General features: G+C 38.6%; 3 protein-coding genes across 6 annotated transcripts; 2 read left to right on the forward strand and 1 right to left on the reverse strand.

The window, feature by feature from the left end:
- Window positions 1-22,561: 22,561 nt before the first annotated feature.
- LOC137575041 (uncharacterized) lies at window positions 22,562-22,984 on the reverse strand. Its single transcript, XM_068287435.1, has one exon. It carries the CDS (start codon window positions 22,982-22,984, stop codon window positions 22,562-22,564), a length of 423 nt encoding a protein of 140 aa, XP_068143536.1.
- Window positions 22,985-26,744: 3,760 nt separating this feature from the next.
- rl (Mitogen-activated protein kinase rl) lies at window positions 26,745-112,211 on the forward strand. 4 transcript variants are annotated; one of them, XM_068287386.1, is made up of 8 exons: window positions 26,745-27,049; window positions 27,111-27,283; window positions 44,554-44,680; window positions 44,740-44,850; window positions 75,677-75,811; window positions 75,867-76,151; window positions 111,334-111,522; window positions 111,583-112,211. In XM_068287386.1, exons 2-8 carry the CDS (start codon window positions 27,123-27,125, stop codon window positions 111,706-111,708), a joined length of 1,134 nt encoding a protein of 377 aa, XP_068143487.1. In that variant the 5' UTR covers window positions 26,745-27,049; window positions 27,111-27,122; the 3' UTR covers window positions 111,709-112,211. The 4 variants fall into 4 exon arrangements, with proteins under 4 accessions (XP_068143487.1, XP_068143486.1, XP_068143485.1 ...); XM_068287385.1 differs by having other exon boundaries at window positions 26,745-27,019; XM_068287384.1 differs by having other exon boundaries at window positions 26,745-26,978.
- Window positions 82,152-84,952, forward strand: LOC137574962 (uncharacterized). The gene is made up of 2 exons (XM_068287382.1): window positions 82,152-84,846; window positions 84,936-84,952. The coding sequence occupies exon 1, from the start codon at window positions 82,178-82,180 to the stop codon at window positions 83,312-83,314; it is 1,137 nt and encodes a 378-aa protein (XP_068143483.1). The 5' UTR covers window positions 82,152-82,177; the 3' UTR covers window positions 83,315-84,846; window positions 84,936-84,952.
- Window positions 112,212-144,179: the final 31,968 nt, after the last annotated feature.

A 144,179-nucleotide genomic window follows, 5' to 3' on the forward strand; every position in this document is an offset into this window, starting at 1 on the left:
ATCAAAAACCGTATAAAACACTCGTTCCTCAACAGATTTGAAACACAGCACCTACAAGCAACTGCTATAACCGACCAGCTGCGGCAACACAACATTGGTTGCCCTGTACTGCCCACCACGCTTCTCAATCTCGGAGATCGCTTCATTGCAGCAGGGGACTATAACGCCAAACAAACGCACTGGGAGTCTCGCCTGGTGAATCCTAAAGGCAAGCAGTTGTACAACACAATAGTCAACCCACTCAATTAGATGGATTGCGTCTCACCGGGTAGGCCTACTTATTGGCCCACAGATCCACAGAAAGTGCCTGACTTGATTGATTTCGCAATAATCAAATGGATTCCGCGTAATCGGATCACTGCGGATACACTGCTAGATTTAACCTCTGATCACTCTCCAGTGCTATTCACACTATTAACAAGACCTCAAGTACTTGATCGCCCATATAGGCTTACAAACAACAAAACAAATGGGCTTAAATTTAAAATGTACATGAGTGCCCACATTGACTGTCCGCCGAAACTGGATGCTGCAGAAGACATTGACATGTGCGTCTCTGCACTTGAGTCGATGATGGGAGCCGCAGCAAGACTATCTACCCTACGCAACCTCTCCAAGGAGTTAAGACAAGAGGAAAGCTGGGCTCAAAGGAAATACATAGAAAAGCTCAGTCCAACCTAAACATCCTCTGTGGTAAGCCCACACAAACTCATTTGTACTTCCCCCTTCGAGCACATTAACGGATAGTGAGTACTCGGAACTCCAACCGGATGAGATCACTGCAGTTATTAAAAACCACATAACGCCGAACAAAGCCCCTGGCCATGACCTAATCACACCGAAAATGATCCTAGAACTCCCAATCCTGGTAGAGGAATGGCTAGCAACCTGGCGTATACGGGTCAAATAGCAGAAATGCAAACATGTTACATTTACGCTTAACAGAAGAAACTGTCCAGCTCTAATGCTAAACAACGTACCAGTTCCTCAAGCCGTGGATGTCACTTACCTTGGCATCCACCTAGACAGAAGACTAACTTGGCGCAAGCACATCGAAGCAAAAAAGTCACAGCTTAAACTGAAAGCGAGTAGCCTACATTGGATCATCAATGCTCGGTCCCCTCTACGTCTGGAGTATAAAGTCCTCCTATACAACTCCGTACTGAAACCCTTCTGGACTCACGGAACCGTATTATGGGGAAATGCAAGCACCAGCAATGTCGATATTATACAAAGAGCGCAGTTGAAGATTTTAAGATCAATCACGGGGGCTCCGTGGTACATACGGAACAACAACATTCAAAAGGATCTAAATATACCTAGCGTAAAATCTGAAATAGGTAGTCAACAACGAAAGTATTCTGCGAAACTGGATGCACACCATAATGTTCTTGCCAATTCCCTTACGCGAACTAACAATAGAACTCGTCTTAAAAGAAATGACAGAGCAACCCAATAATAAGTGATTATGGCCGCCTGCAATATCCCCAGGATTTATCTTAAGTACTAGACTAAGAAAAATATCTCAAACTTGTTGATAGGCTCTAATTTAAGAGTAGATTCAACAAATATATATTAAACGTAAAAAAAAATGAAGCAAGTAAGTCGACTCGTCAACTTGGGTATACCATACACCAGGTGAAAGAAATATTTAAAATTGCGAAAACCAAATGTATGTCTATTAAATTGTTTTTACATGTTTCATAGTATGTGCTATCTCGCTCACTCTACGAACACACGGGCACTCTAGCGCCGCCACTAGCCAACGGCCAATTCTGGCCTTGTGGACCGCGTAGTAAAATACGTTCATACGCATATTTTGCATGTTTCTAGTCCGATTTCAATAAAATTTGGTAGTTTTGTAGAAATAGATAAGAATAATTAGTCTGCCGAATTTGAATGCGATAGTCAAAAAAATACAGAAGGAAATCGGTTTTTTCTAAATTATGGAGGCGGAAGTGGGCGTGGCAAAATGTGAAAATATATAAATTCTCCGCGCATACTATGCCAGTATACATACTAAATTTGGTGACTTTAGCTTTGTTAGTTTTTGATAAAATCAGTTCTGTTTAATTTGCGGGGGCAGAAGTGGGCGTGGAGAAATGTTTAAATAGCCAATATCTGCGCGTCTATTAAGCTGATCTACATACCAAATTTAATGTAGGTAGCTATCATAGTTTTTAAGGAAATCAGTTTTATGTAAATTCCGGGGGCGGAAGGGGGCGTGGCAAAAAGTTTAAACAATTAGTTTCTGCGCGCTAACTAAACGAGCATATAAACTAAATTTGATGTCTCTAGCTATTATACTTTTTAAGAAAAACAGTTTTGTGTGATTCCTGGGGGCGTAAGGGGGCGTGGCAAAAAGTTTGAACAGTTAATTTCTGCGCACTAACTAATCGGGTATACAAACTAAATTTGATGTCTCTAGCTGTCATACTTTTTAAGAAAAACAGTTTTATGTGATTCCTGGGGGCGTAGGGGGCGTGGCCGAAATTCCAATTAACTCTGTAAGTGTACATAATACACGAGTATACATACCAAATTTGGTGGCTCTAGCTCTTATAGTCTCCGAGATCTGCGTGTTCATACGGACGGACGGACGGACAGACGGACATGGCTAGATCGACTCGGCTGTTCATCCTGATCAAGAATATATATACTTTATAGGGTCGGAGAAGCTTCCTTCTGCCTGTTACATACATTTTGGCGACTTTAATATACCATTTCACCCTATGGGTGTATGGTATAAAAATTGTCCATCCTTCGTGTTCCCTCGCAGTTCTTGGTCATGACTTGCGATTTTCTTAAACAGACCAGGATTTATTTTTTTCCTTCCAAGTCAATATATTCAAATTATTGAGGTAGTTAAAGTCATTTTTACCTGAATACGGGCTTGTAAGTTGCCGGTGTAGTGTATTTTGGTGGCTAACTTTTTTCACCTACACAGTTTTCGAATTTGTTACTTTAGTGCTGGGGTAGGCACCCGTAGCCCGTGCGGGAACTTTTCTTTGGAATTTGATCGTTACCATCTGTGCGCATGTCGAAGCGAACACGATTTGCACTTGAGAGCGTAAAAACAGAAAAAGCAACGGACTGTTGCAGCATTTCGACGCCAGCGTATCCGTGTCGCTTTATTGGATAAATGCACGTGAAAGAATTAATTTAGGGGTTGTGTTTTTATTTATTTTCTTGCAGCAGATTATCGATTGTGCTGGTTCGAAAGATTAAGGGTAAGGTAAAACAAACACATTTTTTTATCTCATTAGTTTGGGTAAACATTAAACAACCTACAAAAGGCAAAAATAATCGAACAGGTTTTATGTATTGTTTATTTTAGCAAAGGAAGTTGTAGAAACGGTAGCTGCGGTGTAAAGGATGGATGTTGTTAATATATGTATATAAAAGTCGCCGAAATGTATGTAACAGGCAGAAGGAAGCTTCTCCGACCCCATAAAGTATATATATTCTTGATCAGGATCAACAGCCGAGTCGATCTACATTAAATAATTTCATTAATTCTATTTAAGTATGTTTTTTATCTCGGTACAGAAGAACACATAGAGCTAGAAGATACACGAGCTGAACTCAATAAAGTCAGAAGATTAGAACAACGACAATCACGCCGTTTCACAGTCAATAGACGAAGAACAAATGACCAACAACGACAATAGGTACATCGAGCATTTATATTCATTCCTGTGTCTAGCATTCCAGTATGAGCCCGATATTGAATATTATGCTCATTCAAAAGTGGTAATTGGTGCTATGGACAAGGAATTTCCGCATTGTCATGCTCTGAAATTCAAAAATGAGAAAGTGCAACTACCTGAAATCGAAACACCACCAGAACCATTGAACGGCTTACTTATCGGTAAGGATCCAGATTCCAACGTGTTCCTGAAGTCAATTCGAAGATTCAATTCATGCTTTCAAATGACATCGTTAGGAGCAACAGAAATAGTTCGAAATACTAATGCAAATGGTCAACAATTCTACGTTCAAAATCAGAGGCCATGTTTATCATAAAATGGACTCACTGCTGCCAATGCCAAACGAACCACATAAATTCTTACAAATCTACTTTATGGGCTGCGAGGATTCCGGAAGCGCACTTGCCAATCGCGTGAATGCACGTTGTGATTATAATAACCTTGATACACTTTTTGACAGGCGCATCGTCAGCGAGCTAGATGCTCTTTTAAACGAGCACAACGAGTTGTTGAAAATATTCAAACCACATATGAACCAATTACAAAGCGATAATTACGCTTTCGTCATTAATCCTAATAAAACACCAGGAGAGCATATTCGTAGATTAAATGCACCCGTTGTTGATGTCTTGCAAAACAACGTTTGCCGGGATTTCTAGTGTATTCGATCAACGCAGTGATCTCCAGTCTATTTGGCGTGTGGCTTTATGGGCCACGCTCTAGACCGAGCAACGCAATTATCGCTCAGTTTAACATAATAACATATTTTAATTTAGGATTTGTTTAGTCGTTGGTCCTACTGCGTCCAGGGTCTAGCTTGTCGTGCTAGACGGTGTCAGTGCTGGTCTTCGCATTGGCTGTTGGGGCGCCGGTGTTGGTTTCTCAGATTTGGCTCCGGGGTTTAGCTTGTCGCGCTAGACGGTACCGGTGCTGGTCCTCGCACAGGCTGATGGGGCGCCGGTGTCGGTCCTCTTGATGCAGGTGTACTCGCAATATGGCGAGTCCAATGGTCCAGGACAGTCCGCCGGGCATGTCTTCTCAGGTGTGGTCTGGATTGTCTTCTTGGGTTCTGGTTTTTAGGAATCGTATGAATTAATTACTTTTATATTATTAGGTTTAATTTCTGTAGAGGTTGAGTCTTTTTGCTTGAACTTTTGCTGAATCGATGTTGTCGAGTTCAGCTTGTAATTTATTGCCCAAATAATTGTTGTGTTGGTGGCAAACAGTAGCTTTAGGAGTTCGGCTTGCCGATTCTTAACTCCGCTACGTCTTGGCATTGCTCATCACCTCTACTCACTCAGATTACTTATTGTTCCAATCCAGGCCATGTGTGTAAACTCGTCTTTTTTTTTTTTCTTCTGTAGAAAGATCCTTTACTCATCCAATGCAGACTTTGGATCTTCTGGTCACTTTTGTCTTGTGACCACTATCACGGTCGCCATGTGATAACTCCACTTACACTTTCCCTTTAGGTGTCTTGTATTTGAGTTTTCTTTATTTAATAATTCTTCATTCTCTAACAATGGTCAAGTACAGCTAAGACCGCGTAGGTGCGCTGCCAGTGACGCCGGCAGAAGAGCGGTCTTCTTATGTATAAATGTTTGAAATTATGTGTGTAAAAATCTCCCAAGTGAGCCACCTAAAAAAACGGAGAGAACCGACTCGCTGCTTTTATATATACATATATGTATATACATATATGACCAGTTTACTACTATTCAAAATTAAGCATCTTTGTTTAAAAATAAACATCGTGTGCATCTCAAGCGGCTTCACCAAATCAGATGCACTAAAGAAAATATAATACAATTGTACTTTTGTCATAAACAACATATGACTAGAATTACAATCAGCCTCACACATTGTAGAAAAACACTTTTAATTCTAAACTAACCCAAAAGATCTCAACGTCAGGATGTCAAGTGGCCGAAGCCGTGCCCAAAATAATAATAATTTTCAACCCCCGAAAACGTGGTATTTGAGTCTCATTAGAATAAGATATTTTAAGAACAATTGTTACCTCCTAGAGCCTAAGATTCCCTATCCAAACTCCATACTTTTGTTAATAAAATGAGTTGATATTTTGAATTCAAGAGATAGATCGTGTTTTAGTTTGCGGTGCTGAAATCGTCTTCAATCTTAATAATCAATTGTACCGCAAACAAACAAGTTACTTCAAATTGCAGACAAAACGTCATTAAAAGCATTTATAATTTTGTATTTGCGCATGATTGGGACTCGAACACAAATCTCATTATAATGTTAGTCAACCCGTCTATCCCCTAAGCCATCAACTCTGATTATCGCCTACTAAAATGGAACTAGTTCTTCGATAAGTCTTCTCTTACGTTAGGCGAATAGATCTCGATTAGTGCTTGTAGTACTGCCGGTAGGCCTGTTATACTTACACCTATAACCTCCAGTGTGGTGGGTGGGGCAGTTATATTTTTATCAGTCCTTACAAAGCTGACGGAAAAGCGGGCGGATTTTCATCAGTGCTAAAAATGTTGTTTGCAATGGTTTAGGGTTAAGAGCGAACCAACTGCTATGGCGCTCGACGCCTATTTTCTTAATAAGTTATTTATTGCATTCCTGTTATAAATTTTATGACTATATTGTTTGAATTTTTTGTTACTACTTTAAAGAAGCTTGTTGGTTGATGGTGTTTTAATATACTAAATTCCTTCGTTCCAACATGTTTTTCTTAATAGCCAACTTGAATGCCCGTTATACCAGTTGCTTAAGAATAAACATCGTGTGCCTCTGAAATGGCTTCACCAAATCAGATGTACCAAAGAAATATACAAAGCGAAACAAAAATAAGTCATAAAGATTTATATATCAAGTATTGCTAAAAAACCAAACCAAACATGCATCCACACTCTGTGGAAAAGCAATTAAGGTTATAACAACGGCGCAATATCAAGTCGCCAACGCTGAGCATGAAATATAAACATTAGAATAAGCATTTTTAAGAACAATTGTCGCCTCCTAGAGTCTAAGAGTTCATTTATATACACAACACTTTTGTAAATAAAATCAGTTCATATTTTGAATTCAACGAATGAAGATCGTGTTTTTAGTTGTGGAACTAGATTCCACTTCACTAGTTGAATTCTTTACTTAATTCTTCTAAAAAAATCTTTGATCTTGTTTTTGTCATGGATCCCACTGTTATTTCTGTATATAACACACATTCTCTTGTGATGTCTGAAAATTATTTTCACCCTATTATTGAAGTACTTATTTCTTACAATTCCGTTACTAGTTCATTTAATAACATCTCAGTCTCTCGTCGTAGACGTTTTTGAAAACAAATTTTAATCTGATATTTAAATACTCAATGCTGCAATAATTGTATTGTGCGCTGTAGAGTTGAATTCTATCAAAACCCCAACAAATTGTACAACTGTGTTTCTTCTTAACCAAGCTTTAACTTACTGACCTCCACCTTCAGACTTAATGACCAGTCAGCTAATCCTGATTCAGAAATTGCAGATATTTTTGCTAAATTCTTTCAGTCGACTTATCCCATTACTGCTTCACCTCCTACATTCTATCCCTTCTCAATCCCACATTTAAATTGTGTGTTTTTCCTAGTATTATTGAAAACTGTTGTATCCCTAGCTAATAGTGCAGCCGTATAACGCACGGCACGAATCGCGTGGACAAATACAGAATAGAAAAAGCAGACAAACAAATAATATTATAGCTATCTATTAACAAAATATGAAAGGATTGATGTTTAAAGTATATTAATAGACGACTCTCAGCAAATTACAGGGAATAAAAGGTTGTAACCAGTGCAGAGGACCTTAAAAGGTTCATGCCTGGCATAGTTAAAAGAACAACGACTAATGGTTAAAGGTATAATAGGATGTCTAAGTCAACATGGACAAAGAAATATAGCTAATACTGCATTGGGCAGTGGCCACGATCGCTGGGTCAGCGATCCCACGGTCTGGGTAATATGAGCCGGCCCGCAAGACGTTGACCGCTGCTAGCGGCACGAGGCGCAGTGTCAGCATTCCGATGGCCAATGCTTAGGGTTCTTGGGTGGTTTATTTAACAATGTTCAGTTAGTTTTACGCTAGGTATATTTAGATCATTTTGAATGTTGTCGTTCCGTATATACCACGGGGCCCCCGTGATTGATCTTAAAATTTTCGACTGCGCTCCTTGTATAATATCGACATTGCTGGTACTTGCCTTCCCCCATAGTACGGCTCCGTAAGTCCAGATGGGTTTCAGTACGGAGTTGTATAGGAGGACTTTATATTCCAGACGTAGAGGGGACCGAGCATTGATGATCCAATGTAGGCTACTTGCTTTCAGTTTAAGCTGTGACTTTTTTTGCTTCGATGTGCTTGCGCCAAGTTAGTCTTCTGTCTAGGTGGATGCCAAGGTAAGTGACATCCACGGCTTGAGGAACTGGTACGTTGTTTAGCATTAGAGCTGGACAGTTTCTTCTGTTAAGCGTAAATGTAACATGTTTGCATTTCTGCTCGTTGACCCGGATACGCCAGGTTGCTAGCCATTCCTCTACCACATTGAGGTGTTCCTCTAATTTTGCAGAGGCTTGTATTGGGCATTTGGATCTGCTGAGGATTGCCGTGTCATCGGCAAAAGTGGACGTTGTAAGTCCTAAACTCGTTGGTAAGTCTGCAGTGTACAGTAGGTAGAGCAATGGGCCGAGTACACTGCCTTGCGGTACACCAGCTTTGATTTCAAAATCAGCCGAGACGGAGCCATTACATCTTACAGCGAATTGCCTATTGTAAAGGTAAGATTCCATGAGTTTGTGGGTGTACTGTGGCAGTTTTTGCCGGATTTTGAACATCAGACCCTCCAGCCAAACTCTATCGAAAGCCTGGGCAACGTCGAGAAAGACAGCCGCACAGTATTCTTTTAGTTCGAATGCTGTTCGTATTTCGGATGTTATGCGATTGACTTGTTCAATTGTACCATGTTTTTCGCGGAAGCCAAACTGCTGTGAAGGGATTGTGTTCTCCGATGCCAGAAATGAGTTTAGTCGGATCTGCAGGACCTTTTCAAAAAGCTTCGAAAGACATGGCAGTAAACTAATTGGCCTATAGGATGATGGCTGGGTTTTGTCCTTTCCCACTTTAGGAATCATGATGATAGTGGACCTTTTCCATGTTTTTGGGAAGTAGCCAATTCTTATTATAGCGTTGAACAGTTTGCAGATGTATTGTATGACAATGATAGGGAGTTCCAGGATCATTTTCGGTGTGATTAGGTCATGGCCAAGGGCTTTTTTGGCTTTATGTGGTTTTTAATAACTGCAGTGATCTCGTCCGATTGGAGTTCCGAGTACTCACTATGCGTTAGTGTGCTCGAAGGGGGAAGTACAGATGAGTTTGATGTTGGATTTGGCTGGAAAACCAATTTAAGATGTGTGGCAAATACGGATGCCCTCTCTTCGTCACTGCGGGCCCATCCACCGGTTGGACTCCTTATCGGTGAAATTGTCTCTGCAGGAGCGCTTAAAGTTGGGTGGGCTTTCCACAGAGGATGTTTAGTGCTGGTTGGCCTGAGCTTTTCTATGTATTTTCTTTGAGCCCAGCTTTCCTCTTGTCTTAACGCCTTGGAGAGGTTGCGATTAGCATGCCTTAGGCGAAGTTTTGCTGCTGGTGAGCGAGTAATCTGCCATTATCTTCTAAGACGTCGTTTTTCCGTTACTAATTGTTCTATCCGCCGGTTCGTGGGCCTGTCAACAGGTTTAGTGTAAGAAGAGGCAGGTGGAGTAGATACTCTTGCTGCAGCTGCCATCATAGACTCAAGTGCAGAGACGCACATATCAATGTCCTCTGCAGCATCCAGTTTCGGCGAACAGTCAATGTGGGCACTCATGTACATTTTAAATTTAAGCCAATTTGTTTTGTTGTTTGTAAGCCTATATGGGCGATCAAGTACTTGAGGTCTTGTTAATAGTGTGAATAGCACTGGAGAGTGATCAGAGGTTAAATCTAGCAGTGTATCCGCAGTGATCCGATTACGCGGAATCCATTTGGTTATTGCGAAATCAATCAAGTCAGGCACTTTCTGTGGATCTGTGGGCCAATAAGTAGGCCTACCCGGTGAGACGCAATCCATCTAATTGAGTGGGTTGACTATTGTGTTGTACAACTGCTTGCCTTTAGGATTCATCAGGCGAGACTCCCAGTGCGTTTGTTTGGCGTTATAGTCCCCTGCTGCAATGAAGCGATCTCCGAGTGTGTTAAAGATATCGGTAAATTCATTTTCAGAGATTGAGAAGCGTGGTGGGCAGAGTACAGGGCAGCTAATGTAGTGTTGCCGCAGCTGGTCAGTTATAGCAGTTGCATGTAGGTGCTGTGTTTCAAATCTGTTGAGGAACGAGTGTTTTATACGGTTTTTGATTAGGATACCAGTCCCGCCATGAGGTTTTCCGTCTGGATGGTTTGTTGCATAGAAGGTATATTTTGGTATTTGAAAACTATTTTTTGATGTTAAATGTGTTTCCGAAATCAGCAAAAAGTCGATTTCACTTGAGTCTAGGAATAGTTCCAGTTCATTTTTGTGCTTGGAGGTGCCGTTAGCATTCCAAAGACATAGACATAGGGAAGTTATTATTTATTCTCGATAAGCTTCTGGATAAGCAGGTTTTGATTCCGCATCAGTTCGTGCATACAGTTTTGCATGAACGTCATAAAAGTGGTCATGTTTTGATTGAGTGAGATCAATAGGGCTTCTAAGCCACTTGGAGTTTGCTGGCCAAGCTCTGGTGCGCTAGGTTGCGGATTCTGTAGATGGTGAAGTGACGGGGTCTCTTTTGCGGGCTCCGTCTGTCCAGTTCGGAGCACACTAGCGAAGGATACACTAGGACTGTATGTAGCAGGCATGTTAGATGATCTAACAGCCTTGGCGAAGAATACCTCCGGTGTAGTTTTAGAGGCGTTGACAGTGATTTTTGGTCCAGCTGGGGGATTGCGCCCGTTTAGGTGAGATTTAAGATCCTTGAAGACAGGACATCCTCTGTAGTTGGCCGTGTGGTTCCCTCCACAGTTACTGCATAATCTTAGTGCGACATTGTTTCTGTCCTTGGTGCAAATGCCATCTTTATGATGTTCGCCACAGCCAACACACACTGACCTGAGATTGCAGTTGTTAAAGGTGTGGTTGTATTCCCGGCAGTTTTTATACTGCGGTGGTTGGTGTCTCTTATGGGGCTCCTCTACGGTGATTCTTCTGTGCAATAGGAGCTGTAGGTTGTAGATTAGGTGCACTTCATTTGGCTTCGACCGCTTTGCATCTGGTTGGAGCTCGATTTTAAAGAGCGGCTGTGCGACTTTGTTCCTGTTGATGATGTTGACAACGGATTTGACCGCAAACCCTTTTTCGACCAACGCGTCTGCTATTTCTTGAGTAGGGACCGATGGCTCAATCCCCTTCAACACAACCTGGAGCCCTTTACTGCTTTTTAGTTGGTAGGTATAGAAGTTGATGTTAGCATTACGGAGGTACTTTTCGATGATGCGGAAATGGTCCTCAGTTTGGGTTTGACATTTAATTTCTTTAATGTTACCCCTATTGAGAGAGGTTACAACAAAGTTATTTGCCCCTACTGTTTCTACTAGCTTCGAAATCAGGGCGCTGCAGTTGGCTCCTCGGATGTATAAAGGGGGTGGTCTAGCCGATTTGACTTTGTCTACAGCGCCGGCTTGATCATCTTGCTGATCGGCAAGAATTTTAAAACGATTCCCGCTAAGGGGTGCTACTTGTTCATTTGGTTTGGTTATTTTCGGCGTATTGCCACTTTTTTTTTTTTTTGCGGGCTTAGCTTCCGCTTAGTTATTTTAATATATCTATGCATTCCAGTTTGGACAGAAGACGTTGGGTTTACTATTGTGGCTGACTCAGGGCGACTTGTCGTTGACGGCTTTATTCAGGTCAATGCTACGGCAGACGTTGCAGTAGTTGCTGTCAACGAGCTGACGGTGCTGGTCGGTGCAATCGGTGACCCAGTTATCGTTATTGATGGAGAAGCACACTGCTCTCTCCACGGTAAGTTGCTTTTGATTGCTGAGTGGCTGGCACTTTAGGTGTTATTACTTACGTTAGCATTCAGTGGGGCCGGCGACACCACCGAAAAGTACGCGTTGTTGCGTTGGACCGAGAGTCGACGCTCACGTTGTTGTTGTACAATTAGTTCTTGTAGCTGTTGCTGATCGAGAGAGCTTGGGCCCGAATTGGTGGACATGGCTTTTGTAAAAGTTACGCACTTTGTTGTTGCAACGTAGTTTTTATTGCTATTAGAGCAATCTAATAGCAATATGATTGCAAATAGGAGTCTCTGAGGCGACTGAGAGCCCTACACAAATTTTTGCAAACGCGGTCTTTTTTACACTCAATTTTTGCGGAGTGAATTGAATAACACGTCTGTACACGGCGGCAGTTTAAAAAGAGATGATGAAGTATAAATTAACATATATATAACTCATTAAACAAATTGATCAAATATAAATAAACATTTATATTACTGGCGCCCAACGGCAACTAAAAGTGCCCAAAAGCTTAAAAACAATTCTAAGTAAAAAATAGAATTGAAATAAAAATCAAAAAAGTTTAAAGATAATTCTAAATGAAAAACTAAAAAATAGAATTGAAATAAAAAACAAAAAACCCAAAAGTTTAAAAATAATTCTAAATAAAAAACTAAACGGAAACTAGAAGTGTCCAAAAGTTAAAAAACAATTCTAAGTAAAAAATAGAATTGAAATAAAAAACCCAAAAGCTTAAAAGCAATTCTAAGTAAGAAATAGAGTTGAAATAAAAAACAAAAACCTAAAAGTTTTAAACATTGTAGTGAAAAAATTATCACTACAAAAATAAAGGGAAAAATATAAACCAAAAAACAACAACATAGTCACGTCACTTGACTGGTGACGGCAGCGGCGAAGAATAATTGAAGACGAGAAGCACACAACAATAAACGAAAAAAAACTCCTCCAGAAGAACCAAAATTTTCGAAACAATGCTAATCAGAATAAGAGCTCGGAAAATAGCCAAGGGGCATACAAGAAGACTTCCCATTATACTAGGGTTCAGGAAAAACCAAATAACAAAGGCAAGCCACTACAAAATCCTGGGGCTCAGGCGTTGTCAACACCAGAACCCATGGAGGTTGACTCCTCTTCAAAGTATAGGCAACTAACCAGATATTCGGGAAACAAGTCCACAAAATCTGGATTCCGGTCGAAAAAGAATCAACAGGTTCATTTGACGTCTCAGGATACCCCTGGGGAAGAAGCCTATGAGACAAAAGCAGAGGCGAGCGTTCTGGCAGCTAGTGATAACCTGTCAGATAGTGAAGAATCTTGTAATTTTTTAGGGAACACTCCCTTCTACCGTTCATCACAAGAACAGTAGGAGCAAAAACAATTAAATTACTTATCGATACGGGGGCCTCAAAAAATTATATTCGTCCGATGGCGGTACTAAAATTCATCACCCCCGCGAAAAACCATTTAATGTCAGATCCATACATGGGACCTCAAAGGTAACGGAAAAATGTCCAATACATATTTTCGGCCTTAAAGCACATTTTTTTTTAATAAATATTTCAGAAGATTTCGACGGCATAATTGGTTTCGAGCTTTTAAAAAAGGTCGGAGCAACTATCAATCTGTTAAACAACCAAATAGTTACAAAAAATGGATCTGAAGCCATTAATTTTACCACAGATGATAAGTACCCTATTCCAATGATTTCAACAATCCTGTTTAACATATGAAAGTCCCAATATTTTACAACATTGGACCTTAAATCGGGATTTTATCAAATAACACTAGCAGAAAAAGACAGGAAGAAAACTGCTTTTTCTGTCAATGGGAAGTATGAATTCTGCAGACTATCCTCCGGGCTCAAAAATGCTCCCAATATCTTTCAGAAGGCCATCGTAACGACCTTAGGGAAAAGATAAGTAGAACATGCAACGTCTACATAGACGATGTTGTTATTTTTTCCGAAACAAAAGAAGACAATGTTAGGAACATTGAATGGGTCCTTAAAAGCCTTCAGGACGCGGGGATGCAAATTTTTTAAAAAAAGTGTGGAGTATCTGGGATTCACTTCATCCGAAAAATCGAGTTTACTTCAGAACTGCAGACATTCTCCAAGTTAAAAGATATTTTAGCATCAGAAGAAGTTTTTTTTAGCCTACCCAGATTATCGACAACCATTCGATCTTACCACAGACGCATCTGGTGATGGGCTAGGTGCTGTCCTTTTTACAAAAAGGCAGACCAATTATCATGATATCCCGTAAATTACGTAATAACGAAAGAAATTTTACAACCAACAAAAGAGAGCTTTTTATCATAGCTCTCGAAGCACCAGATTTAGAATCCGATAGGGCAACCTGCCATAGTGAAGAGTCTCTGTCCTACACTATTGATGTATCCGATAAGACCTTAAATTGTTTTCGAAATCAGACCATGATTGAGGAAGCAAAATTCCCTTCGGTAAGGACATTCGTTCGCACGCACATCAAACCCTGATTCACTCTTACAGACACTGTAAGATGTAATAAATGCTGAAGTGGTAAACGCAATATATTGCGAACTGCCAACCCTTGCTCTCATTCAGCACAAATTGGTTGAACTGTATCCGGCAACAAAATTCTGGTACTGCAAACACATCGTTACAGATGTACCAGACAAGTCGGAACAAAAGAAATTGTGGTGACTGAACATAACAGGGCGCATCGTGTAGCCCACGACAACATGAAACAAAATTTGCAAGACTTTTTTTCCCGAACATAGGAAAATTGACCACAAAAATTGCAGCCAATTGCAAGATCTGCTCTGTCGCAAAATATGACGGGCATCCAAAAAAACATAAGTTGGGTACCACACCAGCTTACGCAGGAGAATTCTTACACATAGACTTTTTTTCCCACAGATAAAAGATTCCTTCTGACTACAGTTAGTCAATTACTTTGCTAATGTTAAGACAATATATTGCGATAATGAAAGGTCGATAAACTCTGAAACAATAAGGTCCCTCCTATTAAATGAGTTTCAAATACAAATCGTCAACGCCCCACCCCTACACAGTACATCTAATGGCCAAGTGGAAAGATTCCACAGCACGTTACTTGAGATCGCACAGTGCGACAAAATAACAGCTCAGGCTAGCGACACAATCGATGTTATACTACTAGCAACAGTAAAATATAACAAGTCAATCCATTCAGTCTTGAACAAAAAACAAATCGAAGCAGTTCATGAAACTACGGTAGAAGAATGATTGCAAATTGCCAAAAAGATAAAAGACCCTCAGAACAAACAAATGGAACAGGAAAACAGAACTAGAATAGACAAAAAGTACCAACGGGGTGACAAAGTCTTGGTAAAGTCAAACAAACGCCTTGGTAACAAACTTACTCCTTTGTACAAGGAAGGAATTGTAGAGGCTGACCTAGGAACTAAAGTTTTTATAAAGGGGAGGGAGGTCCATACGGGCAATTTAAAATAGAACCTCTAAAAATTGTTTTTCCAAAATTAGGTTTGCACACTTCTACTACTAATAGAGTAATAAGACTATTTTATAATATCAGAAATTACAGAACGGACTTTATACTGATACTGATAATACTGAGGACACACGCGACAATGACCATGAAAATTACGGACTATACCAAAGCAGTCTTCAGACAGATACTGGACGGAGACGTGACAGTTTGGAAAGAGTACAGCTACCTCGGACATACGACAAACATTACCTCGTACAGGACATGCGCGGACGAGACCAGGAAAACTATTGATTTCTTTAAGGAAGATCATATTAAAATAATTATTTTGACAGATATTAGAAAAATCGACAAGCTAATAGAAACGATGACGGTTCATCATAGAGGCGCTAGAAGCTTAAATATTTTAAGCACTGCCTTGAAAGTAGTGGCCGGAACTCCTGATTTTGACGACTGGGAACAGATCAAGTTTAAACAAGAGCAATTAATAGAGTCAGAAAATAAGCAAGTCAAGATCAACAACAAATTACAGAAAAAACTGAATGCAATAACAAACTCCATAAACCAGTGATTGTGGTACGGAACTATTACCAGTCGAGGGTTGCCAATTGGTGGTAACCACAACATTCTGCAAAAGATTGCCCACGAATGGCTGCACGCAACAATTAGTAGCCGGAACTCCAGCCCATTGTAGCTCCAGACCAGGTCACCTGGAAACCTTAATAGTTGTGGACAAGGGAATGGTTATCATCAACGACGCCACCATGGACATCATAGACGAAGTCAGCAACGAAAAAAATGGTGAACGGCACCTACCTGGTGACATTCACCGACAAGATTAACATCAACCAAACAACGTTTGTCAACAAGTATGATCTACTCAGAAAGAAACCAATGGTATCAGCCGAGTCACAAATCAACATTATGAGGTACCTTGAACACTTAAGCCTGCCTTTCCTCCACGAACTGAGCATAAACCATCTTCGGCAAATAACCGGACCACGCACAAAAATAATATCGGGCCCAGTCACTATTGGGATAGTCGCAATTTGGTTCGCAATTTATCTGGCCATACGCAGACTTCATAGACGCAACTTAGTAACAACTCTTCAAAAGTCTCTTGACCTACAGAAGTCCGGGGACGGCCTCCACTTAAGCGAGGGAGGAGTTAACATGGACAAAGGAATATAGCTAATACTGCATTTGGCAGTGGCCACGATCACTGGGTCAGCGATCCCACGGTCTGGGTAATATGAGCCGGCCCGCAAGACATTGACCGCTGCTAGCGGCACGAGGCGCAGTGTCAGCATTCCGATGGCCAATGCTTAAGATTCTTGGGTAGTTTATTTAATAATGTTTAGTTGGTTATAATTCCGACTCCAAGCGCACAAAACTGTGGCTTGTAATAAATCAAAAATAAACAAACATTTATATTTCGACAACAACAACGCTCAGTCAGTACGCGACGCATATCCCTTGCCTCATATACATCATATTCTAGAGAAATTGAGGGACGCGAAACACATCTCTACTTTAGATTTAAAGTGTGGGTATTGGCAAATACCCTTAGAGGTCAAAAGTAAGTAAGTAAGTTAATTTCGTAAAATATGACAATGCTCCTACAAAAAAATGGGTTTTTTTTTTTGGACCATTTGCATAAGGAAGGATTTCAGCGAAACTAGAGATAATTTAAACGTAAAAAAAGTTTGCGATCATTCTTGAATGCTATTTTAAAAATACTTATGTTTAGGCATATAAGCAGTCTCGAGACTATATCTCACTAAGAGAATTTTGTCAGGCATAAAAAGAGTATATGGTTCTCTAGGCTTGAGAAGAGGCTTCCCCACTCATGCTTTGTTTGATACATAAAAGCTTTTCTTAAAGTAATTATCAGCCAGCTAAGCTTTTATATGTGTAGCTGCTTGGCTTGCGTTCCGTTTTGGTTGACCTTTTGCTGGTGATCGCTATATAGCCTTCAGCCATGAAATTAAATATCTTAGCCATGACATGACGTTGAATGTGTTAAGTTAATTTTGGGCGGAAACAATTTTTTTTCTTTACCTTTTTTTTTGCCTATTAATTTTTTCTTAATGCTAATCTTTGAAAATAAATTCTAAACTCATATGTTTGAATATCTTCCTAGACGAAAACCAGCTCCTACGTACCCGAGGGCGAGCAGAAAGCCTAAACGGCCAAAGCCAAATACTGCTCCCATATGGGCACCACATTACTCAGCTCATAGTAAACTGGTATCATCAGGAAATGCACCTCACATCCCACGAGACGTGTATTAACAGGATTCGAGGCATGTCTTACATACCACGCCTACGAGTCTTATACAAAGGCATGCGGAAGTCTTGCCAACGCTGTTAAAATGAGAGCGTCATGCCTGTTCCACCGCAAATGGCTCCCTTGCCCATTGCCAGGCTGGCTGCCTACCAACGTCGTTGTAATATTGGACGAGACACTGCCCGAAATAGATGGCCAAACGGTATAGTCGAGCAAACAATTTTGTAAGAAACATATGTAGCTGGCGATGCCTTCTTTTGTTTCGCCTTCAGTTTCTCAATATAGAGAACCAAGTGCGCTTAAGCTTGATATAGCCTGCGCCAGTCGCCAAAATATTCCGCGTTAAGTTTTAGCTCCATCGGCGAATTGTCAATAAACACAATATGGCTGACTTCAGCATTGTTTGGTGGCCCCAAATCATCGCATTTTGGTCACTCGAGTTGATCCTGCAGCAAATAGTCTGGGCCGTGTAGCCAAGTTTTATATATATCATGATACATATTGTCACTCATCGAAGTCGGTTGTTTTTTTTTTTGCGCTCTAGCTTAATTTTTGTTTTTCATTCTTTCGTGAAGCTAATTTATAATATTCAATTTAAATTCATTGCCTTACTAATTCTTAATAAATCGCTATACTCATCGCGAAGTTTGCGTTAAATTTACAAACATTTATACAAATTTATAATCAAAACTTTAACAAACGCAAATATAATTTTGTTGTTGCGCAGCTTAGTTTTTGATTTCGTTTTATCTTTTGCTCCCACCCGCGCTCTCAATTTACAGTTCATAGTTTGCTTTTGTTTGTGTGGTGTTGGTGCTCTCTATTCTTTTGTTTTCTCTTTTGATCGCGCTCGCGGCCGTTAACTTCGCGCTTGTGACAAGTTTTTGTTGTTGTGTGTTTTAATACAGATAAGTACAAATATTCTCTCTTTTTGTTTTCTCTTTCTAATTTGCATATTGCAGTTAGCTTTTGCCTTGGTTTGTATACGTCTCTCTGTACATACATACATATACAGTTTTCTTTTTATTTACATATTGATTTATAATTTGTTTTTGTATAAATCAATTATTTAATAATGTCTGTCTGTTGCAAATATAATTGCAATAATCCCAGCAAGACCAGTGAAGACTTTCTTTACTGTTGGCTGTGTGACAATGTAATGCACTTTAAATGTGCTAGTTACACAGTCAAGGTGCGGGACAATATTGCACAGGGTGGCGGCCTTAAATGGGCCTGTGATTCGTGTCGTGGTTTGGAGCTCGAGATGCGAAGTTTTATGAAACGGACTGGGGAAGCGTTTAAAACCCTGTCAGCTGGCGTTCATAAGCTCCAAGAGGAGCTTTTGGCGATGGAGGTTCAATTCAGAAGTTCTAAACTTTTGATTGAATCTGCGACGCGCAAGAGGGCCAGGTTTCAGGGCGCGTCCCTCAGTCCGTCGGCACTTTCGTCTCTACCAGTTCCGGCTTTCGACATTGACCCTATGTCACCAAATGTACAGCAGCTGATGTCGTTTAGGAGTCCGGCTTTGGCAGGTGTGGAGTCTCTTCCCATTTCCCCTGGAGACAGTATCCCACCTACTAACACGATATCGGTTGTAGTTTCCGAACCGTCCGGGCAAACATCCGTTTCCAGGAATATTGCTAATAAAGTAGTTACAAGAGGAGCTAGTAAAGTGCTGGCTGCTTCAGCTGCTGCCGCGTCTGCTGTAGCCGCTACAGCTGTGCCTAGTATTCCTAGTTCCCTTGTTGTAGTTCCACCCAAAAATCAATTTTTATTTCGTGGCTTGATCCCAATACTACTTCTGAAGAAGTCATAGCCTACATCCAGGGCAAAGTTCAAGCACCAAACATTGCGGTGGAAAAGTTCCGTTTCTCATATACTCGGGACATTTCGTCCTTTAAAATAGGTGTCTCCCCAGATCTTTTTGGCCAAATATGTCATAAAGATTTTTGGCCGGAACACCTTGTTGTAAAAGAGTATACAATAAAAAAGAAGAATCGGCCTCCGATTAGTTTGCTACCTGCCTCTGTGAATAACGTTCCTTCCGGCTCGTCTGCACCTGTTGGCGAGTCAAAAAACTAATTTCGTCCCTAACTCTGGCCTATCAGAACGTACGGGGACTAAAGTCTAAACTGTCTAGACTCTATGTAGATAGTATAGCCTTTGACTTTCATATTCTTGCCTTTACTGAGACTTGGCTGAAGCCTGATATTGCTGATGCTTCAATTTTCCCCTCAAAATATTTAATATATAGACATGATCGGACTATCCGTAATGATGGTGGCGTTTTGATCGCTGTTGACTCGGCGTTCTCGTCTCAAATTGTCCAGTCCTCCAATCAGGAGATTGAATTTGTTTGTGTTAAAATTTCGTTTAATTCTTTTTCTGCCTATATTAATTGTTCGTATATTCCACCACAGTCCGACTTGGCAGTATACACTCACCATTTGGAAGCTATTCAACTTATATCCTCATATCTCTCTGACAAAGACTTGCTCGTTGTTCTGGGAGATTTTAATTTACCTGAGATTGCCTGGACCCTCTCATTTGATTCTTTATTACTGTTGCCCTCCTTGTCACATTGTTTCATAGATGGTCTGCTTGAGTTGTCCCTAACTCAAATAAATCCTGTCTGGAATAGTCGTAACAGATCACTAGATCTGGTATTTGTGTTGGATTCTTCCAACTGCGATATTTCCAGGACTGATCCCTTAGTTATCCCCGAAGACAACTTTCATCCAACTCTGGATATAACCATTGACCTTCCTTTTGGTGTTATGTCTCGACATAATAACTCGATGCCTCCAACCCGATGTTTTCGAAAGACAAACTTTACTAAACTTAAAAAACTTTTGTTAACTAATGATTGGACATATCTGTATACTTGCACGGATATGGACTCGGCCATTTCTGTCTTCTATAAAACTCTTGAGTCGTTCTTTGATGTTTGTGTCCCGCGTGTGACTCTAGGATGGTCTGATAGACCTGCTTGGTTCTCACGTGAGTTATGTAACTTGTTTGCTGATTTTTTCAAAACAACTTATTGCTCTTCGATTTATCAAGCAAATCCTCCTTATCCTCATCACTTGCAATCGTCTAATTGCATTTTAGACCCTGTGTTTGATGAAAGTTCGGTTCTTAGCGTGCTCAGTTCCGTCAAACCAATATATGCACCGGGCCCTGATGGAATACCAGGCTGCGTATTAAGGTTTTGCGCGGAGGCCCTATGTAAGCCAATACTTAAGTTGTTTACACTGTCCGTCACATCTTCCGCCTTCCCGCCTATCTGGAAGGAATCATATATAATTCCTCTTCACAAAAAGGGGAAGAAGTCCGAAGCCTCCAATTATAGGGGTATTTCTAAATTGTCTGCCATACCCAAAGCATTTGAGAAAATAATAACATCTCAATTGCAGCATTTTTGTAGTTCAATCATTTCGTCATCCCAACATGGGTTTAAAAAACGTAGATCGACAACTACTAACCTATTAGAATTTACATCTCACTCAATCAAAGGGTTCAAGACTGCCGTGCAAACTGACGTCATTTATACTGACTTCAGCAAGGTCTTTGACTCCGTTAATCATACTCTGCTTCTATATAAATTAAACGCACTTGGCATCCCCAGCCTTTTGCTAGATTGGATTCTCCAATATCTTTCTAAGCGTACACAAAAGGTCCTCTTTAAGTCTTCATTTTCTAAGACCATCCAAGTGACCTCTGGAGTACCTCAGGGTAGTCATTTGGGTCCATTGCTATTCACTCTTTTTATAAATGATCTTCCATTGGTAGTGTCACATTCTCGGGTGCTTATGTACGCGGATGATGTCAAGCTTTACCTCAGTTTTAAAGACATATCATCTTCTTGCCTGCTTCAATCGGATCTTAATGATCTTCAGAGTTGGTGTGAAACAAACCTATTAAACCTTAACGGCTCTAAATGTATAGTTATGTCTTTTTATAGATGCACTCCATACTTAGCAACTTATTATCTTAACGACACTGCCTTAGAGCGTTTAGATATTATCAATGACTTAGGTGTTCTTATGGACCATAAATTAACTTTTAATCCTCATATTTCTGCTACAGTTAGTAAAGCTATGAATGTTCTTGGGTTTGTGAAACGATGGTCAAAAGAGTTTGACGATCCGTACACAACCAAAATTCTGTATACTTCTTTAATCCGTCCTATCTTAGAGTACGGATCTTGCATATGGTCACCTCAATATGAGATGCACCAAGGTAAAATTGAATCTGTTCAAAAGCAATTTCTGCTTTTTGCTCTTCGCGTTCTTAATTGGGATCGCAATGTCAATTTGCCATCATACTCCAGTAGGCTTCTTTTAATCAATCTTCCTTCTTTAATTAATCGTAGAGTAATGCTTGGTGCTATCTTTATTCATAAACTTTTAATAGGTGAAATAGACTCTCCTGAGCTATTGAACCAGTTAAACCTATCTGTACCCCGTAGACCTACTAGAAATTTTATTCCTCTATCCTTAAAACACTGTAGTTCTAACTATTCTTTGCATGAACCTTTTCGAGTCCTTTGTTCTGATTACAATCTTCTGTATCCCGTAATTAGATCAGAAGCCTCTCTTTCCCTTGTGAAAACTTCTATTTTAGCACATTTAGCTCGTAATTAGCTGTAGTTAATCATATTTTTAATTGTTTGTCCGTTTTATTTGTATTTGTCCACGCGATCGTGCCGTCCGATATACTGCTGCGCCCCACGGTCGGTCGGGCGGGAGGTGGACAGCGCTCTGCTTGGGCTCGCGCGAAACAGGCTATGTCCTGGTGTCGTATGGGCCACTTGAACGTACTTCGCATTGTACGCGTCAACGTCCAGATAATATATATTGGCGTTGTTTGTTTTAGTAGCTAGATCTGCAGGGTTAAGGTTCGTTGGAACCCAGTTCCATTGGCTAACGTTTGTGAATTTTGCCCACGCAGTGCATGACGAATTGCTGAAACTTTGAGAACAGTCTTTGAGTCGGACCAATAACAACTCGAATTAATTGACAAATCTGGATTGCATTGGATTCGGTTACTCATCTTTGCTCAGTTCCATCTTTGGTATAGGTAGTGGACTTAACGGTGCCACTTTCGCCTTGGAGGCCACGAAGCTGAGGTAGGTTCTTTCCCCCTGGCGTATCCTAAGGTAGCAGACTGCTGCGTATGTTAATTCGCTGGTGTCAACGAACGTGTATAACTGGACATCATGGATCTGATCGCTGCTGTTGGAATAGCATCTCGGGATGGTCATCCCTTCGATTGTTGTAAGGATCCGTTTCCATCGTATCCATTTGGGTAACAATGCGTCGGGTAGACCAGCATACCAGCCAATGCCGCTTCTACAAAATTCTTGACGTAGGATTTTCAATTCTATTGTAAGGCATGAGATGAAGCCGAGCGGTATTGGTAGGACCTCCTTTGAGTTCGAAGACCAATTAGGTATGTGGTGGAACATCTCGGCGATATCGCCCCAGATAGCCACTCGTCTCACTCGGAATGAGAGTAAGAGGTTTTAGGAGTTTAAGAGATCTGGACCACTCCAGATGTAGTCGTTCAGGGCCTTGCCGCTGGATTGGGCTGCTGCATCTCATAGAAGCCGTACTTTCTCTGGTTTATTTGGATTTTTAGTTATGAAGGTCGGTAGATACCATGTCCGTCCGAGCATAACGCTTTTCGACGAGGTTTTCGATTTGCTTGGTGATTTGCTCCTTCAACTGTTGTTGGCGAGAACCCTTATGTCGATAGACTGTACAGGTAGATCCAGGGTATCTACACTGTGAACGTCTTCAAAGTAGAATTGATTGCCATTATGTGGATTGGCAATCGTAAGCGTGATACGTTCCGATGCATTTTCTTCGCGTGTTGTATCGTTTGTCCATTTTAGGCACAGTGGATCTGGAACGCCTTTTAGGCCGAGCTGCTTAAAGATCTTGTTGTCGATGAGCGTTAGTGCCGATCCTTCATCTAGAAATGCAAAAGTTTTAGTAACTTTCGTTTTATTGATGATTTGTATTGGATATATGATACGGAAATAGGTTGATCCAGACTCTCTGGATCGTTGGATGTGCTTGCCCTCCGGCGTATGCACGTTGGTGACCATAGCTGGCCCTATTAGGCTGCTGAATTTCACAGCCTCTGGTGTTGGCTGCATCTCGTGGATCAATGGGTGATGTTTGCTTCGGCAGCCTCGTATGCCGCAAACCTTTTCACGTTGGCACTTTTGGTGATGACGGTTTAGGCATTGTTGACAGAGCTTGTGGTTTTTTAGAAAAGACATCTTTTGTTGGTGTGGCGTGGCTTTGAACGATGGGCAGCCGGGTATTTTGTGCCCCGGTTCGTTACATACGACGCACTTTATTTCCTTGACCTGCTTTTTATGGCATTTGCTAAAAGATTCCATTAATGGTGTCTTAGCGTCTTTGGGAAACATTGCCCACTGCAGCTTCAGTTGTGTGGGGAGTTCCTCTAGTAGCTCCTGTACGAGCATCGGGTTCTGCATGTAACCTGTGAGTTCACATGCTTCCATCGTTGAGTAGATGTTTCGTACACACAGTGCGTATTCGATAAGTGGTTCAAGCTTATCTTTTATTGCGGGTAATTGCCGCGTTTTTTCCACCAAGTTGTGCAAAATATGCTCCGGCCGACCGAAACACATACGTAATGTTTGTATGATTTTAGGGACCATTGTTGGTAAAAGGAGTTTGGATTGAACTAACTCAGGTGCTTTTCCTTTTAGGCAAGCTTGCAGCCGCGAAAGATTTTCTGCATTCGTATACCCAGCGATTTCCGTACTTGTCTAAAAACTACTTTGGCATCGAGGCCAGTTTTGAGTATTGCCATCAAATGTTGGGAGCTCTTTCGGTATCGCTTGCCAGGCTGCAAGTTGTGCCGCGCTTGGTATTGCTGTGTTTACTTTACTTTCTGGATAGTACGATGCAGCTCTGTTTCGAGTATTTGTGAAATTCCAGGGCGCCATCGGCGTAGCACATAGGTGTGGTTGTTCGCGTGTCGTAGCACGCGTGTTGTTTGAGGTTAGGAACGGTAGCTGCGGTGCCTCGTGATCGTAATGCCACGTGTCACACAGCTGCGTGTGTGACCATCGCTCTTTGTTTGGCAGAAGTAAAAAAAAAAAAAAAACTGTCCTAGCTGTGTCCGGGAATATTTTTGGCGGGCATGGTCCAAAGTCCCGATCCGGTTCTGGTAGCGGCCCTGCGGGTTTTGCTGGTGACGAAGTAGTCTGAGGTTCGCCTGCTCGTGTGGTATTTTCGAGGTTCTGCAGAGCGTTGCTCAATATGATTGTGATGACTTCCGTTGACACTTTGACGCAGTCGCAGTTCCAGCTGTTCTCTGTTTTCGTCTATTACTCCCACGCAGTCGAAATGATACCAGGAACAGCATCGATTGCATTGCACCATGCGGTCATTGTCTTCCTGCATGCATTTTTTGCAATGATATATTCCGCTTGATAAGTCTTGTGTTGCCATGGTTTACCAGTGAGTTTATACTCTTTAAGCGATGTTGATTAGTTACGTGACCAACATAGGTCGTAAACAGTTGACCGTTGAGCTTATGTATCACAATTTGGTGATTTGTTATGCAATCATCGAGGTAAACCTCTGTATGATTGGCGTGTAGAACCGTGGGTTGACCCTGCGAGTTAAGTTAAATAATTAACATTTTCGGTTTATTTAGTGGTTAACCACTGTTAGATTAATTTATAGAATTAATCTGTAGAATTTATTTATAGAATTAATTCCTGGCCTATAATTATGGCTCTAAGGTTCGAAGTTTTAGCGGGCCCACAAGAAAACACTTCACTTTTCACGTGATACTTCATTTATTTCTTCCACGTGTATTTCTTAAGCTAATGGTTGGCTAAGTGGGTGTGTATATGGTGTGTGTGCCGTATGCGAGCCGTCTTATGCGAGCCGCTATAAAATTAATCGCCCTTACTCGCAGTTGTAACCAAACTGTTTTGTCCGCCGCTTAGAAACAAGCATAGAACATAACATGTAAGCTTAAATGCAACGGGCACGTAGGCTGGCGCTTAAGTATAAGTATGAAAAAGAAAGAGTTTGAGTGATATGGGTTAACACATTGGTGGCTGCGTCGGGTCTGCTGGGCAGCTAGCGGATTTCGGCGGCAACATTATATTTTGACTTTATTGCAGCGATCGTGGTAGGGTTGGCTAGTTTTAAGGGCGTTACTGAAGTCGGATCCTTTTCTTTTTCAGCAGCGGCGCTAAAAGCGGCGCCATTTTTTTTTTTTTTCTCTATTCTTTTTTTTTTTTTGTAATAGGAAACGTTAAACCGAGTATAAATTTTCTTAGTACGCGAATTTATTAATAAAATTGTTACTAGTAGAGCGAGTAGGCTATCATCACCCCATCCCCCATTTCTCACCTACTAATTTGAGCCGAGACCAGCGCGTACTGTCGATAGGTCATACCAATTTCCAACAGCTCACAACAAAACTGTACCAGGTTATATGTTACATATTGTACAGCTTACATTTTGTTGAGTGTTAAATAAAGTTCATCATAAGAGACATGTAATAAAGTAAAAAATTATTTAGAAAAGCGTCGTGTTCTAACTTTTTTTTCTCTTTGAATGCGAAGGTACGTTTGTAGCTACACCGCGGAAATGTCCATATATATTTTTTGTTTATTGACATACACATGTATTAACACCACACAAAAAAATATATAAAAAAGAATAACGTTTCGCTTAATTATTAGAGTTGCACTGATTTAAATTACACCGTCACTAGTTTTGTCCCTGCTCGGGCGTTAATAAAAAATCTACAATGAACATTTTGGCCAGATTGACCAGAACTCTTTGGCCCGTTGTGAAATTTAAATAAATTCTTACTGTTGGTTTTATTGCCAATCATTGTCTACATTTTCGTTGTGAATAGCACATTTCTTCAACGAATGACAATTATTCTGTAATCGGAAAACATCGATAAATAGGTCAATAGGACCTACCTGGGATAGTAACGTCTCCTAAGGATGGTAAAACGGATGGTAAAATTGCGGCAATTCAAACTTTGTTCAGTATATCCCAATGGGATGGCGGATGATTGATAGTGAGAATCGGATATAAGTCTTGTACCTCTTTCTTGTGGAAATTGGTTTTAATCCTTGGACGTGCCGATAATCGATAGATAAGACTGGAAGCGAAAACCCTTGGTATAATCGATAGATTTACAGCTTTTCCAAAAACAGGCACATACATATGTGTATACATATGTAGTAATTTAGAGATTTATCTGAATAACGCAAAGTCCATAAGACCATACCTTTGGTTTTAAAGTATAATTTTAAAACGTTCCCGTTGACATTTTTTTTTTTGCAATACTTCTTCCAATTGCAAAAGTAGACAAAAAAAGAAGCGGAAAACGGGTGTTGTCCTCAATAAAATTACATGTACATACACATACATACATATGTACATACTTCATCCGTATTTGAGCTATAGTGAAAGAACAAGTAGTGTACTAAACTTCAGTAGTTTTGTTTGTATGTGTTTAAAGTGAAATAATTTAATCGAAATTTTGAATATTTTCGGGACATATTTTAGATCATAATTAAAATGGCGGAAGGAAACATTGCTCCTGCTACATGTACTGAGGGCGGTATTCCTCTTAGCGCCCCACACTCCAACGCTGAAGTAATAAGAGGGCAAATTTTTGAAGTGGGACCGAGATATAGTAAACTTACATACATTGGTGAAGGAGCTTATGGAATGGTTGTGTATGTAAAAAATTTATTTGAGCATGATAAACAAATATTGCAAAGAAACATCTACTTTTCTATCACATCAATAATGCAACTGGTACAATTTGGTCCATTTGTTACTAGGAAACATTTGAACGATCGGTGTAATGGTACTAGCCGCATAACACGACTTTTAGAAGTAAAAAAAAAATTTTAAATGTTAAATTAGTGAAATTTTTTAGAACTTACAAATACAATGCCATAAAACTAAATGTAATATGTAATTTACATAAGAAAAGTGTGTCCATCGACACGAGTGACGAACAAAGTTCCTTAAGCATGTGTACTGTTTATGAATTATAGCAAGATCAAGAGATGAATGTAATTAAAGGAGAATTAGAAAAACGCTTTCTCTCCGCTTGTCACATATGTATGTATGTACATATATTATAACCTGAAGCATATGTACATGTCCGCTAAAAAACTGTCTTAGCGTACATTTTGACACCTTCCAAAGACCTACATATGTATGTACATATGTAAGTACATATGTATATGTTTATTTGGGCCCAGAAAACCTTAAAAAACCCTGCCAAGCTTTGCTTGCTTGCGGACTAAAAACACGTCTCTTCGTGCTGACACATGCTGACAATCAAACACAAGAGAGCGTTTGGTGAGCGTTCGTTTCGAATGTTTCAATGTTTGAGCGCATCGCAAAATTTATGATTCAATGTAGTTTTGTGTTGTGTTAATTCCAATGCGAATACGAATTACCCGTTGCAAGCAATTGTAGCTAATCGACTCGCTTCAACTGCTCAGAGCAATTTTTTGAAGGAAAATTGAAATACAGTTTGTCAAGAAAGTGTTTACACACAGGGAAAACGATTAAATTTTTTGCTATGAAGCGAAAAAAAAGAGTAGAAATATGATTATCCAAACAATTTTGTCCCAACTAATAATGAAACCACACAAAAATTAAAGCTGTCGATCGGAAAACAACGGTAAATTCAGAATATGCGACAAAAAGAAACAAAAAAGCGAGATGTGTAAACACTTTCTTGGCAGTTACTTTTTGTTCCTTTTATGATTTTTGTTATTTTCTTTTGTTAATGGAAACATTAATTTTTTTACTTACTAATAAGTTTATAGTTTAGTTTACCTATTTTCATAAAAAAAAGTTTGGATAATCATATTTCTAACGCTTTTAAAATAAAAAAAAATTAAATCGTTTTCCCTGTGTGTAAACACTTTCTTGTCAGACTATGTACATAAATGTACATATATTAATTTAATATTATTAAATTTTTCTTAATTAATTTAATTAATTGTAATAGCTGAATAGGAAACACGGCAAGCCTCATTATTTAAACTCAGATTTGTTTGCTCACCTAAACCAGAATTCATTTGAATTCGACTCATTAATATAAATGATAGTTTGTGAGATACCACTTCTACCACGTGTATATAGCACTCATGATGAAAATAATAGGTACACCCGTTAAAATTTAACTTTATTGACTTTTTATACCCTTGCAGAGGGTATTATAAATTTGGTCAAGTATATATATTCTTGATCAGCATGAGAAGCTGAGTCGATATAGCCATGTCCGTCCGTGCGTATGCGTTTTATTCAGTTATCTTAAGAGCTATCGGGCTGAGTGCTTTTTATTATCTGGAGCAGATCAAGTATGAAAATTGTCAGGATCGGACCACTATACCATATAGCTCTAGAAGAAACATTTTCATAAAAATTGGATGAAATTTGCTAATGTGGTAGTATTGGACATAACACATGAGTTTCCAAAATCCGATCGGATAAACAGATCAGAACTTACAGAAGTTATGTTTATGCTTGCTTTGCTCAGGGAATGAGGGAAGAGAAGAACAAATTGTAGTATGAAGAGTAAAATTTTGTTGTTTGAATATTGATGAATTGAGCTGCAGAAAACAAATTTTGAACATTTATTTATTTATTTATTATTGTCAAGGACTGCAAGGGTATATAATCTTCGGCATAGCCGAATTTAACTTCTTTGATATTTTTCTATTACCTTAAACACCAAAATATACATACATAAATGCATTAAATTATTGAACATTTGTTTAAAAAAATACCTTAATTTCGAGAACAAAAGTACTTTTATTCAAAAGTTACAACAAAAACCAGTTTAAGTTTTTTGTTTCTCTTTCCTTACTTATAGCCTTCCACGAGAAAAAAAGTTTTATATAAAAAGTCGATAGCTTGCGAAAAAACAGCCTACATTAGCATAGCAAATAACGAGGTTATGGACCAATGTCACTGTTTTCCACCAATCGTTCCTACGGGAGCTGTACGGTGTAGTCACCCAATTTGATTGTTTTCGATCGATCGTTCCTATGGGAGCTATATGATATAGACACCCGATTGCTTAAATTTGACCCAGTTGTTTATAACTGTAATTAACTCACCAATAATAAATTTCACGGCAATAGCTCAGAAAACAAAAAAGTTATTGAGTAAAGTTAATCCGACTCCTGCAATGTTTTCTAGGCGCCTTTGGTATTCATAGCGCCGACACCTGGAGAGAATATGTTGGGCGTCTTCTACGCTATTATCGCTGCAAACTGTGCACATAGGCGATTCTTCATGCCCAAAACGTTGGAGATATTGCCTAAAGCATCCATGGCCGCTTAGTATCTGGGTTAAATAGAAATTTACTGACACATGCTCTCTGCCTATCCTCTTCTCTATATTTGGGATCAGCAAGTGGGTCCATCTACCCTTCTGTGACGCATCCCATCTTCTCTGCTATGTTATAAGGCTTCTGCCTCTAGCCTGTGCGCGGGCCAGTTTTTTCGAAGGCTTGTCTCTAGCTGCTGCAGCGACGGCTGTGTCTTCATCCGCCTGAATGCCGATTTCCAGATCTGAGCCACAAAGAACAATGGAGCTTTGTACTGTCATTAGCAGCTTTCTCGTCACCTGTTTTGGGCCCCTAGTGTTTAAAAGAATCCTTGACAACGAACGCACGCATACAGATGCCTTCTCCTGGATGTTCGCTTGATGTTATCGAAAGCTTAGTCGAGTGTCTATCCACACGCCAAGATAGCGGATAGCCCTTTTGGACTGAACCGTAGTCCCCTCAACAGTAATTTTTGGTGTCTCAACAAGTTTTCTGCTGGAAACTAGAACGGCCTTTGTTTTTTTGTGCCGCTAGTCTAAGTCCCACGGAGCCGAGCCAGTCTACTATCTTTGTGATGGCCATGTTTGCTGCAGCCTCTGCTTGCTGTATCTCTTTTTTAACATCATCTGCATAGCCTATTAGTTGACAGCTATCAGCGAGTGGCAGCCTCAGGACGCCATCACACAATATATTCCATAGCATAGGGCCCAGAACAAATCCTTGGGGAACCCCGCCAGATTTGGAATGCAGCACGCTTCCAGCATTGGATATATACTGCAGCTGCCGCCTACCGATGTAGCTCCAGGTGATCGCATAAATGTGGGCAGGGACTCCAAAATTTCGCAGCGCGTCAAGAATAGTTCCTCCTTTCCACCTCTCACCTTTAATTGCTTCAGAAGCAATATCGATCACTCTTGAAATGGCATCAGTTATAGACTTAGTTTTTCTAAAGCCGGTTTTCGGTGATAAACCGCCGCCTAACCTTATGGCTGACTCTAGTCTCGCACATATGATTGATTCCAAGACCTTGCCTGGTGTCTATTAGGCATATTGGCCTGTAGCCTGATAGCTCATCTAGGCTTTTGCGTGGTTTTGGCAGCAGGACTAACTTTTGCAGCTTTCATATGTCCGGAAAGCAGCCCTCCCGGAGGCATTGGGAATGGACCTGTGCATATATCGCTGGAAGCAAGGTCATTGCCAGCCTTACGGCGCGATTTGGTATGCCGTCTGGCCGTGGACCTTTGCTAGGGTTGAAGCGTCCAGCCGCGGCTTTTATCTCCTCATTTGAGAACTTATCAACGGCAAAATGTGTCGCATCGGTCTTCTGCAAGTATGTTAGTGCATCACTTCTAGATGGGAACAGTGATTCTACTATTTCCTGCAGCTGCTCCGGATTTGTTCGTGCAGTTTTTTTATTAGCATACACTCGTTTCACAATATTATAAGCCTTACTCCATGGGTCCTTGTCTGCTGAGTCACACAGCTCAAGAAAGCAAGTATGGCCCGTTTTAATGCCTTACGAGTTCTGGCAAAAACTGCATGAGGAGGGCCAGTTGCCATCGTGGGTAACACCGTCTTGCCCTAAAGCAAGCATGCCGTGTTTTTGCAATGTTGTCATTCCACCAGAATACCGACCTATGGTGGCCCCGGTAAGCTTTACGTTGCTGCAAGCTTTTGCCACACGCCTCGTCTAACTTTCGAGCCAGTTGTTTTGCCATACTCTGGGCTGACTCCGTTGCCAACTCTATTCCAATGATGCGGCAGTAAATTGGGGAACCTTCATGATCCTACACCCGCTCTGCTGAATGTATTTTTATTGCCACTGTTTAGCAGGGCAATATCAAGTAGGGCAAAAGCCTATCATAAGGCACAACCTCTAGCATTGTTTGAAACGCTGCCCTACTCTAAGGACCACGCGTTGAAATCACCTGCTATAATGAGTGGGCTGTGGCATCAGTAGCCAGCTCATTCAGCGCTGCGCAGAATTTTTGGTGATTGAACCGGTCCAGAACCGGTCTATCTTATCCCTTACAAAATTTGCAAAAGACAGGGTTTGAGACATTTGCAGCGGTCGCACACTAGTTAGAAAAAATCGCCGCTTTTCGTTGTGTGCTGCAGGATGAGTTGATGCCGCTATGGAGTCTGTATGGCTCGCTTAGCAGCATGTCATTTGCTGCTTCACAGTGGTTTAAGTTAATTTGCATGAACTTAAGCATGCTTAACATTTTGTACGAGCGCGTTCTGGCCACATCGAGGCCCATAAGGACATCGCTAGCTTCCGTACAGTATTTGTTCTCTGGGAATTGTCGCTACTCGGTGTTTTTTAGGGGGAGTATTTCGACTAGGTATTATGTCTTCTCTGCAACGCTTGGCGGAATCATGATCACTCCCCATTATAGGCCAAGTTGGCTTAGAGCCCGATTTCGTTGGCGTAATGTTTTGCGCTGTTATGCGGGGTTTTGCGATATTCACCCGCAAGCACTCTGAGGCAGAGCAGTTCCTGCAGCCGAGATGCCTTGGTTAAAGGTGTTGTCCAGTTGCCACATCAGTGATCCCAGTTCACCCAGCTCTGGAATGTGGACCGGCCTGCCGTATTTGCAAAGATTGCTACTGGGCCGACTATTGAGGGCTGCACCGGGGCTCCAACGTGGTATGTACGCAGCTATGGTATGTACTTTTACAGGTGTTCCGGAGACCAGTTGATGAAAGTTAAGACGGAGCAAAAGATATACAGACAGTACCGTGTCTTAGCCAAGTCGATCTAGTTATGTCTGTCCGTATGAACACCTATGTAGATCTCGAAGACTATAAGAGCTAGAACTACCAAATTTAGTGCCGTGCTTTGCTCAGGGAATGAGGGAAGAAGAAGAAACAATTGTAATAATGTTTTGTTTGTGTATTGATGAATTGAGTTGCCGAAAATAAATTTTAAACATGTGAAAATATTATTGCCAATGACTTCAATAAAATTCGGCATAGCATAACGACTGCATGTCGTTATTGGATCTACTTCGTTCCAACATGTGATGTCACTTTTAGTCCTAGAAAGTGACTCTGTGCTGTCTTGCTCACCATAAGTTTGTCCAGGATGTCTGGTGGATCAATTCTAAGCATATGGAATATGTCCATAGAATGGACATATCACCGGTCCAACGACCCAAAACATTGGAGCAAGCTCATGAAAGTAATTTTCAATTTAAAAGATTTCAAGATTTAAATGTATGGGGTTACATTCAGAAAAACGTCACAAACAAAACCCGTTTAATAAAGCTTAACATTGGGAAGTAATACAAGAAACATGGCAGCGAATCCCAGTTCAGCTTAGCTGGATTCGGTACGGCGCAGGTGCTAAGCCACTATTGCCAATAGGTGAATCACAACTAAGAATTAAGTCCTTGGCACCAAAGGTGAATTTGAAGTTTCAAAAAATTTCAAATCGGCAGACTTTAATTCTTATTTGCCACTGCTGTTTTTATGAACAGCTTACAATGCCCTTTTTATTTTTGTTCACATCTGGAATCTTGTTCAGTCCAAAATAGTAGAAAATTTATTATGTATAAATATAGATTATGTTATGTTTATGTTTTTATACCCTTGCAAAAAGGGTATATTAATTTTGGTCAGAAGTGTGGAACGCATAGAACGAAGCATCTCCGACCATACAAAGTATATATATTCTTGATCAGCACGACGATACGAGTTCAAATAGCCATGTCCGTCCGTCCGTCTGTCCGGCCGTCTGGATCAACGCAAACTCCTCCCCGTAAGAGCTACAGAGCTGCAGAGCTTGCACGTAGGCTCGTATATACTGCAGGGGTTGTATATCTCGGATTCATATATTATATAGCTGCCATACAAACGCCAAAGTCACGAACAGGGACTTCTCAAAACTTCGTTATTTTCTGTGCTATTGTCGTAAAACTTAATATTAGAGAGTTTACTACGCCTATAAACTACTGTGCCAAATTTGATCAAGATCTATATCATATAGCTTCCATAGGAACGATCGGTCAAAAACAGTGACTTTTGTAAATAACTTCGTTACTTTTAACGCGATTGCTTTCCAATTAAAAATTTCTTAATTTAATTTATCTGTTAATGACTATGCCGAATTTGATAAAGATCGGGTGACTATATCATATAGCTCCCATAGGAACGATCGGTGAAAAACAGTGATTATGATCAATATCTTCGTTATTTCCTATGATTGTAGGCCATTTTTTCGCAAACATAAGCCTTTTTAGATAAAACGTTCTTCCACATTGATGGCTAATAGGTAAGGAAGGAGTTACCAAAAAAGTTGCAAGGGTATACAAACATTGACGCGGTCGAAGTTAGCCCCGGCCCTCTGGTTTTTAATGTGATTTAACAACTTTGAAATCAAAGCCTAAGGGAACTGTTTTTACTCGTACTCTGCTTTTTATTGGTGCTGCTGTTGTTGTTATTGCTCTGTTTTTCTTGTGGTTGTCTTCTGCTTCTGCTGCTGCTTCTCCAATTAATACATATTCTGTCATACCTGTCAACGCCTCCACCCATGGTGGTGGTAGGTGATGGTAGGTGGGTTTTTATTTGGGCCAAAAACGCCACACTTTGCCTCCGGACTCTCACCTGATTCCCTCCTGTTTTTTTTGTCCTTAGCACCAATGGGATGGCGGTGAGTTGGTCTTCCTGTGTTATACGGCCTGCTTCATAACCCGGTATTCCTCTATTATCAGAGGCCTGATAATATTCTGCGGGCGATCCTCCAGTGCCCTGATGCAGGCCTTCAAGTGTCTCTTTGGCACTGTATTTATTTCTTATACCCTTGCAAAAAAATTATGTTTATTTTGGTCAAAAGTGGGCTATCTCGGTTTACCGATTCGAATTACTATATCGTAAAGCTCCGATTCAAAGAGCAAGGCACGAATCGTAACTTTTCTCAATTATAAAAATATAGCGGACGTTGACGATCCTATGCGCAGTACGGTCAAGTGGCCCCTACGACACCAGGACAAAGACTGTTACGCGCCCAACCACATAACTGCCCACCTCTCACCGACCGACCGAGGGGTGCAGCGGTATAACACACGGCACGAAACGCGTGGACAAATACACAATAGAAAAAACAGACAAACAAATAATATTATAGATATCTATTAACTAGATGTTTTAAGTATATTAATAGAAGACTCTGAGCAGATTACAGGGAATAAAAGGTTGTAATCAGAGCAGAGGACCCTAAAAGGTTCAAAGCATAGTTAGAAGAACAACGACTAAGGGATAGAGGTATCAAAGGATGTCTACTCCGTCTACATGGTACCGACAGATTCACCTGAGCTAATAACTCAGGCGAGTCGATATCACCAATTAGGAGCTTGTGCATAAAAATGACACCAAGCATAATTCTACGGTTAGTTAGGGACGGAAGGTTAATTAAGAGAAGTCTACTAGAATACGAAATGCAAATTGACATTGCGATCCCAGCTTAAGCCACGAAGAGCAAATAGCAAGAACTGCTTTTGAACGGAATCAAGTCCAATCTGGTGCAACTCATATTGAGGTGACCAAATGCAAGATCCATACTCTAAAATAGGACGGACAAGCAAAGTAAAAAGAACTTAAGTTGTATAGGGTTCGTTAAATTCTTTTGACCATCTTTAAACGAAAACCAGAACACTCATGGCCTTTGCGACCGTGGTGGAAATATGGGTGTTAAAATTTAACTAATGGTCCATAAGTACGCCCAAATCGTTCATACAGTTTAGAAGTTCTAAAGGACTATTGTTTAAATGCTTTGCTGAAGTCAGTGTCTATGACATCGTTTTCTTTCGAATTTTTTAACCCTTTGATAATTAAAAAGGTAAATTCTAAAAAGTTAGTGGTTGAAGATCTAAAAAGATGGGTGCACAATTATAAAATTGTTTCGGGTCAGAAGAAAACTGAGGCTTACAACGCTGAAGGTAATTCTTATAGCATTGTGAGGCTTACAACGCTGAAGGTAATTCTTATAGCATTGTGTATTAAGCATACAGAGAGTAATCTGATGAACGACGTGTTTTTTGAAACTTCTTGTTAAGCTTCTCCTGCCTACCAAGTGGCACACAAATATTAAAAAGTGAATTGAGAGTATCATAAAAAAAGCGAACAGCTGACTTCATATCTCTACAATTGTACAGATAAGACCAATCGGTAGTAATAATGTTTTCATTAAGGCTGGCAAAGTCAGTCTAACGAAAGCACCTATTTAGAGGTAACTTATATGAACCAAGTAATGGTTCCGACAAACTCAATCTCCTGAGTATTAGAAAATTTAATTATTTCAGATGATAAAGCAGCATCAACAACTATCAGAACGCCACCGCCTAAGCGAGAAGTCCGGTCACGTCTGAATATAGAAAAGTTTGTGGAAAAAACCGATGCTTCAGCAATATCAGGTTTTAGCCACGTTTCTGTAAAAGCTAGAATGTTATGTTCAAAAGAAAGACTATCTACATAGAGATTATTAAGTTTAGATTTCAGTCCTCTGGTAACCAAGTTAAGGGACGACACTAGTTTTTTGACACAACAGCGGATGCTGATGTGGCAGGAATCGTGTTAGTTGTTGTTGGTGGCAGGCGAATCGGTTGCCGATTTCTCTTTTTTACAGTGTATTCCTTAACTATTATATGTTTCGGCCAAAAATCTTCTCGACATATAATGTCAAAGATATTGGCAGAAACACTAATTTTAAAGGACGAAATGTACCGAGAATAAGAAAATTTAAACTTTTCCACCGCAATATTCGAGAAGTTAACTTTCTTCCGAATATAGGATATTACCTCATCATATGTGACAAGAGGGGTCTAGCCTAAAAACAAATATTTGTTTTTTGGTAGTATGCCAACGAGAGGCCGCGGTCCGTCAGCCGCAGCAGCAACTTTGGACAAGTCAGCCACTCCAGCAGTCAACTTGTTCACGGGGCCCTCGATTTCCATTGCAATTGGTAATTGCCCGGACACATCGGACACTTCAATAGGCATCGTTTTTGAGAGGTCATTCCCAGGTAATACTCACTAACCGCATTAACCTCCGGGCTCTTAAACGTTATTAATTGCTTTACATTGGGAGTGGATAGTGCATAAGACCGGTCGGGGACGATAAGAGACGCTGGCGGATCTACATATACAGAAACACCCCAAGGACTGCTCCTTTTACGTTTCGGAGACTCATTCATAAGCGATAAGCTTCTAAACTGAGTCTCCACCGCAGTAAACTCCGCTCGGAGTTTGTTAAAACCTGCCCTTAAAGTGTCAGAAGCACATCTCATTCTCGACCTCCCGGCAAGCATCACATCCACCACTATTAGCAATAGACTCCTTGATTCCGCCTGTGTATCCTGCACACTTAACGTGAACCGCATTGTCCCACAACTAACAAAGAATATAATCATGGGAGTCAACCGCATTAGTGGCAACTATTCAATTATTTTTAGAGCAGACAACCATTTTATCAAAAAGTTTAATTTATATAAAAAAAGGAATAAAAAATAAAAATTATAAAGGTAACCATATCTGTGAATAGGAATATATTGACCAGTTCTGACACAAGGGTTAATGTGCAGAGTAAGCCTTCACAACTAAAGAATTAAAAGAGCAAGAATTCACAAAAACAAAAACACGTATCACAGAATCGCGGGTAGGTAAAAGACGAGAGCGCAAATCAAACAAAAATAGGAAAGAGCGGGAGAGCGTGTCAAATTGATTACATGCAACAACAATTTGTACGCAATAGCGCAAGAGTTAGCTGCAACGGTAAAGTCACAAAAGCAAAAGAGACAAGCAAAACAACAACACCGCTAATGCAAGTATTGTTGTAAGTTTTAATTTATGTATATTTAAACAAAAACACAAAAGCGACTGCAAGAATTCGCGAAATGAAAATAAAATACGGATGCTGAAATTTTAATTAAACCGATAATGAGTTTAAAAGTTATAGACGGGTTTTTAATCGCGAGAAAAAAATAAAATTTGATAAGCGCAAAAAAAACATGTCCGTCTTGTGTCAAAATAATTTATTTTTGCCTAATTTAATCAAGATTAGATGACTATATCATATAGCACCCATAGGAACGATCGGTAGAATACAGTGACAGAATACAGAGGATCAATAGTAAACAGTGACTTTGACCAAAAACTTCGTGATTTTCTAAGATATTATCAAAAAAGTTAATATGTATGTCAGTTGTCACCTCTTAAGGACTGCCGAATTTGATCAAAATCAGATAACTATATTAAATATCTGTAATATAAACAGACAACGAAATAGCATTATATATGCTCCGCATTGCTCAAGCCTAAGATTGAAGGACGTTCTTTCTCCTTAATTGTATCCTTCTCTGTCTATATTACTAGTTACCTAAGATTGCCTGGACCTTTCATATGAACCTTTATTACTGTTGTCCTCCACGTCGCATTGTTTCAAAAATGGTATGCTTGAGTTGTCCCTAACTCAATCCTGTCCGGAATAGTCGCGACAGATTACTAGATCTGGTATTTGTAATGGATTCTTCCAACTGCGATGTTTTCAGGACTGATCCCTTAGTTGTCCCTGTCCTTTTGGGATTATGTCTTGTTATACTAACTTGACGCCTCTAACGCGATGTTTTCGCATGACAAATTTAACTAAACTTATGGACTTATGGAAATGGACTCTGCCTTTTCTGTCTTCTATAAAACTCTTGAGTCGTTTTTCGATGTTTGTGTCCCTCGTGTGACCCAAGGATGGTCTGAAAGACCTCCTTGGTTATCACTGAGTTATGTAAGTTGAAGAACGTAAAATCAAGATGCTATAAAAGATTTTAAAAATCCGGTAATGCATCGGGTTTTTTTCTCGATCAAATTTCATGGTGCTGAATTTACAATGCTATAAGGATTATCTTTATCGAAGTTTTCTCGCGATCCTAAGCAATTTTATAACTTTGTCAATGTAAAAAGTGAGACATTAGTGCTCCCGTATTGTTTTTCGAAATCAATAAAGCTGACTCTGATCAGGCTATTGCCGATATGTTGCAACAATTTATTCCTCTTCGATTGATCAGGTGAATCCATCCTCCTTAATTTATCACTTGCAATCGTGTAATTGCATTTTAGACCCTGCGTTTGATGAAAGTTTGGTATTTAGCGTGCTCAATTCCGTCAAACCAGTATATGCATCTGGCCCTGACCGAATACCAGGCTGCGTATTGAGGTTTTGTGCAGAGGCTCTATGTAAGCCAATACTTAAGTTTTTACGCTGTCGGCCTCCCTTTCCTTTCTAAAAACCTCTATTTTATCAGATTTAACTCGTAATTACCTGTACTTCGCTTTGTACCGATGTTCAAAGGCTCGGGTAATCTGTGCCGTGTGCCAAGTAGCTGGAGGCTACGAGAATTCGGTAGCTGGTGCTTTCAATGACCGTGAAGTCATTGTTGCTATATTAAGCATGTAGCCCTTTGTGTACCATAACGGCCGTTCTAGTTCTACTTACTGTGTTGTGGCATAAGAAAACCGGAAACCTTATTGCCCGAAGCTATCCACGGTTCCTGGACTAGAGGAACGTCAGCGGCCTTCTACTCCAGGATTATGGGAAGTTGAGCTGTAAGAAGCCTCCAGGTAAACGCTTCCTACACCCCACGACATCTTTCCGAATCTTGGATACAACATATCCTTGGCCACCTTGCTGATCTGAAGGATGAGCTGCTGCCCGTCGCTCTGCAAAATTTTTAATAATTACTTGAGTTATTATTATCGCTTTTTGAACTCTGGTAGACCACATTTGATGGGTATATGAAATATTTACCTATGATGTAGGTTGAGTCGAGAGTAGTCGACTCTCACCTCTATCACATCACGCATAGTATAAGGCTAAAAATATATATATATTCTTAAAACTAAAAATCTAATTAAAAATGAAGCAAGTAAGTCGACTCGTCGACTTGGGTATACCATACACCTGGTGAAACAAATATTTCAAATTTCGAAAACCAAATGTATGTCTTTAAATTGTTTTTACATGTCTTATACTATGTGCTATCTCGCTCACTCTACAAACACACGAGCACTCTAGCGCCGCTACTAGCCAACGTCCAATTCTGGCCTTGTGGACCGCGTAGTAAAATACGTTCATACGCATATTTTACATGTTTCTAGTCCGATTTCAATAAAATTTGGTAGTTTGGTAGAAATAGATAAGAATAATTAGTCTGCCGAATTTGAATGCGATAGTCAAAAAAATACAGGAGGAAATCGGTTTTTTCTAAATTATGGAGGCGGAAGTGGGCGTGGCAAAATGTGAAAATATCTAAATTCTCCGCGCATACTATGCCAGTATACATACTAAATTTGGTGACTTTAGCTTTGTTAGTTTTTGATAAAATCAGTTTTGTTTAATTTGCGGGGGCGGAAGTGGGCGTGGCAAAACGTTTATATAGCCAATATCTGCGCGTCTATTAAGCTAGTCTACATACTAAATTTGATGTCGGTAGCTATCATAGTTTTTAAGGAAATCAGTTTTATGTAAATTCCGGGGGCGGAAGGGGGCGTGGCAAAAAGTTTAAACAATTAGTTTCTGCGCGCTAACTAAACGAGCATATAAACTAAATTTGATGTCTCTAGCTATTATACTTTTTAAGAAAAACAGTTTTGTGTGATTCCTGGGGGCGTAAGGGGGCGTGGCAAAAAGTTTGAACAATTAATTTCTGCGCACTAACTAATCGGGTATACAAACTAAATTTGATGTAGAGACAGCTAGAGAGCTGTCATACTTTTTAAGAAAAACAGTTTTATGTGATTCCTGGGGGCGTAAGGGGGCGTGGCCGAAATTCCAATTAACTCTGAACATGTGCATACTACACGAGTATACATACCAAATTTGGTGGCTCTAGCTCTTATAGTCTCCGAGATCTGCGTGTTCATACAGACGGACGGACGGACGGACAGACGGACATGGCTAGATCGACTCGGCTGTTGATCCTGATCAAGAATATATATACTTTATAGGGTCGGAGAAGCTTCCTTCTGCCTGTTACATACATTTTGGCGACTTTAATATACCATTTGACCCTTTGGGTGTATGGTATAATAAACAAATAATATAAGGAAATGACATGCTTTAATAATAATAAACAATTTAATAAGGGAAAATACAATCCCACAAACTGGGAGCTCAGCCGAGACTTTTTGCCCCCAGAAAATAATGCAAGTTGGTGTGACTGTCCGAGAGGTAAACAATGGAAAAGAGCGCCGTTAGACTAACATCGATGACTGAAGTTGAAAAGAAGTTCGAGAAGGTTGGCGACTCGAAAGATAGACCAGCGACCACAAATCAAGCAAGCGGACACGAAGTTATTAATAATTAGTGATCACTATGGAAGCGGATAAACCGAGAGGGCACACAGCGGACAAACCGTTGGAAGAGATCAGACGACGCTGAAACCACCAAAAGAGAAGCCAGCGGTAACGAATTTGAGATAATTGGACTAACAAACAGTTGCAAAGAGAAACATATACAACAAACATATACAAAAAGAACAATTGCAAGAAGGCTGAGTGAGTTTGTACTAACAGATTAAGCTGCTATCTAAAGCAGGACGACAGTGGCAAAAATGTTGAACAAATTTATGCGAGCAGCAGAGAGCACATTTCTAAGAATCGTCTCAATTAAACCCTAACCTACCACAATTTGACCTACAATAACACAGTGTGTAAATCTTGCAAAGTGGTAACAAATTTACATCTCTTTTGATGAGAACTAACCATACTTAATATATTCAAATTATGTTAAGCAATTTACATATAATTTTGCGAAATGGATAGATAAATTTGCGTATCAAGAAGTTGCGCAGTAAATTGAGGGAGTTAGGCCTTAAAGCTGAGCTGCAAACGTGGCTAGCTTCGGCTAGAACATTTTGAGAAGTCCGAGCACAGATGGGCCAAAGTCGTGGTTCACACTGAAAGATATGGAGGAAAGCGTTTACGAAATGTTCGGTTTAGGTTAATTGATGTTGCACAATGGACTTAGGAGCTAGAAGAATGCGCTTTACCCGTACAGTGGAGTCAAAGACAACTTTTTTGTGTATGCAAACAAGGAGCTGCATTGTCGATAAAGGTTTTGCAATGTTTTAAAGTCAAAAAAATAACACATTTTTAAAAATTTTTTGTGAAAATATGAATAATCAAACACTATTTGTTTTATATCCATGATTTTTATTGACATTTGTAGTATCATTGGAAAAATTTTTCCATATATGTACATATATATGGGGATATAACACTTTTGCAGAGAGAAAACATATTAAACGGTACTTTTGGAACGGTTCTTTCATCGATTCACAATGCGCTTTGAAAGTTTTTGGAAGTTTCGGGCGTTATGACACTCTTCAATTGTGTCACAGCGTTAAGACACACTTAAAAGTGTCATTACGCCCATAGGCTTTATGATACTGGGCGTTATGTCATGTACCCATATAAATATATAGTGGCAGGCAATCTACCGAGCCTCTGCGAACAAAAGGGCTTGCGATGAGCATAATGCTGGATTACGGGGTCATCCGAACAAAAAAATGTAGTTGCTTTTACAGGCCAAAAGACATCCGTTGGTATTGACGAAGCATTTTTAAAAAAAAAAAAAACTTTTTTTGACACGGTTAAAGCAAAAACTTCGTTCCTCGGACAAATTTTTTACTAAATTTAATTCTAAAAAAAAAAAAATTAAAAAACAAAACCTTTGTCAAGACCTGCTTATTTATATGTTAAATTTTTGTGAAAAAATTTGAAAACGATCTATTAATAGGTTTTCACGCTAGAGTGCTCACCGACTTGGAAAATGCATTTCGTCAGCAAATCGACTTCAAGTTTTTTACGCTCGAACAGCTTCACTGAAGGCCTGTCAGTTGAAGCGCTATATCTTTGTCAACATATGTATATTCTTGATAGGCCATCTGAAAAGCTATTGAATTTATTTTTTTTTTTTTTATTACCTGCATGAGATCAAGTATGGAAATCGTAAGAATCGGACCACTATATCATATAGTTATATTAGAGTAATAGGTGGAATTGAAATATCCTTACTAATGTAATAGTTTTGGATATAAAACATAAGATCGTCAAATTTCAGTCAGATCGGATAAATAGAACACAAGTTACAGTCAATATAAATCGGCTCTGCTCAAATGCTGCTGACAGCACTGCCGCTAGCCTACTACGTCATTGCATTAAATCACCAGAGCAGCGGAGCACACGCATGCACACACAAAGATAAAACGTTCTTCCACATTGATGGCTAATAGGTAAGGAAAGTGTTACCAAAAAAGTTGCAATGGTATACAAACTTTGACGCGGTCGAAGTTAGCCCCGGCCCTCTGGTTTTTTCCTCTTTGGGAAAACCAGATATTTAATTATATATACTTTATGGGGTGAGTTTATTACACCTATAAATACCTGTGCCAAATTTGATCAAAATCGGATGGCTATATCATATATCTCCCATAGGAACGATCGATGGAAAACTTGCAAGGGTATACAAACTTTGACGCGGTCGAAGTTAGCCCAGGCCTTCTGGCAAAAGAAAAATGTGCCAACAATCAACAATTGTGGGCCTAGGTTGAAGAAGAGTTTGATAATGACCTGCCAAGCTTTGAATAAGAGTATGCCCAACCGAATGAGAAAATTAATAGTAAAATAATGGTGTATATACAGAATATAAGTCAAGTCAAATAAGTAAAATACAAAAATACTACTTTACTTCAATACTACTTAAATATTATAACAGCATAAATACATGTAGATTTCACTTTTAGAACTGGACTATGTGGCGACCATATTGTTGACAGCGGATTAATGTCCCTTATAAATTTCTAAGGATTTGCTAAAATGCAATATTTAAAATAGATAGGTTAAATAGATTTATATTGGACTTGTTTATTGCAACAAACACTTTATTTCAATGCAGAAATATCAGTGACTAAACAACTTGTCATAAGAAATTGGTTTTTCAATATGCAATTGAGCTGCCATATTACTGAGCGGATAGAAAATCGATTAAATTTTAGCTTCCAGTGTAAGCGCCGCTGAAGTAATTTCTGTAGCAAATCTAACGACGATATATGTACATATAAACGAAAAATGTATTTTTTTAGCATGCACCCATAGGGTGAAATGGTATATTAAAGTCGCCAAAACGTATGTATCAGGCAGAAGGAATCTTTTCCGATTGACCAGCATCAACAGCCTAGACGATCTAGCCATATGTCCGTCAGTCCGTATAAACCATTAGATCTCGGAGACTAAAAGAGCTAGAGCCACCAAATTTGGTGTGTAGACTCGTGTAGTTTTTGCCACGCCCTCTTTGTCTTTCGCAATTTTTTGACAAAGTAAATCGAATGCGGCACACTAGTTAGTCTTATTCATTTCTACCGATCTACCAAATTTTATTAAAATCGCGGCGGTAGAGTGCACATGTGATTGTAATAGTGAGCGACATAGCATATTTTATGATGAGACATGTTAATTAATTTAATAAACGTACATTTGCCTTCGAAATTTTAAATATTTGTTTCAATAAAATTTAATTCGGCAAGCCGACTTTCGTTTTAAATATTTACAAGGATTTCTCAGAAGTTTTTATTGATCGATGGTGCATGTTTTTTTTCAGATCTGCTGATGATACGATGACAAACCAAAGAGTTGCAATTAAAAAAATTTCTCCGTTTGAACACCAGACATATTGCCAACGTACCCTGAGAGAGATAACCATTTTAACTCGGTTTAAACATGAAAATGTAGTTTACTATTTCAATATAAACTTCCTGCCAAACTTATTAGTTTTATACCTTTATAGATAATTGATATACGCGACATTCTAAGAGTAGATAGCATAGACCAGATGAGGGATGTGTACATTGTACAATGCTTAATGGAGACTGATCTTTATAAACTACTCAAAACGCAGGTAAGTGCTTTTAGGAAATATTAAAAACTGAATACATAAGTAGATTAGATTATTTAAGCTCGCAAATATAAAGAGTAAAAGCAATTTCTAAAAAAAAGCATATCAGGCTTCTTAATATATACACAAAAAGCATATCTAGCTTCTTAATATATACATAAATAGTTTTAGATTTCACACGACTGTTTATTTTGCCATTTTTATATTAATAAGATCGACAGTTTTCATTTTTAAAATTTTATATCAAACAGTTTAGTTTGTATGCCCTTGCAAAAATTGTATATTAATTCTGATGATTTCAGGGCTAGGGCATTATCTAAGGCTTCTAGCCTAGAGAGATACCAAATGCCATACTTTCGGATTTCGGACTTAACTATCCTCAATGTAATACAAAAGTTGTTCCTAAATATTACTAAAAATAGAATCATTACCCCAACTATTCAAGTGGGGTAGTTTAAAAAAGATCCTTAATATATTCCTCGACCTACATGCTGTAATGACCGGGTTCCAAGGGTTAAATACCCACAGACAACTCAGTGTCGTTTGATTGCAGTTTTACGATTTATTTTTATTTAATAATTATTCTTTTGCTTAACCTATGTTTACATACATATATATTCTTATGCTTCCGCGACAGCTACAAAAGAGAGGGAGAGAGTCAGTACATACAGCCTTCACACGCTGGCTTAGCCTAGCCCTAGCTCATGTTACTCTTGTGCTATATTGCTTATGTGAATATATATAAATGTACATACATACAGATGTATATGAACATGCTTTTTTTATACCCTTGCAGAAGGTATTATAAAATTGGTCAGATGTTTGTAACGCATAGAAGGATCAGCATGAGAACTGAGTCAATATAGATGTGTCCGTCTGTCCGTCCGTCGGTTAGTATGCGTTTCACTCAGCCATCTTAAGAGCTATTGGGATGAAACTTGGTATTTGCGCTACTTAAACCCTGGGTAAGATAAGGTATGAAACTCATCAGGATCGGTCCACTATATTGTATAGAACTAGAAGTAACATTCATGAAAGAAGTATATGTGCATTTTAATTTTTTAACAAAAAATCAATAAAAACGAAATTACAATATTTCAGTTTTTAAAATTTTATAGTATAACTGTATTGTTAGAAAAAAATTAATTTTGTTTTTTATTTATCTGCAAGAAACTAAAAATATTTAACTTATAAAGTTAATTTCATATGAAGAAAGTATATGTGCAAAATGAAAAAGGAAAAGAAAAATTAAATAATTTGTTATCTTATGTATCTAATAAAATTTGTTAATTGTTTCCTTTTTAACAAGCAATCGATTTATTCGACTTTCCATTGAATTCGACAAGTTTTGTAGTGTTGAAAGGTCAATTTAACCCATTATTTGATTAGTGCCTTCTTAAGCTCCTTAACAGTATGAAATTGGCGGTTATTCTTGTACACCTTGTGTGGCAATATTCCCCATAGATCTTCAATTGGGTTTAGGCCCTGAATGGTCGCAGGCCATTCTTAAACAGATTTTTTTTATCGGCAAAAAAATGTTTTGTTTTCCGTACGAATTGGAGTGTTGTCCTGCTGGAAAATCCATTCGTCTCCGGATAGGTCTCCAACAAACTCAATGAGTATTGTATCTAACAAATGTATATATATTTCTGCATTGGTTTTCGTGGGTATAAAACATAGTGGAGACTTTCCTGCATAACTAAATGCTGTACAAATCATCAAAGATTCTCCACCGTTGTTTCCCTTCTGGCATGTTTTGCATTGTTGCCTTATATCCTGCGAATTCTTATGGAAACAGTCTGGCTCGTCTTAGTTAAACCTCTTTTCGTCGGGAAAATTATGTCTTTTTACCAAAATTTATATTTTCCGCCAAATGCCATGCGAGCGGTTATGTGACGTTTCAATAGCGTGGGCATAGCCTCACCGAGAGCATATTTTAACGCGTCGTTCTTCTGGAAAATCTGTTTTACTTTACTACTTTACACATTTAGTTACATTACATGCTTTTTTCCACGGCCAGGCGTCAAATTGGCCTCATACAGTAAATTTCAATGTTGGTAGGTCGGCTGGTCCGCTTGTTTTTTCCCGTAATTTAAGATTTTAATAAAGTACAAGTACAAGAAAAACTTCACATATACTTCTTTCACTGAGGTAGGTGAAGCAGTTGGAGTATCGCTATGAACACATGTGATAATATTAGATATGAAACCTCATATCCCAAAATTTGAATGTGATCGGATAAATAGAACACAAGTTACAGTCAATATAAATCGGCTCTGCTCCCAGCGCTGCCTGCTGCCTACTACGTCCTTAGTCATTAACAGAGCACATGCACATACACACAGACGCACCCTGCAACGATCTTTGCTTGGGGAATGAGGGAAGAAGAAGAAAAACTTTTTAATGTTGTTCACGCCACCGGGTGAACAGCAGAGAGTGAGGGGTAGGGTTTTTCCCCAAAACCGAATTCGGTCATACTGAGGAGGGTGACGAAGGGTTCTCCTGTAAATCATTCCAGTACGAGATTTTTCCCCGAATACCGGCACCTTTTTCCACTTGCTAAAATATCCAGTTTACCTTTAACCGAACTTTTTTCGTGTGTGAGATTATACTGTAAATAAAAATCATAGTTTTAAACGAAGTTCCCGCGCGTTTTTTATTATTTACCAGCTCACCGACCAGAAGAAATTGGCACCCGCCAACTATTTGTATTCATTACCAGTGGACCAATGGTGTCCACTATTACTATGGCCACCCTGTATAGGATCATCAAAAAAATAATTTTATTAGTATAGTGTATTGTGGTGTACTTAAACGATCAACATTTTTTTTTTTTGCAAACGGGAGCGATTTTTCCAAAATTTCACTTTTTTTCGTCCATAAAATGTAACATTCATAAAAAATATAATTCGCAGAAATACTTCGTTTAAGTACACACCAACTTAAAAAAATTTAAAAATTAAAATTTTTGAAAACTTCTTTAGTTATCGTGGTCACAGCAAAGTAACTTTAAAAAAAAAAAAACATGATTCCGAGATAATCGGGTTGAAAGTTTGATTGTCGAGAGACGCGCGCGTTAAGGAGCAAGATTGAAAGCGCTATAACTTTGATTCTGTTGGTTGAATTGCTACAAAAATTTGGGATAACATTATTCAGTAACTATACTTTAAGATAAAAGAATAAAAATAGATCGATTTTTTTACATAAATAACCCTTTAAGAAAAAGTTTTAATTTCTGGATTCAGTCTTTATTTGCGAACGGTAGGACTTCCATGAGGAAGCGCTGTTTCGGGGCAACAAGGTAGAAACCACCCTTAAGGAAACATAAATTATGTGTTATATTCGAGGTCACTACTTTTCCTACTTCATCACTATATAGTATTTCATGTATTTTAGGCTTAGGAGCATTATTAGATATTCTACTGTGAACTCATATTCTTTTAGATCAAACCGTGGGGAGCAGCCGTATATCGGACGGCACTATCACGTGGACAAATACAAATGAAACGGACAAACAATTAAAATATAATAAACTACAGCAAATTTTCACAAGAAAAAGAGAGGCTTCTGATTTGATTACGGGATACCGAAGATTGTAATCAGGTTTAACTGGTTCAATAGCTTAGAAGAGTCTATTTCACCTATTAAAAGTTTCTGAATAAAGATAGCACCAAGCATTACTCTACGATTAATTAAAGAAGGAAGATTGTTTAAAGAAGCCTACTGGAGTATGATGGAAAATTGACATTGCGATCCCAATTTGCTTTTGAACAGATTACATTTTACCTTGGTGCGTGTCATATTGAGGTGACCATATGCAAGATCCGTACTCTAAGATAGGACGGATTAATGAAGTATACAGAATTTTGGTTGTGTACGGATCGTCAAACTCTTTTGACCATCGTTTCACAAACCCAAGAACATTCAAATCGTTACTAACTGTAGCAGAAATATGAGGATTGAAAGTTAAATTATGGTCCATAGGAACACCTAAGTCATTGATAATATCTAACCGCTCTAAGGGAGTGTCGTTTAGATAATAAGTTGCTAAGTATGGAGTGCATCTAAAAAAAGACATACATCCGTTACATTTAGAGCCATTGAGTTTTAATAGGTTGGTTTCACACCAACTCTGAAGATCATTAAAATCAGATTGAAGCAGGCAAGAAGACTATATGTCTTTAAAACTGAGGTAAAGCTTGACATCATCCGCGTACATAAGCACACGAGAATGAGTCGACCGGGCCAAAGTTTGTATACCCTTGCAACTTTTTTGGTAACTCTTTCCTTACCTATTAACCATCAATGTGGAAGAACGTTTTATCTAAAAAGGCTTATGTTTGCGAAAGAATGTCCTACAATCATAGGAAATAACGAAGATATCATAGTCACTGTTTTCCACCGATCGTTCTATGGGAGCTATATGATATAATCACCCGATCTTGATCAAATTCGGCACAGCCATTAACAGATATGTTAAACTAACAAATGTTTATTTTGAAAGCAATCGCGTTAAAAGTAACGCACTTATTTACAAAAGTCACTGTTTTCGACCGATCGTTCCGATGGGAGCTATATGATATAGTCACCCGATCTTGATCAAATTTGGAACTTGAACGTTTAATAAGTTTACTAATATTATTAGTAAACCAGAGGGCCGGGGCTAACTTCGACCGCGTCAAAGTTTGTATACCCTTGCAACTTTTTTGGTAACTCTTTCCTTACCTATTAGCCATCAATGTGGAAGAACGTTTTATCTAAAAAGCCTTATGTTTGCGAAAGAATGGCCTACAATCATAGGAAATAACAAAGATATTGATCATAGTCACTGTTTTCCACCGATCGTTCCTATGGGAGCTATATGATATAGTTACCCGATCTTTACCAAATTCGACACAGTCATTAAGAGATACATTAAAATAAGAAATGTTTAATTTGAAAGCAATCGCGTTAAAAGTAACGAAGTTATTTACAAAAGTCACTGTTTTTGACCGATCGTTCCCATGGGAGCTATATGATATAGTCACCCGATCTTCATCAAATTTGGCACAGTCATTAACAAATATATTAAACTAACAAATGTTTAATTTGAAAACAATCGCGTTAAAAGTAACGAAGTTATTTACAAAAGTCACTGTTTTCGACCGATCGTTCCTATGGGAGCTATATGATATAGTCATCCGATCTTGATCAAATTTGGCATGGTCGTTTATAAGCGTAACTCTCTTATATTAAGTTTCACGATAATAGTATAGAAAATAACGAAGTTATTGAGAATAGTCACTGTTCGTGACTTTGTCGTGTGTATGGGAGCTATATGATATAGTGGTCCGATCCGGCTGAATCCGAGATATGCAACCCCTGCAGTATATACAAGCCTACATGCAAAATTTATGTAATAACCCTAGCATTACATCGATTCTTTCGAAATAAAATCAATTTTTTTAATCTTGCTCCTATGTTTTGGGTCGTTTTACTAGTGGTATGTCGATTTTATCGCCATATTCCATATGATATAGGAGAGCATAACCTTCTTCATGACGTTCATGTAGACATTTCGATTCATATTCCCACAAATCTTATGATTTGGACCAAGTCATTTATATGAGAAACAACCCCAAATCATGCCACATTGCCTAACCGTTTTAGCGTGTCGTGTATGTGGTATTCCGAATATTCCGCAAGACGTACGTACTGTTCAGACCATGCACCACCAAACAAGACTGCTTTGCTCGTTTTCAATATGAACATTCATATGAAGTTTGTCAAATTACAAAAGTTTCACGACAGACAATAGCACAGAAAATAACGATGTTTTAGAGAAAAGTCACTGTTCGTGACTTTGACGTTTGTATGAGAGCTATATCATATAGTCTGGTCTGATCTGGCAGAATCCGAGATATACCCCTATACCCTATATACCCCTGCAGTATATACAAGCTTTCATGCAAAATTTCAGCTCTGTAGCTCTTACATGGTATTAATATACCCTTTTTGCAAGAGTATAAAAATATTAAAATAAATAAAAACAAAATTTATGCATAAGAACTTTTATGGATTCATCTTTTAATGAAAATATATTCATACAATTTCGAAAAAAAAGAGGAAAAAAATTTGTCTGGCCAGACACAAACTAAAAACAATTTTTCTAACATACATATACCTTTACTCAATTATCAATAATCATTATTATAACTCCATAATATTAAGTTATTTCCTAAAAATGGGAGGTGTAGTATATTCATACCAAAAATCATTTTGTAACACCTTGTTGCAAGTATAAACAATTAAATATATACGCAATCAACTACAAGTGTGCACTTGAATATTGTGACGAGTCACAATACTTGGCAGCGTCTGAAACCTCATTACCGTTCCCCTTCTAATATATATTTAAGTTAAAGTACGCCGATCCAGGACCCCTCTGTTGATTGTCTTCGTTACGCCCATGGAGGGCATTTTAAAATATTAAAATATAAATTAAACTGTAGTTCTTTTGACAGACAATGCTCTGATCTACGCTTCCCTCTTTCTGGTTCCGATTTGGCATGGCAGCGGCGTCGAGCGCTTCGCGGAGAGGGCAATCTCTCAGCATCGGCCGCTGCGTCGCATGCCGACGCCAAATGGAAAAGCAAAGAACTGGAAAGCGAAAGAGAGGGACGGAAATCGTGACGCGTGCCAAAGGACAAGACGCATCGTATGTTTTCACCGTTAGTATATAAGTAGGCCGAGCAAGGGTAGGTTTGATCAGAGACATAGAATTGGAGAAAAATCACTTAGCAAGTGACCATCATAGTGCGAAGACCAGTGAAAACCAACAAGTAGCAGCAACAGAGCAAGGATTAAATTAAGTGAGCTCATTACCCAGGTTTCCTCTTTAGCTTTAAGTGCGATAGGAATCCCTTGAACAATGATTGTTTAGAAATTAGCTAACTACAAAAAAAAATCTGATTTGTTACTGTTAATTAATACGCTTGACATTTTTATGAAACCACGTCTACCGAATCTCCTCCCTTTTGCCTTTGTCCCGTAATATTCTAAAGTGGAGCCGAGGGATCAGTGAATTTCGGCGGGATGAGTTATTCTCCTGCAATCGAAGACACTCACTGATCTCAAGTCTCAGTCAAGATTCGCTTCGCTTCGCAGATTAGTCGTTGCAGCTCCTCTTGGATTATCCTTTTACCCTTTCGTATCCCCTTTTCCGTCCCTTTAGGTTGCGTCCGCTTCATTCATAATACTTTCAAGGTCCTCAGATCAAATAAGCCACAGCCACAGCTTCTTTACAGATGGCGCCCGAGCAGGGACCTTGAAGAGTATTATGAGTGAAAAGTAAAATATATATACATATGTATATATTTATATATATTTTTTTATCAGTTTCTCATTTTTTTTTTTTGTGTTGTGTTGTTCTTTTACTTCTATTTGCAAGTACAGTCGCGCGTTGCGTTTTTTTTTAAAGCAGGCTTTTAAAGGAAACGTTTTCATAGCGTGTGCGAAAACAAAGGAGAAGTTCGTGTGCATTGACCCTCACATGTGTGATGCCGGTTCGGATCGTGTGTATGTGTATGAGTGACGCTGACTCTCGTGTATGTGAGCGCTCACAATACGAATTGTCGGGGTTCGCCTAGAAATATGTGAATGTGACGCACAGTGAAACGAGAGTAACAAATTAAGAAAAAAAAAAACAACACACACAAGTCATACAATGCCAAAAGAAGAATATCGGCAGAGTCTCCGGCAGGGTTTCGACAGAGTCATCAGCAGAGTCATCAACAAAGTTTTCGACAGGATTAATAGTATCTTCAACAGCGTAGTTCTGACATTATTATTAATGGAGTCAGCAATAGAGTTAGCGACAGGGCTAGCGACAGAGTCATTAACGGAGCCATCGTCAGAGTCATACAAAAAATAGTGAGTTCAAAAACATAGGGAGTCTCAATTAGAAAATATCGAGAAAAATAACCAGAGAAAACGAACAAAGAATACGAACACTTCGAGTTGAAAGTGGGCCTGGAAATGGGTAGCCTACAAATCGACCGCTCTCACGTGGACAGTGAGGAAGAGAGATTCGTCCAACATGAAAGTCAATTTAAAAATCAAAGCATATGAACCGAAAGAGCAGTCAGTGCTTGGCACTCATCAAGACAACGTCAAAGAAAAAGAAAAGGAGAAGTGCTTAAATTTGGAAGGATAATAACATACCGAAGATCATCAATCAGGATTACGCACCATTACATATTTACAACGGAAGGATCAACAAGGACCTAGTACAAGACATTTTAAGGACATCTCAGCACCCAAGGAAATAGTACAAGAGCATTCACCGCCAAGGACCCAGTGCCACTAAGCTTCAAGGACATCTCAGCACCCAAGGATATGGTGCAAAGGACATAAAGAAATTCTGCGTCAAGGACAATTATTTTCCCATGAATATTCAATGCGAGTAAATTTTTTACTTCTCGAGTGACATCGCAGGATATTTAACAGCTTCTATAGCAACCATATTCAGCATTCGCGAATTATTCCAATTCAAGTCAACAAACTGGATATAATTTTATCACCAGGCAAGATCTTTCAAAATATTCGAATCGCAAATATTTTACAAAATATTAAACCTAAAACACCTCCAAGATCCCTATCTTCGGATTAACTCACGTTTACGCATTGTTTTTGTTTTTCTTTGAACAAACATATATGTATGTTCACGCCACCGGGTGAACAGCAGAGAGTGAGGGGTAAGGTTTTGCCCAAAACGAAACGCGGTCATACGGAGAGATTGAATAAAGCATAATTATTAACCGAAGTAATTGGCACCCGCCAACTAATTGTACTCTCATTGGAGCCTTCCGCCCTTCCACGAACATTGGTCCTTCGAGCCGGATATCCTTCCGCTCTTCCAGCTCGCATCGGCGGAATTCCTGATAAGTACAACATTTCTTATTAAAAATCTCATTCACATTATATCCCATTACATACTTATAAAAGTGTGAGGTTTCCGCTCTTCCATAGCGACCTACACACTTTTGTATACTTGTATGTACATACCTGACCTGTTCCAAAGGTTACATGGTATTTCCCGATCATTTTTGTGTTTATGAAGTGCATTTTTTTCCATTCTTCGAAATTCTGTGTTGGTGTTTAGATTATATAAAATAATATAACATTAGAACATAAAAATAATTTTATGATTTGATCGCCTTGTTGACACAAATCGTTGTTAAATGGTTTTGGACAAAGTGATCGCCTAGTTGATAAATTTTTATTCAATGGGTATGCACTGCTACCTTGTTGCGGAAAACCAACTCCTAGTTTTCCAATGAATTGTTTTTAGTCGCCAAGTTGGCTACGCAATGATTGCCAAGTTAATCAATTGCGATGTATTAAGTCGAGACCCCAGATTGATGTGAACTGTTCATCAATTTGTGACCTCGCTTAGGATTGTTCTGTGTCCAAAGCGTGCAAGAAAGTAGTCGCCTAGTTGACCGGGTTCCTTGTTGTTGAGAGTTTGGTCGCCAGAGTTGACCTTATGGATAAGGGCAAAACTTACATAGAAGTCTGTCAAATTTTTAATTGCTCCCCAACTGCAGTTCCAAATGCATTAAAATTTAAAAAAATATCAGAAAGACGTGGCCGAAAGCTTAAAATCTCGCCCGAATTAGAAAAAAAAATAGTACGAGACTCAAGGCTTCGCCCGTTTGCATCTGCTGTGGAGATCCAGGAAGAGCCTAAAGTGCCGGCCAGTGTTTGGATAGTGCGGTGAGAGTTACCTCAAAATAACTTGAACGCTCGCAGCCCTCGGAAAAATCCGCTTCTCCCACAGAAGACCATAAACGAATGGATTGAATGCTCAAAATTTCACATAAAATGGCCTGTGGAGAAATGGCGCAACATACTGTGGTCAAATGAATCCAAAATTGTGATGTTTGGACAGAGGGGATCTAGGCCGTATATTCGTGGACAGAAAAACACGGAGTACAGTCCACAGTACACCACAAATACTATTAAACATGGCAGATGAAGTGTGTTGGTGTCAGGCTGTTTTCCTTAATACGGTGTTGTACCTATATGCTGCATAGAATGCATAATGTGTACGTTAAAATTATTGAGGAAGTAAAGGTACCACAGGACGAAGAGAAAATATTACTTTGTTGGGTATTTCAACAAGACAATAACTAGAAACACACAAGGAAAGTGGCAAAAGCTCGTATCGACAATACTAGAGTAGATTTAATGAAGTGGCCCGCACAGTCGCCCGATCTGAGCCCGATTGAAAATTTGTAGTGCGACGTTAAGAAGGGAGTAGTTGCTGCAAAGCCAACTACTAAAAGAGGTCCTTAGACTGCTATAGAGCGTACATAAAAGGCCATAACACCAGAAAAGTGTTAGAAAATGATAGATTCAATGCCGCGTCGCTGCGCAGCCGTATTGGGGAACAATGGACATGCCACTAATTATTAATAGGTTGATATTAACTTGGTCTTTATTTTTAAACTATTTCCCTGGAATAAAACCCTATACTATGATATTTTTTGCTCTTTAAAATATGTGCTACTATTATTTTGCTTGCCTCAATTCGGAACTATTGACACCAAATCTTTATTATTTTTGAAATATCAAAATGGAGTGGTTTTTTTTGTTTATAATATAATTATTAACAGACCGAATAAAAAATTTGCATACCAAGAAGTCTCAGTCTTGCCCCGATAACATAACTTTCTATAATATTTATGAAATGGGTGAAGCCACTACTATTTTTTTGCTCGCAGCTGTATGTATTAGCCGTCAAAACGGAAAAAAGTTTTATCTAAAAAGTCTAATTGTTGATCTAAGTCAATGTTTTTCATCGATCGTTCCTATGGAAGATATATGATATATATCCATCCTATTTTCATCAAATTTGGCATAGTCATTTATATGTAGGTGTAATAAACTCACCAATTTCAGAGAGGGTATTATACAATTGGTGAGATGTTCGGATACGTTTCCGACCCCATAAAATATATATAATTAAATATCTGGTTTTCCCAAAGAGGAAAAAAAACCAGAGGGCCGGGGCTAAGTTCGACCGGGTCAAAGTTTGTATACCCTTGCAACTTTTTTGGTAACTCTTTAGCCATTAGCCATCAATGTGGAAGAACGTATTATCTAAAAAGGCTTATGTTTGCGAAAGAATGGCCTACAATCTTAGCATGGAAAATAACGAAGATATTGATCAAAGTCACTGTTTTTTACCGATCGTTTCTATGGGAGCTATATGATATAATCACCCGATCTTTATCAAATTCGGCACAGTCATTAACAGATATATTAAACTAACAAATGTTTAGTTTGAAAGCAATCGCGTTCAAAGTAACGAAGTTATTTACAAAAGTCACTGTTTTCGACCGATCGTTCCTATGGGAGCTATATGATATAGTCACCCGATCTTCATCAAATTTGGCACAGTAGTTTAAAGGCGTAATAAACTGTATTATATTAAGCTTCACGATAATAGCACAGAAAATAACGAAGTTATTGAGAAAAGTCACTGTTCGTGACATTGGCGAAGTTGCAGTATGATATAGTGTTCCGATCCGGCTGAATCCGAGATATACAACCCCTGCAGTATATACAAGCCTACGTGCAAAATTTCAGCTCTGTAGCTCTTACGGTCTAGGAGGAGTTTGCGTTGATCCAGACGGACGGACGGACATGGCTATTTGAATTCGTCTCGTCGTGCTGATCAAGAATATATATACTTTGTATGGTCGGAGATGCTTCGTTCTATGCGTTGCACACTTCTGACCAAAATTAATATACCCTTTTTGCAAGGGTATAAAAAGTCACTGTTCGTTACTTTGCCGTTCGTATGGGAGCTATATGATATAGTGGTCCGATCCGGCTGAATCCGAGATATGCAACCCCTGCAGTATATACAAGCCTACATGCAAAATTTATGTAATAACCCTAGCATTACATCGATTCTTTCGAAATAAAATCAATTTTTTTAATCTTGCTCCTATGTTTTGGGTCGTTTTACTAGTGGTATGTCGATTTTATCGCCATATTCCATATGATATAGGAGAGCATAACCTTCTTCATGACGTTCATGTAGACATTTCGATTCATATTCCCACAAATCTTATGATTTGGACCAAGTCATTTATATGAGAAACTACCCCAAATCATGCCACATTGCCTAACCGTTTTAGCGTGTCGTGTTTGTGGTATTCTGAATATTCCGGAAGACGTACGTACTGTTCAGACCATGCACCACCTAACAAGACTGCTTTGCTCGTTTTCAATATGAACATTCATTTGAAGTTTGTCAAATTACAAAAATTTCACGACAATAGCACAGAAAATAACGGGAGCTATATGATATAGTGGTCTGATCCGGCTGAAAGGGTATATCAATTTTGGTCAGAAGTGTGCAACGCATAGAAGGAAGCACATATTCTTGAGATGAGTTCAAATAGCCATGTCCGTACGTCTGTCCGTCCGTCTGGATCAGCGCAAACTCCTCCTAGACCGTAAGAGTTTCAAAATTTTGCATGCAGGCTTGTATGTAGTACACAGGTTGTATATCTCGGATTCAGCCGGATCGGACCACTATATCATATAGCTCCCACACAAACTTCAAAAGCACAAACAGTAACTTTTTTTAATACCTTCGTTATTTTAAGCATTTTACATTTATAGAGGACGGTGCCAAATTTGATCAAGATCGAGTGACTATGTCACATTGCTCCCATAGGAACGATCGTTTGAAAACAGTGCCTTTTGTCAATAACTTTGTCAGGGTAACAGATATATTTGACTGTGCTAAATTTAAACAAGATCGGGTGACTATTTTATCAAGCCCCTATAGGAATGATCGGTGGAAACCAGTGACTTTGATCAATATCTTAGTTATTTCCTATGCTAAGATTGTAGGCCGTTCTTTCGCAAACTTTAGCCTTTTTGGAAAAAATGTTTTTCCACTTTGATAGCTATCGGTAAGGAAAGGGTTACAAAAAAAGTTGCAGGAGTATACAAACTTTGACGCGGTCGAAATTAGCCCCAGCCCTCTGGTTTTTTTAAGTTTTACATCGTTTTCCAAGATTTTGGATCCAATACGTCTTCTCAGCAAAGCAATGCGTTCCTCCCCCTACTATCATGAAAATTTTAGCGTTAGTTGGTGCATAATTATCTAATAAATATTGGCAGTTAATTATTAAACGAAAAGCTGCTATATTTTTAACAACAGGGTAAAAAATTACTTCCTGTTCTTATCGGAAAAGCTTGAAAAAATTCTTATAATATTAAAAATTTTCGATTAAATGAAACTTTGCTCTAGTTGCGTGATCAAAAAGTCAGTATAAAAGAAAATTGTGAATGGCATTTATTTTAGGGACCTATTTGTTTCAATCGTTCGAATGAGCAGACTCGAGGTCATTTTTGGGAAAACAAAAATTTAAAATGTTGTCTGTATAGCGCTATTTCGTGAACTACTTGAGGATAATACTCAGTAATGTCACTAACAACTTAACTTGATAACGTGCTAACAGAAGATGACTTCTTCATAACGAACTATTTCAACAAGACGAAGGGAATTGTAAATAACACAGGACTAGAAGGACGGTTTGACAAAGATAAAGCGGGAAATGCATGTTGTAGTCATTGTCCATGACCTTAAGGCACATACATACTTCACAAATTTAACCAAAATTAGATAGCCACATTACATACCTGTAATATGACAGCTTTTTTATAAACTTCGACTAAATGGCATACCATATATACTTATACACCACACAGCTTGACTTTGTACGCAGCAGTTTTCCGGAAATAAATAAAATGAGTCTTGTAGGTAGATGGACACAAAATATTGCAAGGGTATAAAAACATTGGCATGGCCGAGATTAGCCGCGGATAGCCTCCGGCTAAAAGGTTAAGCCTACAATAAAAGTTTTTTTAGGGCATCGGTATTGTAAACAATTCTTCGCCTTATAATGTTACTTGAGAATTATTGAATACTTAACTACTTGTAAATTGTGATTTTCACGTTATTTAAACATAACACGTATCTCATCATTACACAAATCAATGTAGAGTCCGATTCAAGGCAGAATCAAGGAGTCTATTGCTAAAGGTGGTGGCTTAAAATATGGATGTGATGCTTGCCGAGAGGTCGAGAATGAGATGCGCTCTTTCATGAGTCGGACTAGAGATAGTTTTGACACTTTAAGGGCAGGTTTTAATAAACTCCAAGCGGAGTTTACTGCGGTGGAGACTCAGTTCAGAAGTTTATCGCTTATGAATGAGTCTCCGAAACGTAAAAGGACCAGTCCTTGGGGTGTTTCTGCATCTGTAGACCCGCCAGCGTCTCTTATCGTCCCCGACCGGTCTCATGCACCGTCCACTCCTAATGTACAGCAATTGATTTCGTTTAAGAGCCCGGTTGTGAATGCTATTAGTAAGGAATTACCGGTATCACCTGGGAATGATCTCTTAAAAACGATGCCTATTGTAGTGTCCGATGTGTCCGGGCAATTACCCATTCCAATGTATATTGCCGATAGTTCTAAAAGTATCGAGGGCCCCGTAAACAAGTTGACTGCTGCAGTGGGTGACTTGTCCAACGTTACTGCTGCGGCTGACGCTTCGGGACCGCGGCCTCTCGTTGGCATACCACCAAAGAAACATATATTTGTTTCTAGGCTAGACCCTGTTGTCACATCTGATGATGTAATAGCCTATATTCGGAAGAAAGTTAACGTCTCGAATATTGCGGTGGAGAAGTTTAAATTTTCTTACTCTCGGGACATTTCGTCCTTTAAAATTAGTGTTTCTGCCAATATCTTCGACACTATATGTCGAGAAGATTTTTGGCCAAAACATATACTAGTTAAGGAATATACTGTGAAAAAGAAAAATCGGAAACCGATTCGCTTGCCAACAACAACAACTAATACCATTCCTGCCACATCAGCATCTGCTGGTGTGTCAAAAAACTAGCTTCGTCCCTTAACCTGGGTTACCAGAACGTTAGAGGGCTGAAATCTAAACTTTCTAATCTCTATGTAGATAGACTTTCTTTTGAACATAACATTCTAGCTTTTACAGAGACGTGGCTAAAACCTGATATTGCTGATGCATCGGTTTTTTCCACAAACTTTTCTATATTCAGACGTGACCGGATTTCTCGTATAGGTGGTGGCGTTCTGATAGCTGTTGATGCTGCTTTATCATCTGAAATGATTCAATTTTCTAGTACCCAGGAGATTGAGTTTGTCGGTGTTAAAGTAAATTTTAAATCTTTTAATGCTTTCATTACTTGCTCATAGTTGTAGGTGATTTTAATTTACCCGCTTTAGCATGGTCACTAACAGATGAATCTACCACGTTGCTGCCCTCTTTGTCACATGACTTTATTGATGGCCTTCTAGGCTTATCTTTATCCCAAGTCAATCCCGTCTTAAATTCTAATAGAAAATCGTTAGATCTTATTTTTGTATTGGATTCTTCTTATTGTGAGGTTTCTAGGATCGAACCATTTGTTTCTTCCAGAAGACAAATTTCATCCTACATTAAATTTAAAAATTGATTTGCCCTTGCATTCACCATTACTTGGTTCAAATGAGTTACCTCTAACTAGGTGCTTTCGTAAGACTGACTTTGCCAGCCTTAATGAAAACATTGCTACTACCGATTGGTCTTATCTGTACAATTGTAGAGATATGAACTCAGCTGTTCGTTTTTTCTATGATACTCTGAATTCACTCTTTGATATTTGTGTGCCTCTTAGTAGGCTGGAGCGGCTTAACAAACCTCCCTGGTTCTCTCGTGAGTTATCCAATTTGAAAAATGTGAAGACACGATATTATAAGAAGTTTCAAAAAACACGTCGTTCATCAGATTATGCTCTGTATACAGTCGCTCGTTCAAAATTCATGATGCTTAATACTCAATGCTATAAGAATTATCTTCAGCGGTGTAAGCTTCAGTTTTCTTCCGACCCTAAACAATTTTATAACTTTGTTAATTCTAAACGTAAGACCTCTGTGCACCCATCTTTTTTGTCTTTTCAAAATAAAAAAGCAAGCACTGATCAGGCAATTGCCGATATGTTTGCGAGTTTTTTCAAAACAACTTATTCCTCAACGGAATATCGAGCAAGTCCGTATCCTTATCATTTAAAAAAGGCTAATTGCATTTTCAATCCAGTGATTGATGAAAGTTCTATTCTTAGCGAACTTAAATTAGTTAAACCTGTTTATTCTCCGGGGCCAGATGGTCTTCCTGGATGCGTACTCAGGTTCTGTGCAAACGCATTATGTAAACCCATTTTAAAATTGTTTCTATTGTCTGTCGAATCTTCCTCTTTTCCATCTATTTGGAAGGAGTCGTTTATCATTCCTCTGCATAAAAATGGCAAAAAGTCCGAAGCCTCTAACTATAAGGGTATCTCAAAATTGTCCGCTATTCCGAAAGCTTTTGAGAAAATTATAACTTCTCAATTGCAACATTTTTGCAGCTCTATTATTTCGCCCTCCCAACATGGGTTTGTGAAACGTAGATCTACAACCACTAACCTTTTAGAATTTACATCAGTAATTATCAAGGGGTTTAAAAATGGTAAACAAACTGATGTAATATACACTGACTTTAGCAAAGCCTTTGATTCCGTTAATCATACCCTATTACTTTCTAAGCTGAGCGACATTGGGTTTCCACCCCTTTTCCTTTCTTGGGTTCGTGAATATTTAACAAATAGAAAACAGAAGGTACTTTTTAAGTCTTCTTTTTCCGCTTCCATTCCTGTGACTTCTGGTGTACCTCAAGGTAGTCATCTTGGCCCTCTGCTCTTCACACTATTCATTAACGATCTTCCATCAGTCATTGTTCATTCGCGTGTGCTTATGTATGCTGACGATGTCAAGCTTTGTCTTACTCATAAAGATACAGATTCATTTAGTCGGCTACAAGCTGATCTTAAAAACTTTCAATCCTGGTGCCAGTTTAATCTACTAAATCTTAACACTACCAAATGTAAGGTAATGACTTTTTTCCGTAACTCTCCCCAACTGGTCACTTATTTTCTAAACAATACCCCTTTAGAACGTTTAAATAATATAAATGATTTGGGCGTACTTATGGACCATAAGTTAAATTTTAACACCCACATTTCCACCACGGTCGCAAAGGCCATGAGTGTCCTGGGTTTCATTAAAAGATGGTCAAAAGAATTTGATCACCCCTATACAACCAAAGTTCTTTTTACTTCGCTTGTCCGTCCTATTTTAGAGTATGGATCTTGCATTTGGTCACCTCAATATGAGTCGCACCAGATTAGACTTGAATCCGTTCAAAAGCAGTTTTTGCTATTTGCTCTTCGTGGCTTAAGCTGGGATCGCAATGTCAATTTGCCTTCGTATTCTAGTAGACTTCTCTTGATTAACCTTCCGTCCCTAACTAACCGTAGAATTATGCTTGGTGTCATTTTTATGCACAAGCTCCTAATTGGTGATATCGACTCGCCTAAGTTATTAGCTCAGGTGAATCTGTCGGTACCATGTAGACGGAGTAGACATCCTTTGATACCTCTATCCCTTAGTCGTTGTTCTTCTAACTATGCTATGCATGAACCTTTTAGGGTCCTCTGCTCTGATTACGACCTTCTATTCCCTGTAATCAGCTCAGAGTTTTCTATTAATATGCTTAAAACATCTATCCTATCCCATTTAGTTAATAGATGGCTATAGTATTATTTGTTTGTCTGTTTTTTCTATTGTGTATTTGTCCACGCGATTCGTGCCGTGCGTTATACGGCTGCACCCCTCGGTCGGTCGGGTGGGAGGTGGGCAGTTATCTGCTTGGGCTCGCGCGTAACAGGCTATGTCCTGGTGTCGTAGGGGCCACTTGAACGTACTGCGCATAGTATCGTCAACGTCCGCTAATACCTTTCGATGTGAATTATATGTGGCTGGAAAATACGTTTCGCGAGATATACATATATGTATATTTAAATCATGTACCTAAGAAAATTAAACGGATTTCACCATCGAGTATCTTAACTTCAGCTAATTGTATTGAATTGTATCGAAAAATGGCAATTTTGACTGGCCACCGCGTTTGCCCGATTTAACGCCACCTGACTTCTTCTTGTGGGGATATTTAAAATCAAAGGTTTATATTAATAAGCCAAATACCATAGAAGAGCTTAAGAACAACAATAGCCGCTATTCCAGCCGAAACGTTAGCTAAAACTATGGAAAATGCTGCAAAACGAACACAATACGCCGTACAGTCTCAACAAATCAACAAAAAGTCAATATGGGCAACCCTGTATACATATAGCAACGGTGTAGTGTTCTTATGATAAAGACTTCACTGTATGGTGCGGTACACCATCAAGGAATATTTAATTTATCCATTAGTACACATACGCGCAATATTTATTGCAAGAAGGCTAGTTATGTTGGCCTGCAAACGGCCCCACTGTCTAAGCTAAGATTGCAATGTAAGCACAAAGCTCCCGACTTTCACTATAGTAGACACGACTTCAAATCGGATGTTTACTTTAGAGTAAGCTAGTGTTATAAACTAGGGTTTATTTAGGTAAAGCAAAAACAAAAGGTTCTTTTTACACCTATCCTGATGACAGGTTTAGAACCCGGCACATAGAGCCACAAGTAACGGAAAAACGACATCTCAGAAGAGAATCGCCAACCGTAACCTGTCTAAGGCGTTTAGAGAAGCTCAGTCCAACCAGGACCAAACATCCCCTGTGGAAAGCTTAACAAACTTTAAGCGTTTCTAACTGGTGTATGGGACGGCACATCTTAAATTAACTCGCTTGTACTTCGCTGTTTGAGTATTGGGGAGTGAGTGTTTGAAATTTCAATTGAATAAGATCTCTAAAAGGATAAAACCAGTCCGTGACTTTTGAAGTTATTAAAAAAGGTACCGCAATACCTACAGCTCGGCTTCCACCAAAAACACGGTATAACTGCCCATAGAGGATGTTCATGATGCTATGCGCAGTACGTTTAAATGGGCCCTACAATACTAGGACAAAGCCTGTACGCGTGAGCCCAAGGTGAAGGGTGACGCATGGTACCCTCAGATTGACATAGTCAATAACAGAGGCGAATCTAATTCACCATTAAGAAGCTCGTGCAAAAAATAACACCAAGCAAATTGTTTTATCGTAGAAACATCACAATTGGAAAAATCCAAGAAAAATACAAGATCTCACGCCATTATAGTCTTTAAGAAAATCGAATTTGTTTAAATTTCGAAGGCGGAAGGGGGCGTGGCAAAAATTTACCAACGTTGGTACTAACGTACCAAACTCTAGCTTTAATAGTCTCTGAGATCTAGGTGTTCATACTGACAGACGGACATAATCAGGAACATTTTTTCGGTCCGATCGTACACTTGTGCACACATAATTAAAGCACTCAAGTTTACCATAACAAATTAAAAGGAATCTTTTTCCTCCTTTTATATTTAATAATAATGACATTTTTATTAAAATATGTATATGGTATTTGACAAAGTAAAAAAACGAAAAACTTGCATAAACTTAAAAAATACAAAATAATACTGCTCACATAATTAAAGCACCTGAAGTTACTCCTTCGTTTTGTTGTCGTATTTGTGTTATGCTTAAAATTGGAGAAATATTTTAGGAAATTGTCATGGGGTAAAAAAAAGTTCAAGTCCTACAAAAAGCACTATTGGTAAAGTTGCAAATGCTGTTGCATGTTATAAAAAAAATGGCACTTTTAAAAATAAGCCTCTCCGGAAACAAAGATAAAAGGGCACAGAATGAAAATCATTAGCATGAGTAAAGCAGATCCGTTTTTAAACTCATTTCAAATCAGAGCTCAAATGGAGTCCAACTATGACGTAAGTAAGCCGCTAGCTTCGAACCGAAACATAAAGAAGCTCATTCAATTTGCAACCGAACATTTGTTAAAAGCTCTCAGTTTTTGGAACATGATCATCTAGACTCTAGAGCGACGAATCAAAGTTCAATGTGTTAAGGGATGATGGTAGACCTTATGTGCAGCGACCCCCAAACAGGGAATTGGATTCCAGGTACACCAACAAGACGGTAAAACACGGGGGCTCTTCAGTAATTTTTTAAAAGTTGTTTCACATCATCTGGAGTAGGTCCCCTTTTCAAAATTGAGGGTACCATAAATGGAGAATAATCAATGAATACGCTGACAATTAACCGCTTGCGTTGGTTTTTCAGCATGATAATGACACCGAACACTGCTGTAAAAGCATGGCTGAATAAAGAGTTTAAGTAAGCCGCTAGCTTCGAACCGAAACATAAAGAAGCTCATTCAATTTGCAACCGAACATTTGTTAAAAGCTCTCAGTTTTTGGAACATGATCATCTAGACTCTAGAGCGACGAATCAAAGTTCAATGTGTTAAGGGATGATGGTAGACCTTATGTGCAGCGACCCCCAAACAGGGAATTGGATTCCAGGTACACCAACAAGACGGTAAAACACGGGGGCTCTTCAGTAATTTTTTAAAAGTTGTTTCACATCATCTGGAGTAGGTCCCCTTTTCAAAATTGAGGGTACCATAAATGGAGAATAATCAATGAATACGCTGACAATTAACCGCTTGCGTTGGTTTTTCAGCATGATAATGACACCGAACACTGCTGTAAAAGCATGGCTGAATAAAGAGTTTAAGTTTTGGATTGGCCCCCGAGGGATATTGAAGGGAGACGTTGTATACAAAAAGAATGGTGTAAAATCACTTCAGATCAGTGTAGACGTCTTGTACCAACAATCCCGAAGCGATATTCAACTGCTTTTAAGCTAAAAGGTCACCCCACTCAACTTAATGTGAGTTCATAAAAAAGTGGCGGTTTTGACAAAATGTTAATGGTTTTAACGATTTTCTTTCAGGTGACTTAATTATGTGAGCGGGACATTTATGAAATACTTAAACAATTTTAAGTTTTTGTTTAAAATTAAAAAAAGGTAATGGTAAAGGGTTGCTTATATCTTATCCTCTAAAAAAAATGTACATCTGTGGTAAAATGAAAATTATTCATAGTATGCGTACAAGTAGCGGCCTTTATATAGTTGCTTTGATTATGTGAGCACAAGAGTATTAATATCACAATTAGAAGGGTCAAATGCAAATATGAGATCCAACAATCTTCCATTACAAATTAAACTATTGACAGAATTGGCTTGAGGTAAAAAAAAAAACCAAAAACCATGGAAACTACATTGTAGATGCATACCATTCAATTTAGCATACTGCAACAGGTAAATTAAAATCAATAGCTTCGTGCGTTGCCAGGATTCGTTGTATCATGTAATAGAAACTGTTCCACCTTGTAGGCATTTCTTGTAAAAGGGTGTAAGCAAATTTATCTTGAACCATTTTGAATTTTTCATTTACTATGGAACTTTTCTTTAAAAATTTTAATATCACCTTACATTTTGTAAATAAAGCCTTAAATGCTTCGTCTTTATCCAATTTGAGTCCATCTTGGACAACCAAATTTAAGGTATGAGCAAAGCATGGAAGATTCCGTATATTTATTAATTCGCACGCTTTTAGCATTGCACTGGCATTGTCTGTAACGATGTAAATAGTTTTTTCGTAAACATTTTAAAAGTTTAGTATTTCTCGCAAGGTGTTTGGAATATTTTGACCCTAGTGATTAGTTGGGTCAATTAACTTGCGTGTGGCTAACGATGCTGTTTTCATGGTATACTCATGGAGAAAGTGGCATGTTACGGTTATAAAATTTACATTTGCACTTGAGGTCCACAAGTCGCATGTGACGGCAATATTTGAAATACTCTTCAACATCGCGGACAATGTGGCCGAAGAGTCTCGAAACGAATTATGCATCAGCACATCTCTTAATTGCGTTCGACTTGGAAGCTTGTACCATGGATCCAAGATCCAAGCCTTCATTTTCGATGACACTGTATGGCTGCACATCTTTGGCTATCATCTTGGTTAGGGCTCTGTCAATAACATTCTTTCGCTTACTGTTTGCATCGTAGAATACGGCTCTTTTCAAATACGAGTCCATAGAGCGCATACTGGGCCTGCAACTGCTGCTTGTAGATGCTGTGTTGTAGTTATCAGGAAGTGTAGCTATTGTGCTAGAATCCGGTGCGTGGTCTTTTAAATCTGGATAAAATCATTTTAAATGGTCCCGCAAATTCGAAGTGTTTCCGCCTGTTTTATATTCTTTTGCGCAGTTTAGGCACTTTGCAAATTTTTTGTCGTCGGACCGCTTAAAATATTTCCAAACTTCAGATATTTTATTTTTCATCTTTTGTGTTTGTTTCTTGGACACAACATCCTTTTTGGAGTCTGAGGAGGTGCAGTCGCAAACCGGAGTAGAGCCGCGACGTTTACCTTGTATTTGACAAAAATTTAATATTTACAGTATATGTAAGTGCAAACGACGCACAGTGGGGCCTTCTGGCATTTAGCATTGCAAAAATCATAGCGTTTAAACCAATAAAGCGATTTCAAAAATTTTAAAAAGCATATGATAAAGAATACCTTAAGCTTCAAAATGAATTTTTGTCAAAAGTGCTGGGTATTCGTGGTGCTGTAATATTCAAGGTCAAAGTCAGAAAATATTTCCAAGCATGTTTTTCCTTTAAAAATGGATCGAAACCCGGGTTTTTTCAATCACAAATGGAATTTTTCATTGTTTTAGACGACTATGTAACATTTTTGAATGTTTTAGTTTGATTTTTTAACATAATTACAAAAAGAAAAAAAAATTTTTTTAATATTTTTTAGGTTAATTTTGAAAATTTGCTATTGATGGCTGATTGTCTTCAAAATAATTTTCAATATTTACATCAGTATCTAATAAACTCAACATTTCGGGACTATAGTTGCTATTTTCCAAATCCTTTCGTGATCGCACGTGTCTCAGTGATGCAATAAGTGGGTCCGAAGAGGCTGCTAGCATGTTAAAAAGGTCTTTATTTTGTCTAACACGAGAAGTTTTTAATGTATTAGTGTATCTGAACCTTTTGTAGTCCTTGTTTTTACATTCCTGTGCTTCTTCGGATAGCTCTCCAAGTGGTAAACACTGATGTTCTATTAAATCCTTTCCGTGAGCCAAAATCCTATGTACCGTTGGGGTAAGTTTTTTTTGCGGATACAATTCAGTCAAAAGATGAGCAGTCTTTGAAGTATATTCGAAAAATTGTTCACCATTTACCATTTCCTTGCAATTTATAACATTCAAGATAACAGCCTTAATGATCTCTTGACTAACACCTGTTATAAAAGATGTCACTTCATCATTTTCAAAAAATCTCCTTAAAGTATTTCCATCATTCGTGTTTCGGTATTACCCTTTTTGTATTAATTAGGTAAACAACTTAATATTTACATCCAATCAGGTAAACGGAAATAAAAACGACCAACCCACAAATAGGACAAACTTTTCTTCAACTTAAATAACAAGTCTTGTCAATAATAAGTCTTGTCATTTTTTCCAAAGCAGGTAATTAGCAATTTATCATTGTAGAAAGGTAGTATTTGCAAAACAGCATTACGCAATGTTATGATTTAAATACAAAGAAGCTATAGGCCAATACGCATGCGCTCTTCTTCTTCCTTAAACCAGCAGCGCATTTTTTAGGCGAGGTTGCCTTAGTTTTATGGCTTACGCATCGCTGTCGCAGGTCTCCGCATATTGGGACTATATATGTACATCTGATAGGTAAATATTTCACCTACCTAGTGTATGTAGTCCGGTATTGATACTCATTGAGTCTTGCTAGTTTTATTCCATCAAAGTTCAAAAAATGCCAATATTTAGTACATTTTTTAAACGCTTCTAGTTCAATAACTATTTAAGTAATTATTAAAATTTATGAAACATGCTATTAATAAAGAACATACTTTTCAGAAAAATCCAAGATCGATTGTTGAAATCGCCCAATATTCAGTTTTAAAGTTGCGATTTTTTTTTTTAAATTATCATTTTTTCCTTTTCACTAAAAATGTCTCAACTTTGGGCGCCTCTAGCACCCATGAATCTCAACCGATTTCAAAAATTTTGGTAAATGTTTACTATAACTACTCGGTCCCAAAACGCGCTTAAACTACATAATTTTGGTATCAAACGAAAGAGAGCACGACCTCAGGTGCGCCTTGGCGATTTGTTTCGTAGTTTTTGAGTAATTAACAAAAGAAAATTAATATTTTTAGCGGGACTATAGCTAAAAGTAGCTTTTTCCGGCTAAAAAAAGCTGTTCAATTTTAATATGGTGTTGCCAAATGCCGAATTTTGGATACTCGAATACGCGGGCTTTTTGAATATTTTGTTCGCACTTTTCTCAACAAACGAAAATATTGTTGAGTTTACAATATTTCTTGATTTTATGGAACAAATATAGTTTAGAATACAATATTCGGCTGCCAGAGCAGCCAAATATTCCTCGACTTTAGAAATTAGATTAAAATATTTGGCTACCAGGGCGGTCAAACAGCGCGCCAAATAAAAATAGCGTTTGACAACACTGAAATCTAGCTTTACCCGTTTTTTCCACTTTTCAACACTGAAATCTCGAGTAGTAATAGTAAACATTTACCAAAATTTTTCATAATCTCTGAAGTATTTCCTATCGATTGCATATATAATTTTTGCCAAACGCGATCATGAAAAAACGTATTTTTTGCAACGCTATCCGAGCAGAGGCCCAACTGTGCGACGCCAAAAATAAATGCGGCAAATTGTATTGCAGTGATGTGAAACCAAACTATCGATAGTGCACTATCGGCACTATCGGTAATGCAGCGCAATCGATAGTATGACAGCTCTATAGTGCCAAACCATCGATAGTAACTATAGTGCCATCGATAGTTCTCCACCTCTAATGGAAATATATAATTCCATTAAATAATAAAGAATTCAACATTTTGTCAATGATACTTCTTCAAAAAAATTTCAGCACTGTTGCTGGGGAATAGTTGATCCAGACGGATGGACAGACTGGCTATTTTAACTCCTCCTCGTGTTAATCAAGAATACATATTGTAACGTGTTTTACCTTTGTGGAACAAAATAACGCCACCCGTGGCCGAGCGGTTGGTTTACGGTTGGGCGTTCGATCGTCAGGCCTAAGATAACTCAGCAGAATCGCAAAGAAAACAGAGATAGTTTCTTTCGTTTATTCGATCTATTTATTTTCCTTGTCTTGGCGGCAGCGAAAACTTTCAAGCCCCTCCTCTCTCTTTCTCTCCTTTTCTTTTCTCTTTGTTAAGTTGGCCGCGCTAGCTCAAAAAAACTAGCCCTCCCGGTGGCGCCGTTATTAGTGTGCCCAGCCGTAGAGAATGGGACTGCTTCTTAAGGGGAACAGTTTGCGTTTTCCTACTATACGAGTTGCCACCCAGGCTGTCTACGTTACATTACCCCCTCCTTAGACTCGAGGCTCCTGCCCGAGTACCAAGTCGTTGCGAGGATCAGGCCGGTAAACAGCCAAACGGTTCACATGCACGGTTCTGGTAACTCTTTTTCCAGGGGGTCGAATTTCGTAGACAAGATCCGAAATCCGACGTACTATTGTAGCGGGCCCAATCCAATCGCATTGTAGCTTTGGGCAACGGCCCACTCTTCGGCTAGGTGAATAGAGCCATACTTCGTCGCCGGGGCAGAATTCCTGAGGGTGCGATCGTAGGTCGTAGCGGACTTTGTTCGTCTGGGCAGCCGTTAGCAGTTGGCGGCGAGCGTTCGCATTTACCACCCGCAGTTGATTTTGCAGCTTAGCCAAGAATTCCGGGACTTCCGTTGGAACCGGAGCTGGTGTTCCAAATAGTAAATCGTTGGGCAGTCTAAGTTCTCTTCCAAACGTTAGCCTTGCGGGCGAATAACCGGAGCTTTCATGAACCGCTGACCTGTAGGCCAATAACGCCATGGGCAGCAGCTCATCCCAATCATGCTGGCTAGTAGATACAAACTTTGCCAAGTAATCTAGCAACGTGCGATTGAAGCGTTCCACCATGCCGTCTGACTGTGGATGCAGCGGCGTGGTACGTGTCTTTTCAACAGTCATCAGCCGCATACAGGCCTGGAAGACGCCCGCTTCGAAGTTGCGTCCTTGATCAGAGTGTAAGACGAATGGAACGCCGAATCGACAGAAGACTTCTTGTACCAATGCTCGAGCTACGGTTTCGGCTGTCTGGTCCGGTATGGCTGCACATTCCGGCCACTTGGTAAAATAATCCATAACGACCGCGACGTAACGGTTCCCACGAGGCGTAGTGGGTAGAGGGCCTAGAATGTCAATCGCTAGACGATCGAACGGGGCTCCCATTAGGCTTGGTTGCAGGCGACCGACGGTTCTTCGAGGTGGTCCTTTGCGTGCGTTGCAGATGGTGCAGCGTGCGCACCAGAGGGTTATATCGGCACTTTGGCCGACCCAGTAAAATCGCTTCTTCGCTTTGGCTAAAGTCTTCTTAGCACTGAAGTGACCTCCGGATGGAGAGTCGTGCACGCCTCGAATGGCAGCATCTACCAGTGAGCGGGGCATAAGGGCTACCGGTATATTCTCCGAGTTTTTTATGGTAATCACTCCTATTTCATCAAAGGCTAATCGGTCGTAGAGATGCCACAAAGCTCTAATTTCTGGGCTCTCGCCCCACAATGTTGTTTTAGGCGGTCGTTCGGACTTGTTCATCCAATCGCGCACCTTACCGAGGGCCTGGTCCGCCTCTTGCTCCTTGCGCAGATCGGGTAACAGGACTTGGGTAAACAACACGACCACTCCATTTTTCCGTTCGACTCTTTCGCATGTGGGACAGTCTCTACAAGGTCGGCGAGAGAGGCTGTCAGCGTTACCATGTTGTGTACCACTTCGATGCTGAATCTGCATGTCGTACTGTTGCAGACGTTCTATCCAACGTGCCATCTGCCCTTCTGGTTCTTTGAAGTTGTACAGCCACTGTAAAGACGCATGGTCAGTCCGTACGAGAAACGGACGGCCATACAAATAATGATGAAAGTGTTTAGTGGCACGGACTACGGCGAGGAGCTCTCGACGTGTTACACAATAGTTACGTTCTACTGGTTGGAAACATTTACTATAATATTCGATTACTCGTTCTTGTCCATCCTGTAGTTGATGAAGCGCCGCACCCGCCCCAGAATTCGAGGCGTCCGTATCTAGAATAAATTGGCCGGTGTCATTGGGAAACGCCAAGACGGGGGCTGTCGTAAGACACTGCTTCAAGGTGTCAAAGGAGTGACTGCAGTGAGTGTCCCATTCAAAGCGTCGAAGTTTCTCAGTCAGCTGGTGGAGCGGTCGAGCGATAGTAGCGAAGTTGGGGATAAACTTGCGGTAGTATGAGCAAAGACCCAAAAACGATCGCACTTCCTTGGTACTTCGAGGTGTAGGCCAGCTCAGCACTTTATCAATCTTGCTGGGGCACGCCTGTAATCCATCACGACTCACGATATGGCCTAGGTAACTAACTTGTTTCTTAAAGAAGCTGCACTTTTTCGGACTAAGTTTAAGGCCAGCCTCTGCCAGTCGTTTAAACACGTCCTGCAGGTGTGTGAGGTGCTCCTCGGTCGTGCGAGAATAAACAATCACGTCATCAAGATAGACTAGCGCGAACTTCCACATCACCCCAGACAGAAGATTGTCCATCAAACGTTCAAACGTAGCGGGGGCGTTGCAAAGCCCAAATGGCATCACATTGAACTCGAAAAGTCCAGCATCGCAAGTGAAAGCTGTCTTTGGTCGGGAGGGTTCGTCCATCCGCACCTGCCAGTATCCGCTTTGTAAGTCCATCGTCGAAAACCACTGGGAGCCGTACAACGTGGATAGGATGTCGTCCATTTTGGGCAGCGGGTATGAGTCCTTGACTGTTATCTCATTCAGGCGCCTATAGTCCACGCAAAATCGTGTCGCTCCATCTTTCTTCTTGACTAGCACTACCGGCGACGACCACGGACTGACGGAAGGGCGAATTATGCCTCTGTTCTCCATGTCAGCAACCAGTTGCTGCACCTCAGCTTTGCGAGCAAGAGGTATTCTTCGGGCCATCTGTTTAATAGGGCGTGCCGGCCCGGTATCGATGTGGTGAGAAGCTAAGTTGGTTTGACCAGTCTCGTCATCGTTTCGGGCAAAAATAAGCCGATAGCGATTCAAAAGTTCCTTTAGCATTAGTTGTTTTGTAGGCGGTAGGTCCACTTCCCCGAATCGGTCCCAATCGACAGAATCTGAGCTCGCATCTTCCCATCTGTCTGGTAATACCACTTCTACGGTTTCTAAGTCGCCCAAAACTAGTGTGGGTGGCAGCGTCCTCTCGTGTGCGCTTAGATTCGATATCCTGGCAGAAAATTGGCCGGCCACTGGTTGGACGACGCCGGTGCTCAGGACGATATCGTCCGGCAGCTCTGTGTAACAGTCTTCCTTCAGTAAGCTCGGTAACGCCGGCTTAGTCGTCGCACATTGCACTCTGACATGCGTGTCGGAGCGTGGCGCCAAACAGACGGGAGTCATCAAGTATATCGGATTTCGTGGCGCTTCGGAGGCGCGGAGCAAGGGCATGGTACCCCAGTGGAACCTTAGGTGCATCTTATCAAAGTCGATCACGACCTTGTGTTCTAGCCAAAAATCAGTACCCAGCAGTGTTGGCGTAGAATCCTTCACCAGGACAAATCGATGAATCAGGGGCTTGCGCAGCACTTGCAACTCTACCATCGTTTCTTCAGTGGAGGTGAGCGTTGACGACGCCATACCATACATGGTTACCTGGCATGGTGAGGTTCGTATTGGCTGCTTCACATCTCGCCAATTCAACACCGAGACTGCCGCGCCGGTATCCACCACTATTGGCAACGGCCTCTGCTGAAAGAAAACAATACAATGTAAGCTGTCCTTAGCATTTGGTACAGGTGAATACGTAGCTTGGATAGGATTCCCCGTCCCACGTCGGCCATTTAAGATAGCAGCATCTTTCCTGTTTATTTCAGGGGGGCATTTAGCGCATATATTTGATGGGACGGCGGCCAAGGGTTCACGAAACAATCGCGCCAATACGGTTTCTTCGTTCAAGCCAGGGTTCTCGCTTCCAACCGCGGGCTCGGTCCATAGTGACTCGTGCAACGGCGTGGTTGGATGCCTGTTGCTCTGGTCCGTGGATGGCTCCAATGTGGTAGGAACGGAATGCTCAAATATGGCAGACCGCTCAACTCCATTAACGGTGGAAACGTTAGAATGGCGAACGTTCCTGGTACTGGCGGCTGAATTTCGGGTTGCTACTATTGCCAATGTTCGCCCCGCTACATTGGCATGCTGCTGTTTTCCGAAGGGTGACTTGTTGTTAGCGGTGCCTCTTTCGTGAGCTGGCTGCGACCTCGTCTTCGTCGGCGACGTTTTGGTGTATGGATGTCCCCACTCTCGACCACCTGACTGTGCAGAACCGGCTTACCGTGTGTGCGTCCAAACTGGGCTTGCACTCGCATCGCTACGTCCAACGCCTCTTGTAGCTGAATCGGTCGACTAGAAATTACTAATCCCTGTAGCGGAGTTTCGCGCATACCGTCAATAAATTGTTGCACCAGAATCTGGTCATACATATGTCCGGGCATTCCACTAAAAGCGCATTGGGCCAAGCGTTCCAATTCCAATGCAAAATCGGGCAATGATTCCCTGGGTCCTTGGATCCGATGACGCAACAGTTGATAGCTCGACCGGCAATCTAGCATGAATCGTTGACGCATGGCGGCACACAGTGCTGAGTAGGTAAGTGTAGGTTGTGTAGGCAAGGTGCCATAAAATGTTGAGGCGCGACCGCGCAGATTCAACACCACTGCCAAACATTTCTCATCCTCTGCCCACTGATAGTAATTCGCCACCTTGTCTACCAGTCGCTCAAATTCGCCCCAAGATCCAGTTCCATCAAACAACGGCAACAAACCAGGATTAAATTGCGGGACGGGGGTGATCGCGCCCACGCCGCTCCGTAGGTGGTGGAAGCGGCCCGTGGCAGCGCGTCCTGCCTTGGTTGGGGTAACCCACCCCACGTGGTGTGTTCCGGCGGCGAAACGGGCCCTGGCACCGCTGTGGGCTGCGCGTTTATAAAGGACCGTTCTAAGGCTTCGAACATTCGGTCGATCTTTTTATTCACCGCCTCCACTGATTGTGCTATAGCAATAATAGAACTGCCGCTATCCTCTTCCATTCTGCTGTTCCGAGCCTGCGTCGATTTTTTAGGCATTTTACACGTGGTGAGGTTCTTCGCAGTAACCGAACATAACCCCACACCTGACACCAATGTAACGTGTTTTACCTTTGTGGAACAAAATAACGCCACCCGTGGCCGAGCGGTTGGTTTACGGTTGGGCGTTCGATCGTCAGGCCTAAGATAACTCAGCAGAATCGCAAAGAAAACAGAGATAGTTTCTTTCGTTTATTCGATCTATTTATTTTCCTTGTCTTGGCGGCAGCGAAAACTTTCAAGCCCCTCCTCTCTCTTTCTCTCCTTTTCTTTTCTCTTTGTTAAGTTGGCCGCGCTAGCTCAAAAAAACTAGCCCTCCCGGTGGCGCCGTTATTAGTGTGCCCAGCCGTAGAGAATGGGACTGCTTCTTAAGGGGAACAGTTTGCGTTTTCCTACTATACGAGTTGCCACCCAGGCTGTCTACGTTACAATATGTTTACTTTGTATTGTCAAACATGCTTCCTTCTATGAGTTGCACACTTTGACCAAAATTAACATATTGCTGCTAGAGTATAAAAAAGTCAAAAACATTTGTGGGAAACCTTTTTTTTTTTTGTGTAAAACTATATTTTTTACAATACTTAAATATATAATTACAGAGGCTAAGCAATGACCACATCTGCTACTTTTTGTATCAGATACTACGAGGATTAAAGTACATACACTCAGCAAATGTTTTACATCGCGATTTGAAACCAAGCAACCTATTATTAAATAAGACGTGTGATTTAAAGGTGGGTATTTTTAAATATGTTTTGGTTACTTTGTCTTTTAATGTGTTTTTTTCAGATTTGTGATTTTGGATTAGCCCGGATTGCTGATCCTGAACACGATCATACTGGTTTTTTAACGGAATATGTAGCTACCAGGTGGTATCGTGCTCCTGAAATTATGCTAAACTCTAAGGGATATACTAAATCAATTGACATCTGGTCGGTTGGTTGCATATTAGCTGAAATGTTAAGTAACAGACCTATATTTCCGGGAAAACACTACTTGGACCAACTTAACCATATCCTTGGTGTCTTAGGATCACCATCACAGGAAGATTTGGAGTGTATAATAAATGAAAAAGTAAGTTTAACACAATCATCTAGGGTGGGGCACTCCCATAACTTTTTACACTGCCACCGGCAGAATAAGTACATTAAACTGACAAAGTGACTGTTGAAGTTTAAAGAGAAACATAACTTGTATAATTTTGTGATACGAACAAAAAGAAACTTTTTGAGTTCAGCCTAAGATTTTAGCTATACATTGTACATCGTTTTTAAAACATTCCGTTGCACATAGCCAGACCTATACATGTCGATATAGCCACGTCCGTCTGTCCGCCGGTCCGTCCGTCTGTGCAAATCAACTTCACGGCGCCATCTTAAGAGCTATCGGAATAAAACTGATATTTGAGCTACTTATAGCCCGGAGCAGATAAAGTATGATAATTGTCAGGACGGACTACTATATTGCTTAGATATTGTGAAATCCAATGCTTTTGTTTCTTAAAACCTTGGATAACAAAGGATGTAAACTATAAAAGGTTAGTTGTGGTAGACCTATTCTTGACAAACTCATGCTGGTATGACGAAAAAATAGATTTACATAAATGCTGTATTTGAGACGTCATAATTTTGTCAAACAGTTTAGGTATCGCTGACAATTTAGAAATTCCTCTGTAATTAGTAACATCAGATTTATTGCCACATTTGTGAAGAGGTAAAATAAACGAATCCTTCCATATAGTTGGAAACTCGGACAGTGTAACGGACAACTCAAAAATCTTAAGTAAAGGCGAGCTTAATGATTCCGCACAGAACCTCAGGACACAAGCGGGAATACCGTCTGGGCCCGGTGAGTATACCGGCCTAATCGTCATTAGTTCCTTAGCTACCTACCTTTGCGTTATAATAAGTTTAAGAATACAGTTGGATTTCGTTATAGGATATGGATATATCTGACTAGAGTTGTACTTAGTAGATATGTACGTAGTCGAGAAGAAGTTAGCAAATAAATTAGAAATAGATTGATCAGAAGAGGCCGAATCATTATTAAAAACTGCAAACGATGGAAGGGAGATAGAATTTCGCTTTGATTTCACGAAACTATAGAACTCTTTAGGATTTTTGGAGAATTGCAACTTGCAACGTTGTAAGTAATTATTATAGCATTTAGAATTAGAAACAATAAAATTCGATTAGCAACCAAGTAACGAGAAAGATCCGATGATAGACCCGTGACTTTATACTTTTTGTAAAACCTAGACTTAAGATTCTTCAGTTTTAACAGCCCCCGGGTAAACCATGGTAATTCTTGCGCCACCACAGAAGACACTGGGGGTACACAGTCATTAAAGATTGAGTCAACAGTGGTATAAAATAAAGAAATGGCGGAATTCATATCCGTACAAGTGTATAAATTAGTCCAATCGGTATTAAGAAAGGCATTGTTTAGTGTGACAAAGTCAGTCTTCCGAAAACACGGGTGCGTACCATGGGGTCACACTCGGAGATGGGTTCGCGGCTGGGAAACTCAATAGATAACTCTGTCAGAAAGTAGTTCAAGTATAAATTTAATAGAATCTAAGTGTAGTAAATATGTTGGCCATTCCGATTGGGGCGGAATGTAAGAACAGGTAACAAAAATGAAAAAACGAGTAAAAGATACCTTAATGCATATAAATTCGATACTACTTGAGACAGGTATTGTTATCAGACCCGATGATAGGGCGGAATCTACGGCAATAAGAACTCCACCACCCCTTCGATCAGTATGATCATGTCTAAAAATATTGAATTTAGAGGGTAGAACTGTGGCGTCAAAAACGTCAGGTTTTAACCAAGTCTCAGTAAGGACAATTAGGTCCAAATCAAAGGACAGACTATCTACAAAGAGTTTAGTAAGTTTAGTATTAAGGCCTCTGACATTCTGATAGCCGACAGAGAAGGAAGTTGTTAGTTTTTTGATAGAGTAGAAGAAGAAATAGATAAGGAAGGTGTGGGAAAAGATGAGGAAGAAAGAGGAATAGATGGCGAAAGAATCCTTGTTTGGCCCCTTATCTTCCTTTTTCTGGATGTAAACTCCTTCACAATTAAGCTTTTCGGCCAGAAGCTAGAACTGCAGATACGGTCAAAGAACTCAATTGGAACACTGATTTTAAAAGATGAAATTTCTTTAGAATATAAAAATTTGAACTTTTCTATTGATATATTGGAGACATTCAGTTTAGCCCGAATGTGGGCCATGACATCATCCGATGTAGCATCAGGTAGAAGTCTCGAAACAAAAATGTGTTTTTTTGGTGGCACTCCCACCAATGGTTTCGGCATTGCAGGTATTGCATCAGCTACCGCATTAATTGTAGCATCAGTTGCAACAAGTGGCACTCCGGCACTACTATCACTAGAATCCCTATCGGCAAAATCCATCGGTGTAGATTCTTGCCCAGACAAAACGGACACTACAGACATCGTCTGCGGAATTAGAGTTGGCATTGGTTGAGAGGGGGTCGGAACTGATATCGATGTGGAGACCGGCAAACACAAGGACAAATTAGAAGTCTGTTCTCCTGCCTTCTTACGCTTTCGAGACTCAGTCAGTAGCGTTAAACAACTAAACTGTGACTCGACAGCTTTAAACTCTTGCGAGAGTTTAAAAAAACTGGCGGACAGACTCATCAGGTTAACCTTTGTTTGTCGCATGAAAAGTTCCATTTCATCTTCCACGATACGGCATGACTCACATCCCCATTTGAGACCTTTTTTTAGATCTAAAAGATCCTTTACCCTGCATGTAAAGCCGGCGCTCTCTACTATTCAGGGGTGAGGCGGGCTGCAAACAATTTTTAACCGAACAGACAGGCATTATGAGTTACTTGGATGAATTAGTAACCAAACAAATAAAAATGAGATATGTATTGGTATTAAAATATATAACTCACTCTGAGGTCCAGAAATAATAAGAAAGCGAGATATTGAAAGTGCACAAGGGTTAAAAGATAAAGAGAGCACTATTATTATATCTAAATTACAGACACACAACAGACTGCAGTATGAGCGCGAATAACGGCAACGAGTGAAACGAAAACGAGAGAAAGAAAAAAAATGAGAAAGAGAGAAAAGAAAGATCTTAAAAAAAAACACGTCCGTCTTCTTCGAGAGCGTTAATGTATATGTATCTTCAAATAAAAATCAATGCGTTCTCGAGTCTCAATTATCCACTTTTTGTAATTTCTTGAAATAATTAGAATTGGATTTATAACTATATACGTAATTACGTTATATTATAATTGTGCAATCATTTCGAGATGTAAGCGATTAAAATTGAAAGGAGTTGGAACTTTTAGCCATTTTTTTAAAACTACAAATTACAGTCCCTCAGAGTGCTTTAAAATTTAGTTCCTGGCTAATAACACGTCAGTAGAAATTAACAAAGCTATTTCATGATGAAACATCAAAATTTATTATTAATTCAAAAAATGTCACATACAAATTTTGAAATTTAAATGAAAATGAAATCTATGAAACCACTATTGAAACACGTGAAGTGGCTGAATTACCAATAGGATAAACAACAAGAAATGTAAACAGTGAAAAAGTTTTTTTCCTAACTATTGAGGTGTAATTCTCAAAATGATTCTCTTAACTTTTGAATACTTATGTGCATGCATTAACTCGGATCTCAACAGGGCTTGACTTTTTTTAAGTTTTAAGTTCCTTAAATAAATTTTCTTGAATAAGCTTCGTTTTTCATTGTGTGCTTTATTTCCAGTAATATAAATGTTTCATTAAAGCTAATATTTAAGTAAGGATAACAGTGTTTTTCGGCATAGGCTTTTTATCTGTGACATTCAAAAGTCTGTTCGACTAAAGGCTTGTACAATAATTGACATGATATTATAAAGGAAAAAGAAAAGAAAACCTTTAATGTTATCTTAGACTATCTTATTTCTATGATCCAGATACTAAAGGAAGCTAACTTCAATTTACCGGCTTAGTTCTAGAACTAACAACGATTGCAAGGTGGAATGTTGGTGATAATAAGCCCTTAAACAATCAGGGAGATTATTTAAAAGAGGTGATGCTTAATCACCTAAATCAGTTATTTATTGATTGTTTAACAGTTCTAAGACCTGTCGATTCGAAGAGGCTAGCTGTTCTGGTGAAGTATGGTAGATCTATCAAGAGTTTTAGAAGCTTATTTTCACACACCTGCAATTTACTGATGTGCGTAGCAGCACAGGTGCCCCAAGTGGAAGAACCAAACAGTAGAATGGGCATGAAAATATTTTTAAAGATGATTAATTTGTTCTGGGTTGATAGCTTAGACTTTCGGTTTCTTATTGGGTATAGAAGACAAATTAATTTATAAATTTTGTTAATTGTAAGTCCAATGTGGATTTTGAATGTGAGCTTTTTATCAAACGTAATTCTTAAGCAGCGTACTGAATCTACCCATTGAATCGTGGAGTTGCAAATATTTAAAGAGTCATTGCGGAGAAAACAGGGTTGACTTGAATTTTATTTTCCATTTGTGGTAGTAAGATTCAAGTATGTTGAGTGCTGTTTGAAGAGAAAACTTAATGTCAACATACTGGGCACTAGCACGATAGATGGCTGTATCATCTGTGAACATGGATAGCTCACAGTTTGGAGGTTTAGGTATGTCGTGGGTATAAACATTGAAGAGGATTGGCCCTAAAACAGAGCCCTGAGGGACGCCAGCAAGTATAGGTCGTTTAGATGATTCATTGTCATTCATTTTTCTACCGTTTTGACATCGGTGCATTGTAGACCCAGGTTGAGCAACATTGTTTTCACTGTTTCGTTTGGAAGCTTCTCTAGTCTGGATAGTACCGCCTTATATAGTTTTGAAATGTTATTGAAGTGCTCCGTGCTTGGGACGAAGATTTTTATGCCAATGGAAATAGTTTTGATAAAGTAATCCGTGATCTTGCATTTAGCAAGAAGGTCGTGTACAAATGCTGCGTTTTGCTTAAGCAAAGTAAGGCTTGGAGGGAGGCCTTTGCGGGTCAGTCTCGATTTCTTCGGCCATGTTGAAGCCTTCATCTTCTTGCACTTGCAGCGGAAGAAAATAGTTGGAGCGTTGGGAGCTCTGCTGCTCTCGTTGAGTGGATTTCGTGATTCTAGGCATCTTTGGACCGGCAGATGCAGTTGCAGTTGCAAGATTTCGTCTCTTAATTTTGGAGGTTAAACTGAATAAGCTTCGTTTTCAAAATATTTTCGGTTTTCCAATTTAGAAAATTATCACTAAGGATCTTCTGCCTAAGATAACTTGAATTACCAAATTTTGATATGTTGTAGAATGCCCCGTCATTTAAAGCTGTGTGAAATATTACGGCGCACTATTCTATATTTTCCTAATAAATCGCGCTTAAAGCTAAACCTTCGGTTAAGTTAAGTTCAGTCCAAAGGTCTGGACTAAAATTGATTCAAAACTCAGTTCGACACGCTAGTTAGTATTATACATTTCTACCAACCTACAAAGTTTTCTTAAAATTGGAATATAAATATTTGAATTTTAAGCAGTGTAGTAAAAGTCGAAAATTTTTTGCTATTCATTGCTGTGACTGTTGTGGAGGGCATTGGCATACCATGCCCTGAAATTAGGTAGCCCTGATCGTTTTCCCTTTAGATTTAGTATGTATCGACCTGAATGCAGCCCTGACTTATCGAGGCAGAGACCAGTATATTATTGATAAACTTTATAATTTGTTATATCTAAGAAACACCATCATATTCTATACTCAGTTTCTAATAAATAAGTTTTAAATCAATTCGTGCTAAATGTTCTATTTTTGTATCGCGTGGTCGAGACATTCTTGACGTTAACATTCTTTATTTTAACTTAAATAATATGTTAAAGTGCTTTGATGGTGTCGGAGTTGACTGGAATTGTGAAATATGAGCAAAAATTGAAAACGCGGGAGAAAAAGGCGTATCAATATGGACGCGATGGAAACTCCGAAATCGGCGCTAAACGAGTCTACCGCGGGAGAGAGCGAGATAGAAAGAGACGCTTCTAATAAGAGCCAAACGCCAAAAGACAGAGAGGACAATATGAATGTATTGGAAAGTGTGCAAAGAATGATGACGCAATTGCAAGAACAAATTGCATCACAAAGTTCAAAAATCGAAGCTATTCACAATGCACAAGAACAACAAATACAAGAAATTCATTTAGTGCAAAGTGAAATAGTTAATTTAAAAATTACTAATGAATCTATAACTGACTGTATTTCAGAATTAGAGAAGACCCATGCTATGGGCGGCACACAGGGTGCTGCAATAGACGGTACACAACGTCATGGAGCCATAATGGGGGCTCCGCATACTTTGGGCGGCACACAGGGTGCTGCAATAGACGGTGCACAACGTCATGAAGCCATAATGGGCGCTCCGCATACTTTGGGCGGCACACAGGGTGCTGCAATAAACGGTGCACAACGTCATGCAGCCATAATGGGCGCTCCGCTCACTTTGGGCGGCACACAGGGTGCTGCAATAGACGGTGCACAACGTCATGGAGCCATAATGGGCGCTCCGCATACTTTGGGCGGCACACACTGTGCACAACGTCATGGAGCCATAATAGGCGCTCCGCATGCTTCGAGCGGCACACAGGGTGCTACCGATGATGGTGCTACACAAAACAAGATGTCGTTTAAAACTACAACCGGAATATCTGCTGCCTACGAACCTTTCCCCATTAATGTTGGTACGGGTGAGTCTGGTAATGTTACGGGTTGCATTCGGATTGGTCAGGCTAGTCAGGGACAATACCCTCATAATTATATGTCGGGGCACAGAATTATGGATCTGCCAGAGTTTAGTGGTAGGGCAGAAGATTGGCCAGTATTTATTACAATGTTCATAGAATCCTCCGCTGCTTATGGTTATGCTTATGTAATACGTTTACAGAAAAGCTTTAAAGGAGCGGCAAAAGAGGAGGTAAAAGAGCTATTAATAAATCCGGCAAACGTGCCACATATTATCGAGCACCTACAGTTTATGTACGGAAGACCAGAGTTGCTTATTAAAAGTCAGCTAGAAATTGTCAATGATATACCCCAAATCCCAGAGCATAATTTAGAATTTCCATTTGCCACAAAGGTAAAAAATTTGGCTATATTTTTCCAATCTTCAAATGCAGCAAGAACGATTGCGACGGTACTTCGAACAGACCCACTTCAAAAGGTAATTGCCGTCACAATCCAAAACTGATAATGCAAACAAGTACGGTCGAGTATCAAAAGAAGGATAAGAAATATACAAAAGTTTGCACCGAATGTAATGGTGACCACTCTCTGTCTGAATGTGCGGTATATGTAAAGGCTGATGTAAATGAGAAGTGGAATATGGTCAAGAAATTAGGAGTTTGTTTCAGCTGTCTAAAACGCAACCACAATATGATATCCTGTAAGTTTAAACGAAGATGTAACATCAGCGGCTGCAAGAGTTCTCATCACAAATCGTTGCACAATCCTAATTGACAGACGGTAGAAGAAGATAAAGCAGAAGCAGCGACACATACAGTCAAATCTAGTATGAAAAGGCTGTTAGTTAAAGTCCTACCAGTCGAAATAATGGGCCCACAGAATACATTAGTTGAAACGTTCGCGTTTTTGGACGAGGGTTCCAACGTAACGTTAATTAACGAGAATTTAGCTAAAAAGCTAGGGGTAAAAGAAAACATGGAACATATGTCATCTAAAAATAAGAGGTATTAATGGAAATAAAAATTGGTTACAGTTAAAAGGCACTACAATCCCTGATCTGGAATTACCTCTACAATCAATGGATCATCAAACATTGGCGGATGAGTATATTCGAGTCGCGAACCTCCCAATAGCAAGTTACACAGATGCCAAACCAACAATACTGATCGGCATAGATAATACCCACCTGGTCAAGACTATACGAAGCGTTGATATCGGTCCAAGACTAGTGGCATCAAAAACACCTTTGGGATGGGTGATTTTTGGATCAAGAGCAGACCATTCTAATACAAGCCCGTTAGTGACATCAGTATTTCATGCGAATACTTTGGAGGACCAAATGAACAGGGAAATGCACGATTTGATGGCAGATTATTTTACAACTGAGAATTTTGGAGTACGGCCGTATATTAAGTCTGTAGAGTCCGCTGACATAATTCGAGCTAAAGAGATACTTCAAAACACAACAGTAAAATTAGAAGGAGAATATGAAACCGGATTGTTATGGTCAAAAGAAACATTAAATCTTCCCGATAGTTACAGTATGGCTTTGAAAAGACTCCAATTAGTAGAGCATAAAATTATTCGCTCAAATAGCGTAAAGACCTACGATGAAGCCATTATGGACTTTGTGAAGAAAGGATATGCCGTCAAAATGACAAAACTTCAAACTTGTGTAACCAGTTCTAAGACATGGTATCTATCTCATTTCGCCGTTTACAACGTGAACAAACCAGGAAAGCTACGACTAGTATTCGACGCAGCAGCCTCAATCGAAGAAGTTTCATTAAAACAAGATTATTAAAAGGACCCGATGAAAATCCGCCATTGACTCAAATTTTATTCCAATTTCGACAAGGAGCAGTGGCAGTTTGTGCAGATATCAAGGAAATGTTCTTGCAGGTGCGAGTTCGACAGGAAGATCAGGATTGCTTACGGTTTTAATGGAGACATGGTGACACAACAAGAGAAGTCGATACTTATAAGATGACGGTCATGATATTCGGAGCCACTTGTTCTCCGTGTTGTGCTCAATAGGTAAAAAATATAAACGCGCAAAACAGTACGAATTCAAAAGGAAGTAATTGATGCAACAGAAAATAATCATTATGTTGACGATTTTGTAGCAAGCTTTGTATCTGAGCAAAAGGCATACGACATAAGCTCTGAAGTAAAAAGGGTGCATGAATTAGCTCATTTTAAACTAAGAGGCTTTGTTTCAAACTCGAAGTGGGTACAGAACAAATTGAATAAAGAAGAGAAAAATAAAACTGACAAGTTACAAATAAGTTTGGATAAGAAGGCTGTCGATAAAGTTTTGGGCATGTATTGGTACAACGACATACATAGACCAATTTACTTTTGACTTAAAAATTAATCGCGTAGAACAAAGCATACTTAAGGCTGAAAATTGTCCATCAAAGAGGCAGCTTCTTACCTTGGTCATGTCTATCTATGATCTATTAGGGATGTTAGCCGACCTAGCGATTCATGGAAAAATATTGATACAGGATGTCTGGCGGTCAGGCATTCATTGGAATGATTCGATCCCAGAAGACTTATTTATTCGTTTCAAAAATTGGGTCATAGTGGACAACGGTAGGCTTGACTATGCAACATCATTATTGCAAAGTGCTCGTCAACCTATCATATTACCCAAAAAACACAAACTAACTGATTTAATAGTAACATCGTATCACGAGAGATTCCACCATTAAAACGATGAACTCATTATCAGTGAGATTCGTCAAAAATTTTGGATAATATTACTGCGAGCTGCTGTAAAAAAAGCTAAAACAGTTTGCCAGTTTTGTGAAAATAGAAAAATTCAACCGCAAGCGACTCTGATGGGTCAGCTACCGACCGATCGTGTCATTCCTTACCAAAGACCGTTTTCCTATGTAGGACTTTGGGCCAGTTACTGTAACGATCGGTCGCCGACATGATAAGAGATGGGTGGCTCTATTTACGTGCCTTACCAGCTTTACACTTGGAATTAGCAGCAGATTTGTCTACAGACGCATGTATTTTATGTATTCGAAACTTCGTAAACAGACGCGGTATACCAATCAGTATACGGTCGGATATGGGAACAAATTTTGTTGGAGCTGATCGTCTAAAAAGGAAAGTCAAAGACCTATTTGACTGGAACTACATAGTTCAGTCAGTTAAAAAGGTTTTGGTAATAACATTGCAAGACAAGGCGCCCCAGGTTGAAACTCTTAGAAGTTTACTTATCAAAGCAGAAAATGTCATAAATAGCAGACCACTAACACACATTCCAGTAGATAAAGACGATCCAGGTCCACTAACACCTAATCATTTCTTGCTTGGCACAACCAATTCGACACAAATCCCTGGAGAGGAAGACAACTTTTGTCATCGAAAACAATATAGGATTTGTCAATAATTAAAAAAATATGTTTTGGAAACGATGGATAAGGGAATATCTACCAACTCTGACAAAGCGAACAAAGTGGTTCGCACCGATTCGACCCATCAAGATGGGAGACTTAGTCATAATATGTGACAAAAACCAACCAAGGGCAAGCTGGAATAGAGAAATCATCGTGAAAGTTATTCCAGCAAGAGATGGGCTGATACAAGTTGCTGAAGTACAAACAAATGCCGGAATTTTAAAACGACCAGTTTCTAAGCTTGCTGTATTAGACGTTTTGGGTAAAACTTCCGAGTAGTTTTATGGTAGGCGGGATGTTGTGGAGGCGGTACGTTGATGCCAATGCCCTGAATTTAGGTAGCCCTGATCGTTTTCCCTTTAGATTTAGTATGTATCGACCTGAATGCAGCCCTGACTTATCGAGGCAGAGACCAGCTCTAAGAAGTGAGACGAGGCGTCAGTATAGAAGAAAATTGCACAGGAACGATACGTTAAAATAAACTTCCGATAATTGGCACGAAAAGAAGCTCGAGGCTATGGGCCTTAGGGCTTAGTATATATTGATAAACTTTATAATTTGTTATATCTAAGAAACACCATCATATTCTATACTCAATTTCTAATAAATAAGTTTTAAATCAATTCGTGCTAAATGTTCTATTTTTGTATCGGTAAAACTTTCGGGCGTTAAAGTAACGCGTGGTCGAGACATTCTTGACGTTAACTGTGACCATTTAGCATATATGAAAACGAATACTTTGTGTCGCTTTTGCTTCCGAAAAAACAGAAAATCTGACTGCAGAAGCAAAATAACCGGAATAGAAAATACCCGACAGCAGCAGCAAACAGCAAAAATCCGAAAGCAAGAAACCCGACAGCAGCAGCAATAGCAAAAATCCGAAACAGATTGCTTCGATAGCAACAGCCAACTTATACATTTTAATACTAGGAACAGTTCCGACTGTTGCTTTTGACCCGGCGAACTTTGTTCCGCCCTAATAATGACAATAAATAAGCAGATTGTGTTTTTTTTTTTTTTTTTTTTTGGAAAAAATACAAAAAAAAATCAATAACTACATTAATCATTCATTATTATTTCTGTATTTAGTACATAGGTTGCTCTTCAAGTGTCTTCAGACACTTATTTTATTATTTATTTTAGAAAAAAAGTTGGAGCTTTTTGGCCACTCAAATATTTTTTGATCGTTAATAAATCCCACCACAATATTTAGAAAAAATCTTTAAAGGCTCACCAAAGTTTTTAAAGGTACCTTTTTTCTTAACAAACACAAAACATGTGTTTTTTCGCGCGTGTAATATGATCTGCTGCATGTAGTGTTTTGCAGAAATTGAAATAAAAAATCGATAAAAGCAATCCAGCTCAATAAAAATTGTTTCAAAATATACCATACGAATAAATAAATTTAACAATTCTATTCAATACTTTACTCAAGAGAGCCTTAAGACACTCATTACATTTTTTGCACCTGGAAGCTAAACGAAAACTTGTAGATTTTTTCTAATTTCATTTTTGAGTTTAGAAGCCTTTATTTTCTTAAAAAAAACTTCTTATTTTCGCCCAATAGTTTAGAAAACAGTACCTTGTGATACACGACATTTTTGGTTTTATTATCGACGCAAAACAAACAACGCAGATGGTCTTCCGACCCGTGAACATGCCACGTATAATTGACCATGGGAAAAACATGAATGTTCTAGATTTAAACCACAAACTTTTAAGGATTGGCCTTGTGATTTGTTGATGGTCATGGCAAATGCAAGACGTATCGGAAATTGAAGTCTTTTAAATTCAAACGGCATATCGGTTGGGATCATCGGGTTCCTCGGAATGAGAACTTCTTCACCTTTGAATTTTCCTATCATTATCGTAGCGTAAATTACATTGTTCATCAATTTACTAACCACCAAACGCGTAACGTTGCAGTTTTGGTTGGAGCCAACCTTTAGGCGCGAATTGTGCGGTGGTAAGCCAGGCACGTCCAAAGAGTTTAAAAATTCAATTGGATAGTTGGTGGCTTCATCTTAATTTGTGACGCAGTCAATAGATTTGAATAAATGCATTGTTCCAATGATCTTATTTTGAATTATGTAGTTCAGGTCATCTACATCTTTATTCTTAGCCGCTCGTAAAAATTTATTCTGTGTATCTTCGAAAGGTAGTAATGATCCAATTTGATGGTGAATCTGTCCTTGTATCTACAAAATAAAAACCAGACAGTATTAACTGGGCTATAAACACTTTTTCTGTGGGAGAGTAGAGTTCAGTATTAGCAAATATAATACATACCAATAGATAAAGTAAGTTATTCTTTACTGTCATTTGGAAACAACTATTGTATTTTTGAGTATTTGCAAGAAAGTGGCGTGATTCTTGTGTTTCGCCACAAAGCAATGAATACAATGGCTCATGTGGCGGAGTCAACACTGGCAATTTCACTTTACCATTAAGGCAGCATAATCCAGACGTTTCTCCGGAAAACTTTAATGCACCACAATACTCGCAAACAACGTCCATTTGCCCAATGCAAACGCTAGGATGCAAGCTGTAATCATTGCTGCAATCGTATCGAAACGCTGCTCGATTCAAATCAGCTAAATATCTTGTTCTGAGTCGCAAATTATCTATTTGTTGCCTTCTGTTGTTCGCTCGACGATTCTGCATTACCAACAGAGCTCTTTCACGGGCTGCTTAACTTTGCTCTCGTGATTGAGAAGCACGAATTAATGCTCTTCTTCGTTGAATACTAACGCGGCGTTCTTCTCCCGTAATTTCTCCATGTTCATCAGATAATTGACTCGCGATGTTCTGTTGCCTTATTGCATTACGGCTCCGCCGGGAAAGATTAGATCTTCTAGGACGTGGTATAATGATTAGATTGCTAATGGGTTTCGTTTGCTAATATGGGTTACTAAACACTGCACAAAACACGATATTCGAATTTCTATTATGTTACTACACAAAACACAATATTCGAATTTTTCCTTCAATTTTCACATTGTATATTACAATGACATAAAAACAACAGTTGACTTTATTTAAATTGACTGTTAGAAAACGTTTGTATAGGGAAAAGAAATTGGCTGTTTTAAGGGGTTTCCGGCAATTATTTATTGTTTTTAAGATGTATTCTCCTATTCGGGGTGGAGACAAATACAACAAATCAAAAACCATGAAAATTGGTTCAGCAGATCTCGAGTTATAAGTGTTGTAACTAACACGACTTTCTTTTATATATATAGATAAAAAAATAAATAGGGCAACAAATCGTATATTTCTATCCGTGGCATCGCCGAACTTTCCGGCATACCTGAACTATTTGAGAAAATTATTGTATCATTCCGTTAACATCTATCTAGATCCACTATTTCTTCTTGTCAGCATGGCTTCATAAAGGGTCGTTCGTCGCTTACCAACCTTTTAGAATTGACTACCCTTGTACACCATGGCTTCCGGAATAAGGATATGTTATTTATACCGACTTTAGTAATTATTAATACTTATAATTATTATTATTATTTTTAATTATTATTTATTTATTTATTTATTTACGTCAACTAACACAGCAGTTGACGAAAAAGCTTAAGCTAAAGGCAGAGAGTAATTAAATGAAGAAGGTAGCTTAGCTTTATACACAACTAAACATCCCCGACCCTGTGGAGGTGTTTTATTTGCATAAAGAAAGAGAATGCCAAAAACAAACCTACGGTTATAAAGTGAAGGAAGATTAATAAGAAAAAGTCTGTCAGAATAAGAAGGTAGGCGAAGACCCGGGTCCCAATTTAGACCGCGTAGCGCAAACTTAAGGAATTGCTTCTGTACCGATTCAATACTACGCTGGTGAACATCATATTGCGGTTCCACACTGGCGAGCAATATTCTAGAGTAGGGCGAACTACCGAAGTGTATAAAACCTTTGTTACATAGGGATAATCAAATTCTTTGGCCCAACGTTTAATGAAGCCAAGAAGGCTGCATGCTCTATTGACAATTGAAGAAATATTAACATTAAATGAAAGTTTAGGGTCAAACATAACGCCTAAGTCTTTGAATGATGGTACACAATCTAACAGAACAGACTTAATAGAGTAATGAGCTAGGAGCGGAGACAAACGACTGAAAGAACACTTAGAGGCATTAAGGTGTAATTTATTAACGTGGCACACTTGGGCCTCTGCTCGGATAGCGTTGCAAAAATGCGTTTTTTCACGATCGCGTGATAAAAAAATGATATATGCAATCGATAGGAAATACTTCAGAGATTATGAAAAATTTTTGAAATCGGCATTTTTGAACTTTGATGGAATAAAACTAGCAAGATTCAACGAGTATCAATACCGGACTACATACACTAGGTAGGTGAAATATTTACCTATCAGATGTATATAGTCCCAATATGCGGAGACCTGCGCTGCAGGTATAAGGAAGAAGAAGAGCGCATGCGTATTGGCCTGTAGCTTCTTTGTATTTAAATGATAACATTGCGTAATGCTGATTTGCCTTTCTACAATGATAAATTGCTAATTACCTGCTTTGGAAAAAATGACAAGACAGGTAAATGTTATTTAAGTTGATGAAAAGTTTGTCCTATTTGTGGGTTGGTCGTTTTTATTACCGTTTACCTAATTGGATGTAAATATTAAGTTGTTTACCTAATTAAAAAAAAAAGGGTAATACCGATTTTTCGTTCTATCTAGTTAATTCAAAAAATATAACATAAAGAGCTACTTATTCCTCTCGTTTGCGACAGTTTATTTTTAACTTCATAAGTGGAAACAACTTAAATCAGGACTGAATAGTATTTGTCAATATAATTCAAGACAGTTTTATTTAATTGTGCAAAAATGTTATCAAAGAATGAAAGGATTTTGAAAGTTTTCAAAGAGTGTGAAAACTTAAATGATTTTGAAATGGGATTGCTAAAGGAGATGAGCGTTTCATTCGAAAACACTAGTACGGAGCTTAAGTTGAAAATCAAATATACACAATATAACTTAGGGCGAAAATGGATCGCAAGCGACAGAAATCTGGCAAAAGCATTATGCAGATTATACACACAGAAGACGAAGCTATTTCTGATGAAAATATGTTCATGGCTTCTGTAGTTCCTTTGCGCCTAAGAAGTGAAAGTTCTGAACATTGAAGAAATCTTCGACCGTCATCGACCCACTATTGTCGACCTTTGTTATTCAAATATGCAAAGGAGTCCTCGGAATTAATCAAATCAACTGTTGGCGACATAAAAAATCAAATAAGCCAACTGAAACCTGCTGTTTTCCAAACCAAGAGTGGAAAAACATTTACGGTTAACTTTGAGTTTTTCCTGACAATGATTGATGGAAAAGTGTTAAAAGAAATTACAAACACTTCCTCAACGTTAAGGTGTCCAATTTGAAAAAAAACTCAAAAACAATTTCAGAAATTAGACTATTCAACGAGTGAGGAGAACTGCTAGGAATATGGAATTTCTCCGTTGCATTGCAGAATAAAGTGTATGGATTTTATTCTGAAGCTAGCTTACACACTTCCTCGGCCAGGAGAAACAAAAACGGATAAAAAATCTCGTGAGGATATTCAGAGCAGGAAGGAGATTATACAAAAAAAAGCTTTCTGCTCTCTGACGTGACGGTCGTGTTTTTGCATAGCTCCTGAGTTTTTATTAATATTTATTGTTTTTTCTCAATTTTTAATTGTGCTTAGTTTGTTTACACTTCCGCTGGTGTTATTCGCTTGACTCCCTTGTGTTTTATTTCCATAATTCGCCAAATTAATCAGTTTAAACAGTTTTTTCTTTTTCGTGATTAGTGTTTGGTGCATTTACATATTTTTTTTTTCTTTCGTCATTGCTTCTGCAGTTGCTCCCCTCATCGCCCCCATCATACCATCAGTGCTAGTGGCTTTATTTATCAATAATTATCTTTGTGCTGTGAATTTAATTTTTCTATATATTCTTATATATATATAATTTTTTTTTGCCTTTCTTTCGGCTTTTCAATGGCTTGTTGTCTACCTAATTGCAAACATTCTGATCGTTTTGATGATCAGTATAGAGCAATATCTTGTTGGCTCTGCGATAATCTTATTCACTTAAAATGTGCTGGCCTCAATGGCCGCGACTACGACAAATTTTCTGGTTTGTCTGTGTCTAAGCCTGAGCTTGGCTTAATGCGCTGGACTTGCCCATCTTGTGCCAGCCAGCAGCTTGATTTTAGCCGTATGTATAGGGATCTTCGTTTAAGGTTTCTTTCTTTAAACAAACTGGCCAAACAGCTGTCAAACGAGTGTGACTCTAGCGTTCAATTATTGTCGCAATTCAAATTTGTTCCACCTTCTGAGAAATTGCACAAGAAATGTACCCTTGAGTTGCCTCGTAAGCAGTCGCCAGCTCTCTCTATTACTTCCTCTCCGATTTTACTTTCGCCTACACCATCTTCTTGTCCCTCTTTATGCTCTTCTTTTCAGATTGAAGTACCCATTACAAGCCCTGGTGTACCTCAATCTATCCCTCACGGGAACTCTGATCACTCAAACTCAATCACTTGCGGATCCCAATGCTCCTCCGCCTCCACTAACTGTAGTGCCTCATCGCAAACAATTATTTATTTCTAGGCTTGCTCCAGATACTTCTGAGTCGTCTGTGGCAGCTTACATTGGTAATATTTGCCCTGCTAAGGTTTTAATTCAAAAGTTTAAGTTTTCTAGGCCTCGCGAAATCTCCTCTTTTAAAATTACAGTACCAAATGAGTACTTCTCAGCTATGGTTGACCCTAATTTTTGGCCAGAGGGCCTAGTTGTACACGAGTTTGCGCCCAATAAGCGCTCTCGTCCGTTGCCTGTCCACCTTCCTACTTTATCTTCTGCTTCAAAAAACTAATAACGTCTAGTCTTTGCATTCATTATCAAAATGTAAGAGGACTTCTTACAAAGCTGTCGAACCTTTTCTGTGATAGCCAAACCTTTTCAGCTGACATATTAGCTTTCTCTGAAACTTGGCTTAACTCCTCTGTTTTAGATAATGAAATTCTTTCTAATAATTTTATTTCTTATAGGCTTGATCGTGTTGGTCGTCGTGGCGGTGGAGTACTCATTGCTGTAAACTCGAATCTGTCTTCAAGTGTGGTGCCGATTGATCTCCCCTTAGGTGTTGAGTTTATTTGCGTCGAAGTTACATGTTCTAACTTTAGCCTATATATCTCTTGTTCATATATTCCTCCAGCTTCTGATATCATGATCTACGTGCACCATGCTGATGCTTTACGAACTATTTTTGGTCGTCTTAAAGATCGTGATTTTATAGTTTTAGGTGATTTTAATTTGCCTAATATTTCTATCTTTCTTAATTCCTTCATCTCAACATGTTTTTCTTGATAGCCTACTTGAATGTCCACTATATCAGTTGAATTCTTTCCTTAACTCTTCCAAAAGAATCCTTGATCTTAGTGCTGTATCACAAACACAGCCACTAGTGAAACCTGAAGATCCTTATCACCCTATCATTGAAGTTACTATTTCTTACAATTCCGTTACTAATTTATTTAATAACATCTCAAATTCTCGTGGTAGATGTTTTCGTAAAACAAATTTCAATCTTCTTAACAGCCTTATTTTCTCTTTTGATTGGTCGTTTCAATTTGAGTGCTGCGATATAGATTGTGCAGTGAAGTTTTTCTATTCGGCTCTTAATTTTCTGATTGTTAAATGCGTTCCTCATGTGAATGTCTCTACCGTCTCCAGCTCGCCAGTCTGGTTCACACGTAGGCTCTCTAATCTTCGTAACATTAAATCGAGATATTTTAAAAGATTTAAAAAAACTGGTTCGCGACTTGACTATGCAAATTATTGTATAGCCAAATCTCAATTTTGTCTTTTAAATACTCAATGCTACAACAATTATCTCGTTCGCTGTAAGGCTGAATTTTATAAGAAGCCCAAAAGATTTTACAACTTTGTCAATTCCAAAAGACGCTCTAATGTACTACCTTCCACCTTCAGACTTAACGACCAGTCTGCTAATAATGATTTAGATATTGCAGATCTGTTTGCTAAATTTTTTCAGTCGACATATTCTACTACTGTTTCGGATCCCACACCCTATCCCTTTTCAATCCCACATTTAAATTGTATGTTTTTTTCCAGTATTACTGAAGACTGTATTCTCTCTAGCTTGTCATCTATGAAGTCTTCCCGGGCCTGATGATATACCTAGTTGCATCCTTAAAATGTGTTCTATTTCCCTATCTAAGCCTTTAGCTCGGTTATTCTTAAGACTTGTAGATTTCCTGATATTTGGAAGGAGTCATTTATTATTCCGCTTTTTAAAAAGGGTAGCAAATCGGATGTTTCCAACTACCGTGGCATTGCCAATTTTTCGGCAATACCTAAACTGTTTGAGAAAATTATTACGTCTTCTCTTCAACATCTATCCAGATCCACTATTTCTCCTTGTCAGCATGGTTTCATGAAAGGTCGCTCGTCGCTTACCAACCTTTTAGAATTGACTACCCTTGTACACCATGGCTTCCGTAAAAAGTGTCAAACTGATGTTATTTATACTGACTTCAGTAAGGCTTTTGATACGGTTGATCATTCTTTGCTTCTCGCGAAACTTAACATCATGGGTTTTTCACCAAAATTATTGGGTTGGTTAAAGTCGTATCTTATTGGCAGAACCCAAAAGGTGTCTTTTCGTTCCTCGATATCTAAAACTGTTCGAGTTACGTCAGGTGTACCCCAAGGCAGTCATCTGGGCCCACTATTATTTACATTGTTTATAAATGATTTGCCTTTGGCCTTGGCTCATTCACGCGTGCTCATGTTTGCGGATGACGTCAAGATTTGTTATTCCTATAATGATCCTTCTTTCCAACAGTACTTGCAATCAGATCTCGATGCGTTCTGTGATTGGTGCCACGTTAATAAATTACACCTTAATGCCTCTAAGTGTTCTTTTATGACTTTCAGTCGTTTGTCTCCGCTCCTAGCTCATTACTCTATTAAGTCTGTTCTGTTAGATTGTGTTCCATCATTCAAAGACTTAGGCGTTATGTTTGACCCTAAACTTTCATTTAATGTTCATATTTCTTCAATTGTCAACAGAGCAAACAGCCTTCTCGGCTTCATTAAACGTTGGGCCAAAGAATTTGATGATCCCTATGTAACAAAGGTTTTATACACTTCGTTAGTTCGCCCTACTCTAGAATATTGCTCGCCAGTGTGGAACCCGCAATATGATGTTCACCAGCGTAGTATTGAATCGGTACAGAAGCAATTCCTTAAGTTTGCGCTACGCGGTCTAAATTGGGACCCGGGTCTTCGCCTACCTTCTTATTCTGACAGACTTCTTCTTATTAATCTTCCTTCACTTTATAACCGTAGGCTTGTTTTTGGCATTCTCTTTCTCCATAAACTAGTCAACGGCGTAGTCATTTCTACCAATTTACTAGATACGCTGTATTTTTGTGTTCCCTCACGTCGGACCAGAAACTTTTTTCCTATTCACCTTAGTAGATGTCTAACTACTCTCTTCACGAACCTCTTCGTGTTCTTTACCAATCTTTTAACAACCTTTCTCACCTTATCTCTCCTCATCTTTCTGTCACTTCTCTTCACGCTATACTTTTTAATCATCTACAGCGAAACCAATGAAAATATTCTGGACTTGGATTGGCTGCAACTCATCCCTGGCCACATTGGCTGTGAATCGGGGCATAGCTGGCACCTTGTGCAAATAAAACACCTCCACCGGGCCGGGGATGTTTAGTTGTGTATAAAGCTAAGCTACCTTCTTCATTTAATTACTATCTGTCTTTAGCTTAAGCTTTTTCGTCGACTGCTGTGTTAGTTGACGTAAATAAATAAATAAATAAATAAATAAATAAATAAATAAATAAATAAATAAATAAATAAATAAATAAATAAATAAATAAATAAATAAATAAATAAATAAATAAATAAATAAATAAATAAATAAATAAATATACAAGCCGAATTCTCTCGGAAGCTGGGACTGAAAGTTGACTGCCCAAAGTACGGATACGGAAACACGAATGATGGAAATACTTCAAAGAGATTTTTTGAAAATTATGAAAAGACATCTTTTATAACAGGTGTTAGCTAAGAGTCATTTTTGAGTTTAGAAGCCTTTATTTTCTTAAAAAAATCTTCTTATTTTCCCCCAATAGTTTAAAAAACAGTACCTTGTGATACACGACATTTTTTGTTTTATTATCGACGCAAAACAAACAACGCAGATGGTCTTCCGACCCGTGAACATGCCACGTATAATTGACCATGGGAAAAACATGAATGTTCTAGATTTAAACCACAAACTTTTAAGGATTGGCCTTGTGATTTGTTGATGGTCATGGCAAATGCAAGACGTATCGGAAATTGAAGTCTTTTAAATTCAAACGGCATATCGGTTGGGATCATCGGGTTCCTCGGAATGAGAACTTCTTCACCTTTGAATTTTCCTATCATTATCGTAGCGTAAATTACATTGTTCATCAATTTACTAACCACCAAACGCGTACCGTTGCAGTTTTGGTTGGAGCCAACCTATAGGCGCGAATTGTGCGGTGGTAAGCCAGGCACGTCCAAAGAGTTTAAAAATTCAATTGGATAGTTGGTGGCTTCATCTTAATTTGTGACGCAGTCAATAGATTTGAATAAATGCATTGTTCCAATGATCTTATTTTGAATTATGTAGTTCAGGTCATCTACATCTTTATTCTTAGCCGCTCGTAAAAATTTATTCTGTGTATCTTCGAAAGGTAGTAATGATCCAATTTGATGGTGAATCTGTCCTTGTATCTACAAAATAAAAACCAGACAGTATTAACTGGGCTATAAACACTTTTTCTGTGGTAGAGTAGAGTTCAGTATTAGCAAATATAATACATACCAATAGATAAAGTAAGTTATTCTTTACTGTCATTTGGAAACAACTATTGTATTTTTGAGTATTTGCAAGAAAGTGGCGTGATTCTTGTGTTTCGCCACAAAGCAATGAATACAATGGCTCATGTGGCGGAGTCAACACTGGCAATTTCACTTTACCATTAAGGCAGCATAATCCAGACGTTTCTCCGGAAAACTTTAATGCACCACAATACTCGCAAACAACGTCCATTTGCCCAATGCAAACGCTAGGATGCAAGCTGTAATCATTGCTGCAATCGTATCGAAACGCTGCTCGATTCAAATCAGCTAAATATCTTGTTCTGAGTCGCAAATTATCTATTTGTTGCCTTCTGTTGTTCGCTCGACGATTCTGCATTACCAACAGAGCTCTTTCACGGGCTGCTTAACTTTGCTCTCGTGATTGAGAAGCACGAATTAATGCTCTTCTTCGTTGAATACTAACGCGGCGTTCTTCTCCCGTAATTTCTCCATGTTCATCAGATAATTGACTCGCGATGTTCTGTTGCCTTATTGCATTACGGCTCCGCCGGGAAAGATTAGATCTTCTAGGACGTGGTATAATGATTAGATTGCTATTGGGTTTCGTTTGCTAATATGGGTTACTAAACACTGCACAAAACACGATATTCGAATTTCTATTATGTTACTACACAAAACACAATATTCGAATTTTTCCTTCAATTTTCACATTGTATATTACAATGACATAAAAACAACAGTTGACTTTATTTAAATTGACTGTTAGAAAACGTTTGTATAGGGAAAAGAAATTGGCTGTTTTAAGGGGTTTCCGGCAATTATTTATTGTTTTTAAGATGTATTCTCCTATTCGGGGTGGAGACAAATACAACAAATCAAAAACCATGAAAATTGGTTCAGCAGATCTCGAGTTATAAGTGTTGTAACTAACACGACTTTCTTTTATATATATAGATAAAAAAATAAATAGGGCAACAAATCGTATATTTCTATCCGTGGCATCGCCGAACTTTCCGGCATACCTGAACTATTTGAGAAAATTATTGTATCATTTCGTTAACATCTATCTAGACATAAAATAAATTCTCATATAATGATCAAGCTTCAAATGGAATAATATCAATTTTACCAAAATGCGAGAAAGAAAACATAAAAAAAATTTGGTCAAGATTCGATTATTTTTACATTTTGTCCCAATGCTCGGGAACGGACGGATTTAGAGGCTAGATAACTTCCCAACATTTGTAGCTCTTTCAATTCTAAGAAACTTTGCTAAAGAAAGTTTTTAAAAAAATGAATATTTTAGAAGTTAGAAGCAAATGAAAAAAACATCCTTTTCGAAAAAATTGGCAACTTCGATGAAAAACTTCCGCAAAAAATTTTATATGAAACCATCGTGATAACTTAAAAAACTAATGATGCAGTTCGATTCGCAGGACCCGAAATAGGGTGAAAACATCGAATTTTGCCATGTTATTTTTAATTATTATTTATTTATTTATTTATTTACGTCAACTAACACAGCAGTTGACGAAAAAGCTTAAGCTAAAGGCAGATAGTAATTAAATGAAGAAGGTAGCTTAGCTTTATACACAACTAAACATCCCCGACCCTGTGGAGGTGTTTTATTTGCATAAAGAAAGAGAATGCCAAAAACAAACCTACGGTTATAAAGTGAAGGAAGATTAATAAGAAAAAATCTGTCAGAATAAGAAGTTAGGCGAAGACCCGGGTCCCAATTTAGACCGCGTAGCGCAAACTTAAGGAATTGCTTCTGTACCGATTCAATACTACGCTGGTGAACATCATATTGCGGTTCCACACTGGCGAGCAATATTCTAGAGTAGGGCGAACTAACGAAGTGTATAAAACCTTTGTTACATAGGGATAATCAAATTCTTTGGCCCAACGTTTAATGAAGCCAAGAAGGCTGCATGCTCTATTGACAATTGAAGAAATATGAACATTAAATGAAAGTTTAGGGTCAAACATAACGCCTAAGTCTTTGAATGATGGTACACAATTTAACAGAACAGACTTAATAGAGTAATGAGCTAGGAGCGGAGACAAACGACTGAAAGTCATAAAAGAACACTTAGAGGCATTAAGGTGTAATTTATTAACGTGGCACACTTGCGCCTCTGCTCGGATAGCGTTGCAAAAATGCGTTTTTTCACGATCGCGTGATAAAAAAATGATATATGCAATCGATAGGAAATACTTCAGAGATTATGAAAAATTTTTGAAATCTGTTGAGATTCATGGGTGCTAGAGTCGCCCAAAGTTGAGACATTTTTAGTGAAAAGGAAAAAATGATAATTTAAAAAAAAAAAATCACAACTTTAAAACTGAATATTGGGCAATTTCAACAATCGATCTTGGATTTTTTTTATCTGAAAAGTATGTATCTTTATTAATAGCATGTTTCATAAATTTTAATAATTACTTAAATAGTTATTGAACTAGAAGCGTTTAAAAAATGTACTAAATATTGGCATTTTTTGAACTTTGATGGAATAAAACTAGCAAGATTCAACGAGTATCAATACCGGACTACATACACTAGGTAGGTGAAATATTTACCTATCAGATGTATATAGTCCCAATATGCGGAGACCTGCGCTGCAGGTATAAGGAAGAAGAAGAGCGCATGCGTATTGGCCTGTAGCTTCTTTGTATTTAAATGATAACATTGCGTAATGCTGATTTGCCTTTCTACAATGATAAATTGCTAATTACCTGCTTTGGAAAAAATGACAAGACAGGTAAATGTTATTTAAGTTGATGAAAAGTTTGTCCTATTTGTGGGTTGGTCGTTTTTATTACCGTTTACCTAATTGGATGTAAATATTAAGTTGTTTACCTAATTAATAAAAAAAAGGGTAATACCGATTTTTCGTTCTATCTAGTTAATTCAAAAAATATAACTTAAAGAGCTACCTATTCCTCTCGTTTGCGACAGTTTATTTTTAACTTCATAAGTGGAAACACCTTAAATCAGGACTGAATAGTATTTGTCAATATAATTCAAGACAGTTTTATTTAATTGTGCAAAAATGTTATTAAAGAATGAAAGGATTTTGAAAGTTTTCAAAGAGTGTGAAAACTTAAATGATTTTGAAATGGGATTGCTAAAGGAGATGAGCGTTTCATTTGAAAACGCTAGTACGGAGCTTAAGTTGAAAATCAAATATACACAATATAACTTAAGGCGAAAATGAATCGCAAGCGACAGAAATCTGGCAAAAGCATTATGCAGATTATACACACAGAAGACGAAGCTATTTCTGATGAAAATATGTTCATGGCTTCTGTAGTTCCTTTGCGCCTAAGAAGTGAAAGTTCTGAACATTGAAGAAATCTTCGACCGTCATCGACCCACTATTGTCGACCTTTGTTATTCAAATATGCAAAGGAGTCCTCGGAATTAATCAAATCAACTGTCCAATTTGAAAAAAAACTCAAAAACAATTTCAGAAATTAGACTATTCAACGAGTGAGGAGAACTGCTAGGAATATGGAATTTCTCCGTTGCATTGCAGAATAAAGTGTATGGATTTTATTCTGAAGCTAGCTTACACACTTCCTCGGCGAGGAGAAACAAAAACGGATAAAACATCTCGTGAGGATATTCAGAGCAGGAAGGAGATTATACAAGCCGAATTCTCTCGGAAGCTGGGACTGAAAGTTGACTGCCCAAAGTACGGATACGGAAACACGAATGATGGAAATACTTCAAAGAGATTCTTTGAAAATTATGAAATGACATCTTTTATAACAGGTGTTAGCTAAGAGATCATTAAAAGGTTGACTGTTATCTTGAATGTTATAAATTGCAAGGAAATGGTTAATGATGAAAAACTTGCCGAATATACTTCAAAGACTGCCCATCTTTTGACTGAATTGTACTAATACATTGAAAACTTCTCGTGTTAGACAAAATGAAGACCTTTTTAACATGCTAGCAGCCTCTTCGGACCCACTTATTGCATCACTGAGACACGTGCGATCACGAAAGGATTTGGAAAATAGCAACTATAGTCCCGAAATGTTGAGTTTATTAGATACTGATGTAAATATTGAAAATTATTTTGAAGAAAATCTGTTATTTTTTCTTTTTGTGATTATGTTAAAAAATCAAATTAAAACATTAAAAATGTTACATAGTCGTGTAAAACAATGAAAAATTCCATTTGTGATTGAAAAAAACCGGGTTTCAATCCATTTTAAAGGAAAAACAGGCTTGGAAATATTTTCTGACTTTGACCTTAAATATTACAGCAACACGAACACCCAGCACTTCTGACAAACATTCATTTTGAAGCTTAAGGTATTCTTTATCATATGCTTTTTAAATTTAAATAAATCGCTTTATTTGTTTAGACGCTATGATATTTGCAATGTGCGTGGCACCAATCACAGAACCCATCGAGATCTGATTGCAAGTACTGTTGGAAAGAAGGATCATTATAGGAATAACAAATCTTGACGTCATCCGCAAACATGAGCACGCGTGAATGAGCCAAGGCCAAAGGCAAATCATTTATAAACAATGTAAATAATAGTGGGCGCAGATGACTGCCTTGGGGTACACCTGACGTAACTCGAACAGTTTTAGATATCGAGGAACGAAAAGACACCTTCTGGGTTCTGCCAATAAGATACGACTTTAACCAAGCCAATAGTTTTGGTGAAAAACCCATGATGTTAAGTTTCGCGAGAAGCATAGAATGATCAACCGTATCAAAAGCCTTACTGAAGTCAGTATAAATAATATCAGTTTGACACTTTTTACGGAAGCCATGGTGTACAAGGGTAGTCAATTCTAAAAGGTTGGTAAGCAACGAACGACCTTTCATGAAGCCATGCTGACAAGGAGAAATAGTGGATCTGGAGAGATGTTGAAGGGAAGACGTAATAATTTTCTCAAACAGTTTAGGTATTGACGAAAGTTTGGCAATGCCACGGTAGTTAGAAACATCCGATTTGCTACCCTTTTTAAAAAGCGGAATAATAAAAGACTCCTTCCAAATATCAGGAAAGCTACAAGTCTCACTCGATAAAAAAGAATAACCGAGCTAAAGGCTTAGATAGGCCAGCGTCTCTTATCGTTCCCGACCGGTCTCATGTACCGTCCACTCCTAATGTACAGCAATTAATTTCGTTTAAGAGCCCGGTTGTGCATGCTATTAGTAAGGAATTACCGGTATCACCTGGGAATGACCTCTTAAAAACGATGCCTATTGTAGTGTCCGATGTGTCCGGGAATAACACATTCCAATGGAAATTGCCGATAGTTATAATAGAATTGAGGGCCCCGTAAACAAGTTGACTGCTGCAGTGGGTGACTTGTCCAACGTTACTGCTGCGGCTGACGTTTGGGGACCGCGGCTTCTCGTTGGCATACCACCAAAGAAACATATATTTGTTTCTAGGCTAGACCCTAATGTTACATCTGATGATATAATAGCCTATATTTTTTTTTTTTTTTTTTTTTTTTTTAATAGACGTAGTCGTACAACGCTCAGTACGAACAAGTGGCCCATATGACACCAGGCCCGGGCCTGTTACGAATGACCCTATGTAAAGTTAATGTTACAACCTCTACCCACTCCGACCTAAGGGCATAGGCGTATTACATATATAAACATAAATTAAACTAAAGAAATAGAAAATATTAAATGTAATGAGATAATAGGTTACATATAAAAAGCAAACAGGATAGGTCAAAATAGGTCAACTAATTTCGAGCGAGGAAGGACAAGATCGCAGTTTTTATACCCGGAAGCGATGTTTCGGAACCGATAACGTGCCAAAGTCTGTTGTAGTCACTACATAGTATACGAAAAGGTTCATGCAGAGAAAAGTTAGTTGTACAAGTGGGAAGTATAAGCGGTGTGTAATTGCGGGTCCTTCTAGATGGAACAGAAATGTTAATTTGGCTCAACAGCTCGGAGGAGTCAATCTCACCATTCAAAAGTTTGTAAAGAAAAGTTACACCAAGCATTGTTCTACGATTAGTTAAAGAAGGAAGGTTAATTAACTGAAGTCGACTAGAATAAGATTAAAGTTGTACAGTTGGATCCCAGCATCATGAACATCCTCTATGGGCAGTTATACCGTGTTTTTGGTGGAAGCCGAGCTGTAGGTATTGCGGTACCTTTTTTAATAACTTCAAAAGTCACGGACTGGTTTTATCCTTTTAGAGATCTTATTCAATTGAAATTTCAAACACTCACTCCCCAATACTCAAACAGCGAAGTACAAGCGAGTTAATTTAAGATGTGCCGTCCCATACACCAGTTAGAAACGCTTAAAGTTTGTTAAGCTTTCCACAGGGGATGTTTGGTCCTGGTTGGACTGAGCTTCTCTAAACGCCTTACACAGGTTACGGTTGGCGATTCTCTTCTGAGATGTCGTTTTTCCGTTACTTGTGGCTCTATGTGCCGGGTTGTAAACCTGTCATCAGGATAGGTGTAAAAAGAACCTTTTGTTTTTGCTTTACCTAAATAAACCCTAGTTTATAACACTAGCTTACTCTAAAGTAAACATCCGATTTGAAGTCGTGTCTACTATAGTGAAAGTCGGGAGCTTTGTGCTTACATTGCAATCTTAGCTTAGACAGTGGGGCCGTTTGCAGGCCAACATAACTAGCCTTCTTGCAATAAATATTGCGCGTATGTGTACTAATGGATAAATTAAATATTCCTTGATGGTGTACCGCACCATACAGTGAAGTCTTTATCATAAGAACACTACACCGTTGCTATATGTATACAGGGTTGCCCATATTGACTTTTTGTTGATTTGTTGAGACTGTACGGCGTATTGTGTTCGTTTTGCAGCATTTTCCATAGTTTTAGCTAACGTTTCGGCTGGAATAGCGGCTATTGTTGTTCTTAAGCTCTTCTATGGTATTTGGCTTATTAATATAAACCTTTGATTTTAAATATCCCCACAAGAAGAAGTCAGGTGGCGTTAAATCGGGCAAACGCGGTGGCCAGTCAAAATTGCCATTTTTCGATACAATTCAATACAATTAGCTGAAGTTAAGATACTCGATGGTGAAATCCGTTTAATTTTCTTAGGTACATGATTTAAATATACATATATGTATATCTCGCGAAACGTATTTTCCAGCCACATATAATTCACATCGAAAGGTATTAGCGGACGTTGACGATACTATGCGCAGTACGTTCAAGTGGCCCCTACGACACCAGGACATAGCCTGTTACGCGCGAGCCCAAGCAGATAACTGCCCACCTCCCACCCGACCGACCGAGGGGTGCAGCCGTATAACGCACGGCACGAATCGCGTGGACAAATACACAATAGAAAAAACAGACAAACAAATAATACTATAGCCATCTATTAACTAAATGGGATAGGATAGATGTTTTAAGCATATTAATAGAAAACTCTGAGCTGATTATAGGGAATAGAAGGTCGTAATCAGAGCAGAGGACCCTAAAAGGTTCATGCATAGCATAGTTAGAAGAACAACGACTAAGGGATAGAGGTATCAAAGGATGTCTACTCCGTCTACATGGTACCGACAGATTCACCTGAGCTAATAACTTAGGCGAGTCGATATCACCAATTAGGAGCTTGTGCATAAAAATGACACCAAGCATAATTCTACGGTTAGTTAGGGACGGAAGGTTAATCAAGAGAAGTCTACTAGAATACGAAGGCAAATTGACATTGCGATCCCAGCTTAAGCCACGAAGAGCAAATAGCAAAAACTGCTTTTGAACGGATTCAAGTCTAATCTGGTGCGACTCATATTGAGGTGACCAAATGCAAGATCCATACTCTAAAATAGGACGGACAAGCGAAGTAAAAAGAACTTTGGTTGTATAGGGGTGATCAAATTCTTTTGACCATCTTTTAATGAAACCCAGGACACTCATGGCCTTTGCGACCGTGGTGGAAATGTGGGTGTTAAAATTTAACTTATGGTCCATAAGTACGCCCAAATCATTTATATTATTTAAACGTTCTAAAGGGGTATTGTTTAGAAAATAAGTGACCAGTTGAGGAGAGTTACGGAAAAAAGTCATTACCTTACATTTGGTAGTGTTAAGATTTAGTAGATTAAACTGGCACCAGGATTGAAAGTTTTTAAGATCAGCTTGTAGCCGACTAAATGAATCTGTATCTTTATGAGTAAGACAAAGCTTGACATCGTCAGCATACATAAGCACACGCGAATGAACAATGACTGATGGAAGATCGTTAATGAATAGTGTGAAGAGCAGAGGGCCAAGATGACTACCTTGAGGTACACCAGAAGTCACAGGAATGGAAGCGGAAAAAGAAGACTTAAAAAGTACCTTCTGTTTTCTATTTGTTAAATATTCACGAACCCAAGAAAGGAAAAGGGGTGGAAACCCAATGTTGCTCAGCTTAGAAAGTAATAGGGTATGATTAACGGAATCAAAGGCTTTGCTAAAGTCAGTATATATTACATCAGTTTGTTTACCATTTTTAAACCCCTTGATAATTACTGATGTAAATTCTAAAAGGTTAGTGGTTGTAGATCTACGTTTCACAAACCCATGTTGGGATGGCGAAATAATAGAGCTGCAAAAATGTTGCAATTGAGAAGTTATAATTTTCTCAAAAGCTTTCGGAATAGCGGACAATTTTGAGATACCCCTATAGTTAGAGGCTTCGGACTTTTTGCCATTTTTATGCAGAGGAATGATATACGACTCCTTCCAAATAGATGGAAAAGAGGAAGATTCGACAGACAATAGAAACAATTTTAAAATGGGTTTACATAATGCGTTTGCACAGAACCTGAGTACGCATCCAGGAAGACCATCTGGCCCCGGAGAATAAACAGGTTTAACTAATTTAAGTTCGCTAAGAATAGAACTTTCATCAATCACTGGATTGAAAATGCAATTAGCCTTTTTTAAATGATAAGGATACGGACTTGCTCGATATTCCGTTGAGGAATAAGTTGTTTTGAAAAAACTCGCAAACATATCGGCAATTGCCTGATCAGTGCTTGCTTTTTTATTTTGAAAAGACAAAAAAGATGGGTGCACAGAGGTCTTACATTTAGAATTAACAAAGTTATAAAATTGTTTAGGGTCAGAAGAAAACTGAAGCTTACACCGCTGAAGATAATTCTTATAGCATTGTGTATTAAGCATCATAAATTTTGAACGAGCGACTGTATACAGGCATTAAGGTGTAATTTATGAACGTGGCACCAATCACAGAACGCATCGAGATCTGATTGCAAGTACTGTTGGAAAGAAGGGTCATATAGGAATAACAAATCTTGACGTCATCCGCAAACATGAGCACGCGTGAATGAGCCAAGTCCAAAGGCAAATCATTTATAAACAATGTAAATTATAGTGGGCCCAGATGACTGCCTTGGGGTACACCTGACGTAACTCGAACAGTTTTAGATATCGAGGAACGACTTTTCGTTCTGGGTTTTGCCAATAAGATAGGACTTTAACCAAGCCAATAGTTTTGGTGAAAAACCCATGATGTTAAGTTTCGCGAGAAGCATAGAATGATCAACCGTATCAAAAGCCTTACTGAAGTCAGTATAAATAATATCAGTTTGACACTTTTTACGGAAGCCATGGTGTACAAGGGTAGTCAATTCTAAAAGGTTGGTAAGCAACGAACGACCTTTCATGAAGCCATGCTGACAAGGAGAAATAGTGGATCTGGAGAGATGTTGAAGGGAAGACGTAATAATTTTCTCAAACAGTTTAGGTATTGACGAAAGTTTGGCAATGCCACGGTAGTTAGAAACATCCGATTTGCTACCCTTTTTAAAAAGCGGAATAATAAAAGACTCCTTCCAAATATCAGGAAAGCTACAAGTCTCACTCGATATAAAGAATAACCGAGCTAAAGGCTTAGATAGGGAAATTGAACACATTTTAAGGATGCAACTAGGTATATTATCAGGCCCGGGAACGAAGGAAGACTTCATAGATGACAAGCTAGAGATAATACAGTCTTCAGTAATACTGAGAAAAAACATACAATTTAAATGTGGGATTGAAAAGGGATAGGGTGTGGGATCCGAAACAGTAGTAGAATATGTCGACTGAAAAAATTTAGCAAACAGATCTGCAATATCTAAATCATTATTAGCAGACTGGTCGTTAAGTCTGAAGGTGGAAGGTAGTACATTAGAGCGTCTTTTGGAATTGACAAAGTTGTAAAATCTTTTGGGGTTCTTATAAAATTCAGCCTTACAGCGAACGAGATAATTGTTGTAGCATTGAGTATTTAAAAGACAAAATTGAGATTTGGCTATACAATAATTTGCATAGTCAAGTCGCGAACCAGTTTTTTTAAATCTTTTAAAATATCTCGATTTAATGTTACGAAGATTAGAGAGCCTACGTGTGAACCAGACTGGCGAGCTGGAGACGGTAGAGACATTCACATAAGAAACGCATTTATCAATTAGAGAATTAAGAGCAGAGTAGAAAAACTTCACTGCACAATCTATATCGCAGCACACAAATAGAAACGCCCAATCAAAAGAGAAAATAAGGCTGTTAAGAAGATTGAAATTTGTTTTACGAAAACATCTACCACGAGAATTTGAGATGTTATTAAATAAATTAGTAACGGAATTGTAAGAAATAGTAACTTCAATGATAGGGTGATAAGGATCTTCAGGTTTCACTAGTGGCTGTGTTTGTGATACAGCACTAAGATCAAGGATTCTTTTGGAAGAGTTAAGGAAAGAATTCAACTGATATAGTGGACATTCAAGTAGGCTATCAAGAAAAACATGTTGAGATGAAGGAATTAAGAAAGATAGAAATATTAGGCAAATTAAAATCACCTAAAACTATAAAATCACGATCTTTAAGACGACCAAAAATAGTTCGTAAAGCATCAGCATGGTGCACGTAGATCATGATATCAGAAGCTGGAGGAATATATGAACAAGAGATATATAGGCTAAAGTTAGAACATGTAACTTCGACGCAAATAAACTCAACACCTAAGGGGAGATCAATCGGCACCACACTTGAAGACAGATTCTAGTTGACAGCAATGAGTAGTCCACAGCCACGACGACCAACACTAGCCTATAAGAAATAAAGTTATTAGAAAGAATTTCATTATCCAAAACAGAGGAGTTAAGCCAAGTTTCAGAGAAAGCTAATATGTCAGCCGAAAAGGTTTGGCTATCACAGAACAGGTTCGAGAGCTTGGTAAGAAGTCCTCTTACATTTTGATAATGAATGCAAAGACTAGACGTTATTAGTTTTTTGAAGCAGAAGATAAATTAGGAAGGTGGACAGGCAACGAACGAGGTGGACAGGCAACGAGGTACTGTAATTTTAAAAGAGGAGATTTCGCGAGGCCTAGAAAACTTAAACTTTTGAATTAAAACCGTAGCAGGGCATATATTACCAATGTAAGCTGCCACAGACGACTCATAAGTATCTGGAGCAAGCCTAGAGATAAATAATTGTTTGCGATGAGACACTACAGTTAGTGGAGGCGGAGGAGCATTGGGATCCGCAAGTGGTTGAGAGCCAGCATGATCCTGTGATTAATCAGAGTTTCCGTGAGGGATAGATTGAGGTACACCAGGGCTTGTAATGGGTACTTCAATCTGAAAAGAAGAGCATAAAGAGGGAGAAGAAGATGGTGTAGGCGAAAGTAAAATGGGAGACGAAGTAATAGAGAGAGCTGGCGACTGCTTACGAGGCAACTCAAGGGTACATTTCTTGTGCAATTTCTCAGAAGGTGGAACAAACTTGAATTGCGACAATAAATGTACGCTAGAGTCACACTCGTTTGACAGCTGTTTGGCCAGTTTGTTTAAAGAAAGAAACTCATACGGCTAAAATCAAGCTGCTGGCTGGCACAAGATGGGCAAGTCCAGCGCATTAAGCCAAGCTCAGGCTTAGACACAGACAAACCAGAAAATTTGTCGTAGTCGCGGCCATTGAGGCCAGCACATTTTAAGAAAATAAGATTATCGCAGAGCCAACAAGATATTGCTCTATACTGATCATCAAAACGATCAGAATGCTTGCAAGTAGGTAGACAAGAAGCCATTGAAAAGCCAAAAGAAACACAAAGCAAAAAAAAAAAAAAATATTTAAGAATATATTGAAAAATTTAAATACTCAGCACAAAGATAATTATCGATAAAAAATCAATAATTACAAATAAAACAGAGAGACAGCTAGAGTGCACAGCACAACAGAGAGTGCAAGAACAGTTATAAGCCGAGCTTTGAGAGGCGTCCTTATAAAAGTGATTACGCGGGAGAGAAGCTGAGCACAAGCACAAAGCAGAGAGAACAACAAAGCCACTAGCACTGATGGTATGATGGGGGCGATGAGGGGAGCAACTGCAGAGGCAATGACGAAAAAAAAAAATATGTAAATGCACCAAACACTAATCACGAAAAAGAAAAAACTGTTTAAACTGATTAATTTGGCGAATTATGGAAATAAAACACAAGGGAGTCAAGCGAACAACACCAGCGAAAGCGTAAACAAACTAAGCACAATTAAAAATTGAGAAAAAACAATAAATATTAATAAAAACTCAGGAGCTATGCAAAAACACGACCGTCACGTCAGAGAGCAGAAAGCTTTTTGATTAACACTAAATAGCTTTGCTTTTTCACAGAAGGGCATAAAAGAACGGATTGAATACTGAAAATTCCATCTAAATTGGCCTGAGGAGAAATGGCGCAGCATACTGTGGTCAGATGAGTCAAAATTTGTGATGTTTGGATGGAGGAGATATAGGCTATATGTTCGTCGCCTAAAAAACACGGAGTACTGTCCACAAGACTATTAAACATGGCAGATCAAGTGTGTTGGTGTCGGGCTGTTTTTATATCCTTGCAGAGGGTATTATAAAATTGCTCAGATGTTTGTAACGCACAGAAGGAGACGTTTCCGACCCCATAAAGTATATATATTCTTGATCAGCATGAGCCATGTCCGTCCGTCCGTCTTAGGAGCTATAGCGATGAAATTTTTTGGGCGCTTTTTATTACCCGGGTGAGATAAAGTACGAAAATTGTCAGGATCGGACCACTATATCATATAGCTTCAGAACAAACATTTTCATAAAAACTTGAGTATCCTCATGAAATATACTACGCTGACAGAATTGCATATAAAAACTCAGATTCAAATTTCAATCCGATCGGATAAATAGAACACAAGTTACAGTCAATACAAATCGGTTCAATCGCTACCGGCAGCGCTGCTTGTTGCCCACTACGTCATCATCAAATTAACAGAGCACATGCATACACACACAGACGCTACATGAACTGTATGTGTATGCGTGCGTTGCTTTGCTTAGGGAATGAAGGAAGAAGAAGAACAAATTGTAGTATGAAGAGTAAAATTGTTTTGTTTGTATATTGATGAATTTTTTTTTTTTTGAACATGTAAAATTATTATTGTCAGGGACTGCAAGGGTATATAAACTTCGGCATAGCCGAATTTAACTTCTTTGCAATTTCCTATTAGGATGTTGGATAGAAGGCATTATGGACAAGCATGTTTATGTTAAAATTGTTGAAGAAGTTGTGTTACCATATGCTGAAGAGGATAGGAAGAGGTTGGGTCTTTCAACAAGACAATGCCCCGAAACACACGAGGAAAGTGGCAAAAGCTTGTATCGAAAACCAGATCAAAAATTTGTGGTGCGACGTTTGGAAGGGAGTAGCTGCTGTAAAGCCAATCACTAAAAGAGGTTCTTGGACTGCTATAGATCGTACATGGAAGGCCATAACACCAGAAAGGTGCCAGAAACTGGTAGACTATATGCCGCGTCACTGCGCGTCCACTGAGGATCAGTGGACATGCCGCTAATTATTAATAGGCTGATATCAAATTGGTCTTTATTTTAAAATTATTTCCCTGAAATAAAATTCTTTACTTTGAAACTTTGTGGTCTTCAAGTTATGTGCTACTAGTATTTTGCTCGCCTCAACTTGGCACTATTGACACAAAATCTTCATTATTTTCGATAAAGCAAAATGGATTGGTTTTTTTGTTTGTTTATAATATAATTAATAACAGGTCGAATAATAAATTTGCATACCAAAAAATCTTGCTCTAGCGCCGATAACATAACTTTCTATGCTATAAGTAAAATACATTTTTATCTTAGTCGAAAACATATAAAAAGATATAACTTTAATTTTTTTTAGGCACGTAATTATTTGGAGTCTTTGCCTTTTAAACCTAATGTACCTTGGGCAAGACTTTTTCCAAACGCAGATCCTTTGGCCTTAGATTTACTTGGAAAAATGCTTACATTCAACCCGCATAAGCGAATTCCAGTTGAAGACGCCCTAGCACACCCTTATTTAGAGCAATATTATGACCCTGGAGATGAGGTAGAGTATTAACTTACATATCTATATAGTTGAAACTCCAAATAAAAATTTTGCATTCAGCCTGTCGCGGAAGTACCATTCCGAATCAACATGGAAAATGATGATATATCTCGGGATGCCTTGAAGCAATTAATTTTTGAAGAAACAATGAAATTTACGGAACGACTACCTGAACAGGCGATTTAAACAAATATATATAAATGCAATCAATAAAATATTAAAATTCATCGGTGTTTTATGTCACATATTTACTAGAAACATTTGTTGTGATGTGTGTGCATCCTTAAAAGGTTTTATATGTAATTTTAAAACGGGTCTATGAACCGAAGGTTTGGTGCATTTTTTATTTGTTTATTTTGTTCATTTATATTTTTATTGTACTTATTTAATAAATTAGCGGAAAAAGTTATTCGATCTTGTCGTGCCATCTGATTACATGGAGTAAAAAAATATATCTAAATATACATATTTAACGAATGAAGATTCGTTATATTATTTATTACTATAACTATTATAAATGCTTTGCTAAACGACTTACCGTTATAGAAATGTGTATGTATATGTAATTTGTTGATAATATGAACTCAAACGGATTCGTTAATTGGTTTGCTTAAATTATTCGGCATGTAAAAAATGTAACTGTTTTGTTTAATTATTTTAAATATATTAAAGATCAATAATTACTTGTAGTTAAAGCATTCCTTCTTTAAACGTGTTTCTCTATATCATAAAAGTAAAGTAAACCAATTTGATCTAACAATCTAATTTAAATAGCCTTAAGGGGGAACTCACCATAACTATGTGAAAAATACTGCAGTATTTATTTTATAAACTTATTCAAATGTATACTGAATACAACTGTCGTCAAAGAAAGATATGCTTATTGCTTAGTGTTAAAAAAATAAGTGTAATAAATGCAAGAAAGAAGATGACTTAGATAGTAGTCTTTCATCCGAAAACTTCTGGACCTTAGTGACTATATGTAAATTAGAATCAGGTGCGGTGAAGGGATGAATTTGCCAAAGTTAATGCCGATTAAGAATTTATATATTTTATGGGATCTACTCTACACTGCGAACAACGTATGTATGTACCATTTTCAGTCCAAGGAAATATACTACAAAAAATCAGAAGTTCTTCAAATGCACATTTCAAAACATGGGTACTTCGTTTTATTAAGAATATTTAAAGAAAATAACGATTACACTGTGATAGATTTAAATAAAAAAAAAAAAAAGACATGGCAAAATGCGATGGTAGGAACAAGCTTCAAATACAAAATGATATAGGGGACCAACAGTTGTAACCCGTTTAATTCTAAGCAACGTTGTTGAAGAAAGTTTTTTAAAATTTGAAAAATGGCAACTTAAATGAAAAGCTTCCGCAAAAAATTTTGTATAAAACCATCGTGATAACTTAAAAAAGAATGATAGAGTTCGATTCGCTGGACCATCGAGTTTTGCCATGTTCTTTTTTTGACTATCACAGATAGGTTTTGTCAAATTTGGTACCGTGTTAAAAATATCAATTACATGGTGCAATGAGTCACTCAAGACAATTCACAATTTTCTGTTACGATCGGTATATATATAAAACACGAGGAACGGGGCTAACTTCGACCGTTCCTATGGTAGCTATATGATATAGTCAGACGACCTTTATCCAATTCGGCACAGTCATTATCAGATATGTTAAACTAACAAATGTTGAATTTGAAAGCAATCGCGTTAAAAGTAAAGAAGTTATTTACAAAAGTCACTGTTTTCGACCGATTGTTCTTATGGGAGCTATATGATATAGTCACCCGATCTTGATCAAATTTAGCACAGTCGTTTATAGGCGTAATAAACTCTCTAATATTTCACGACAATAGCTCTAAAAATAACGAAGTTATTGAGAAAAGTCACTATTCGTAACATTGGCGTTTGTATGGGAGCTATATGATATGGTGGTCCGATCCGGCTGAATCCGAGATAAACCCCTGCAGTATATGCAAGACAACACGTTGTAGGAGGAGTTTGCGTTGATCCAGACGGACGGACATGGCAATTTGAACTCGTCTCGTCGTGCTGATCAAGAATATATGTACTTTGTATGGTCGGAGTTGCTTCGTTCTATGCGTTGCACACTTGTGACCAAAATTAATATACCCTTTTTGCAAGGGTATGCAAATATATTACCACATAAGAGATTTTATCTCGTATAGTTTAACCACCAAAAATTTAGATACAAAATTCATTGTCTCTCCATTTTATCCGTAGTTTAACAATGCAACTAAATAAAAATATGGGTATTGTCAGTAAAATCAGCATAAATAAAAAATTCGCGAATATAAATGATTTAATATTTAAGAATTTTAAAATTAATAATAATCTATAGGTGTTTACACTCTTAATATTTAAAATGATCCATAACAATGACAGGAAAAAAGTTCTAAAAAGGCAAAAATAAGACCAAATGACTTTCATGAATTTTTTAAAACAAACTTTGAAAATTATATTTGAGTTTCATTTTTGTTATCTAAGAAAAGAAAGAAAACTCAAGAAACGATTAAAGTTAATATCATTTTGTATCAAATAATTATAAAAAATATGTACTACTGATTTTGCGTTATTCAAAATAATTATTGTAAAAAGTGGAGATTTATATAGACATAAAAATATCACTTGTTTTTGCAAAATGAGTTTATTTAATAGCTATCAAAATTTACCACATGTATTTAATTTTCATTTTGTGTGCTTCTGTTTATTTTATAATGGGTATACGTGACTCAATCTTAAAGCCATTCTGATGTAACAGTTTATTTGTACATGACTCAGCACTTAACACCAAAAAAAGAATTTTACCTTGTTTTGAAACCGCTATAAACATAGCTAAGGTTAGATGTCTTAGATTACATTATACATTACATCGTAAATATCACAATCGAAACATTAAACGGTTATACGAGTTAAATAAATACATAACTTTTTATTCATAAATAATTTTTTTTCCAAAAAGTATGTACCATATTTGATCCTTAATAAAAACAAATTGATTTGCGAAACATTCCAACTTGGGGGGTGCTAATGTGTTCGTGTGGGTGAGTTCGGGACACGTCTTTAAATAAATGGTAGCGCACGAGTCCCGTTTAATTCATTCTATGTTTAATTTTAAAAATTTAAATATGTCACATGCGAAGCAATTAGTGACTACTAAAAAATATACAAAAAAATAAGGATACAAAGTGTTTTGAAATGAGGGAAAATGATCGAAAAAGTTAGCTAAATTCTCAATGCCGTCGGCTCTGCCTGACTGAGATAGGGTTTAAAGCAGTGAAGAGAGCGTGAGCGCAGGGGTTTGGTTAGCCAAACAGGGGGGAATACATGACGCCTCTAGTACGCATCTGATGAGTGCCCGTGTGACTAGCAATTTAATATGAGTTAATTGGAACCGCTCTTAGGCATTTTTCATCCTGTGGGTTTGGGAGCAGCTAGGGGTACTAGTGTTACGCATGGACTCCTCGAGAATCCTAAAACCTGTTTGACAGCGAAGCTGTGACCGCGCGTTAGAAAAGGCTGCACGCGATGTGGGGCCATCTTGCATTAGTAAATTTGGGGAAGACCATCAATTTGTCACTTAGACAAGGACGTTTAGAAAAAACATGTAGAGGAGTAAAGGGGCATAACTGCGTTGTACGTCCAAGGTGGGTCTGGTCCTGCAGCAGTCAACGTCTACAGAATGTACCCTTAAGCCGCAGCCACCGGTTAATTGGGGATAGGGGCTTGACCAGGATCTTTGGTTTCGTAATGAATGGGTCCTTCTCCGATCTACCGAAACCTCGTTTATCTGTGATATGGGACAAGTATTATATTCCGCACAGGAGAATGGATAGTTCTTGACGTTAGAATTGGCCTTACAAAAGAAAGTCTTCATCCTTCCGACTCCGGCCTTCCACAGGGGGTGCGCTGTGTGGAATGATATGCCATGTAAGGATCTGGTGGAGGAATGAGATAAGACGTACTGCTTTTTGTTCCATCACCTAGGAAGTTTCGACAGAGGTGTTTCTGTTATCACAATAAATTTCTTGGGTACCACTGTCTTCGAGATAAAAATTGCACAGGGGTTGATCGGAGGCAGTCTCGAGTTGGATTGCGTTATCGAAAAGTCTTGCTATGTTGGACGGGACATCCCTCTTTGAGATAATTTCTTTAAGTTTTGAATCTGTGAGGGAGAAGAAGAAAACGGCATGCCTAAGGTTCTCGCTGTATTCGCGAACCCCAGCTATAGAAAACTATCTATAGATGCTCTCTCGGAAAAGCCCGAAGTACTTTCATTTTATTGCAAGTCCATATACTTACATGAAGTGGCGAAGGGTCTCTTTGAAACGTTTCATCGGGTTTCAACAGGAGTTACGGAGGCCGTAAAACATGTGTTGCAAATTTTTAGATTTGATTAAAATGTTTTTACATATTTGGATTAGTATTTCGGATTTGAATAATTGTAAGTTTGTGTAAAAAATGTAAATTAATGGATGTATGGGTATATCAATATATATCCATACATTGTATATTAAATGAAGCAAGTAAGTCGACTCGTCGACTTGGGTATACCATACACCAGTTGAAACAAATATTTCAAATTTCGAAAACCAAATGTATGTCTATTGTTTTTACATGCTTCATACTATGTGCTATCTCGCTCTCTCTACAAACACACGAGCACTCTAGCGCCGCCACTAGCCAACGGCCAATTCTGGCCTTGTGGACCGCTTAGTAAAATACGTTCATACGCATATTTTGCATGTTTTTAGTTCCGATTTGGTAGTTTGGTAGAAATAGATAAGATTGATTAGTCTGCCGAATTTGAATGCGATAGTCAAAAATCGGAGGAAATCGGTTTTTTCTTAATTATGGAGGCGGAAGTGGGCGTGGCAAAATATGAAAAGATATATACTCTGCGCGCATACTAAGCCAGTATACATACTAAATTTGGTGACTAGCTTTGTTTGTTTTTGATAAAATCAGTTTTGTTTAATTTGCGGGGGCGGAAGTGGGCGTGGCAAAATTTTTAAATAGCCAGTTTCTGCGCGTCTATTAAACTAATCTGCATACCAAATTTGATGTTTTATGTGATTCCTGGGGGCGTAAGGGGGCGTGGCAAAAAGTTTGAACAATTAATTTCTGCGCGCTAACTAAACGGGTATACAAACTAAATTTGATGTCTCTAGCTGTCATACTTTTTAAGAAAAATAGTCTTATGAGATTCCTGGGGGCGTAAGGGGGCGTGGCCGAAATTCCAATTAACTCTATATATTTGCATAATACACTAGTATACATACCAAATTTGGTGGCTCTAGCTCTTATAGACTCCGAAATCTGCGTGTTCATACGGACGGACGGACGGACGGACAGACGGACGGACGGACAGACGGACATAGCTAGATCGACTCGGCTGTTCATCCTGATCAAGAATATATATACTTTATAGGGTCGGAGAAGCTTCCTTCTGCCTGTTACATACATTTTGGCGACTTTAATATACCATTTCACCCTATGGGTGTATGGTATAAAAATGGATATAAATGGATACATGTGTAGATTTCAACGGAAGTATGTAAATGTATCCCATATTCTCCTTGGCCGATTTGAATAATCATGATCTTTACAGATTCATTTAACGAACCTCCTTCAGTGGGAAAGTAATAAGAAGATTAACCTGCATTGCACTAACATTCAACAATGAACCAATTCCGACTGCCAGCAATGTCACATATTTGGGCGTCACGATAGACAAGATTAAATTGGAAAAACATGTTCAAAAAACAATAAGCAAATGTACCAGAAAACTCTAAATGCTGGACTGGATGCTCGCAAATTAAGTAAAAATTTACAGGCAATGGTACCAACATTCACATATGCCCTTCTTATTTGGGGCTCTGCAGCCACATCTACTATAAAAAAGGTCGAAACCATGCATTACAAAGCGCTTCGTCGCATTACAGAAGGGTACGTACGAAACTCAATTTTCCACCACGACCTAGGCCTACCCAAGATACCTAAACTAATAGGCCGACACAGCATGCGCTATAGAGACCGCCTTGAAGCTCATTCGAATTTTAACACTAGATTTACCAAGAAATTTGTATACCTATTTATACCAGAGTCAGTCAATTTGACTGGTTAAGAAAAGGGTAAATGTTTACTATTACTACTCGGGCCCAAAACGCGCTTAAACTACATAATTTTGGTATCAAACGAAAGAGAAAAATTCCACGAGCACGACCTCAGGTGCGCCTTGGCGATTTATTTCGTAGTTTTTGAGTAATTAACAAAAGAAAATTAATATTTTTGGCGGGACTATAGCTAAAAGTAGCTGTTTCCGGCTAAAAAAAGCTGTTCAATTTTGAGATGGTGTTGCCAAATGCCGAATTTTGGATACTCGAATACGCGGGCTTTTTGAATCTTTTGTTCGCACTATTCTCAACAAACGAAAATATTGTTGAGTTTACAATATTTCTTGATTTTATAGAACAAATATAGTTTAGAATACTATACAAATATAGTTTAGAATACCTCGACTTTTGAGTTTAGATTAAAATATTTGGCTACCAGGGCAGTCAAACAGCGCGCCAAATAAAAAATAGCGTTTGACAACACTGAAATCTAGCTTTACCCGATTTTTCCACTTTTCAACACTGAAATCTCGAGTAGTAATAGTAAACATTTACCAAGAAAAGTCCTATTATTTTATATTAAAATTCGTAATCCTTTAAAAGATTTAATGAGAAATAAAAAAATATAAATAAAATGATAAAAATGCATTAATTGTGTTTCCGCAAACATATTTCTTGCAGACGTCCACAATTTGTAGTTGTCTTGTTGTTGTTACAATGCCCTATTAGGCACCATTTACGTACAGGCCGGGGATTCTGCGTTACTGGACGGTGATTTTCATTTGCCAAACTTACAACCAGTGATGTTTCAAACAAGGGAACTTCCTAAAAGGGCAAAATATAAAATATTTGCATATCAATCATATACCCAGTCAAAATGACTGGTTACGGTATAAGTGCCAAAAACAAAAAAAATCTTTTTTCCTATGAACACAAAATGAAATTAACTTATCAAATTGTATGTATTTAGTGGTTGTTCAAATATCATAACATAGTATCGAAAAAAAAAATAAAAACAATATTTATGAAATAAAAAGTAAAACCAGTCATTTTGACTGGTGTGGTAGATCTAGTGTTAATGATTTGGCTGTCAACACCTCCAGGCGTAGGCTAAAGCGCCTGGACAGACGACCAACACCGATTGCTCGATAAAATAAAAATGACTTTCACTCGTTGCAGAGGACGGACGTGTTTTTTTTTTGAGCTTATCAAGTTTTATTTTTTCTCGCGATTAAAAATTTATTTTATTTATTTATAATAAAGTTAATAATAATTAAAATTATTACTAGCTTATTAACTAAAGCGCTGGCGGCTAAGGCCTTCGGCTTGGTATTTACATACATTTATATATACAAAATTGCATATTTACCTACACATTTACGTATTTACATATTTAGATATTTACATATTAACATACTTATAATTACAATAAATGGTATATTTGTGAAAGGTTAAGGAATTGTATTATTAGGGATGTATTTTCTGGCGTGGGATTTGAAAGGATGGAAAGGGGGCAGGTATTTTTGAAAATTTGGTTTCTAAGGTGCTGGGTTGCTGGGCATTCTTTAAGGATGTGGGTAATGGTGAGGTTACTTGTACATGAACAGTTTGGGCATGGGGTGATGTTGTTGGGGTCGATATATACTTGTTGGGTGATCCGTGTGTGTCCTAGTCTAAGCCTTACTATTTTTATTTGGTCTCTACGTGTTATTATGTTCTGGCTAAATGATTTTAGATAGTGTCTTGAGTTTGTTAGGCTAGTGTTGACTTGTTGGTACCATCTATTGCAGTGTTCAATGTTATTCCTAAGTTGTTGAATATTTTGTTTCTAAGAAATTTGTCGATGTCTTTAGTGTTGAAGTTGGGGGTGCAATGTAACGGACTATAGATTGTGGACTTAGCTACTGAATCGGCAAGTTCGTTCCCTTAAATGCCACAATGGCTGGGGATCCAAAGTAGTTTTATTTTGGGTGCAGATTTGGTAAGCAGATTCCTAATTAATGTTGGGTAAAAGTTGTTGTTGTCAATGTTCCCGATAGATTTTATAGATGATAGAGAATCCGAACAAATTACAAAGTTACCTTTTCTACTTTGAATTAGTTTAATTGCGTCAAGAATGGCTATGGTTTCGGCTGATAGTATTGATGTGAAGTGCGGTAGTAAACCTCTTTGTAAGGTTTCCTGTTCGGTGGTAAAGGTGGCAAAGGTAGCAGTGTTGTGTTGCATCGAGCCGTCTGTATATATAAATGTGTGATTCTTGTATTTAGCCTTGAGATCAAGGAAGTGCCGCCTATAAATACTAGTCGGTGTGTTGGGTTTGCTGTATTTTTGTAGTGTAGTGTTTATAACAATAGGGAAAGTCCATGGGGGGTTATTGCTCTGTTTGGGAGCGGGAGGTAGGGGATATGGTTTTCTTTGCATAATAGTATAATTTTTTCTAGTGTCGATGATATTTTATATATTTTACTTTTGTTACTTTGCTTAATATGTTTGTAGAGTGGTGAATTTGAACTGTAGTGTTTTGTATGTTTTGGCTGTTATGAGGTCTCTCTGTTGTTCTATTGTGGGTATATTCGATTCGAAAAGTAAGTTTGATATAGGTGTTGATCGTAGGGCGCCAAGTGATGTGCGTATTGCTGCGTTAAACAAAGACTTAGGCTTGTTGAGCGTTGATTTTGGTGCGTGCCCGTAGATAAATATTGCATAGTCTATTTTAGAAATCAATATAGATTTTGTTATGTTGATCAGTGTGTGTGTGTTGCAGTTGAATTTGGCACTTGCTAGGCATTTGATAACATTCAGTTTGTTGTTTAACGCTGGTTGCACCAGCACCAACAAAAGTAACAAACAAAATGCCGTTAAATGAGGAAAATATGAAAGCAATATTAGAGTTTGCAGTCAATAGTGCTGTTGCCAGTGCACTGCAAGGTCAGGTGCAGGTATTCGAAAAACAAATTCAGGATATTAGAAATGAATTCAAGAACCTAACAAAGTCCGTACCAGAAGTAGAAGTCTTCAAAGATGCCGAGATAGTTCCGGGCATCGAGTGTAATGAGGCTTAATGTAATCGCAATTAGCCGCCCGCCAACCCCGGGTAGACTTCCCTCGACCACATTTACTCTGCACATTTACCCTTGTGTCAGAACTGGTCAGTATATTCTTATACACAGTTTGTTTTACCTTTACAATTTTAATTTTTAAATTTTTTTTCCTTTTTTAAATTAAATTTAACTTTTTTATAAAATGGTTGTTGGCTCAAAAAATAATTGCATAGTTTCCACTAATGCGGTTGACTCCCATTATTATATTCTTTGTTGGTTGTGTGACAACGCGGTCCACGTTAAGTGTGCAGGTTACACAGACATACCACCAAAGAAGCAAATATTTGTTTCTAGGCTAGACCCTGTTTTCACATCTGATGATGTAAAAGCCGCTATTCGGAAGAAAGTTACATTTTCTTATTCTCGGGACATTTCGTCCTTTAAAATTATTGTTTCTGCCAATATCTTTGACAACACATGTCGAGAAGATTTTCGTCCGAAACATATAATAGTTAAGGAATATACTGTAAAAAAGAAAAATCGGCAACCGATTCACCTGCCACCAACAACAACTAACACCACTCCTGCCACATCAGCACATCAGCATTAGAGGACTGAAATCAAAGTATCCAGGAGATTGAGTTTGTCGGTGTTAAAGTAAATTTTAAATCTTTTAATGCTTGTATTACTTGTTCCTATATTCCACCATTGTCAGACATGCTGGTATATTTAAATCATTTAAAGGCAATCCAGTCTGTCTCCTCTTAAGTGTTCAGTCAAGATATGCTTATAGTTGAAGGTGATTTTAATTTACCCGCTTTAGCATGGTCACCAACAGATGAATCTACCATGTTGCTCCCCTCTATGTCACATGACTTTATTGATGCCCTTTTAGGCTTATGTTTATCCCAAGTCAATCCTGTCTTAAATTCTAATGGAAAATCGTTAGATCTTATTTTTGTATTATATTCTTTTTATTGTGATGTTTCTAGGATCGAACCATTTGTTCTTCCCGAAGACAAATTTCATCCTACATTCCATTTAAAAATTGATCTGCCCTTGCTTTCACCATTACTTGGTTCAAATGAGTTACCTCTAACTAGGTGCTTTCGTAAGACTGACTTTGCTAACCTTAATGAAAACATAACTACAACCAATTGGAGGTATCTATACAATTGTAGAGATATGAACTCAGCTGTTCGCTTCTTTTACAATACTCTGAATTCACTCTTTGATATTTCTGTGCCTCTTGGTAGGCAGGAGCAGCTTAAAAAGAAGTTTAAAAAAACACGTAGTTCATCAGATTACGCTCTGTATACAGTCGCTCGTTCAGAATTCATGATGCTATAAGAATTACCTTCAGCGTTGTAAGCCTCAGTTTTCTTCTGACCCAAGACAATTTTATAATTTAGACCTCTGTGCACCCAGATCTTCAACCACTAACTTTTTAGAATTTACCTTTTTAAAAAATTCGAAATAAAACGATGTCATAGACACTGACTTCAGCAAAGCCTTTGATTCTGTTAATCATACCCTATTAATTTCTAAACTGAACGATATTGGGTTTCCACACCTTTTCCTTTCTTGGGTTCGAGAATATTTAGCAAATATGAAACAGAAAGTACCTTTTCAGTCTTCTCTTTCCAATTCCATTCCTGTGACATCTGGTGTACCTCAAGGTAGTCATCTTGGCCCTCTGCTTTTCACATTATTCATTAACGATCTTCCATAAGTCATTGGTCAACTGGTGCCAGTTTAATCTATTAAATCTTAACACTACCAAATGTAAGTTAATGACTTTTTTTTCGTTCTCTCCTCAACTGGTCACTTATTTTCAAAACACTAGTCCTTTAAAACGTCTAAATAACATGAATGATTTGGGCGTACTTATAGACCACAAGTTAAATTTTAACACCCATATTTCCACCATGGTCGCAGGAGTGTTCTGGGTTTCTTTAAAAGATGGTCAAAAAAATTTTACGACTCCTACACAACTAAAGTTCTTTTTACTTCGCTTGTCCGTCCTATTTTAGAGTATGGATCTTGCATTTGGTCACCTCAATATGAGTTGCACCAGATTGGACTTGATTCCGTTCAAAAGCAGTTCTTGCTATTTGCTCTTCGTGGCTTAAGCTGGGATCGCAATGTCAATTTGCCTTCGTATTCTAGTAGACTTCTTTTGATTAACCTTCCTTCCTTGACTAACCGTAGAATTATGCTTGTTGTTATTTTTATGCACACTCGCCTGAGTTATTAGCTCAGATAAATCTGTCGGTACCATGTAGACGGAGCAGACATCCTATTATACCTTTAACACTTAGTCGTTGTTCTTCTAACTAAGCCATGTAGCCAACTATCTATTCTTTAAAACATCTATCCTTTTCTATTTAGTTAATAAAGAGCTATAGTGTTATTTGTTTGTCGGTTTTTTCTATTGTGTATTTGTCCACGCGTTTCGTGCCGTGCGTTATACGGCTGCACCCCTCGGTCGGTCGGGTGGGAGGTGGCCAGTTATCTGCTTATGCTCGCGCGTTAAAAAAAAAAAAAAAAAAAAAAAAAATTAAAATTGACTTAATTTTAAAAGCTCAAATTCGTTGTAAAATCTGTCTGAATATTAAAAAAAAAAAAAAAAATATATATATATATATACATATATAATTAAATTATTTAATTTAATTATTTGTCTAGATTTCGACCTTATTGATGTTAATCAAAAAACTTTGTTTGAGCGGGGCTTCAGGTCATTCTTACTGATTTATTTGTAAGATTTTAAATTCTAGGAAGCACAAAAGGTGAGCAGGTTGTCTGTATAGCTATTTCAAGAACTACCAAGTTCTATCATCAGCAGACTTCGCTAAAGAATCCACAATTGTAATGGCCATACCATATCTTCAACGCTAAAAGTAGTTGAGAATTCAAACTACATGAAGCGAAAAAAGAACGGCAAAGCTTGCAACTGCAGATTCCACCTTTTTTGTGTGCATACCCATGGGCGCCATCTGAATTAGTGTAAAGGGCTTCGCCTTAACCAACTAATCGTCGCGCCCAAATATTTTATAATAGTATATTGTACTATATGCAAAAAAGACGGTTTTTTACAGCAGGGTAGCACACAAAAAAAGGTGGAATCTGCAGTTGCAAGCTTTGCCGTTCTTTTTTCGCTTCATGTAGTACTATATGTACTATTTAACGGTAGATTAGCACAAAAATGAAATGAAAAAGCAACATAGGCGTACGTGACTTAGTGCAAGCTGTACATACTCTTCTTAGTTCTTTATGTCGGACTTGAAACCGAACCAATCACTGCAATTAACTTTTATAAGCAACAATTGAGACTTCAGGATGATGAACCGGTATACGTAAAAAATTATCGATGTCCTCATGGCCAAATCGAAGAAATCAAGCATCAAGTTGGAAAGTTAATTGAACAAAATATTGTTGAACCGTCTGTTTCACCCTACAATAGAGCACCCTTATTAGTCCCAAAGAAATCACTTCCGGACTCTAAAGAGAAAAAATGGAGATTAGTAATTGACTATCGCCAAATAAATAAAAAATTGCTGTCAGATAAATTTCCACTCCCCAGAAATGACGATATTCTTGATCAATTGAGTAGAGCTAAATATTTTTCATGCCTTGATTTAGTGTCAGGTTTCCACCAAGTTGAACTTGAGGAAAACTCAAGAAATATTACGTCTTTTCAAAAGGCAATGGTTAATATCGCCTTATGCGATTACCATTTGGTTTAAAAATAGCGACTAATTTATTTCAGAGAATGATGTCAATAGCATTCTCAGGCCTTGAGCCATCGCAAGCTTTTCTTTATATGGATGATTTAATCGTTATTGGTTGTTTTGAACAACATATGATTAAAAATTTAACAGATGTTTTTAAGCTCTGTAGAAAAAACAATCTAAAATTACATCCAGAAAAATGTTCATTTTTCATGCACGAAGTGACATTTTTAGGTCACAAATGCACAGACGTAGACAGCGCTATTAATGTTAGCGATTTATACTCCAATGGAATTCTCGACTTAGGTCAGTTTTTCCCAAGGCTTGAATGGCAAGCCGGTGTTTCTAAAATCAGCCAACTAAAAGTGGCACCGAGCGAAAAGATCTTTGAATCAATTTCAATAGATACTTTTAAATATATGGACAATAAATTATTAAAATCATTAAGAGTAGCGCCACTCAAGCCGGTGACCCAAATAAATAATGAAAAAGAAAGAGAAGCTATATTCTCTCTATTCCATGACGATCCAATTCAATTAGGTCATACAGGCATAACTAAAACGATATCAAAAATAAAGAGACAATATTATTGGAAAAATGTAAAAGTAATGTAAGTAAATGTCCAAAATGCCAGACGTCGAAAACGACGAAACATACAAGATCACCTATGATTATAACCGAAACCCCACAATATGCTTTTGACAGAGTGATAGCAGACACAATTGGTCCACTACCACGTTCGGAAAATGAGAATGAATACGCAATCACATTAATATGTGCCCTGACAAAGTATTTAGTAGCATTTCCTGTTTCAAACAAAAGTGCAACAACTGTAGCAAAAGCCATATTCGAATCTTTTATTCTGAAGTACGGTCCAATGAAGACGTTCATTACGAACATGGGAACAGAATATAAAAATTCCATTATTACTGACCTGTGCAAATATTTGAAAATAGATAACATAACATCTACAGCACACCATCACCAGACATTAGGTACCGTTGACAGAAGTCATATAACCTTCAACGTGTACATTCGTTCATATATTTCAATAGATAAAACTGATTGGGACATATAGTTACAGTATTTCGTGGATTGTTTTAACACAACACCATCAGTAACACATAATTATTGTCCATATGAACTAGTATTTGGTAGGCAAAAAACCTTACCAATACAATTCGATAATGTAAATACTATAGAACCTATCTACAATATAGAAGATTATTCAAAAGAAGTTAAGTGTAGATTAGAAAACACGTATTAGAGAGCTCAATTAATTTTAGAAAACAATAAAATTAAGCAAAAAGAAATAAATGATAAGAAAGTATCAGATTTTAAAATAGAAATAGGAGACAATGTTTTCTTAAAAAACGAAACTGGTCATAAGCTTGATTCAGTCTATTTAGGACCCTTCAATATTGTAAAAATAGTTAAAAATAACAATATAAAAATTAGAAACGATAAAAGTAGGACACAAACAGTACATAAAGGTTTATTTAAAAAAAATATAATATCAAAAAGTAATTAAAAACAAAAAATATATAAACATTTTTATGGATTCATCTATTATTGAAAATATATTCGTACGATTTCAAAAACAAAGAGAAATAAAATGTTTCTGTCCAGACACAAACTAAAAACAATTTTCCTAAGATACACCTTTACTTTACCTTTATTTTACCTTTACTCAATTATCAATATTCATTATAAAAACTCCATAATATTACGTTACTTTCTAAAAAGGGGAGGTGTAGTATATTCATACCAAAAATCATTCAACACAAAGAGCTTAACTTGTAACACTTTTTTGCTAGTATAAACAAATAAACATATACGCATTAAAATATAATTGTGCCCTTGAATATGTTGATATGTATACATTGATGTATGCACATAAACATATTCACATAAATATACAGCTAAGCATGATCATATATGAATGTACATTTGTATATGCACATAAATATGTATATTCACATAAGCAATGTATGTACAAGCGTAACACGAGCTAGAGCCAGGCCAGCGTGTGAACGCTGACCAAGCACTTTGATGCAAGCGCTCCAACAACATGTATGTATGTACTGACATTCTCCCCCTCTTTTGTAGCTGTCGTGTAAGTCGCAGCATAAGAATATTTATGTAACCTTAGCTTAAGCAAATGAATAATTTCCAATAAAGAATCAATCTGATAACGACTATGCATGGACACTGACGTGTTCATCTTGGATATATTATTTTATAAAAGGAAGGTCAGCGTCTTGGCTCATATCTTACTAGGAAGGGCAATCCCAGTCGGAATCGTGGTCGATGAATCCAAAAGACTTTTTTGGGCAAAGAATTCCCTAAGGGTACATATCGGGTAGCATATCGAGGTGGCAATCGCTATGGGATATGTCACAAAAAGGCAGATGTACCCATCGCCGAATCCCAAGCCTAAAAGACTGGTTGGCCAGGTCCCATGGAGAAGTCAAATTCTTCTCAACGCAACTTCTGAGCGGTCACGGCTGCTTCCGTGGCTACCTTCACCGGTTCAGCCACGCAACAAGCCTAGAGTGCGCATTGTGCGCCAACGGAGAAGACGAGACGGCTGCTCATGTCCTCTTCAGGTGCGGATGCTTCGACATCGAGCGAGAACACCTCGAGGCGGAAGTCGGGGAGCAAATCACAATATCCATTTTAAATTCTAGGCAGCACAAAAGGTGAGCAGGTTGTCTGTATAGCTATTTCAAGAACTACCAAGTTCTATCATCAGCAGACTTCGCTAAAGAATCCACAATTGTAATGGCCATACCATATCTTCAACGCTAAAAGTAGTTGAGAATTCAAACTACATGAAGCGAAAAAAGAACGGCAAAGATTGCAACTGCAAATTCCACCTTTTTTGTGTGCATACCCATGGGCGCCAGCTGAATTAGTGTAAAGGGCTTCGCCTTAACCAACTAATCGTCGCGCCCAAATATTTTATAATAGTATATTGTACTATATGCAAAAAAGACGGTTTTTTACAGCAGGGTATGCACACAAAAAAGGTGGAATCTGCAGTTGCAAGCTTTGCCGTTCTTTTTTCGCTTCATGTAGTACTATATGTACTATTTATTGAACGGTAGATTAGCACAAGAATGAAATGAAAAAAGCAACATAGGCGTACGTGACTTAGTGCAAGCTGTACATACTCTTCGTAGTTCTTTATGTCGGACTTGAAACCGAACCAATCACTGCAATTAACTTTTATAAGCAACAATTGAGACTTCAGGATGATGAACCGGTATACGTAAAAAATTATCGATGTCCTCATGGCCAAATCGAAGAAATCAAGCATCAAGTTGGAAAGTTAATTGAACAAAATATTGTTGAACCGTCTGTTTCACCCTACAATAGAGCACCCTTATTAGTCCCAAAGAAATCACTTCCGGACTCTAAAGAGAAAAAATGGAGATTAGTAATTGACTATCGCCAAATAAATAAAAAATTCCTGTCAGATAAATTTCCACTCCCCAGAAATGACGATATTCTTGATCAATTGAGTAGAGCTAAATATTTTTCATGCCTTGATTTAGTGTCAGGTTTCCACCAAGTTGAACTTGAGGAAAACTCAAGAAATATTACGTCTTTTCAAAAGGCAATGGTTAATATCGCCTTATGCGATTACCATTTGGTTTAAAAATAGCGACTAATTTATTTCAGAGAATGATGTCAATAGCATTCTCAGGAGAACGGAGAAGACGAGACGGCTGCTCATGTCCTCTTCAGGTGCGGATGCTTCGACATCGAGCGAGAACATCTCGAGGCGGAAGTCGGGGAGCAAATCACAATATCCAACTTGGTCCCAATGATTATTCGTCTCAGGGAAAACTGGGAGGCATTCAACAAGATCGCGGCCATCGCCATGACCGAGCTCCGCAGAGTGGAGCAGCTGAGTCGAATGACCTGAGAGCAGGAAGCGGGTGGAAGCACGCCTGTGTAAAGCAATACCACACGAGCTACTTCCCCCTCTTCTTTTCTTCTTGTATATACTCCTTTTTTTAATAAATGAATTCAAAAAAAAAAAAAAAAAAAAAAACAACAGCAACAATGCATATGTGTAACTTGAGCTAGAGCGTGTGGACGCTGACCAAGCACTTTGATGCAAGCGCTCCAAATTATATGTATGTATGTACCGACATTCTCCCTCTCTTTGTAGCTGTCGCATAAGTCGCAGAATAAGAATATATACATATGTAAACATAGGTTAATGAAAGAATATTTTTCTGAATAAAAATCAATCTGAAAGCACCAAACAACACTGATGTGTTCGTCTCTGAATTATTTAATCAAAGTGGAACCCGGTCATTACAAATCGGTGTATTCTGCTACGTATACATTGACGACATCATAATATTCAGCATAATATCCGAGACGGACCATATGGTCGATATAGAAAAGGTATTCGAAAAAGTATCAGATTCAAACCTTCGAATTAACCTGGAGAAGACGAGTTTCATGAAAATAGAGGTGAATTTCCTGGGATATTCTGTGTCCAGCAAAGACATACGAACCGACGAAAAGAAAGTAGCAGCCATCACTACAATGAAGCCCACCAATCTAAAAGAGCTGAAGAGATTTTTGTGAATGACGTCCTATTACAGAAATTCATCCGCCAAGGTAGCGAAACCACTCACGAACCTCACAAGGGGAGACTTAGGTCAGGTCAGAGTGAATCAATGAAAGATGGTCAAATCACACTACGAGAAAAAGAGCTAAAGGCTTTCGAACACGTCAAAGTGCTGCTAGTTTCGTCGGAGGTCCTAGCCTTCCCAGACTGTGCTCATTTAAACGGATATATAAAACGATGGAAAGCTCGGATTGAGGAATACAATTGCAAGTTGTTTTACACTCCAATCAAAGCCAACGCACTGGCTGATGCTTTGTCACGCATTACCTCCCATCTGAACCCGCTACCCGGTAGCGAAACCACTCACGAACCTCACAAGGGGAGACTTAGGTCAGGTCAGAGTGAATCAATGAAGGATGGTCAAATCACACTACGAGAAAAAGAGCTAAAGGCTTTCGAAGACGTCAAAGTGCTGCTAGTTTCGTCGGAGGTCCTAGCCTTCCCAGACTGTGCTCATTTAAACGGATATATAAAACGATGGAAAGCTCGGATTGAGGAATACAACTGCAAGTTGTTTTACACTCCAGTCAAAGCCAACGCATTGGCTGATGCTTTGTCACGCATTACCTCCCATCTGAGCCCGCTTAGACTAGCACGATCCGTTGGCCGAAACCTTCGCCGCTCCCAGACGAGGGGCTCCGGTTGGGGAAATGGAGGCGTGACCATATCTTCGCGGTTGAGTGCCATTTCCGGAGGGCACACGGGTGCTGGGGTCACATTAAAGAATGCGGCTGCTGCCGAGACTATTGCCTCTTCCCGGCTGGCTTCCTCCACCGGACCAGTTGATACTGATCAGTCCTCCAGTGTGCGACGGATGTACCTAACGAGGCCCTATGAATGCGGCTTAAAAAAGTGCTACGACTAAAACTAAGTTACATTGTTAAGATAATTGACGCCGAGTATCAGCGCGAAGAGCCCCTATTTAGGAAGGAGTGGGACGTTGGGGAGGCGCACCCACCAACAAGTGGTCCCCCATAAAAAAATTTTTAGACGGTGGGCTCGTACGGGACGTGGAGACGAGGTGTCCCGAGGCCGATGTCTTCGAAAGGTCTGAGTTCTTGGAGTTCGTTGTCATCATTATCGAAGGCCTTCAAGTCTGCTTGGCCTACGGTGCGTCTCTCACGACTTTGCTGGAAAGAAACTTAAATATTTTATATGGGCCTTTATACTTAGGCGCCAGTGTTGCGTTGAATCCTTCATTGGCATTAGACAATACATGTTGCCTGAGCATGACCATGCTTCCGATACTTGGACGCCAGTCTCGTCGTAGATCGTAGTATTTCTTATGATACTGTGGCGTTGCGTTAGTTTTCGTGTACCAGCTTGAAAACAGCTCCTATTCGTCTGACACGCTCGGCGGCACTATAGGGTTCGTTACCGGAGACATTCGTTACTTGGTCATAAAGAGCGCCGGACATACAGGGTTCTCGCCCTAATATAATGTAGGCCGGGCAGAATCCGGGGGTATCGTTGACGCTAGAGTTGATAGCTAGTGTTATTTCTGGAAGCTATTGATCCCAAGTGCCCATTCTCCAGATATTGTGCAATCATGGTCTTGATGGTTCTGTTTGGCTCGGTAGAATTCTGCTGTAGAAAATTTGGGGCTGTGTGCTGAAGTGTAATTCCAGAAGTCTTGCAAAAGTTTTTAAAACCTTGCTAGTAAACTGGGTACCATTATCGCTCACGAACGTGCGAGGGTTACCGAATCGGGCCCAGATCCTTTCCAAAGCTGCCGAAGTGGCCTTACGGAGTGGGACCATTTCCACCCAAATACAAATCAATGAAAACTAGTAGAATCGTATTACCTTGCTTAGAACGTGGCAGAGGCCCGACGAAATTGGTACACACAGAATCTGTGACTTGACGGGTGAGCATCCTGCCAGCCAGATTCGTTTGCGCCATCTTGAACTGCAAGCATATGAGGCAGCACCTAACGTAACGGGCCACGACTCGGAAGAGGCTAGGCCAATAGTACCTTTGTGTCACTTGCAAAGTGGTTTTCCTGATTCCGGCCGGCCGTGACCTCATCGTGACATTCCTTGAGTACTTGATCTCGATGTTCTAGGGGAACGCATAATTTCCAAGGAGTAGAATCGTGGTCATCCGTGTGTGGGTCTTGTCTGCGACAAATCTGACGGCTCTCTAGTGCATATTCTGAAAAATCCGCAAGGCGTTCCATCGCTGTCGCGATAGGGCATCGGCAATCACGTTCAGCTTGCCTCGTCTTTAAGGTACCTCGAAATCGTATTGTTGCAATTCTAGCGCCCATCTTTTTTTTCGAGTTTAACCACTTCAGGGCCAAATGGTCAGTGATTACATCAATACGATAGCCTTCTAAATAGCAGCAATATTTCCTGATAGCCAATAGTCGGCTATTGCTAGGCATTCTCTCCGCTACTCTCTAAGTAGCGGAGTAATTTTCCTCCGCCTCCAAGAGGCGTCGACTAGCGTGAGCAATGATTCTTTCTGTACCGTCGATACTCTGACTTTGCATAGCGCTAAGGCGAAATCGGGACAGGATAAAACAGGGGCTGTAGTGAGATGGGTCTTGAGTGCATCGAACGCCTGTTGTTGTTCTAGACTCCAAAACCATTTTAATCCCTTTTTTAAACGGCTCTTTAGAGGTTGCACCGTGTCGGGGAAGTTGGTTACGAACCGGCGGACCAGAAAGCGATCCCGAGACATCGACGTAATTCCCGAACATTGGTTAGTGGCTGAAAGTTACGGATAGCTGCTACCTTCCCGGGGTCCCTATGGATACCATCCTCCCTGACGACGTGACCTAGAATTCGGATTCGCTTTTCGAAGAAACGACATTTGTCTCGGTTGATTCTTAAATTGGCTTTTCGTAGATGTCGAAAGACTTCTTACAGGTGTGAGAGATGTTCCCCGAGCGTCTTTCCAATCACGACAATATCGTCTAGATAACACTGTGCATCACCAAAAATCAAACCGCACCGGACTTTTTTTTTGAAAGTTCATGTATTGAATAGCAAGACCCTATTTGGGTTTTTCAAAGTTAGCTCGTTTTTTTTTTATAGCGAGTTGAAATTTTTCATTTTGGGGGTAATTTTTTGTATGTCATATGAGCTAAATATGACTTATATATCGATTTCTTCTTCATGCATACGACTTAAATCATCCTCATTTATTGTAGAAATATTGTTAATGGTTAAATAAATAAATTAAAAATGACTTTTCAGCTACAGATCTAGAAAAACTTACAATTAAGCCCTTTTTTAGAGTAGTTTTGGAAGTATTTTTAATTTATAACTATTTTTTGATACAATTATATCAAGATTAATTTAAAAAAACAAATATATTTTTAAATATAGAAAATTAGAAACAAGTTCTTTTTGGTTGTGGTTCATTTCCTTTATCAAGATCAAAGTAATCCGATTCGTTAGTGGAAAACTCCATTCCGTCGCGTTCATGCTTCTGCACTCCTTCATTTTGATTTTCACCTTCTTCGAATTAAAATATTTGCTTAGTCCACCAACATACTTCGGCCATAGCATCTAGAGCTTTTTCAAGTGTTCCTGGCGATTTCGATACGGTGTGACTCTTGTACCTTTAGCTAACAAGTTATGGGATTCTAAAAAAAGATGCTAACATTCCCGATTTTCTCTGCGTTAACTCTAATTTTGCAAACATTTGATCCAACTTGCTTTGTGTTATAAGAACTGCGTAATGTGATACTGATGGTTCGGGGATATACACGGAGTAATCATCAAATACAGTCGCACCCGGGTAAAGACTAACATTGTCTGCGTCTGGATATTTTGGTACTGGAATATTTTCGGAATGGTCCAGGGGCAGTTGCACACTCGGAACGGAGACGTAGACTTTGTTTTTCCTTTTTTTTTTTTTGGTTTTTTATGCATCAAGTTAACTAACCCGACATAACAAAATAGTTATAAATTAAAAATACTTCCAAAACTTCTCTAAAAAAGGGCTTAATTGTAAGTTTTTCTAGATCTGTAGCTGAAAAAGTCATTTTGGGTTATATAACATTCTTAAAATGAATTTATTTAACCATTAACAATATTTCTACAATAAATGAGGATGATTTAGGTCGTATGCATGAAGAAGAAATCGATATATAAGTCATATTTAGCTCATATGACATACAAAAAATTACCCCCAAAATGAAAAATTACAACTCGCTATAAAAAAAAAAAACGAGCTAACTTTAAAAAACCCAAATAGGGTCTTGCTATTCAATACAGGAACTTTAAAAAAAGGTCCGGTGCGGTTTGATTTCAATAACCTTCAATTTGTTGCATAGTGTCAGCGAAGGCATGTGGTTCCATTCGGGTCTAATTACGCTATATAAAGCCCTATGGAAAGTGGCGGATTCCGAGTGTAAGCCGAAGGGCATGACTTTCCAATTGAATAAACCGCGTCCAGGCATTGTGAAAGCTGTACACTCTCTACTTTTGTCCTCTAAGGGTATTTGCCAATACCCACACTTTAAATCTAAAGTAGAGATGTGTTTCGCGTCCCTCAATTTCTCTAGAATATGGTGTATATGAGGCAAGGGATATGCGTCGCGTACTGACTGAGCGTTCAGTTGTCGAAATATAAATGTTTATTTATATTTGATTTATTACAAGACACAGTTTTGTGCGCTTGGAGTCGGAATTATAACTAACTAAACATTATTAACCAAGAATCTTAAGCATTAGCCATCGGAATGCTGACACTGCGCCTCGTGCCGTTAGCAGCGGTCAATGTCTTGCGGGCCGGCTCATATTACCCAGACCGTGGGATTGCTGACCCAGTGATCGTGGCCACTGCCAAATGCAGTATTAGCTATATTCCTTTGTCCATGTTAACTCCTCCCTCGCTTAAGTGGAGGCCGTCCCCGGACTTCTGTAGGTCAAGAGACTTTTGAAGAGTTGTTACTAAGTTGCGTCTATGGAGTCTGCGTATGGCCAGATAAATTGCAAACCACACTGCGACTATCCCAATAGTGACACTGCTGCTCAATACAGGGCCCGATATTTTTTTTGAGCGTAGTCCGGTTATATGCCGGAGATTGTTTATGCTCAGTTCGTGGAGGAAAAGCGGGCTTAAGTGCTCCCGGTACCTCATAATGTTGATTTGTGACTCGGCTGATACCATTGGTTTCTTTCTGAGTAGATCATACTTGTTGACAAACGTTGTTTGGCTGATGTTAATCTTGTCGGTGAATGTCACCAGGTAGGTGCCGTTCACCATTTTTTCGTTGCTGACTTCGTCTATGATGTCCATGGTGGCGTCGTTGATGATAACCATTCCCTTGTCCACAACTATTAAGGTTTCCAGGTGACCTGGTCTGGAGCTACAATGGGCTGGAGTTCCGGCTACTAATTGTTGCGTGCAGCCATTCGTGGGCAATCTTTTGCAGAATGTTGTGGTTACCACCAATTGGCAACCCTCGACTGGTAATAGTTCCGTACCACAATCACTGGTTTATGGAGTTTGTTATTGCATTCAGTTTTTTCTGTAATTTGTTGTTGATCTTGACTTGCTTATTTTCTGACTCTATTAATTGCTCTTGTTTAAACTTGACCTGTTCCCAGTCGTCAAAATCAGGAGTTCTGGCCACTACTTTCAAGGCAGTGCCTAAAATATTTAAGCTTCTAGCGCCTCTATGATGAACCGTCATCGTTTCTATTAGCTTGTCGATTTTTCTAATATCTGTCAAAATAATTCTTTTAATATGATCTTCCTTAAAGAAATCAATAGTTTTCCTGGTCTCGTCCGCGTATGTCCTGTACGAGGTAATGTTTGTCGTATGTCCGAGGTAGCTGTACTCTTTCCAAACTGTCACGTCTCCGTCCAGTATCTGTCTGAAGACTGCTTTGGTATAGTCCGTAATTTTCATGGTCATTGTCGCGTGTGTCCTCAGTATTATCAGTATCAGTATAAAGTCCGTTCTGTAATTTCTGATATTATAAAATAGTCTTATTACTCTAGTAGTAGTAGAAGTGTGCAAACCTAATTTTAGAAAAACAATTTTTAGAGGTTCTATTTTAGATTGCCCTTATGGACCTCCCTCCCCTTTATAAAAACTTTAGTTCCTAGGTCAGCCTCTACAATTCCTTCCTTGTACAAAGGAGTAAGTTTGTTACCAAGGCGTTTGTTTGACTTTACCAAGACTTTGTCACCCCGTTGGTACTTTTTGTCTATTCTAGTTCTGTTTTGCTGTTCCATTTGTTTGTTCTGAGCGTCTTTTATCTTTTTGGCAATTTGCAATCATTCTTCTACCGTAGTTTCATGAACTGCTTCGATTTGTTTTTTGTTCAAGACTGAATGGATTGACTTGTTATATTTTACTGTTCCTAGTAGTATAACATCGATTGTGTCGCTAGCCTGAGCTGTTATTTTGTCGCACCGTGCGATCTCAAGTAACGTGCTGTGGAATCTTTCCACTTGGCCATTAGATGTACTGTGTAGGGGTGGGGCGTTGACGATTTGTATTTGAAACTCATTTAATAGGAGGGACCTTATTGTTTCAGAGTTTATCGACCTTTCATTATCGCAATATATTGTCTTAACATTAGCAAAATAATTGACTAACTGTAGAATGGCCGGCTTTACGTCAACTATGGCTCTCGATGCTATATGTTGGACTGTCGCAAATTTCGAAAATTTATTTATGCAAGTCAGAATCTTTTATCTGTGGAAAAAACGTCGATGTGTAAGAATTCTCTTGCGTAAGCTGGTACTGGTGTGGTAACCAACTTATATTTTATTGGATGCCTGTCATATTTTGCGACAGAGCAGATCTCATGTTCGGGAAAAAATAGTCTTGCAAAATTTGTTTCATGTTTTCCTGGGCTGCACGGTGCGCTTTGTTATGTTCGGTCACTACAATTTCTTTTTGTTCCGACTTGTCTGGTACATCTGTAACGATATGTTTCCAGTATTAGAATTTTGTTGCCGGATACAGTTCAACCAATTTGTGCTGAATGCTTGCAGTGTCTGTAAGAGTGAATCAGGGTTGATGTGCGTATTATGTGCTCTAAACTTACTCTGTTTCTTCAATCACGATCTGGTTTCGAAAACAATTTAAGGTCTTATCGGATACATTAATAGTGTAGGAAGAGACTCTTCACTATGGCAGGTTGCCCTATCGGATTCTAAATCTGGTGCTTCGAGAGCTTTAATGTTCTGACGCGAAAGGACGTCTGCTACGAAATTTTTCTTTCCTGGCTTATAAATTATTTTTGCGCCATGTTCATCAATATATGCTTTCCAGCGAGTTTCTCGTTCGAATTTTCAAACAAGCAGCGATAATAGCTGGCAAGGTACGATAGATACGATAAATCCCACATACTCCACACTTTTTTTTTTTTAAATTTGGATTTTTCCTGTGATACTCGCGTCCCCGACACAAAGGAGTGTAGCGCATCGGACCTTAACTGCTCGTTAAGCACGCTCGCTGACGCTGCCTCATGTGTCATTATCGTTTTGTTGGTGAGGAGGGTCAATGTTTTTTCCACCTCGACATAATACTGAGACAGCGATTGTTCCCATCGCGATCGCATCGACATTTTTTACAGTGTTGTACGATGCTAGAGTGGAACTACCTTATTCCTGATTATGCCTACTGCTTGGTAGTGGGCGGAACTGCCCCTATAAGGTCGAAATAGTTCGTATGCGAATGAAGCTGCGGAGCGCCATGAAATGTATTCGTTTTGATTGCCATCAAAATCTAGCAAGAAGCTAACAATATCTAATGGTTCCTTACACTCTATTCCTGGGATGATTTCGGCATCCCTATAAACCTCAACATCCGGTGCGACTGGTTTTAAACTTTCTAGCTGAGTCCTTAAAGACTCCATTTCGTGGTTTAACTGTTGTGTGAAAGTAGACTGCATCTGTGCAGCTTGGTGATCAACCGCAGTCTGCACTGCTACTTGCACTATTTTCATCACCTCCTCTGTTGTTGGCATTTTGTGTGTTTCTTTCACTTGCTCGCTTTTGCCTCCTATAACCTTTAACAACTCCTCGTCACTACTGTCACTATTTTTCCAGTTATTGGTGTGCGTATCTTTCACTTTCACACCTTTAGTAATTCTTCATCACTACTATTACTATTTTTCCGGTTCTCTCCACATGAACAGACGGGAACAAATATTTCGTTTAATAGTGTAAATTGTTTTTGATTCAATTAAAACAGAGAATGTCAACTTCAAAGTTTTAGTTTAATAACCACCTCTAATGCCAAGCGATTTATTGAGTATTTGCACAATCCAAGATTAATTTATTTAGACAACAAAAATCTCACTTACATTTTCATTTTTCTGTTGATAAATTTCTCTGCCCTCTTATTGCTGGATTGTGGCCGACGGTATTCTTGTTGTTGGAATTTTGGGTACTTTTAGTTTACGTTGGGCACCAGTAATACAAATGTTTATTTATATTTGATTTATTACAAGCCACAGTTTTATGCGCTTGGAGTCGGAATTATAACTAACTAAACATTATTAAATTAACTACCCAAGAACCCTAAGCATTGGCCATCGGAATGCTGACACTGCGCCTCGTGCCTAGCAGCGGTCAACGTCTTGCGGGCCGGCTCATATTACGCAGACCGTGGGATTGCTGACCCAGCGATCGTGGCCACTGCCAAATGCAGTATTAGTTATATTCCTTTGTCCATGTTAACTTACACAAGTGTCGCCAGTTTTCTTACCTACCAACACGATGGGTGCACTGTCAGGGCTTTTGGATGGTTCGATACGGTCTTCCTTCAGTAGTGCGTCTACTGTTTCATTGATAATCTGTTGTTGGGCCGGATTACGGGGATAATATCTCTGCTACAGGGGTCGATCGTGCTTTAGGCCATTGACATATTGTGCTATTTGGGTAACTGGCGGAATGGGTTTTTAAGAACAGCGTCTGGTGCTGAAGGCGGCAAGACTGAGCCCGACTGACATACTGGTTTGCTGCTATGCTGAGAGTCAGAAGTATCCTTGGGCGTAGCGGGCGTTTCTGCACGACCTACACGATTTATAAGGGCATTAGACCGGGTGTGGTCATCCGAAACTAACGATGGCTGAATTATAGGCTTGACGGGACTGTTGGGTTTATCCAAAGGTGGCAAATGTAACAGACACCCTCCACAACGTATGGAAGTTCCTATGTTGGGTTATATAACATTCTTAAAATGAATTTATTTAACCATTAACAATATTTCTACAATAAATGAGGATGATTTAGGTCGTATGCATGAAGAAGAAATCGATATATAAGTCATATTTAGCTCATATGACATACAAAAAATTACCCCCAAAATGAAAAATTACAACTCGCTATAAAAAAAAAAAAAAAACGAGCTAACTTTAAAAAACCCAAATAGGGTCTTGCTATTCAATACAGGAACTTTAAAAAAAGGTCCGGTGCGGTTTGATTTCAATAACCTTCAATTTGTTGCATAGTGTCAGCGAAGGCAAGTGGCGGATTCCGAGTGTAAGCCGAAGGGCATGACTTTCCAATTGAATAAACCGCGTCCAGGCATTGTGAAAGCTGTACACTCTCTACTTTTGACCTCTAAGGGTATTTGCCAATACCCACACTTTAAATCTAAAGTAGAGATGTGTTTCGCGTCCCTCAATTTCTCTAGAATATGGTGTATATGAGGCAAGGGATATGCGTCGCGTACTGACTGAGCGTTCAGTTGTCGAAATATAAATGTTTATTTATATTTGATTTATTACAAGACACAGTTTTGTGCGCTTGGAGTCGGAATTATAACTAACTAAACATTATTAACCAAGAATCTTAAGCATTAGCCATCGGAATGCTGACACTGCGCCTCGTGCCGCTAGCAGCGGTCAATGTCTTGCGGGCCGGCTCATATTACCCAGACCGTGGGATTGCTGACCCAGTGATCGTGGCCACTGCCAAATGCAGTATTAGCTATATTCCTTTGTCCATGTTAACTCCTCCCTCGCTTAAGTGGAGGCCGTCCCCGGACTTCTGTAGGTCAAGAGACTTTTGAAGAGTTGTTACTAAGTTGCGTCTATGGAGTCTGCGTATGGCCAGATAAATTGCAAACCACACTGCGACTATCCCAATAGTGACACTGCTGCTCAATACAGGGCCCGATATTTTTTTTTGAGCGTAGTCCGGTTATATGCCGGAGATTGTTTATGCTCAGTTCGTGGAGGAAAAGCGGGCTTAAGTGCTCCCGGTACCTCATAATGTTGATTTGTGACTCGGCTGATACCATTGGTTTCTTTCTGAGTAGATCATACTTGTTGACAAACGTTGTTTGGCTGATGTTAATCTTGTCGGTGAATGTCACCAGGTAGGTGCCGTTCACCATTTTTTCGTTGCTGACTTCGTCTATGATGTCCATGGTGGCGTCGTTGATGATAACCATTCCCTTGTCCACAACTATTAAGGTTTCCAGGTGACCTGGTCTGGAGCTACAATGGGCTGGAGTTCCGGCTACTAATTGTTGCGTGCAGCCATTCGTGGGCAATCTTTTGCAGAATGTTGTGGTTACCACCAATTGGCAACCCTCGACTGGTAATAGTTCCGTACCACAATCACTGGTTTATGGAGTTTGTTATTGCATTCAGTTTTTTCTGTAATTTGTTGTTGATCTTGACTTGCTTATTTTCTGACTCTATTAATTGCTCTTGTTTAAACTTGACCTGTTCCCAGTCGTCAAAATCAGGAGTTCTGGCCACTACTTTCAAGGCAGTGCCTAAAATATTTAAGCTTCTAGCGCCTCTATGATGAACCGTCATCGTTTCTATTAGCTTGTCGATTTTTCTAATATCTGTCAAAATAATTCTTTTAATATGATCTTCCTTAAAGAAATCAATAGTTTTCCTGGTCTCGTCCGCGTATGTCCTGTACGAGGTAATGTTTGTCGTATGTCCGAGGTAGCTGTACTCTTTCCAAACTGTCACGTCTCCGTCCAGTATCTGTCTGAAGACTGCTTTGGTATAGTGTAGTATATTCATGCAAATAATCATTCAGTACAATGAGCTCAACTTGTAACACTCTGTTGCAAGTATAAACAATTAAACATATACGCACTAAAATATAATTGTGCACTTGAATATGTTTATATATATACATTGATGTATGTACATAAACATATTCACATAAATCTACAGCTAAGCATGATCATATATGTATGTACATTTGTATATGCACATACATATATTGACATAAGCAATGTATGCACAAGCGTAACATGAGCTAGAGCCAGGCCAGCGTGTGAACGCTGACCAAGCACTTTGATGCAAGCGCTCCAACAATATGTATGTATGTACTGACACTCTCCCTCTCTTTTGTAGCTGTCGCATAAGTCGCAGCATAAGAATATGTATGTAAACTTAGCTTAAGCAAAATAATAATTTGGAATAAAGAATCATTCTAAAAACGACTATGCATGGACACTGACGTGTTCATCTTGGATATACTATTTTTTTTATCAAAGGAACCCGGTCTTGGTATATATATAACATGGCGACCAGGACAGGATAAGGACCCGCTATCTGCTAACAAAAACAACAACTGCAATCTGCAAACCAAATGCAAAAATCAAACCATCAATCAACGTTAATGTCAGAAGAACAACAACTGCAAATATTAACCACAACACAAAACATAAACATTTTATTTATTTAAATGAAAATTTTATTTTAAATCAATTGGAATAAATGCCCAGAAGAAAGCAGAAGCAGCGGTTGAAACCATTTATAAATCAAGCGAACCAAAAGAAAATCAACCAATCAATCAACAAGGAACACCAATGAACAGTGAAGATATTCCCTTTGCGGAATCTGCTCCTATCGAGCAAAGGGATGCGCCGACGCTAGAAGAAGCGTTAGAGTTGTATCCCAACGATGGACCGCGCCCACTCACAATAGCTGAGTACCGGGCCCGCAACACCAAATCAACAGAGTCAAAGAAGACAAAAAGAGGAGGCCAAGTAAGAAAGCTACTCCAGCAGAAGAGGCTGGAAGTAGACCTACTGGCCACTCTGAAGACGGAGGAAGACCGACAACGCTGCATAGAGCGTATTGACATACTGAAAGCTAAACTTCGCCAAAGAGCGAAGAAACGCAAGGGGGCCGCAGAAATGCGCAAGCCTTAACTTGCCTTTAATTTAATAATAGTAATAATAACCTTAATAGCAAGTTGAAGCACGAAAGTGCAACTTGCGACTTACTAACTGTCCGATAGGCTTTTACTAACAATTTGGTTGGAGATTTTTTTTTTAACAATAAATGAAAATGAAATGTATACCTGAATTGTGAGCCAACCACATTTTCTATAATTTTTCCACGTCTCTGGCTCGCTGTGCAAGACACAGTTGAGATAAATTTTATTTCTCTCTTACTTTTTTTTTCTCTTCACAAATAATTAAAATAAAAAAAAAATACGCATGAATCCATAACAATCTTATTTTAATATTTCAAATAGAAATCAAATTCAGACATTTTATGAAAAAAAAAATTAAAGTAATTGCTAAAAAACAAGTTTTTAACCTGTCTTTATGAACTTTATTTCATATTTTTGAATACTTATAAAAAATAAAAACAAAAATCCCATACGTATGTTCGATAATAGTATAAGTAAATTTGATGATATATCCGTTATACCCACAATGGGGTTAATCGAAACAAAATCAGTGGACTCCACTGCAAATGTCATAAATAAAATTGAATCATCAAATGCTGATATGAGATTAACGAACATACTACTTTTAATAATTGTCATAATATTGTGCGCATATGTATTATATAAGGCTTACCTATTACACAATAAATGTGTAACAAAAAGAGCTCTAAGCCAAGCTAACGATCTAGATAAGATCTAAAAATACATATGCACACAAGCAATTATAAATCAAAACCTTTTTAACAAAAGATAAAAATATATATATATATAAAAAAAAAAAAAAAAAAAAAAAAAATGACCCATTGTGACAGGTACTTTGAAAAAATAAACAACAGGCACCCTAGCATAGTCCAAGACTTAATTGAGGTTTTTAGGAGCGAGGGAAGTACCTCACCTCAACGCTCCATAAACTTAGTACAAATTAGGTTAGCTTACCTTGACATAACGGGCGAAGATTTCCCAGTCAAAGGAGGCACTAGGGTACAGATGAGTTTCATTCTCACGGTACCATATGTATGCTGTTTTTCAAACGCAGCGGGCACACTGCGTTTCTACCTAATGGAGGAACAACAGCAGTAAAGAACTAAATACATCCATAATCAGTTTAATAGGTTTAGGCAGTTAGTGTAGAATATGGATAAAGCAGAAACAAAACAGCTCCAAAAATATTTACCTTTCCTTGATTTCCTGATACAATCAGGTGAAACAAATCACAAATACAAGGAAATAAGGTATTGGATAGCCCACAACTACAAATTTCAAAAAAATATTGTAGATCTTATGGAAAAATCCATAAAAGTAGCTTACAGTAGATTGTTAGCTAAGACTCCTTTAAGAAAAGACGTGCCCGGATGGGTCCACGAACTTTTCAAGGACTCAATTGCGCTGATAAACATATCAGAATCGAGTGCAGAACCAATAGATTTAACAGACTCAGATGTAGAAATAATAGACATAGAATAGTAAAACCTTACACATTTTCAATTTTTTTTTTTTTTCTTAAATTAACAACAGGTCTAAACGACAAATTTCTTTTTTTTTAGTAAAATGGGTTCTCAAGAATCCAAAATAGAAATAGAAATTAATCTTAGAAATTAATCTTAACAAACTATGGTTACTTGGGATGATATAATAGGAAAAGCTAGAATACACGCACAAGAATTAACTAAATCTTGTAAGTGCCTCTCGCAGAATAGAGAAACATCCCAAGACACAGTAACCAAACACACGAAGATAATAACCGAGAATCTTCAAGCTATTAGAGCAGTATTAACTGAACACTATAGCAAACTAAAGATATGGCAAAAAGCAGCCGCAAGTGCGTTCTACAGTGATTACAAACAAAAAGCAATAACTGTGTTTAACAGACACAATATTGAATTTAAACAAACATCAGATTTGGAAACTTCAATAGTACTGGAAGAAAAAACGCAACTAATGGCTGATGAAGAAATAAGTCAAGAAGAACCATCAGCAATAAGTCTTAACAAGCCAATAATTCCCAAAGAAAACAACAAAATGACACAAACAGTAGTAGAATTCATAAACACAGCCACCAGGCTGCTACCATACTTCGATGGTGATATTAAAAATCTACCTGGTTTCCTTGGAGCGCTTCGCGTACTTAACAGCATAAAAGAAACGCACGAAGCAGTAGCTATCGAAATCATAAAATCAAAATTAAAAGGTCAAGCGGGTAATACCCTAAGTTCTGAAACAACGATTGATGAAGTAATACGAAAACTATCAACAATCTTCAAGGGGGAATCAGTGGATCTTTTAACAGCAAAAATTAAAAATCTGCAAAGAAACCCCCATAACTGTGTTTCATACACAAAGGAGATTACTGAGTTGACCGACGCCCTTAAAGGCGCATATATTTCGGATGGTCTTCCAACTGAACAAGCAATAAAATACACCACCAAAGTGGCAGTAAATGCTATGGTAAGCCATACCAAAAGTCAAAGAGTCCAGCTATTAATGGAATCAGGAAACTTTGATTCGGCTAAAGAAGCCATTGCTAGATTCACTACTCTTTCAGTAGAGACGGGCTCCACAGAAGGTTTCCAAAATAATACCATTTTTTATGCTCAGCATAATGACCGCGGCAGACGCCGCTATAACAATAATGGTAACTGGAGAAACAACTCCAATTGGAACAATAACAACTCGAATTGGAGCAATAACGATGCCCACAGAGCCCAACGAGGCCGAAATTATTCACGCTACCGAAGAGGCGGCCGTGGAGGTGGACACAATAATAATAGACAAAATACAAATAACCAACAGAATGGTTACAACAACACAAATGTCCGAATTACCCAAAGCGACCAGGGAAACGGACAAGATCCTCCAAATGCTCAAAATTAAAAAATAAAGTCTATTCCATTAACCTAAGTCTTAATAATTTCGTATCATTTAAGAATGTTAAA

Source organism: Drosophila tropicalis, unplaced genomic scaffold (assembly GCF_018151085.1).
Source record: "Drosophila tropicalis isolate 14030-0801.00 unplaced genomic scaffold, ASM1815108v1 contig_527, whole genome shotgun sequence".
Taxonomy (NCBI): domain Eukaryota; kingdom Metazoa; phylum Arthropoda; class Insecta; order Diptera; family Drosophilidae; genus Drosophila; species Drosophila tropicalis.

Excerpts from the sequence above, each read along its gene's own strand:
- LOC137575041 (XM_068287435.1), bottom strand. The coding sequence starts at position 22,984 with ATGTTCCACCACATACCTAATTGGTCTTCGAACTCAAAGGAGGTCCTA.
- rl (XM_068287384.1), top strand. The coding sequence starts at position 26,955 with ATGTACATACACATACATACATAT. Across the intron at positions 27,284-44,553 it reads GGAGCTTATGGAATGGTTGT|ATCTGCTGATGATACGATGA; the intron begins GTATGTAAAAAA and ends GTTTTTTTTCAG. Across the intron at positions 76,152-111,333 it reads AGTGTATAATAAATGAAAAA|GCACGTAATTATTTGGAGTC; the intron begins GTAAGTTTAACA and ends AATTTTTTTTAG.
- LOC137574962 (XM_068287382.1), top strand. The coding sequence starts at position 82,178 with ATGATGACGCAATTGCAAGAACAAATTGCATCACAAAGTTCAAAAATC.